This window comes from Synchiropus splendidus, chromosome 3 (assembly GCF_027744825.2).
Source record: "Synchiropus splendidus isolate RoL2022-P1 chromosome 3, RoL_Sspl_1.0, whole genome shotgun sequence".
NCBI classification, from domain to species: domain Eukaryota; kingdom Metazoa; phylum Chordata; class Actinopteri; order Syngnathiformes; family Callionymidae; genus Synchiropus; species Synchiropus splendidus.
In genome coordinates, this window is record NC_071336.1 from 23,666,077 (window position 1) to 23,804,700 (window position 138,624).

General features: G+C 43.9%; 6 protein-coding genes and 1 non-coding gene across 21 annotated transcripts; 3 read left to right on the top strand and 4 right to left on the bottom strand.

The window, feature by feature from the left end:
• Positions 1-653: 653 nt before the first annotated feature.
• rsu1 (Ras suppressor protein 1) lies at positions 654-22,075 on the bottom strand. Of its 2 annotated transcripts, none has more exons than XM_053858447.1 (9): positions 21,919-22,075; positions 21,705-21,818; positions 21,347-21,397; positions 19,059-19,179; positions 16,644-16,762; positions 14,534-14,616; positions 13,175-13,289; positions 12,234-12,366; positions 654-1,548 (listed from the first exon to the last, which is right to left on the bottom strand). In XM_053858447.1, exons 2-9 carry the CDS (start codon positions 21,811-21,813, stop codon positions 1,446-1,448), a joined length of 834 nt encoding a protein of 277 aa, XP_053714422.1. In that variant the 5' UTR covers positions 21,814-21,818; positions 21,919-22,075; the 3' UTR covers positions 654-1,445. The 2 variants fall into 2 exon arrangements, with proteins under 2 accessions (XP_053714422.1, XP_053714423.1); XM_053858448.1 differs by having other exon boundaries at positions 21,705-21,836; positions 21,918-22,017.
• Positions 21,641-64,590, top strand: cubn (cubilin (intrinsic factor-cobalamin receptor)). 8 transcript variants are annotated; one of them, XR_008414094.1, is made up of 70 exons: positions 30,249-30,980; positions 31,049-31,349; positions 32,318-32,447; positions 33,978-34,073; positions 35,153-35,191; positions 35,253-35,354; positions 35,541-35,644; positions 35,758-35,884; positions 36,341-36,509; positions 36,577-36,708; positions 37,381-37,476; positions 37,592-37,716; positions 37,928-38,120; positions 38,487-38,602; positions 38,706-38,940; positions 39,014-39,195; positions 39,659-39,821; positions 40,337-40,527; positions 40,599-40,755; positions 40,843-41,018; positions 41,106-41,271; positions 42,336-42,561; positions 42,633-42,763; positions 42,851-43,040; positions 43,131-43,291; positions 44,692-44,873; positions 45,756-45,912; positions 46,523-46,710; positions 46,778-46,937; positions 47,015-47,196; positions 47,954-48,122; positions 48,180-48,361; positions 49,582-49,738; positions 49,807-49,923; positions 49,992-50,102; positions 50,165-50,293; positions 50,373-50,505; positions 50,569-50,774; positions 51,387-51,568; positions 51,698-51,890; positions 52,411-52,608; positions 52,688-52,834; positions 52,906-53,096; positions 53,252-53,420; positions 53,483-53,657; positions 54,029-54,207; positions 54,398-54,607; positions 54,676-54,816; positions 54,894-55,078; positions 55,246-55,417; positions 55,486-55,689; positions 56,710-56,859; positions 56,930-57,051; positions 57,461-57,686; positions 57,750-57,937; positions 58,088-58,244; positions 58,895-59,044; positions 59,126-59,311; positions 59,658-59,787; positions 59,858-60,075; positions 60,195-60,394; positions 60,465-60,627; positions 61,170-61,378; positions 61,440-61,584; positions 61,662-61,843; positions 62,209-62,374; positions 62,980-63,215; positions 63,436-63,636; positions 63,765-63,950; positions 64,030-64,590. XR_008414094.1 is itself a non-coding variant. In XM_053858444.1 (68 exons), exons 2-68 carry the CDS (start codon positions 31,228-31,230, stop codon positions 63,541-63,543), a joined length of 10,884 nt encoding a protein of 3,627 aa, XP_053714419.1. In that variant the 5' UTR covers positions 30,249-30,980; positions 31,049-31,227; the 3' UTR covers positions 63,544-63,758. The 8 variants fall into 8 exon arrangements, 2 of the variants coding, with proteins under 2 accessions (XP_053714419.1, XP_053714421.1); XR_008414093.1 differs by having other exon boundaries at positions 63,765-64,590; XM_053858444.1 differs by lacking the exons at positions 63,765-63,950; positions 64,030-64,590 and having other exon boundaries at positions 63,436-63,758.
• A 4,202-nt stretch (positions 64,591-68,792) lies between these two features.
• On the top strand, positions 68,793-80,670 carry lancl2 (LanC lantibiotic synthetase component C-like 2 (bacterial)). Its single transcript, XM_053858816.1, has 10 exons — positions 68,793-69,024; positions 70,392-70,590; positions 72,448-72,565; positions 72,641-72,848; positions 72,929-73,076; positions 73,381-73,527; positions 73,924-74,106; positions 77,677-77,853; positions 77,937-78,009; positions 79,039-80,670. The coding sequence occupies exons 2-10, from the start codon at positions 70,426-70,428 to the stop codon at positions 79,113-79,115; spliced, it is 1,296 nt and encodes a 431-aa protein (XP_053714791.1). The 5' UTR covers positions 68,793-69,024; positions 70,392-70,425; the 3' UTR covers positions 79,116-80,670.
• Positions 80,671-81,544: 874 nt separating this feature from the next.
• vopp1b (VOPP1 WW domain binding protein b) lies at positions 81,545-101,188 on the bottom strand. Of its 3 annotated transcripts, XR_008414119.1 has the most exons (6): positions 100,972-101,188; positions 88,851-88,909; positions 87,930-88,007; positions 87,673-87,806; positions 83,623-85,140; positions 83,388-83,526 (listed from the first exon to the last, which is right to left on the bottom strand). XR_008414119.1 is itself a non-coding variant. In XM_053858818.1 (5 exons), the coding sequence occupies exons 1-5, from the start codon at positions 101,020-101,022 to the stop codon at positions 83,321-83,323; spliced, it is 528 nt and encodes a 175-aa protein (XP_053714793.1). In that variant the 5' UTR covers positions 101,023-101,188; the 3' UTR covers positions 81,545-83,320. The 3 variants fall into 3 exon arrangements, 2 of the variants coding, with proteins under 2 accessions (XP_053714793.1, XP_053714792.1); XM_053858818.1 differs by lacking the exon at positions 83,623-85,140 and having other exon boundaries at positions 81,545-83,526; XM_053858817.1 differs by having other exon boundaries at positions 83,376-85,140.
• An 833-nt stretch (positions 101,189-102,021) lies between these two features.
• LOC128755405 (cyclic AMP-responsive element-binding protein-like) lies at positions 102,022-105,979 on the bottom strand. Of its 2 annotated transcripts, XM_053858825.1 has the most exons (4): positions 105,839-105,979; positions 105,470-105,577; positions 103,983-104,109; positions 102,022-102,299 (listed from the first exon to the last, which is right to left on the bottom strand). In XM_053858825.1, exons 2-4 carry the CDS (start codon positions 105,561-105,563, stop codon positions 102,140-102,142), a joined length of 381 nt encoding a protein of 126 aa, XP_053714800.1. In that variant the 5' UTR covers positions 105,564-105,577; positions 105,839-105,979; the 3' UTR covers positions 102,022-102,139. The 2 variants fall into 2 exon arrangements, with proteins under 2 accessions (XP_053714800.1, XP_053714799.1); XM_053858824.1 differs by lacking the exon at positions 105,839-105,979 and having other exon boundaries at positions 102,023-102,299; positions 105,470-105,636.
• A 126-nt stretch (positions 105,980-106,105) lies between these two features.
• LOC128755404 (cyclic AMP-dependent transcription factor ATF-1-like) lies at positions 106,106-110,476 on the top strand. 4 transcript variants are annotated; one of them, XM_053858821.1, is made up of 6 exons: positions 106,106-106,488; positions 106,772-107,074; positions 109,327-109,411; positions 109,598-109,741; positions 109,806-109,935; positions 109,999-110,476. In XM_053858821.1, the coding sequence occupies exons 3-6, from the start codon at positions 109,330-109,332 to the stop codon at positions 110,138-110,140; spliced, it is 498 nt and encodes a 165-aa protein (XP_053714796.1). In that variant the 5' UTR covers positions 106,106-106,488; positions 106,772-107,074; positions 109,327-109,329; the 3' UTR covers positions 110,141-110,476. The 4 variants fall into 4 exon arrangements, with proteins under 4 accessions (XP_053714796.1, XP_053714798.1, XP_053714797.1 ...); XM_053858823.1 differs by lacking the exon at positions 109,327-109,411 and having other exon boundaries at positions 106,114-106,488; positions 109,999-110,469; XM_053858822.1 differs by lacking the exons at positions 106,106-106,488; positions 106,772-107,074 and adding an exon at positions 108,600-109,007 and having other exon boundaries at positions 109,999-110,475.
• A 266-nt stretch (positions 110,477-110,742) lies between these two features.
• Positions 110,743-110,814, bottom strand: trnaa-ugc (transfer RNA alanine (anticodon UGC)). The gene has a single exon. It is a non-coding gene; the product is annotated as a tRNA-Ala (tRNA).
• Between the last annotated feature and the right edge of the window lie 27,810 nt (positions 110,815-138,624).

The following is a 138,624-nucleotide window of genomic DNA, read 5'->3' on the forward strand; positions in this document are numbered from 1 at the left end:
GGTTCCATTTCCACCCGCCACGCCTCCGTTGCATGACATGGTGCGTTTCCAGTCGGCATCTGCCAATCTGTCAGCTGGTCGGCCAAACACAGCTCACTAAATCTCACGGCGAGTCGAGTTTTCTTGGCTCATGAGACACCACACGGCACTTACACACCAAAATGCATTGCTCCCATGGAGATGACCAGAAGATGTTGACTACTGAAGCACATTCTCACGCCTCATGCGTCACCCTGGAAGGCACATCCTGATGCCACGTCATACATACATACATACATCACGTAAAAGAAAGATGACGGATGAGGTTAGGGTTAGGTCATGGGGTGGCGTTCTTTGGTTACGCACATTTACATGAGTCTAAAAAGCATCAACTGATGATGCGTTTTGCTCACAGCACCTTCTTGGAGGCAAGTACGTGAAGTAAAGTGCCCCCCACTGGCTCCTTTTGGAACGCCACATGGGAGAGGAAACATTTGACTCCATTGAAACATGTCAGGGTTGACTTCAGCATCAATATAGGAGGCAAGTCCACTAGCAAATAGTCACTATTCAAGGGTTTTAGAGAGAGCATGTTGACCGATATTCTTTCTGGAGATTCCAGATATCCCGCTGCTCCGTGAGGCAAACAAATAAACAACAACAAAATAAGAAATCAGAGTGATTGTTTATTTAAAATTATAAATGTGTACATGATTACAAGGCAGTTTGTAATAAACATTCAGTGATCGTAACACTGGCAAGCTGAAATGTGTCGGACTGTGAAAAAAAAACAAAAAAAACAAAAAAAAAAACAGCAGGACCACTGTGTGAGACATGACAGCTCCGAAATAAATACACCACAACATAAGGAAACCAGAGAGCGTAGAAGCAGGAAAGACGATGTAACCAAATATACTTGCAGTACAACACAAGGGGATTGAGTTCCAGCTCCAAATCAAAACGCCTCTATTAAAGTACGGAACTACTGTACGTACCACGTCCTCCTGCACACTGGTCCTCTGTAACTGCGATGCTAACTTGATTTAAAAAACAAAACAAAATGAGTGCACTGATGACACTGTTTTGCATTTCCAGACTGGCTGTCGTCGCTGCTAAATGAATGAACTCGTAGGAGAGTCTGACACAGAAAAGAACAATGGCAGACTGTTGCAGGAGACAAAGGTGAAATGTTTGGACTCAGTTAACTTAATGCTTGCTCTATGAAGGAAGGTCGACTGTGGTTTCAACACAAAACAAGGAATAGTCAAGACAGTCTTCATGACGGCACTTCTTGATCTGTTGACACTGACCAGGTCCATTATAGTGAAGAAGCCTCTGTGTTCTTCTCGGTTTAAAGATTAAAATTAAGGTTGAACTGGCTTAATATAGTTAACACTCTCCATGTAATAAAATGGTTTTTAAATATTAAAAAGGCACATACAGTGACGCGAGCATTTTCAGGCGCCTCATTTGTTCTTGGCAGCCAGGGGTTTACGGCTGATCTTCTTACTCTTGTCGTTGTTCTTGGGTGGAGGCTCTGGGTTGGACTGCATGTGTCTGCCATGGAGACTGAGGAGCGAGTCAGAGAGAGACAGAAAGGTCAGTGACACACAAGGGAAGAGCTAAGACAGAAAGCCCGGTCAAAGTCCAGGCCCAATGGCGTCCATAGCTCAACACATCAGGAACAGAGATTTGATTTTAACATGAGCTCCAGTTCATGGTTATCACCAGACAAAACTTGGAGGAGAACCAAACCAGATCTGGAGATCAAGGTCTGTCTGAGATGAGCAAACAAGTCAACAGTAATTATTAAGGACACTGCCCAGGCCAACCAAGAACTCCTCACCTGACTGGGCAGACCACGAACACTGGGTCAACTGTTTTTAGAATGGGTCCTGGAATGATGGCCCTCGTGGAGAAACTCAGGCTCCTGAATGTTTGCGATCCGTGTCACATGTCAGCCTCACAAGAATAAACCAACAATAAGAACAGTTTTCTGGAAAACTAAATGAAAACAGAATTATTATTATTATGATTTTGTTATTTTTATTTTTTAATGACTGCCCTTGTGGCGCCAATGAAAACAGAAACAAAAATGTTTAAAAAAATGTTTTGTTTTGGGAAAAGAACTTTGATTTTGTGTGGAAACAGAAGGATGAAAGCATGAAACATTTTCGGTCTTGCAATATGCAACACTCGCCTTGAACTTCTATTTAACTTCTATTTCTAACGTCTATGTTCAAAATTGCTCATTGCCCTGAGTGTGTGCCTGTATGTTTAGGGGGGCGAGTTTTGGGGAAAATACTTCCTTCAGGGGCCATTATGCCTTTGTTTGGCCCTTTTGCTGGACCCCACAACGTTAAATCTCAATTTGAGGATGAGGGCTTCAAAATAACTGAGTTTCAGTTTGGTACAGAGTGCTGGTTCAGGTTAGCATTTTTTGCATGGTTAGGTTTAGGCAGAGGAAAGCATGAAAGTCAATGAAATGTCCCCACAAAACATAACAAATTTCTCTGACAATTGACTTGAGATTGGTCCAGTTCTGGCTATCCTGATCTACAAAGAGATCAATGCACTTCAAACCTGGGAAACGAAAGCAGACCTGTTCTGTGTCCATTTGTACTAACTTTGTTGTTTGATGAGATGGCGCCTTGTGCAGTGTAAATACAGCCCAACAGGACTAGAGGACCAACAGTACCTCTCCTGGGCAGGATGGGAATATTCCCACTATCATGTTCCAGCTCCTCTGGACAGACACAGCGTTCTCATCGAAGGCAATGAGGAACAGAACGAAGCCCTCGCCAGGTTTTGTGCTTGGCTGCCTGACAAACTCTATATTGCCACCATAAACCTCGCGCACGGCACTTAACGTTAGATAGACAACAATCCCAGCTTCTAGACTTCGCTCTATAACACAATAATATACGATGAGCCATGTAAATACTTGAACACCATGTATTAGCTGCCACTTCCATCACTGTTGTTAACAGAAGCGTCAGTGACAGGAGGCTCCTAATGTCTTCACTGGATCTGTGTTTATGTGCCTCTGCTGACGTATAAACAATATAAAGTTGTGTTCTTTTTTAGCAGTGCAATAATGTTCACCACGACAGCAGATGCCTCTCCTTTATTGCAGCGAGCGAGACGGCACACTTTTACCAGAGGAAAGATTCGGAGTGTGATATCGCTGAAGAGCAGAAGTCCTCGGCGCTGCCTGTGCTCCTCTGCAGTCCACACTGTAGCGCGTCAGTACTTATCCACAGAGGGAGAAGCTGTCAGCTGATGATTGAACGTCCTTGTATCCTCCGCTCCTTTCTCCGCCTCAAACTCATGTCAACACTGTCAAATGGAAATGAAATACTGCCATTTTTCCTAATATCTGCAGCCCATCTCCGAGTCAGCAGGCCCAGGCAGACAGCATGACCAAGAGAGGAACTGCTTCACCATGGTAACACAATTGTTGTCATTGTCAACCATCTGTCGGTGGACATGGAGATGTTTGCTTACTCAGTGTAGGGCGCAGCCACTCCACTCTTTCTCACTCCTCCTACAGGAGTTAAGACCTCAGCTGGACCTGGGACCGACAGCAGTCGGGTTTTCTGTGATTCTCCGACGACGACAATAAAGCCAATAATTAATTGCATTTTAATATTTGACACCAGAATGATCAAATTTAAGTCGAATCTATACACATACGCTTAGACATCAGGGAAAAAGTTCTGCACTGATGCCTCAAATGTGCTTGAAAAAAAGATATTGGTCCAGTTTCGTAACACAACTGCAGCTAATCCTTCCAGTACTATTATTAACCCTCAACCCCTCTGAAAGAATAATTACACCAAACACAGTGTACGTCAATTGTTGTGACACAAACCGCGTGTCCTCGGTGACGTTCGTGTGCGCTGATGTCGCGGCACATCATTTCAGTTTGAGTCATCACCAGAAACAACAGACAGATTTGCCCGGCGGTGACATGAGGGGTTAAGGTTGTTCGGGAACCTGTATGGTGAGTTAAGCTGCGTTCAATAGCGAGTCCGCCGTCGCAGCAGATGCTTGTGTTTGGGTTTGGTGTACCACTGAATCACCACATCAATTTATCAGATGTTTTCTATTGCATTTATATCTAAAGGTTATTCAAGCTTCTTTCATTACATCCATGAACCTCATTGGTTGTGTGCCTCTTCTTCACCTCCAACATTTCCGGTTGAACCCTGTCTCCCCTCTCCATGGTCCTAACCATCTGTCCACCCTAACTTAGTCTCCAGACTTCTCCACACAAGCTGTGAGATACTCACTTCTGATCTTCTCATTCCTAGTCACACCCATTGACAACCTTGTCTACAGCAACCCTGCAGGCTCCAGGCAAGTCACCCATTTTAATGTATACAAGTTACTTCGGAAGTGTGTTGCAAACTGATGGCAAGACACGGTTCTGCTTCTCGAACCGGTGACGTTTGTGACTCTCAGACCTTTGGTGCGTTCAATCGAACCAGGCTGTGTTGGTTTAAGCGGAACTGAAGTGGGAGGGCTCTAAAAAGTAGTAATCACAACACTCGCTCTGATATTCTGCAGGACTGCCAACACTCACCCAATCGGAGTGAGAGACATGGAAATGAGGCTAGTCACACTTCCCATGTCTCATTTCTGGGTTGAACGACTGGATACTTATGTTCTACGAAACAGACTTTTAAGCTCGTGAACATGTGATTTTGCGGTAGTGTAGGGGTTTGGACACAGCCTTGTAGATCACAAGGTTGCCAGTTTGTCTCCAGGTGACTTCTTTTATACATTCATTTTCAATTGAAATCAATGAATTTTATAGTGAGTCAGTTTGAAATATCAAAATAACAAATGAGGCAATTGGCTGTGTATTTGACAGCAATAGAAAGCCTCAGAAAATGTATCAATGTACCTTCCTCTCCCAGTCGATAAATATTCACAGACTTGTCCCCCCACACTTGCACTGGTTCAAAAGCCAGAACTGTGTCCATGTGAAAGGCCCCGCAGTGACCTTGGGGTGTCTCGCATTTTCCACAATGCTGGAGACCTCTGCTCTAAACTAATCTATTAAGCTTCCCATTCACTCTTGATGCTACTCTGACCACACCCTGCCTGCACCCCGCTCTTCACTGCCCTACATCACATCGAGTCACTATAAGCGGAGTGCCCACAGAAAACCCATGAATGAACAAGAAGCCCACACGACTTTAACTCCAATTGAAAGGTTGAAAACAAAAAGCATATTTATCATACACTACTACTGACCAACACAAAACTCTTCTTCACAGGACAGACTGGTAGAATATTTACAACCAAGTGTCACAATTATTATTGCAACATGAACAAGGCGTCATAGTAAAATGAAGAATCTGCAAATATGCTTTTCATTTAAAGTCATAATTTAAGGACATACTTGTATTTAATGTTTGACAGATCCACTAATAAAACATGATGACAGAGACTGAGGGCCACGAATAGGCTTCAGACTCTTACTAGAAATCACTATATAAGCAGCAAACATCATGGTCCATGAAACTCCTCACTAACCTCCCTTTCGTGTGCACTAGTGATAGGTAGATGAAACGTTTGCAGGGTTGATGAAACAGTGTCCTAATTTTCAGAGGCCACTAAATAGCGCTCTTGGTTGAGAGATGATGTGAGGCTTCATTGAATTATTTGTTCAGGTCCAAACAATTTACAACAGACAGCGCCATCTGGTGGCCTCTGAAAATAAGAACACTGTTTGATGAAACCTCATCAACCCTTTGATACTGTGTGATGACACTTCACCTACACATCACGAGTGTCCACAATGTAATATTTCATTTTTTACTCACTGTCAGAAACAAAACCATCTAGTTTTTACACTCCCATAATACAACACACACAAAGCCAGTTTCAGTCTCATTTCATTGTTACAGTGGCATTAAGACAGTTTCATATGAGAAGAATGGAGAAGAAGGTTGCACCACAGAGATGCTCGCAAACTTAGAACCAAAGTAAAAGAGTGGGAGAAGCCGGGACGCGCCATAATTACCAGGACAGAGAGCTGATTAAGGAGTTGCGTGCAGTGGTTTGTGATCGTGCGCTTATCTTTTCAGGAAAGAAAGATTAAATCAATAAGCAGCCGGAGCAATACGCGGCTGTCATGAAATAAATAAAGAACGAAGAGAAAGCACGGCGTTAGCATAATTTGGGGTTTCCAGCATTGATGAATGGGAAGGAGGAGGTGAGGCGGAGAAGGGGGGCGATCAGTCAGTGTGTCAGAAAAATATTAATCAATGTGAAGTGCCAGAATCGCGCAGCTTCCTTCATGATGGACGGCTCGATAGCTGGAGGCGGCACAAGATAAACATCATTAAAATGAGGGGTTTTACATACAATAAACTCCTTATCCTAATGAATTCTTTTTAGAGAATCATCCCTCGCCACTTTTGATCAGACCTCTCTCTATGTATATCGACGGAGACTCAGCAAGTGCAACATATTGATATTCCTTTTCCCCCATCAACTTAAAAAGGTTAGATCTCAATGCACAGCGGAGTCACAGTCTATCGGAAGCTTCCCACTCGCCCGTCCGCGCTGTAAAAGAGACGCGGCCAATTATTCTCCAAGCAAACAAACAGCCACCACGTCCTTTCATGTCGTAAGAGGATAAAGTGCCTTAAAACCTTGAAAGTTTTCCACATTTCAGTTTTTATTTGGGCTGACACTTTCATTTGATTATTTCGTAACAGAGGAAATCGGATTTACTTTCACTGTAGGAACAACATCAGACATGATTACTCGTGTTCTCAATTGTAGCATACGTTTGTCCAAATCCAGGCCTGCGGGTCAAATCCAGTCCATCGTCTTTGTACGTAGTATTTGGAGCCCCATATTGCAGGGTTGGGCAATTGGTTCCACAAAGGGTCGCGATGTAGGGTGTAGGTTTTTGTTGCAACCAAGCAAGAGGACACATTTTCACCAGTCCAGTGTCTTAAGACTGTAATCACATGACTGTCAGTGTGGTGTTGCTTGTTTCAGCTTCGACAGAGTGTTGAAGCTGCCTTGGCGACATATGTTTATATGTATGTTGTATTTAAATGAAGAGGAAACATCGATACAAACAGACAACACGTAACGCATCATAGAGGTGGACATGAAGATGACGGTATTCGGCATGTTTTTCACTAAAAAAATCTAGTGATTGAAGTCTGTTGCTTGCGGAACTCAAGTCGCGCATTACGGACATATGAAGAGACAGAGTGTGTGAGGACAGCTGCAGATTGAAGACAGATTTACTTCTCACGATTAAAAAGTAGTGTTTTTATTGTCATCAATTCAGCAAATGATAAAACCTCATCTGATTCATTGTTTATCACTTGGATGGGTTTTGTTCTGTGTTGTAGCGGTTTCACAGTTTCAAAAACTTGTGGCAGAAACCCTGCTAGGTCTGCCATAATCTCTTTATAGGAGACTCTGTGCTATTTGGACTGTGGGAGGAAACCAGAGTGCCTAGAGGGAAAGTGTTGAGGTTTTGTGTTACAACAACCTGTCAATCAATTCACAGGACTACTGTGAATGACTTGGCCAAGCAGAGGGGTCGTCGGAAAAGTAGTTAAAACTACAAGAGTCATTCACATTGAGGCAAAGTAGCCCTTCCCGTGGACAACAATGCGACAAGGCAGCGGTTGTGGTGACCTTTGCCACGACCTTTGCCGGTTGCCCATCACTGACAGAACCACTACATCTCGAATAGTAAGGCTTGTAAACATGTTCTGGACGCAGACAGGAAGTGGAACGGACAGCGGGGGACGCAGGTGCAGTGAGGTCAGCTAGTCTGGTACAAATAAACAAAGACTAAAAAAAAACAATCCGCTCGTGAACTTTTGGAGCGGGTCAAATAAAATATGAGTCTTCAGTGTGACCGTTTAATAATTCTCTTCTCTTTCATGCAAACAGAGGTCCATTTTTCATCCAGGCCGAAGGAGTTGTTTGTGTCGCACAGCCGCAGCTTCCATTACTCTTATTCCGGTTGTGAATGCGATCAACCTAAAGATTTCCACTTTCTCGGCGAGGCCGACATGTTCATGTGCAGCTGGGGTGATGAATTGTTAGGGCCAATTAAAGGCAGAGGATGAGAGGCCAATGGATTCAGATTCCAGATTATGTCTTCATGGAGCTCAACTATTCCACACGGCTTAATTAATCACGACAAAGTTTGGAGTCAGTTTGCCGGTTTGTGGAGAAAAAAAATATCGGAAATTAGTAATTGCTCTGCTTTTACGGCCATACTTGATCTACACATCTGTGTGCGTGCGAGTGTGTGTGTGTGTGTGAGGGAAAATTAGAAATATGAGTGAGAGTGTGATAAATGCTCGGGAAGGCCAAAGGCCATGGATCTCAAGGGGGGGTCTCTCCGCTCTCAGCCACCTCCTCTTTACCAGGGCTGCCAAGCAATTTACTTAGTTTCTTTTCAAGCACCAGCGGAAGGAGAGAAGAGGCGGGGGGTGGGGAGGGGAGGAGGCTGGCAAACGTGGGAGAGGAGACAAGAAGATTCTAATTAAGATCCATGACAAACAAGTGTGCCTTTTAGCTTGTGTTGGCAAATCCCATTCATCATGAGTTGGTGCAGTTCCTGCTGACCCTCAGTCCTGTGGAGTTCTGGAATAAAATAAATAAAAAAACCAAGCTCCAAAACCTCAGACAAGTGTAAATGCTGAGACGTTCAAAGACTCATCATTTGACCTCGGAGCCTTTTTACTGCGCTTGTGCGCGGGATAATTAGGCTTCAGTGGAAACTTGCAGGAGGGAAAAATGCTGCGTTTGAAAGTCGGATGGATTTCTTAATAGACAACAAGACAGTTACAGATGACATAATCAATAGGCCTCAAATCATTTCTGCTGAAGCACGAGAGATGTCTAATGACCTGCTGATCACCGACTTCAGCCGCTTGATCACTTTATTGGCAGATGATGAAGATGGTTTATTCATTGTTCCCCGAGAAGTGAGTGTTCTTTTTTAGACTCCCAGACTGATCCCACTGAAGTGCGTTCGTACTTTTCTTTTCTTCTTCCCATCAAGTCCTTGCTAGTTTCCATACAGGCCTGTGAACACTGTTTGGCCTCAGTAATGCTTTCAACAAGAGGTTGAAGAACCTAAATCGTCGTATTAAAGTGACCTTTAGAAGAGGGGTTCTTAACCTTTTTGATCTTGGGGCCCACCTATCCCAAGACAAATTCTGGAAAAAAAAACAATCAGAATAAAATAAATATAATAAAACTATGTCTAAATATCGTAAATTAAAAACAATATATTTGATTTAAACTCCAAAGAAGGTGCAAGTAAAGTGTAAATGTAAGTATCAGCATAAAATGTTCTAATACATTTTCAAAACTGCTTCAACAGCTGCTTTCATGAACAGTTTTTACTGTCGGGGGGCGCAATCACTTTCTTTATCATTTTTTTCTTTTCAAGAACTTCTTCATTGTAGTTAACTATCACAGATTTGGTAGCTGTCAAGCCAATTCAGTGACACACTACTGCCACTACACATGGCTAAATAGTAAAACTGAGCGTCTCGCGGCCCTCACGACCCAAATATGTAAAACAAGAAAACGTTTAGCGCGGCCCAACCTTGGGCCCCGGCCGTATGATTAAGAATCACTGCATTAGAACATGCAGAGGAACGTTCGGGTTGCAGTAAGGTTGGCGGTGAAAGAATATTGTTTTTATATGTAATATATAAAAATTGTAACCAAAGTACACAAGAGAAATCTGTTTTTCTTTAAACAAGACAGGGATACACCGTTCAAACCCAAATGGGAGAAAAGGAAAAGCTGTATTTATGCTGAGCCCTCCCCATGGTTTCATGAGTAAGATCAGCTCCTCAGAAAAGCATGAGAACTGGAGACAGAGGGTGCAATATGAGCAAACCACCAGGAAGTGGTCTTTGCCATGTATGTGAATCGTGCTGCACTTCACAGAGCAGAACTGCTTGGGTATGATCCAGCACACACTCTGAATGTAAACCATCTACAATGCGGAGGGGAATATGGGTTTGGATTTCCGTGAGAGGATGATGTCAGCCATTGACACAGTAGTGTTGATGATTCAAAAGATAAAACTGATATTTTTAGAAGATGAGTTAGATATCTTCATTAATATATACTTAATATATTATTTTGTTGGATATTGGGAAACTGCGATGGCATTTTCCTTTCTCATACAGTCGAACCACGAGTCACCCTTTCCTGCTAGGTTCCCCAAAGCAAGTCGGACAAGTTGGTTTTCGCCCTTGCTCTTCTTTGTAACCAACCACTGTCCTTGTTTTCATGGACAGGAATTGAAGTGCAGATACTCAGTTCATCGAGATTTCATCAGGTCTTTTTATGACCGAAGCATTAGCCTGCATTTAGTTCTTTGGAGATTTGTTGTTCTTCAACCTCACAGTCTTATAGGACAATAGTTTTTTTTCTCATTTAAGCACAAACACAAACTAATCCCAATAATTAATTAGTAAACCTATTGAAAATACTGCCATCTAGTGGACGGGGCACTTACTATATCAGAAACATGTAGTGAAGGGTAGATGAGGCTTCATGACACAGTGTCCTGATTTTCAGAGGCCACCAGATGGCACTGTCTGCTGTGAAATCTTAGGACTTGAACAACAATTCTAAACCAATAGCTCCATCTAGTGGCCTCTGAAAATCAGGCCACTGTTTCATCAACCCTGCAATACTGTTTCAATGTTTTGATTTATCGTACACTTTGATTTTGACTTATTCAATCATGTGGCTGCCATTTGGCAACTGAAGCTTGAGTTCAATGCATCTGTCTTTAAGGTTGACTCCTCATCTCCTCAGAGCTGACTAAAGTGGCAGTGGACAGAGAGGTCCATTATACTCTGAAGAGGCTAGATAACTGCAATTGAAGACACACACATGATTTCTACTGCTAACTACTGGACAGGCAAATTCAACATGCCAAAACAGGGACCAGAAGACTGCAGCTACCAAAGCCCACTTGGAGACCAACCTGACAGGTTGTCTTTGACTGAGTGGCCTAATGTAGCAGAGATTAAGTGAGAATTCACGAGGCAAATACAAATTAAGAAAGCTATAATTACTTTTCACACTTTAGCCATCAAAACACACTCTCAATATGAGATTTGCAGGTGAAGACAGATGGGTGTGTGTGTGCGGGTGTGTATGCATACGTGTGTAGGTGAGGGACATTTAGTCAGGTGTGAAGATCTCCTTGGAAGGAAACTGTAACATCTGTCTAAAAACAGTCAGTGTCTTTCAGTGTGTGTGTGTGTGTGTGTGTGTGTGTGTGTGTGTGTGTGTGTGTGTGTGTGTGTGTGTTCCTCCTCTGTCTGCTCTGTCTCTCACTGTCTGGGCTTTACAACTGTATAAAGTGCTGTCTGGAACAGAAGTTTTTAAAAAAAGAGTGGTGAAAACGGCCACATGGAGAGGCGAATACACACGTTCCTCGCTCGAGTTTTTTTGTTTTTTTCCACAGCGGTAACTGCTCAAATCAGAGAATTGCTTGGCACTGGCCGTCAGTGATGTTGGCAGGGAGGATACTCATTTGGATTTTTTTTTTTTTTTTATCAGCTGCAATCTTCTTGGTGTTTTTCCAGCTCACGTTTTACTGTCTTCGCAGACAAGTGTAAGTGGTCGCAGAAGCACATTCAGAAGGCATCAGTTCTGTGTTGATAGTTATGAACGAATGGTTTCATTTTAACAAAAAACTCTCATGGTTTGGCATGCTTTTTTATGATATACACAAGGTTGACTGAATGTAAACACTTTATAGACTACAGACCCATACCACCGTCTATGACCACCAACAGATAGGCATGTAGAAGCGCTGTGCCAGCGCCCCCATCTGTTAGACTGGGCTACAACTTCTGCACAGAATTGCCTCTGTCCTCTTGTGGCTCGGGTGCAGGCTTCTCATTCCAAAGCACTTGTTAAAACCCCGCCTTCAACATGGGACCCATTTTTCAAACCCAGTGGACATAATGTTATGGTTGGTTGGCATACATGCAAATAATCTGGTATGCTGTAGAGACACAATACAATGTGCACACAAATGTAGTGCCCCCACCCATCATTCTAACAGGGATCAGTTCCAGCATCCGCTTTATCAAAAGATTTACATGATTCTCTTCCAAACACCAAGACACTCGCACATACTCTCAGTAGATCCCAGAGTAAAATCCATGTGTTTCACATGTGTTAGAGAAGAAGGGAAAACTTACTACTTGTAAGTCTCGGAGCGAACATATTCGAAAACATGGGAGACTCCCAGCTGGAACTGGTCGGCGATTGGAGTAACCCATGGGTTGTTCTCTGCTTTGAACACCTGCTTTGGCCCAATGAGATCCAGATTACCTGTACAAATACACACAAGTATCATGTCAAATGTGGCAGACTAGCATGACAAAGAAGAAGTGAGTGCAAAGAAAGTCAATAACCAGAGCGATTCTGAAGAGTTTTGGGGATAAGTTAGGGACTTTCATGCAGGGAAGGTCAGCTCATTTTAGTGAACAGGCGCAAACTTTTTACCAATGAAGCACGAACTCAAACCACATGACATGTTTTTTGCTCCTCAGATCATGCTTATCTTCACTATATAACACTTATATACAGGGCTGCATATTGGCAGATATCTAGCGATGCGATACGTATCCCGATACAGGAGTGATGATACAATACATTGTGATATATTGCGATACTGTAAGTTCAGTAATATATTGTAATAAGAGCCAGCATTTTGTGGAGGAAATCTGATAATGCAGTACAATACTATGTGCATGACATCAAGTTTATTATCATGATGTCAGTCCAGTAAGACGTTCAGTTAAATTCCAAACTCCGCGGAGGAATGAAGCGCTTAACAACAAAAATAACGATACAGAAAGAAAACATTAGTGTTAAACACATAACAAATGCAGACAAGCACTGCGATATTTCATCAAAAATATTGATACAATATCACGAAATCTAGAATTGCAATATTTGAGCGTCTTGATATTTTCTTACACCCCCACTTATATAAGGAAATCACAGAGTCCAACTAGGGACTATAGAAAAACCCAATTCAAGTTCAGAAATAAAAATGTTATAATAGTTTATCTACAGTCCTAGAGCAGGATATATTGCTGAGAGGTTTCAGTCATGATCAAGTGTGTCTTCATACCGAGTTCTGGAGGCAGGACTCTCAATCTGTTGCCCTGGATGTGGAGCTCTTTGAGTTGAGCCAAGTCCCCGATCTCTTTAGGCAGCGAGATCAGATCATTATCCCTCAGACTCAGCTGAAAAAGAGAAAACATTTTTAATGTCAACAAATGGAACCGATTCATGACTCTTTCAATAACCATATTTTATCTACTTACTGGTGAAATGACATGAAACCATGTGATCAGTGCAAAGATATTTGTTTCAAAAAGTCCATCCAGCAGCAGAACCAGGTGAGAGTCATATTCATCAAATTTACTAAAGAAAAATGCACCTGATGCAAACTGTTGAAAAAAATTGGAAAAACTGAATAAACTCACATAAAAATTACATATTTTATTTAAACTCCATAGAAGATGTAAGTAAGTGTAACTGAAAGAATCGCCATAAAAAATTCTAATTAATTTTAAAACTTCAACAATTGCTTTCATGAACACTTTTTACTATTGGGGGATGAGGGCAGGCACTTTCTTCATATTTTTTTCTTTTCAAGAACTTCTCCATTGTTGTTAACTATCACAGATTTGCAGCTGTCAAATCAATTCAGTGACACACTACTGCCACGCTAATGTATTAAAACCGAGCGTCTCGCAGCCCTCACGGCCCAAATGTGTAAAACAGAAAAACTTTTAGCGGTCCGCTAGGAGGCGCTCGCGGCCCAACCATGGGCCCTAGCCCTATGGTTAAGAATCACTGCTCTAAGGAACAACGGTCACAAACTTCGGGCCGTAATGGGTTTTCTCTGCTGAGTGTCTGTACTACCTGCAGACTCAGCTTTAGTCCTCCACATCAAAAGGAGCCACTTGCAGTGACTCTGGCATCTGGTCAAGATGTGCCCTGTACATCTCACTAGCGAGGTGTTTCACGTGCGCCCCACTGGGAGGAGGCCCTGGGGCAGACCCAGAATAAAGCACTGAATAGTTCATGCATGTCACCTAGACATTCATCATATAGATTATCCTATATTACCCTATTGATATTAATATTCCCCCTGAAGAGCTGGACGAGTGGACAATCTGGGCTTCTTCACTGCCGCTGCCCCCACGACCTCACATATGCTGGTGAAAATAGGTTTTTCCTTTAAGATGAAATCAGACAGTCCAGGCTGTTTCAAACTAATATCACAAACCCTGAGACTGTGTTGTAGAGGTGAACCAAAAACAGAGCGCTCACTGTTGAAGCCCAATTCTGCTGTCCACTGCAGTTGAACTGAAAGTGCTAAAGCAGCAAAGGCATCATCTCCCTCAAGCGCTCGCTATTGAACTGCTAAGGTGGGTCACTTCAGCGGGTAATGAATCAACAACTCCCTAAACTAACTTACTATCTGCAGTTTGGTCAACTTCCCGATGTCGGCCGGCAGGTTCTCGAAGTCGTTGTCGCTCAGATACAGAGCTCGAAGGGTGGCTGCGAAGACACAAACCGTTAGTGTGCATGCGTCAGTCTTAATCAGTCTGGAATATGATCGATACCTCCAGTCAAACCTGATTAATAACAGCTCTTCACACCGTGGATACAATCAATCCAGACGGCGCAGCTCTAACAAGGATTTACGTCGGCTCGTCCAGCAGGACAACACACGCATTTGTACGCGTGGACAGACTTTATAAAATCTTACAAGAGGAGCATCTGCTCTCACTGAAGCAGACGTAGCTAAAAGTTGCCTCCGCGGTTACGTCCAATTCATCTTTTAATGTGAAATCCATATTACGCTGTACATGACTAATGTACCCGATGGCCCTGCGGCTCCAAGAACCCGGATCTCACCAGCAGCATTTCCAATAAGTCTTGAGCTCATTTGTCCGGAGACTTAGCGGGAGAAAAGGAACTCTAAAACAGCTTCATTAAGTCAAATATTTCCAGCGGAAACCATCCATCAAAGGAAGATCCGCGACTTCCCCGTGAAATGAAGAAGAATTGAAGGATGAAGCTCTCCAGCACATTGTTTGAGGGAATGTTACGAAAGACAAGGATGGACGGACCTTAAGAGAGAAAGGGATCGACATGATTGAATCAGTAATCACCCCTGGAGGGAGAAGAAGCTCCACTGGAGATTACGCCCTGAAAAGTGGTTCAAAGTGATGGCTCTGATGGAGCAGAGCTAAATAAATCCAGGTCTCTGTGGTTTCCTTGGGAAGCACCACGATGGGATGGGCAGGGAGGGTGAATGAGCAGTGCTTGTTAGAACGACTAGAACAAACTGATCCACTAAAGGGCCACAGCAGGGGCCAGTTTTTGTAGCAGCTAATCTGGAGGATACCCAAACACCAACAAGGTGTCGGAAGACTGTTCATTGTCAGACTGGTGCTGCTTGTTTCAGGTGACACCTGAATGGTTAACCTACGTGAGCCTGCATCCTCTGAGACTCCTTCCATATATTGTCTTGATCTTGTCTCAGTAACAGGCTATTAGCTAGGAGGGCGTCTGGGCGTCTGCAAAACATGAAAAAAATGGATGCAGATTCTCGACCGTAATTTGGCCGCCATATGCCGGCGTAATCTGGCCGCCAAGATATGGCCTAGAATCTGGCGTCCATTTTTTTATGTTTTGCAGACGCCCAGACGCCCTCCTAACTAAAAGCCTGCTCAGTATCAACCTCCAAAGATCTTGGTCTTATCTCGGTCTTGGTACTGTCTAGTCTCAATAATCTCTTGGTCTCAGTTGTTGTGGTTTTGACTACAAAACTTTTACCAGTTCTAAGGGGAGACCTTGGACAAAATAGTCAATCAGCAGCACATTACACGAACATCCATGATGAATGGAAAATGAAGTTTAAAAAACTTCAGGCGAGAAGCAGAAAAAGTGCAGGAAAGAGTTTACTCATCACTGGAGGACTTCCACGCTGATGTTGGAGATTATATGCAGAGATTCAACTTAAAATCGTGATGGTATCACATATTTAAATGTGAGTAAACATGATTAATTAATGATATAACGTCAAATTTATTAGATTAGTTTTGAATAAAATGCCACCCCAATGTTTGCTAGCGAAAGAGGTGAAAACGTTGTGTTGACATGTTTAATACGATCAGCATCTTGTGTTGCAGTTGCAAAGTTCAAGCCACTTTTTTCTTTCAGGATAACATAGTTACGGCAGGGAGCACATTGTATCAAGGTGCCTAGCCGTAAACAATATAGTATATATAGGGTTTTTCAACCTTTGTTAAGCAACAGCACACTTTGTTCGTTCTTCAAAAGCCACACCACCAAAGGAACCTCAACTAAAGTGCTGTAAAAATCCTTTTTAATTTGAGAAAAAATTGTAGCTACTATATATATATATATATGTACATATATATATGTGTGTGTGTGTGTGTGTGTGTGTGTGTGTGTGTGTACCACCATCACAAAGTTAAAGACGAGGCACTGACACTACAGAAGAGAACAGAGTGGTGTGCGTTGCATCATATGTTTTAACTTATGTCCATGCTCACTCAGATAGAAGAAGTTTCCGGGCAGGGAGGTGTGGTTCAGGTTGTTGTAGGTCAGGTCCAGAACCTCCAGTGCAGGTAAAGAACCGAATCCTCTTGGCAGGCCACTCAGACGGTTCATCCTGTCAACAGAATCAAAATGACCAGTCCAAGTCATCAAACTCTTCCTTATGTTAATGAGTGAATGATTCGGATGCAAAACTCCACAAAGACACGCTATACCTAACACACATTGGCAGGTCTTCAATTCCCGTGTCCCTTAACCACAATCGACAACATTTATTTCACAGCTCTGTTTTCCAACCCGTCCGTGACCATCACCATGAACAAACACAGAGCTCAAAGACACTGAAGGACAGATTAACACACAAGACAGATTCAAGAATGACGTGGGTGTGTGTGTGTGTGTGTGAGGGAAGTGCATAATCTCGTTTGACAAACACACGTAGCAGAGGTTAAATACAAGACTCGGCCCGGTGACCCGTCTTTGTTTTACAGGAGCGAGCAAACAAATGGAAATGTCCAACTCGAATTGCAGTCAGAGGCTTACACTCTCCAGAAGATGTTTGTCTGTTGATCAATACACTCCAGGACGGTTTGTAATCCCCCCGCACTCATCTTTACAGCGGCAAACAGGCGACAGACAAACCTTCCTTGTTAGCCACGCGAGGGTTTGAAACTGGAACAGACATGCAGGATATGAGTTTTGCAGGCAGACTTTACATCGCGTCGACTTTTAAGTGAGATGTATGGATCACTTTTTCGGAGAGCTGGACTAAAGCGTAAAGTCAGACTGAGCTCTGTCAAACTCCAACTGAACCAATTAGACCCTCCTCTTATCAAGCGCTCTCGCTCCCTAATTTGATTGGCGTCTGGCTGTGCAGTCTAATGAACCCACACAGACATAGAGGCTCAAGGGTTCAAAATAACTGGCCAACTCTGAGCTGGGACAGCCTGAGGGGGCAATTTGTGTTTTACTGGGAGAAGAGTCTGAAGGAAGCCAGTGACCACATGTGAAGTGGGTGATGAGCAAGACAGTGGACGGAGGTAGGGAGACTTGGCCTTGAGGGAGGACGGGAATATAATGCTGGACGATACCTGAACTCTCTATTGTGTTGTGGTGTGTTTGTGTGTGGAGAGGAAACGCCTTTATCACCACAGTCAGAGGTAAAGAACGACATCATACGAGAGCATTCCATTACACTTACACGAAGGCGTAAAACTCGTGATGCAAATAAATACAGCAGGTGTTTTGAAGTCAAGCAGCACTATGGTGCACCTCCCTTTATAGCTGTTGTAACTATTTTGGATTTGAACCCAGGATGCCACCCCTTAATCTGTGTGTTGTTTTCAAGGAAAATGTTTTGAAAACCACTAATGAAAAATACTGTGACAGGGGGCAGATTTATTCTTCCTTTTGTCATCGCAGTTCAAGAGTGGTTGCTTGTACTCTCAATTTTTTTTGGTGGTGAATAGTAGATGTTACATTAGGTTGCATAACAAAGTAAAGAACTTGCCCGGACTAGCCTCAACATCTTCCTACTAAATGATCTATCAAACAAAGAAGAAGAACAGATGAAAAGAAGAAGGCCTTTCTTGAGTTTATTAAAATCACATTCAATACAGTTACATCTAAAAATGTACTATAACTTAGAGCAAGGTCAAATCAAATCTTGGTATCATGCATTGAGTGCATGGAAGTTAACATAGTTTTCAGAAGTGAGTGATTTGGAAAAAAAATTAGTATTTTCACTGATCAAATATTATTGTTTTCCAAGCCAATTAATTTAGGGTTTTTAATTATCAGTAAACTATAATCACCAAAAATCATGAGACAACAGAGAAATATTTGACTCATTGGATGAGCTTCACTTCCTGAAATCGCATACAAAAAAAATATATCTAATTTTTGCAGGATTTTTTTTTAGATGCCCTTCTATATATGTATTTTGATTATTGTTTTTAAAGTTAATTTCAATTGCTGAGATGAAGTTTTGATTCAGTGTTTATGTATTCTTCATTGAAACTACAACTTTGGACAATATTTTTGTTCTCATCTGTTTCATTTTGTTCCTCTTAATAAAGCATTGATTCTGTTCCTATTAAAATACTTCCATTATGCAGTTAAATTTGCACTACATTGAATAAAATAATACAATACTGTATCAGGGTTAAACACAGAAATTGTAGCGTGGATTTTGACAGTATTTTCACAGTGAATTAACATAAAAATGTATTTATTTTTAGTGAATAAAACATTGTATGAAGTAAGGGGTTTCAGGCATCACCTGCTACTGAAGCAGGATTTGGATCCTTTAGAGCACAGTCTGTTTGGACAGCTGTGGGATAATGTAGCCGTCATACAAACCTTCTCGCCTTTTAAGAACCAAGCAAGCTTTTGTCGTGTGCGTCACGTACCCGAGGTTGAGGTGCTTGAGTTTCTGAAGACTGCTGATCTGCATGGGCAGCTCGTCGATCTGATTGTTGAACAAATTTAGAACTTCCAGGTTCTTCAAATCAGAGATGTTCGCGGGCACAGCTGGAAGCAGTCAGATGCAGGAGAGGGTATCAACAGCATGTCAGACACTTGTTATAATAAGAACTGTGAATTTAGTGAGCCACTTTTTAAAAACAGGTTTCACGCACGGGTCCACATGGTTTCCTCCGTCATATATACGGCCCAGAGAAGGCCACAGATCAATGGGCTGGTGGGGACACAGTGTTGGATTACCGAGCTGAGCCATTGAGGGCGAGACAGATGAAGGCAGGGCGGGAAATAAAAGCAGAGTAAGCGGATGCTGCCTTGAATCCTGCCACAAGGATGAGTGGTGAGGAGATGGGCTCCAAGCATACTGATACTGTATCAGTCAGAACCGAGCACACTGGAGTGCAGAGGTCTCACAAGTCAGACATTTAGACGAGATTTTCCATGACAGGGCTAGACATACTGCACGTCCCCACATGATAATCAGTCCTCCAACTAACTGACACCAGCCTAGAGTCACAGACTTTCCTGTCACCAGACATGCTAAAGGCAATGACTACGATGTTTATTCTTGCACCTGAACACACCCTGCTCTCTCCAGTGTTGCCAGGCTGAACTTGGTGTTGGAGAAATTTAACACACGTGTTTTATCAATCAATCACTGTAACTCCTGATGCTACTTTAATACCAGCAGCAGTTCAAATATACAGATTGGACAGATGTTCTAGAACCACACCCTGATCCAAGTTCAGGACTATGACTTGAAGAAAACCAAAAAAAAAGAGACCTAACTGAACAGCAGCAGGACTTGTTCTGAGCCTCATCCAACTTAATAATTATTTGTCTTTTTTCTTTTTGTCCCTCGGGTTTTTCCCTTGTTTTCCCTGGTGGCGCCGACTCTCTTCCCAATGTAAGAACTATAAACTCAGTGAACTGTGGTTATTGCATGTTTGTGCAAGGTGCCAGCACCATAATGGCTCTTTTAGATTGGGCAGAAATGTACAACGCTAAGATGCTCATACAGAAGCAGGTTTTCTATTGCTACTGCATAATGACTTAAATAACAGTAAACTCATTTCTTTGTTTACAGCCCCTCTTCCCATCAAATCAATGACCTTGCTCATCCAATCAGACAGACTGATGTATAGAGAACAACTCTCCAAAATGTTGATCCACATCTTAATATTGACACGCTTGAACATCCCCGCTGAATAGTTTGTTTGTCTCAAACCCGCTGTTTACGACAACAAAGAGACAGCCGCTCGCTCTCCGGAGTGTCTGGATTTAAAAGACCCGCTGGTCACCTGAGGATGTGCGGAATCAATTTCATTTCGCTGGCCTTTCTTTGTGGACCGCTGACCACGGTTCAATTAATGGATCACAGCAACCTCCAGCGTGAAACGAGCACCTACAGTATCTACTAGGTCGAGCAAACAACATTGATATTGATTGATTTCCATACAGCACATTGCCAATTAGAGTGACCTGTGGGAGCACCCAGATTAACTTGTTGTATGACAAGAACACACACGCCAGGGATGACACTGAATACACAAGTGATCAGCGACTTCCAGTCATTTTGCCAGGGACTTATCTGACCTCAATCTCAAACTACACATCATACAGAATGACAGTAACATCGTCTGTGGATTATTTTCTCCACCCAATCAGAGAACCACAGACATGCACAGAAATGGACAGAAAAACATCAAGACATCACTCCTAATGTCAGCATTTAAAATTGCGTTTTTTCACAAGTAGACGCTACCTCAAGTCGATGTATTTATCTTTCTGTGGCGCCCTCTATTGACACAACTAGCACAACATTTCAATGGCAGAAACAGTTCACTCTTTCCACCATATTTTATTTCCCTATTTTGAAATATGTTAACATACTTATACATTAGATAGATAGACAGACAGACAGACAGACAGACAGACAGATAGACGGATGGATGGATGGATAGATAGATAGATAGATAGATAGATAGATAGATCACAGACAGACAGACAGACAGACAGACAGATGATCGCTCTGCAGCAGATCTCCAGATTTAAATGACTAATATTTACAGAGGCAAGAAGATGTGTCATCCCAAAAACACACAATGACATAACATGAGCGTGTCATAACATGAGGTGACACTAATCAGATATTAGAAATCATCTCAAAGCATTAAGGAGGCTGCTGAGATAGTGCGGTTAAAAAGAGCCATCTCACCTGTCAGCTTGTTGTGACTCAGGACCAACTGAGTGATGTGGGACAGACTGACTGAAAGAAAAGAAAAAGAATGAGAACAGTGACGTATAGATGTACTGGGCAAACGTTATAAACATCACGAGGAAAAGCAATAACAAAATGGAAATTGTAACAATATAAATGGTTTAAAGAATAGTGTGTTTGTAATTTGCCACAGAAAATATTATGACCGAGAAAAGTCTTCAAAGTACTGAACTTGTAACTACACATCAATGACCTGTCGCTCCACCTCGGATACAGGAAACAGAAACAGACGCGTTTGACCGCGGTCCAAGTCGCTTTTGGTTGGCGTTACAACTTCATAAAAGTGGGTTCTTACACAAGCCAGGGATGTCGAGCATGTTCGAAATGCCCCTGTCACACATCTCCACCTCGGGGAGATTCTTCTCCCGACTCTCCTCCACGATCTTCTTCAGAGACTTGGACATTCTCTCTGCCCCGAAGACGAATTCCAGCGAGGGAAAAACACACGCGATTCAAATGAGATGAGGGCTGAATTGGACCTTGAGAATATAACTGGCTGTGTGTGTTACCTGTATCTTGTACGTCAGAAAAAGTCGATTTCTTTTCAGTTTATGATCTGAGCGTCGAAGCTAAAGCTACCGGAAGTTGATAGAAACGCCAACACACCATAAAAGGAGATTTCCAGTTCCTGGATACATTTAGCCGCCTGTGACATCACTTCAGCTCCGAATGATTTCTGCCAGAAAGACGCAACAAGCGCAGCAGGTACTATTGTGTTCTATGCGCTTTCTTCTCCGTTTCTTTAGGGAAGACGAATTGACTATGTATTGGATGACTGAACTCTCCCTCACTTACTGGATCTATGCTTATCCATCCAGGATGACTTTTTTTCGATTTATTTTTGTCGGACAAAGAAATCTGTTAAAATGAGAATCACCCATTAGAAGAATCACACATTTTTAAAGAAAATAAAGACTTAAAAATAAGCACCTTCACCTCATCACTTTTTAAATATCTGATGAGAAATCAGTGGATTGATATTTAGAATAGTCAATACTCATAATAATCTACATGTATTAGTGAATTTGCTCACGATGGCCACATAAATACAGTCAAAGGGTCTCTTGTGTTTGAGTAGAGAAACCCCCAGCAAATGTGTTGCTTTTTTTTATTTCAATGGATGTCAGAACAGCCACTTTATTTACATTGAAGAGCTCAAAACACATTTTTCACCGGTCTAACCCTGCATTTTTCTGCCACCCCTTGTGTGTTCCAGGCGCTGCGTGTGACAGCTGTTACCAGCGGAACTTTTCAAGACAGTTTCATCAACTCTGGCTAAATGACCAGTTTTGTGGCTCTGCCTTTGAGGTATGCTACTAATAATAAGAAAGAACATTGGTCACAAATTCTGCAAAAACATAACGTACTATTTGGACAAAACTCATCCATTCATCTGTTCTCTTCCACTCGTCTGAAGTCCGCTCAAGTGAGCAGAAATGAAACCGGAATGTGCTTGAGCTATTGTGAGCCTTCTTATGATAAAGGTCACAAATGCTTCATTGTTCTTTTTTTCTCAGCGATAGCTGAATTGTGTTAAAGGTGTATATAGCGTCAAATGGCAGAAGAGAGTAGGACACATTATTTTCTTTTCTCCAAAACTGGTTTTGCTATTTTTGGTTTATTATTTCACTAAGTTTATTTCATTATTATTTTTACAATTATTCACTTTTTTAAGAATTATTAATTAGGGTAATTCAATAATGTCCTTGAATGTTTAGGAGCAACTTAATTAGGAAACAATAACAACAATAACAACAACAACAACAACAACAATAATAATAATAAAATCACTGACACATCCTGGCCGCTAGATGTCAGCATAAATCTTTCAGTCTTGCCACCCAGTAGACGAAGAAGACAGCGTTGTTTATGTGGATGGAGCTGAGCCGTCAGATGACGTCCAGCCACGAGGACTGGGTCATTGCCGTATGTATTTTCGTGGTGAAACCAGCAACATGACTGAAGAACTGGAAGAACGCAGAGACTGTAGGTTAAATGATGTGGAGACGCTTCGGGTTCTGGAGTTGTACAGTGGGATCGGAGGGATGCACTTTGCTCTCAAGAGTGAGTTCTCTTCGTTCATGTACTTCATGACGGACAAACATTCGTGCTTAAAGACCTGAACATTAATCCAAAATAACCTTTAGTTTGTTTCTCAAACACATAGTTTTTGTTGTGCTAAGTGTTAGCTGAGTGAAAACTATCAATTTAAAAACCTATTAGTCACTAGCAATGTTCATGTGGCTATTAACTTGTTTGCGATTTATAGATGTGATATGATGGTGATGATGGTCAGATGAAGTCCTGTCTGCTTACAGACAGTGGCATTTCTGCTGAAGTCGTAGCTGCCGTTGACATCAACCCCACAGCCAACCACATCTACCAGCACAATTTCCCCAGCACCCAACTCTGGAACAAGACCATTGAGGTTTGTGAGCACTGCCAATCCAAATTCTGTTCCCCTGTGTTGGCATGTAACATTCCACTGTCTTTCTTTAGGGACTAACTCTTGATGATTTTAATAAATTATCCTTCCACATGTTGTTGATGAGCCCACCGTGCCAACCATTCACCAGGTGGGTGTTTAGTCGCTCTCAGAATGTCTGTCAGTGCTAACCTGCGACGCAATTTCTCATCTCTCCATGCGTTTTGTTGTTTCCTTTGTCCAGGTTGGGCCTCCAGGGGGACGTCAATGACCCGAGGACCAAAAGTTTCCTCTATATTATTGATCTTCTACCAAGGTTTGTACCCTTAAGGGTCAATCTCTTCACTACTACTAAAACAATCTCAGTTAGATGAATGTACAGTCAATGTTTTGCTTTGACGCATTCTAACCCATTGGAGCGAAAACCACACACAAAAAGCAACAAGAATTAAAAACAAAACAAAGTGATATATTGTCACTTGTATATAATAAAATATTGGGAAATCCCCATTACTTTTATTATTTTCTCTCTCGTGTTGGCCACCTGGAGGCAGTAGTTGCACTTAAGTGGCTGCTGTTACTCGCCTCTATGCTCCGTCGTGCCGAACAATCATTTTATTTCTGACTTCGAGAGAAAATGCAACATCAGTACATCACATCAGTACCGTTTCTTCCTGTACTAAAGAAAAATAATCCACAAAAAATGTGGATGTGTCCCGCACGTGACGTCATGCCCAAAGACGCAGTTGTAGAAAGCTAATGGTAATATTTCACTTCCTGACAATGGCAACAATAGCATCGTACGGTGACTTAGATAAGTAACTTTAATTTGATTACTTTGTTTGACATAGTAACATGTTAGATTACTCGTTACCGAAAAAGCTTGTGATATAAGAGTAACGTGTTACTAAGTAACACGTTACTCTTATATTACACGTTACTGTCATCAAGTAAGTATATAAGTAATACATTACTGTCATCACTGGTCATAAGTACCTTCCTAAGTCTTTTTTTATTAACAATATATTTTCTCAGTATCTTCATGCTGGCGTTTGAAGAGAAGGGAAGTCATTGTTTAATTATCTTGCAGCAGTATTCAAAAACCTCTTAACATTATCAATTTGGAGGTGGTCCCAGTCCAGCCTGCTTTGTGTACACTGAGGCTTTATACATGCTTATTGTGCTGGCCTGAGGCAGAGGTGATGCATCCTTGTTTGACGTCCAAACCATCTCTGTATTGAGAGAGGACGGTGGCTCCACTGATGTGAGCTCCTTTGACCTCCCCACAAGTTGAGTCATGACCATGTGAACCCTCTGTTCTCAGGCATCAGGAGAGATTGGCCGAAGCTACATCACTTAAGACCCGTAGTCGTTCCTCTCAGTGCCGTGAGGGATGTCTCCTCCTTGACTCCTTTTATTGCCACAGAGCCCTTCGATGTTGCAGATGTGGCTCTTCAAGCCCTGATTCTTGGTCATGTCTACGGTGCTTCGTATATCAGTTTGGTGATGATAAGCATCTACATAAAGCCCCTTAGAGAGATAGCACAACAGCTGACTCTTCAGCAAATGTCTTAAACCCTTCAGTTTCTGGCTTCAACAATCACCTGACATTTTTGCTTTCAGTCCTGCTCAGGCTGGTAAATGGAATTGACAACTAGAGATGGTGACGCCGCGTGACACTCTCTGTGTTGGCACCGACCACCTTCGTGACCCCTTTTAAGTCTTTCTAGGCAATGTTGAATACAGTCCTTCACTTTCGTCCCGTCCCTCATTAGAGAATTCATTAGTGTCCTGTCCTTCAGGAGGGGCTCCAGGAAGTTGCTTTCACCTTTCGACTGCTCGGACACAACAGCCGGTCGCTTGTAGAAGCAGCTGCTTTTCGAAGCTATGGCCTTGGTAAACTCGAAGGCTTCCACGATTTTCTTGCACTCATTGTGTGGGAGTTTAACCTGCGAATGATATCCGTCGTACAAGTCCTGGATTAAATTATATGCCCTTTCATGCTCCAACATTTTCTTTTTACACTTTGCGATCAAAACAATGCATCTGGGGTCGCCAGGCTTTATCTGCAAGGCGTTGGTGCTGATCTCGATGGCCTTCTCGTACTGTTTCCGATGGAAAAACCAGTTCATTTCACCCACGAATCGGTTAAACGTGATTTCAGGAGTTTCCTTTACCCATCCTGTTTTTTCTTCCCCTTGGGAATCATTGAACATTTTGTACGACCTAGATTTCTAAAGTTCTAGTCGTTAATAATGAACTAAAAACTGCTGGCTCCTATTTATAAATTTGGTTTTCTCATGTCTTATCACGTCATCATGACATCATCAGCTAATCTCTTTCGAGATTAAAGTGACTGGATATCGTTCTTTTTGAATGTGCTCAGCACCTATGGTGCTGATGCGGCTGTATTGTGAATTCTATTCCAGTTTCTGGTGAGGTGGATGCAAGTAAAGTTTTGTTCTGCTGCCATCTACTGGCGTTTTCTCGCTAGTACAGGGCCGTTAAAAATAAGTACAATCCTTGCTAATCGATAATTATACTTTATATTAATCTTAAATACTTTGTTTGTTCATTGTCTTATCTTATGAAACTCGAGGGTGTCTGGAGTTTATCCCACCTACTCAGGGTTAGATGCGGGACACTTATGAATAACCAATCTTTTTTTTTTTTTTTTTTTTTTTTTTGGTTGTGTGGGAGGAAACCAGAGTGCGGATGGTATAGGAAGCTAAGCTGTGGGGGGAACAAGCGCTGCACCAAAAACATGTTGAACCAGTTGAACCATGTGTCAGCATCAATATTGAAATCCCACCCTTATATTTTTCATATACTTCTGCCAAAATGTTGCGTTTATTACTTTTCTCCCACAAATTCCCTGAGATACTAGTTTATGAAGGTGTTACCACTGGAACGGTTCATGGCTAGGAGATTTAGCAGTGATAACTAGTGTTGAATTTGAATTTGTTTCTCCAGGCTGAGAACACCGCCACGATTCATTCTGCTGGAGAATGTAAAAGGTTTTGAAAGCTCTGTAGCCAGGTATTTATTATTCACACTGCTGATCTTTAACTCAGTTCTTGTTGAAGACATGATGACTTCAACAGGTTGAGTTTTCTCATCTGCTGTTTTGTCTTGTCAGGGATCGCATGGTGCAAATGCTCCGGCGCTGTGGGTACAGTTTTCAGGAGGTCATGGTTTCACCCTCTGCTGTAAGAAAATGAATTAACATGTCGTCTGGTTGTCACACATTCATGCCGTTCTTACACGTTCACAGGTCGGGTTACCAAATTCAAGACTGCGTTACTTCCTCATTGCCAAGATAGCAGCTGATGGTGCTCAGATAAGTGCAAAGGTGAGTTCTCTGTTTCGATCCTCCCGCTCTTGGTCTGTCCCAGCTACACAGGGTGGGAGGCACTGGAAACTATAGCACGCAGATTAGCACTCCTCACCTCTGAACTACTCAAGTCTTTAACTGACCTCTTTGTGGGAGGAAACTTGAGTGCCCACTCAAGCACTGGGGCAACATACAGAAGGGACAAACACTGGTGTTGTGCTTCAGTTCAGTGGTCGAGTTTTTCATGAATGCTGTGGTTAGCCAAGTAGTGACTCTGTGTCTCTATGTGTTGATTATTATGGGCAGCTTCATTGTTTATTTTCTGTTGTATTCCTGAGAATGTCATTTTAAAGTGTTGTGTATTGTGTTTGCTAATACCAGGACATGTTCCCAGTGGCCGATGGTGACCCCGGGGGCCAGAATCCTCCCCACCCTGAGCAGAAGCAAGAGGTCTTGTACAAACTGGAGACAGCCAATGATGCTGAGAGGAAGATGAATCAGAACAAGGATCTTTCCGTCAGGCAGATCCAGGAATTCCTGGAGCCAGAGTCGGACATTAATATGGAACTTTATCTTCTTCCACCAAAGACTCTGTTACGCTACGCCCTGATCCTGGATATTGTTCGCCCATCATGCCGGCGGTCGGTCTGCTTCACGAAGAAGTGAGTGTCGGCTCACTGTCAACTGCATCTGTTTCGCCTGACAATATATTCTATTTTATATCTCGGTTTTCTTGAAGAAGAAAGCCTCCTTCACCGCGTGCTCACAAGCACACCAGCAAAGAATCCTTTATTGACTTTCAGATGTCTGCTAATTTCTATAACACTTGGTCTCCATAGTTACGGTCGCTACGTCGAGGGAACTGGCTCTGTGTTGCAGTGCTCCACAGAAACAAAGGTTGGTTTGTGACATCATCTCCTCACATTTTGGTTTTAAGAGGAAATAACGGTCTTTGTTCCGCAGTTGGAGAACGCGTACAAAGGCCTTGAGCTGGTGACTGATGAGGAGAAACTACAGCGACTTTGCAAACTCAAGCTTCGATATTTTACTCCCAGAGAAGTGGCAAACCTCATGGGCTTCCCGGACTGCTTTTGTGAGTCAACCAGTTAACAGACACGTTTATTTTCGACTCTCAGATCTTTAATCATTCCACTGCCACATTTCCTTTTTTATGTGGAAGACACAGTCATATACAGTACCTCTCTGACACTCAGGAGGCCTAGCTGTCTGGGTCCACCACTGTAGTAAATCTATATCTGAGACCTTCCAGACTCTGCCGCTCTAAATTTAACCTGCACACAGCATCACTCCACCCAACTTTGGGCCTCACAACATTGACTTCCAGTCGGTTTCAGAATGGATTTTAAAGGGACTTCCAGTCTCGTCTTGGTCTGGGTCCCGGCTATGTAGCCAGTTGAGACTGAGGGGCGCCTCTGCTTTGGAACAGTCTGCCCAAGGAGATAAAACAGAGTCTGTGCCGTCATCTAATTCCCTTTTAACAACATGTTTTTACAGACCAGGTTTTATGTGAGTCCATCTACTTTTTATGGTTATTTTGCTGTTTTATTGCTTCTCTTCTGTTTTTAGACTAGTATTTTGCTGTCTTTTTCTTTCAGTGTTTAACACTTAGTAGCCCAAGTCTTAAGGTGCTCCATTATTATACATACATCGTCAGTTAACCACCGCTTAGTCCTGTTCAGGGTTGCTGGGAATGCTGAAGCTTATCCCAGCAGTCATTGGGCGATTTTTAGAGTGAATTTTAGAGTGTCCAATCAACTAGTGAGCATGTTGGCAAATCGGCGAACCTGGACAAAACCCCACAAGCGCACGGGGGAGAACATGAACAGTCCATGCAGAAAGGTGGTCTGGGCATCGCACCCGTAACCTTCTTGCTGCAAGGCGAGAGCGCTAAGCACTAGGCCGCCATGTGGCCTTCTGTGTTATGACCATTATTATTATTATTGTTATTGTACTGCTGAGTTTAATTTGATACAAGTTGTCTGTAAATAGATATATACATTGCCTTTACTCCTGCCACTGTGGGGAAATTGAACTCGTCACAGCAGCCATACATTAAATGCAAGTACGACAAGTGTTTACATTTCAACCTCCCTGCTGAGTCTGCACAAGCAACATGACAGCAACTTAAAGTTCTTAAAGTGGTTCACAAACCGCCGACGTAGTTGGTTGCAAGGTCATTGCAAACATGCGCTCTGATGAACAGACCGATGAGATGTTAACTGTCTAAGTCAGGCCAGGTTCTCACCAGCACAGCAGTGTGGCTCTAAGCTGGGAAAGGGTAATTTCAGCCTCTTCGTCTGCCCTCACTAATGACCTTATTACCATGTTCGGGTTGTTATCGTAATGTTGCGCGACGCTGCAGTGATGCCAAATCTTTGGCGAGGAAATGCGCGACTAATTTACCGCCTGGGGATGGAGTGCTGTCGGGAGCCACTGCTGCCTTGAAGAGGGCAACATCGCATGCTTTTCATAGAAACTGGGCCCATTAAAAAGTTGCTAAATTTGTCGCTAATCGCTCTTCAAAAGTCGCCAAGAGGGTTTGGAAATTGCCAGATTTAGCTATAAAGCTACGCTCAAGCTTTTCCCCCAAGCATCCACTCTGCCATTTTCTTCATTTGTAGATAGAACGTTACGCTGCCACCCACAGGCCTGGCATGTGAACTACATGGTATTTACCCCAACCTGCCGTAAGCGTGAGTGACTCCAACACCAGTTACCAAATCCCTTTACTAATTCAAAAGTAACATGGCTGGAACAAAGATTTAAAAAATGGCTTCAATTGAAAAGTGCCTCTGAGGTGAGGGACAATTTGTTTTGTTTTGTAATAAAGGGGTGGGAGAGATGACACTGTGATGGAATCATTGTTTCACTGCTTACGATTGGAAATATTCCTTTTCCATCACAGTTGTAATTCCTCTTGCAATTTTAACGCTCTCTCTTCCCTCCCCAGCCTTCCCGGACGATGTGCCTGTCAAGCAGCGGTACAAAGTTCTAGGAAACAGCCTGAATGTTGTTGTGGTGTCAAGACTTCTGCAGCAGCTGGTCTCATAGGTAGTTTTGTAAAAATCTTATTCACCCTGCTTTTATGTGACTTTTATGTTTTTAAAAGGAATAAATCTGCGTTCTCTTTGTAATGCTTTTATTGCTGTCGTTTACTGTTCTTGATCTGTGTGTTCAAGCTGATAACAAGTCAGCGCACACTGCTCAATTTGCTCCACGGAAGTCAACTAGGGGGCGCTAGAGGGCTGCACATGAGTTGCTGCTGTAGTGCTTTGTGCTGGACCGCCCTCAATGCTGATGAGATCGCAGTGGTGCACCTGCACTGAACATGCAGAATGCAGTAATCTGTGTAATTATTCTCCCAACAAACTGCAAAGTGCTTCAAATGTAAATCAAATATAAACCCAATCCCCACTGCTCAGTGATCAGAGGTGGATGCAAAGAATTGAGAGCGGGGAAGTCCTGCGGGTTTAATTCTTCATGCTTAATCCTAAAAGAGTTGGGAGCATTCGCCTCCTAGTCTTGTATGTTTTCCTGTATGTCCTTGTGTTGTACAAATGAGTTTGAGATGCTTCCAGGTTTCATGATGGTGAGCGATCGTGTGCTCTGACAATAAGATATGATCCGCACCATTATCCCGAACAACGCGCTCTGATATTGTTTGGGGTTCAGCTCAGTTGGACTACATGCCACATCCTGGCACTGACTGCACCCGGATCCCATCAGGTCCTACATCCCTGATCTTTGTCCAAGTTTTGTCGAGTCATCTTTAAATCCCTTCAAATTCTCACGTAAGAGTCCCCTCTGAATCTGTTGTTGTGTTCTGACACTCTCAAACGTGTTCACTCACATTGCACAGGTTACTCATCTCCCACGATCATGTGAGTGACCTCCTCACTCACACCAGTTTTGGTTCATTAAAATGGGCTTTATGGATGGATCCCTGGGTCAAAGTCTCCAAGCATAAGGTGTTTTAGCTGAAGAGCAAGTTCCTCAGACCACAAGACGGTTCAGTGACGGGCCTCAGCGAAGCGACAAATGGCTGCCATGCTGCGGCTCCCCAGGCTCCTGTTTGTGGGTGTCTTCCTCCTGGTGGGCCTGCAGGGTGAACCAAGAGGAGAGGAGTCGAACCGAGACCAGAGGAGCATCACCAATGACCAGTAAGTAAAGACAGTGGATGTAGTATGATGGTGCTTCACTGTGCAAAGCTGGTATTTAAAAAGCCCACAATAAGAAGCTCAATTTTGAGGCTGAATATATACATAAACGAATGACACAAGTTCTATGAGATTTTATAGAAGATTTTTAAGAAGAACAGAATGATCCAGTATATAATATATATATATATATATATATATATATATGTATATATATATATGTATATATATATATATATATATATATATATATATATATATGTTTGACAGTTTTTATTCCCACTTTGTGGCAAAAGTTTTCTGCTTCACTTTTTTTACAAAAAATACTGGGACCATAATTTTAAATGGTATAACTTGCAGGATGAACAAGATAAGTATTTATTGAACAGTCAAAATATTTCATTTCATGAAAGACACTTTGGCTTTTCTTCTTGAAAGACAAACATAATCCATTTTCCGTGTTGATTGAAATGCATTTTCTAGTGAACACATTTTCTGGAGTGTGATTTTGAACCAACTGCCACATAAAGCGGTCCACATAAAGCGGTTTGGTCAGCCACACCCGACCTCCACACCTTGTCTAGTTGGGGTATTTTCTAGCAGTGGAGAGATCCTTCCTTGAATCGTCACAATTCACCGGTGAAAGTTTTGAGTGTACCACTGATGGTAGAAGCTGTGCAGGCCTGGCCAATGTGACCCCAGTTGGGTCTTCCATGGCAGCTGCAGACAAAGAGCCTCCCTTGTCTTCTAGCCATGGGTGCCACATAGATGTAGTGGTTTCTGGCACAGGAAAATAGGAAGGTGGCAAGGAAAGTTTCCGAAAACCCTGTCACTAAAGTCGGAAGTAAACCTGCTTTAACAATGGAACTTCACACTAGGAGGAAATATATGATCTGCTCCACGGATTTCTCAAGAGTTCGACTCAAAACTACGAGAAACTGAGCGATAAAAGCTGTGATTTCCCTCCTCAGGCCGCGCATGCTGTCGGACAATGGCAACCTCGTCTTCTCCACCGGAGACAACAAGGAGATCCGATTCCTGCCTTCGGCGTCAGGCCGGGTCAAAGTGGGCGATGAAGACCTCACCCTACTTTTGAACCAGGTAGATCCTCATCAACCCTTGCTTCATCACATTTGACTGATGGTTTGTTGAGCAAATGATGCTGCTGACGACTCACTTTATTACCATAACAAAAACAACAGTCACATTCACAGACGTCTGTTTATTGAAAGTGGATATCTTTATTGTTATTGCCACCGACAAGAGAGATGTGTCACTTTTGCTGTTCTTCACATGCTTGTTTGGGCTTCCTCCAGGCACTCTGATTTCCTCCCACACTCCAAAATCACACAGAGGTTTATTATTTAATGACTCTAAAGTGTCCGCACCTGTGAGAGTGGTGGTCTCTTTTATGTGCCCTACAATAGACTGGCAACTTGTGCGAAATGAAACAAGCGTTGAGAGTAAAGTCAGCCTCCCACCCACTGCTTTGCAGTTTATACTGAAATGTAACTTTTTTTATCTCTTTCGCTGCCGTTGTCTAACACAATAGCTGACGCACAAGTTTTCGAAAGCTTGTCAAGGTTCTCTGTAGCAGAAATACGTGCTCTGGTGATATTATTTGAGGTAAGTGTAAGGAACTTGTCTGGCCCTTGGCCCTCTGCGTCTTGACTACCTTTGCATTCCCAAAGTCATTGCTGACAGAAGTGTGCTTACGTGTTCCTGCTTGTGTAAGAGCTATAGGTCGACATCATCTCCTCCAGCTACTGGAAGGACGAGGAAATAAACAGAATGCTGATGTTGTTTTAAATGATATCTGGGTACCACACTTACTGTGTCGTTACGACCTCTTATCAGCGTTTACACAACTGCTTTCATATGACGCTTTGAATGATTAACAAGGCAGTGAGTGGACGCAGCACTTTGATGTTGGCCAAAGATCGCACACGATCACCTGCTGCCTCATTTATATGGTGCTTTGTGAGCATCATCGAGATAAGATGGGAAGCGTTTTGTGAATTAAATGGCCTGGAATTAATTTAGCTAGACTTGCTTCAGTTTGGCATGACATCAGTTTTATGGTGATGTGGGTGTAAACAATGACAATGCAAGGCATCAAATCAGGCTGCTGTTTCTTCTAACTTGGATTGTGCTTAATCTACAAATGGCGTGGACACACAACTGTTGATAGTTACCGTCCTCTGAGACACATTCCATGATAACGGCACCAGAAAGGATGATAACATTTTGGTGGTGTTTCGGATCGCCATCAGCATCCAATATACTTTCAAATGATTTGCCTCTCTTTGTTCAGAGAGTGGAGCTGTGATAAAGCACAGCATATAATCAAATCCATAAAAACACTTCCACATGGTTGTGGTGCCCAAAAGTGCAGTTGTTCTGTCAACACAGTTTTAGGACTCATAAAGAAGATTGGTAGCAGCTTGCCAGCTCAGTAGCTATGATGTGCTTGAAATGCAGCTGATCCAGAATTGAGCTTTAAATGTCTGACTGTCAATAACTTGCCTGGTGGCAGTTTTTCTTTTTTTGTCACTTCACCCTAGACAATTACAGAAGCCATCTCACGGTCAAAGATATTAATATCTTTTTTTTTTTAAACGTATTTTTCAGATAAAAACAAATAAAGATGAAATTGACAAAATCAAGTCTCAAGGTGGCACAATTCCTCCAGAAGTCACCAACAGACTCAACCAGCTGGACTCGAAGGTAAGTCCAAAATGGCGTTGCGCTTTTTTTAAATTACATGTCAAGTTTTCTTTTACTGATGCAGTATCAATGATATTGATACTGTTTTTGAGGTGGTGATATCCTTATATCAACATCTTTTATACATAATAACCAAGGTTTATTGACTTGACTGACTTTGTAAGCGCTTTTCTAAGGATGTGTTTTCCGTCATTTTAGAGTTCAATCTGTAGTTAAGTTATGGAACCAAAATAAAACTCGAAAGGTGAAAAGTCAGCGTAAGTAAATATTTTGGATCTCATTCAATCATTGTTTATATTACACAGAGTATATTAATAGTAATAGTATGTGCTTCTCAGTAAAAAAAAAAAGATATCGGAAAATAATTAAATAAACATTATTATTATTATTGTTGTTGTTGTTGTTGTTGTTGTTGTTATTATTACTACAACAACAACAATGTATATGGTTTCGCAAAATAAAAGCGATTCTCTACTATTAAGTTTACTATTACGTAGGCCACCAGTGACAGTAGCATCATGGCTTGCGTGACAGCTGCGGTAACTGTGATGGAGAAGTTTTTTTTTTTTAAGGAAGAACTGAGTGAGTATCACTACATGGAGAGGTCATATTGTTATTCTATATTCTGTAATAGGATTCAGAGTGTTGTTTTTGGTTGGTGGTGTGCCTTGGAATATTTTAAATACCGGTAGATAACTCTTAAAGCGTAAAAACGGCCATTTAAAAGTAAAAAGACTTAAGAACAAGTAAAACCATGGATTTCGAACCATGAACCATCTTCATATCTTTCAAGAATGTGCTTGTTGTTCCACTTCTTAGTTTCTTGTTATGAGAGGTCTGGTTCCTTCAGTCATAACTGAAATAGAATTTGGGGGAATTATAGCTGATTAAAATTTGGGGAGAATATGAGACAGGCCTCAAATTGCAATCCGTCCCCACTGATGGAGTTGAATCTAGTCGATCCCAGTTTGAAAGTTGATACTGATGCCTCTGTCTTTCTGCTCAAGACTGTGAACCAAATCCTAATCACCTTGTAAATGTAACAAGCCACGCGTTAACTTCATGTCTCCTGCTTTCAGGTAGCGACACTGACCACTCAAGTGACTGCACTTGAGACAGTAAGTACTGTTGGATATGTGTAGTCGTGTACAGTGTGTGACCCTTCTCTCTCTTTTTTAGACCGTCCAGAGGGTTTCCTGCAGCAGCAACCCCTGCCAAAACGGTGGAACCTGCCTGAACCTGCTGAATGCATATCACTGCATTTGTCCCACCAACTGGGAGGTGAGTACAGTACCATGCTCATCCACTTTTTAAAAATATGTTTTTAGCGAGTGTATGGCGGAAGATTTGATCCTTTAATCAAACTGCTTCTACAATGTAGAAGTGTTTTCTAGGTCTATTTTGGATGAAGCAACATTGCTTTATATCAGTATCAGAATTCATTTTGAATTTCTGTGTGTTTTCCAGGGTCCGAACTGTGCCACTGATGTGAACGAATGCCAGGTGTATTCTGGAACGTCGCGGGGTTGTCAGAACGGAGCAACGTGTGTCAACACCCCTGGATCATTCAGGTATGTCTTCTGTAGTCCATCGGAAATGTAGGGAACTTGTCTGGTGACAGTGACTACTGTTGGGAAGTAGCTTTGATGACGCTATTTTACCTGATGATTGTCTTTTGTTGCAGCTGCACGTGTTCTCCAGAGTGGTCTGGGAGTCAGTGCACTCAGCGGTATGACGACTGCCGTAGTGGAGGGGCGAATCTCTGTGTCCATGGAACCTGCATTGATGCAGACCGAGTTACACCTGGAATGGTAATGTTGTCACACTGTTCTTACCAAGCAAGTAAGAGAGCAACTAAAGATTCACGGTGGGACTGGTGCCTCTTTAACAAAAGAACCAAAAGGCAGTACAAGTGCATTGCTTTATGCAGTGAGTGACGGAATGCAAGCCGAGTCTTACTTTTCCGGATGATGTGACATGTTTTGAGGCAGAGTGAAAACCTTTATCCTCCTGGTGAGACTCAGAGTAGAGCCACTGCTTCTCTCCATCAAGAAAAGCTAGCTTCGGTGACTTTGCCGTATCTCCTGGATATTATCTGGTCTCCTTAGTGAGTTGTTCCAAACAACTAGGAGGAAGCCCTGGGTCAGATCAAGGACCCAGCGAGGAGTTCAAGCCCTTGAGATTCCTTTGTAGTCACTAAGAATAGCTGGATGACAGAATGTAACTCCAGATTTAATGACTGGAAATGATTCTCCTCCTGTTCACAGCCGAAGTACCAGTGTGTGTGTGAAGACGGCTGGGAGGCCGCCGGCGGGAACCCAGCCTGTGTGGCAGACGTCGACGAATGCAGCCTTCCCAGCAGGCCTTGTTCTACCAACCCAATGGTTACCTGCACCAACACCCAGGGGTCATTCTACTGCGGACCTTGTCCTGCTGGTAAGACTCTCTTCACTTGCTCTCAATGTTCTTATCAAACTGCCCTCAATTTTACTGTGAATCTCAGGTTGGCAAGGAAACGGCTACAGCTGCCAGGATGTGAACGAATGTTTGACCAACAATGGCGGATGTTCTGTTGCTCCTCTGGTGCAGTGTCTCAACACCATGGGCTCCTTCCACTGCGGCGCTTGTCCCCCAGGTAAAAAAAACAGAACAGCAGTGCAGCACTCACGTTTCTCCCCACAGACCTGCACCATGCAAGGGTCAGTGTGCCGAACACCAAGCCAGTAGCCAACAAATAAATTCAGATTGTCAAATTAAGATTGAAGAGACTTCAGAATAGAGTGCTACCTCAATAATGAAATAGGAGAATGATACTTGATTCTGGTTTTGTTTCCTCTTGTAGATGAATTATATGAATTATACGGATGAATGTACATTTTTCGGGCCTGGACTTTGGCATGTTAGTTTTGATTAACTAGTTACTGAAAATAATAGATCTAAATAAATGACATAGCGTTAATTAAATTACTTTGGTTACATTTTAGATTAGGGAACATACAGTATATTGCCATAAATAAAGTACTTATTCATCTGTGTATTAGCAACATATCAGCCTGTAATTCGTCATGATTATGTACTGAATTGCATCTTGTTCATCCTGTCTGTGTTTGGCCCAGGAATGGTCACTGAGCTCAACACATCTTAAGTGTTACTAGCTCTAATACATTTCTTTCGGTCAGCGACTTAGACTGTGGTTAAAAAAATTGACCCTAGTCGAGACAACTGTCAGTGATCATGTGCATGTGTGAGTAGTTGTTCATGGACTGACGACTTGTCATGAAACTCTTGTGTATATCTTGATGTTTAGGTTATGAGGGAGATGGCAGGACGTGCACCCAGACCAACATCTGTGCCACCAACAATGGAGGCTGTTACCCGCTGGCCACCTGCACTTCCACCCAGGGTAACATCTTCTCGACAACATCTATCCATCCTTTATTGTGAATCGTGCCGTCAGCTGCCCTGAGTTTCCTCTCTGTTTATTGTTGTTATAAACCTGTGTCATGTTCCTTTTGCAGGCTCCAACCAGCCCATCTGCACCTGCCCTCCTGGCTACGTTGGTAACGGCTATGGCCCAGCTGGCTGTACACAGTCCAGCAATATCTGTCAGACCAGCAACCCCTGCGTCAACGGTCAATGTGTGGTGAGTGGTAAAACCACCCTTTTATATTGTTTTATCATGCTGTTTTTGTCACTTGCACATCCTCAACTGACCCCTTTCATTTCCTTTCACCCCTTTTGTTATGTTTTAGCATGCAAGCGTTGAGCATGGGTTTATTAGACAGATGCTGTTCAATATTAATTTATTTAAAAGCTATTCTCCCCCTTTTTGATCTTTGACTTTTTTCGCTCAGGCCACCACCTCATCTCCGGGCTACATCTGTAACTGCAACGCTGGATGGCAAGGAGTCAACTGTGACCAGAATATAAACGAGTGTCAGAGTAACCCGTGTCAGAACGGAGGAACGTGCACCGACGCTGTTAACGGGTTCACGTGTGCCTGCACATCCCAGTGGACCGGCCCGCTCTGTCAAACAGCACAGCAAGGTACAGCAAAGATCCATGAGAACAATGAGAACAGACACCTTGTTGAATGAACTCTGATTCTTTCCCATCAGGGCTTGCCACAGCAAGTCCACTTTAAACTGTCTTCATCATATTCACCACCCTCTGGTCACTTGTTCATGTGCTCATTTATCCATGAACCTCACTGGTTGTCTTCCTCTTCTTCATCTCCCAACATTCTTGGTCCAACACTGTCTCTTCTCCTCATCTGTCAAAAGCATCTGACGTCCCTAACTTCCTCATTCTCCAAATCAACTTTATTAATTCATAATTCATTGTTACAGACGAGATCTAGTTACGCTGCAGCTCTGATAATACACAGACAGACTCCATCTGTGTGTTTTACAGAGTGTGGGGGCACTCTTAGCGGACCCAGCGGCTCCTTCAGTTATCCAAACCCGGGTCAAGATGAGTACGATCACAGTGTCAGCTGTACCTGGGTGCTCCGGGTTCAGTACAACAAGGTCAGTTGTAAAGTGTTCTTTTGCTTCTAGAACCTCAATTAAACACGTCAGTTCAAATCCCAAACGTGGATAATCTGCTTATTGCCATCTTTCCGCTCCGCAGATTATCCGTATCACCTTTCCATTCTTCCACCTGGAGAACAGCGCCAACTGCAACTACGACTTCCTGCAGATCAATGACGGGGACAACCCCTCTACCAATGTGCTGGGGAAGTTCTGTGGAGAAAACAACCCACGGGAGCTCCGCAGTTCCCACAACTCTATGTACTTCTGGTTTCGCTCTGACAGCTCCATCAATGCCGGTGGCTTCAATGTTAGCTGGGTTTCTGAGAACCCAGGTCAGAGATTGCATTCAGCCAGATGGTATTAAAGCCGAGACAGTCTAAACCAATAATGGTTTTCTCATCTCAGTATGTGGAGGTCAACTGACGACCACCTACGGAAGCATCAACTCGCCTGGGTATCCCGGAAACTACCCGCCCAGCCGGGACTGCTACTGGACCATTTCAACTCAGCCGGGTCTCCTCATCACCTTTACGTTTGCAACGCTTAACTTGGAGACTCATTCTGACTGCAACTATGACTATCTTGAGGTACGGTCAACAACAGTCAGAAGGTCTGGGGGAACCTGCTGCTTCTACTGAAGGGTTAAACTGTTTTAGAGTGTGCAGGGACAGGATGTCAGTGGTGTCCTGAAGCTCCCTTTAGAAATCCAGTTTAATATTCTCTTGCCCACTGGTCCCAAATTGTGTCATCTGATACCACAAAACTGCTACTACAAAACTCTGCTGAATGGTCTTCCTGTTTCAGCAGCCAGTAGATCAGCTTTTCCCTTCTACTTGCTACTGGCAGCAGCTGACAATTATGACTAACAGGACCAAGGAAGCGTCCTTGTAAAGAGTTTGTGGCTATTTCTTATGTCAGTTCGCCAGCTAGGTGCTGCTTCATCAGTGTGAGGTTTATTCTAAGTTCAATAGAGGTCGACAGGCCGAGTGTTGCCAGCAAAATGTCCTAATAATAATAATAGCTGCTATGTCATATATCATTGCCCTATAGATCCGTGATGGTCTACTACCCGAGGACCCTGTATTAGGAAAATACTGCAGCACTGGATCGCCTCCACCTTTAAGAACCACTGGACCAATGGCGTGGATCCACTTTCACTCGGACTTCAGTGTGTCAGACCGAGGATTCCACATCACATACTCCACGTCTCCAAGTAAGGCTGGGCAAAATCTTATTGCTGACTGTCTCAGATTTTGACCGCTTGCAAGGAGAGAAGAAGCAAGACATAATAGGTGTAAACGTGTGGGAGGGTGGCAGGAGGAAGATGGGAGATGTGGAAACTGGATGTGTACATCAAAGGAGGTGAAGCAGAGAGGGCAGGCGAGTTGGAGACACCTGACAGTGCTCTCTCTCTCTGGAGTGCAGAGGAAGATATATATGACGGTAGCAAGACATGCCATGATGCATGGTTGGACATGAGGATTCAGAGTTAGATGAGTCAGAGATGAGGATACTGAAGTTGTCAATGGGGGTTACTCGAAAGGACAAGATCTGAAATTAGTATTTCAGGGGACATCATGTAGAAGCAAAAGTTCACCACCAAAAAAGTCAAGTCAAAACAGTATGAAAACACCTACAAATGATTGAAGGACAAACCTCAATTATTTTAAAACATGTGCCCGGATGTGTCTCATATTGCTGTGTTGTGATCCCTGCGTAATGTTTAAGGCACCCCTGGATGTGGAGGCACATACACCGACAGTGAAGGGATCATCATCTCCCCCAACTGGCCCAACAACTATGCCGTCAATAGTCAGTGCATCTATCTGATCAAGATCCCAGCAGGCGAGAAGGTGTCACTCAACTTCACCCACATGAACTTGGAGAGTCACAGCACCTGCGCTTTTGACTATGTGGAGGTTTGTGTCTGTCGTAATTATTTGCTGAAGATGATTCCCAGGACTCACACTGGAGTATTGTACCACTCCAGGTTCGTGACGGTCGTGCTGAGACCGATCCGCTCATTGGGAAGTACTGTAGTGACGTAATTCCTGCTCCCATCCTTTCGTCCTCCAACTATCTCTGGATTCGCTTCAAGTCTGACAGCTCGGTGAGCCGAGCAGGGTTCAGGGCGGTCTACACTGTTGGTAGGTGTTGTCATGATCACATGTCATTGGTAGTCCTCACACTGCTGTAGTTTTATTTCAAATCTTAATGCCCATCTGTCTTCTCAGCCTGTGGAGGTGTTTTGTCCGGGACAGGACAAATAAAGTCCCCCTATCATCCGAATGCCTATCTTCACAACAAAGTCTGCGAGTGGGTCATCAACCAGCCAGAGGGATATGTGGTCCAGTTCAACTTCCTAGCCTTCGACGTTGAGGGCGGATCCTGTCGTTACGACTTTGTTGAGGTAAATTGATCTGACAGAATACGGTCTGGAAAGGTCAGAACTCTGTTTTGGTGCCACCCGTTATTGATTCATCAATGCCTGTTTCAGGTGAGGGATGGCCCCACGTCCAGTTCCCCTGAGCTGGGAAGGTTCTGTGGCACCAGCATCCCGCCCAGACTCCAGAGTACCCAGAGGTCCATGTTCGTCCGCTTCAAGACCGACTCCTCCGTCAACAATCTGGGCTTCCTGGCCGACTACAGCGCAGCCATCGAGGGTAAAACTAATTACACTTTATTAATCCTCCATGTCCAGATTGTCCATCCTACAGTAGCAAAATGATTTTTAATGTCAGTCAGTCAATAACCTTTATTCGATTTAGCCACCACAGAGACTTGGCCAAGGCAGTAGTAGCATGAAATTAACTTGGCGTCTAGTCAGATCAGTCTCCCTGAGATACTAGCTCAGATGTTTCAAAGTTCATTCCATGCTGAAGAAGCAGTGAATTTAAGCCTCATCTCAACCCTGGGGTCCCAAATATGAGTGCATTTCTGGAGTGCACGGTGTACTGTGTTTTACCCATACACTGCAGTAGAAATATGGTGTCAGTTGCCCGAGAATAGATTCATAAATAGAAGTTGGTCAGCCTGTGGATGTGGAGAGTTTCAGCGGTGGCATATAGAGCACGGTGGTGGGCGCGATGGCTGCAGGAAGTGATGAGACAGCGAGAGCAGTGGTAGATAGTGTCCATTAAAGGCATCATAAGAAATAGAATTCACAGCTGGAATGAGAAACAGCCTTTATTCCATTAAATAAGAAAAAAAAACTTCAATTTTAGTTTTGATATAATAATAATAAAATAACCTCAAGATGAGAAATACAATCACTAAAATCAAATGTAATATGTGTGAGAAAAATGCTTTTGGCTTAGCTTTCATCGGCTCCTTTGCCAAGAACGTGAGATCTGTGGATAACAGAAAAAATGGCAGGATGAGGTTTTCGGAAGTTATATAGCTACACTCTGTATCTCGGGAACAACTCTCCACTTGACCCATGACCAGAGAAAAGTTGTAGCCATTGTGATGGCACTTTACCCACTCTGCTTCATCATGAGCCAATATTGATGCATGATTCTCAGTTTATCCTCACTATTTTTGGCCCCTCTTTTTTGACCTTCATTTTTAATAGTTTAATAGTTGTACACAGTCAGATCACCTCTTATCTCTAACTTTTAATATCCATTTTGGGGTGAGGAAACTGTCTTAAAAGGCCCTCTGAGAAGCTGGAATGTGAGTCCAGGTGTGGTGGTCTTCTGGTGAAGGTTTTCTCTGTGTTCCTCAGGATGTGGCGGGACGCTGACCGCTCTCACGGGCACTGTCACCAGCCCTGGCCATCCAAACAACTACCCGCATGGTGCCAACTGCACTTGGTACATCAACGTTCCCCCTGGTAACCTGATCCGGCTGACTTTCGACACCTTCAACCTGCAGTCCAACACGTTCTGCAGCTCAGACTACTTGGAAGTGTACGACAATGGCACAGCGCAAACCGGGACTAAAATTGGACGGTGAGGGAAGGGAAAAGCCATCATGAGGGTCTTCCATCCAGATTACTCACAGGACGACCATGTATCCACAGGTACTGCGGCCGGTCGGTCCCTCCGTCCATCACCAGCACCGACAGCCTGCTGACTCTGCTGTTCGTGTCAGACTCGGGTTTGGCTTTGGAAGGCTTCTCTGCCAGTTACATCTCCATCAATGCCAGCACAGGTACAGATGAACACACAACAGGCTGTTCTTCTGTACTTCTGTTCACCCTTGTTTAGGTGAGTTAACTGTTGCTGTGTTGGTCCTCAGCCTGCAGTGAGACCTTCAACTCCCCAACTGGCTCCTTCACTTCGCCAAACTACCCCAACTACTACCCAACCAACAGAGACTGCGTCTTTAAGATCATTGTTCAGGTCAACATGCAGATCATGCTCAACTTCACCGACTTTGAGCTGGAAGGCACTGCTCCGAACTGCTACTATGACTTTGTGGAAATCAGGTAAGATTATATATAAAGAATGAATACTTAATTTTAATAGTTTAATAGTTTTTAATGCTGAAATTCTCTGATTTTGGACCTGTGTTTCAGGGATGGTGGATATGAGACTTCCCCTTTAATTGGCAAGTTCTGTTCCGTCCAGAGGCCTCCAATCATAGTCTCCCACAGCAACCGTCTCTGGGTTCGCTTCAGATCGGATTACATCACCACGCGCCGAGGATTCACGGCTCACTGGGATGGCACTCAGACTGGTCAGTGTCTTTCTCATTTTCTGTTGGTAACACTTCCGTCGTCATCTCGGCTCCTCCCTGTGGAGGTGTTAGCGAAGGAAATGCTGGGATAGCAGCTAGTCCCGCTAGATAAAGTCAATGTCAATGCTCAATATCGGAGCCAATATGAACCCACAGAGAGTCAATGATTTGCCAACTTGGTGTGTCAGGAGCCAATCAGAGATAACACTAAAGGTGATCTCCCACAGCTGCCGGTTTTGGCTGCAACAACTCAACCACCTGCCGGATACATGCAGGCAGTTTTGGGGATAATTTGGTGTTGAGGCGTGAGACAAGGTCGCGACTTGCCAGCATGGAGTTGGTAATAGATTTGACTGTCTTGATGTCGGTCCCAATACATTTATATGCAAATGTGTGATGGAGGTGTTACGCGACTACAACCACTTAGCAACACTCCAGATGTTGCAACACAATCCGTATAATAAAACACATGAAAACTGGCAGGACGTCATGAATGCCATTAAAAACTTTACTGTCAGAGGTCTCCTGACAATATTATTACACATATGCAAAATGTACCTTGGTTTCAAAATTGAGATTAACTGAATGTTTAAGTTTAAGAAACACCAAAGAGTGGATCTATAAATATGTGTATAAATGTAGTGGTTAGCAAGAAGAGTTTTGATATTATAAAATGATGTTAGAATCTTGTAAGAATATTTGATAGTGAAATAAAAAAAATACATATAATAAAATAGTATTGCCAAAATTTTGGGGGGTCATATGATGTTGTTTACAAAGTCAACTGTTTGGTTGCTCCTTATGCATGAAAGGAGCTCATTCATCTTTTTGTTCATCTCCATAGGTCACATCCTTGTGAGGAAATACTAGCTTATTGAAGATATATTTAAGATATTGAACTTTTGAAGTTAGTTAAATATCATGTGCTTGCCCTTGTCCTTTATATTTTTAGTCTTTGCTGGGTATCGATCAAAAATGAATTGCTGGGCAGCCGTCCCACAAGCCGTATACTAGCTACCCCTGGTGAGGACTTTTAGAGAAGAGTCTCTGATGAGTTTTAGATCTTATCTATGAGACCATATCTTTCCAATTGCCTTGGGTTTAATCTTCCCATCATTGAGGTGGCATTCTAGACTTGAAATTACATTGCGATATCGTTCCTCATCATGGGTATAGGGTAAGGTTGCGCACAAATCTGTTGCATTTAAACACACCAATTTGAAAGTCATCAGCTCATAACTATTTATATTAGGGCTTCCTAATAATGTATGGGTTTCTTTTAAACTCTCTTCCACAAAGTTAGTTTCTATAAAGACCCATATGTAGCTCACTGGAGGCTGAACATACTAGTTGCAGTTTGCCTTTGACACTGACTGGATAAATCATTTTTCTCCTTGAAGGATGTGGAGGACAATTGACGACCGCCACAGGAGGCTTTTCTTCGCCGAACTACCCGCTGCCTTACCACCCCAACTCCGAGTGCTACTGGAACATCCGGACCAGCCAGGGCAGCCAACTCATCCTGAACATCGATGATTTCAGCCTGGAGTCCAGCGGCAACTGCTACTATGATTACCTTGCTGTGAGTGCTGAGAGAGAGACTCATGTTGGAAGCGCTAAAGCAGCTTTACAAGAGGAGTCCATGAGAATCAGGGACGCAGAGTTGCAGTGGGAAACGGGATTATACTGGATTAAACTGTACTTATACTGATGACATGTCTTTATAAATTACATTATATGTACAGTTTATATTTAGAATTCAGAGCACTTGCTTATTATGACCACTTTTATTGAACTTCATCGAACGAACTGACTGTATAATCGACATTATTCAGATTAATTTGAATGTGTTTTCAGCTACTACAGAATAAATTAGCTCTCTGAGAGTTAAATGAACAGTAGGGGAGTGAAATGGCAACATTTTCTCGCAGTGGTCATAATGAATGGTAAACAATTTTCCAACAATTATAATTAAAAAAAGAAAAAACTTGAGAAATTGAGAAAATAATGAGCAGAAAAGTGTATTTAATGGATTGAAAGTAACACTTATGTAACCAGATATGATGTTGATGACAATTACACTAACATCTATGTTTCTGAAACTTAAAGAAATACATTTAAAAAATGGGAATTTACAAAATTATGCACACATTGTGATGCAAAAAAATGACAAATAAAGTCAAAATAATGTGATTTAAATTGCAACAAAGTAGAATTAGGTCAACATTTTGGCTGTAAAATGTAAAAATGTAAATGTAAAATGAAAAAAAAGAGGTTTCATTCACAAAAGAAATACCCAAATCAGAGTTGTAGGCAGAACTTGTTTATGTGTTTGAGCCTGTGCTAAACTGTATTCGAATCAGGCTCAAATTTAAGTGGCATAGATTAGGCCTGCTGACTCACTCTCTATTGTGAATGATAAACCTTGCTGTCACCTGTTTTCACCAAGCGCTTGTGGTTCCAGGTTTTCGATGGCAACAGCACAAATTCTCCACAGCTGGCTAATTTGTGCGGCACCTTGTCACCGAGCCCCATCAACTCCTCTGGCAACAGCCTTTACATCAAGCTACGCACTGACAGCAGCATCCACGCCGGAGGCTTTATTGCCTCGTACACCACGAGTAAGAAAAACACCTACACACTTGAAACATACAGTTGAAGTACAGAAGCAACCGTGCACTTTAATACTTTGCTGGTGTGAAATGCGTTAGTTTGGTTTATATATAGTCTCTGGCTTTTCCCTCATTTCCCTAAACTCACTCATGGATACCAACAAATTACATTTTCACTTGGGATGCACCTATACCTGTTTTTTCCAAAACAAGTAATGTACGAGTACACGAGCATTTGAGTACTCACCGATACTGAGCATTTACACATAAATTTACTTTGCATTTTTTTCCCTATATATATATATATATATATATATATGTATATAGTCATTATTTGAACAACATTCCTCAGTTTGTTTTCCTTGTACTGCCATAAAGCGATATCGGTTTCCATTTTACGAGCGCAAGTACGAGCACTCAAGCCTGTTATGGGGCAGATATCAGTGCATCCCTAATTTTTAATATCAAAATTGAAATATTTTAATTTAAAATGGTTGTAAAGGTTGCTGTTGCCAGTTCTCTCTCAGCACATTCACAGTAAACCCTCTTTTGATATTAATTTCGGCCTTGATCGGTATTATCTTTAACTCCCTGCAATGATTGTGTCTCTTCTTTGTAGAGTGCCAAGGAGTTCTCATCTCCTCCCGGCACAGTGGGGTGATAGAGTCGATAAACTTCCCCAACCTCTACCCGGCCTACACCCAGTGCAGCTGGACCATCCAGGCCAGCCGAGGAAACACAGTCAACTACACGTTCACCAGCTTCCAGCTGGAAGGTGGATTCTTCTGTAGCTTTGACTACGTCAAGGTACAAACCTTCTTCTCTTCAGTGAGGTGTGCAACACTCATCCCTCTTCTTGTTGTCTGTCTTCCAGCTCTACGATGGACCCAACACACAAGCACCTCTCATTGGAACTTACTGCGGCAGCAGCCCGCCTCCAGCCCGCAGCACCACCAGTTCCTATCTCACCATCACATTCAAGACTGATGGCTACGGGTCCATGCCTGGATTCCAGATGATGTGGTATCAGAACGGTGCGGCAGAACTGACCCTGATACTGTACATCCATGACAAAGAAACTCAGCTCTGAAGCTCGCTGTTGACCTCTCAGGTTGTGGCGGGGACCTCTCTGGGCCCTCCGGGTCCTTCAACAGCCCCGGTTACCCCAACCGCTACCCCACCAACACCGAGTGCATCTGGTCCATCACCACTTCAGTGGGCAGTAGCATCACTCTCACCATCCACGAGTTTGATGTGGAGTTTCACCCAGACTGTAATTATGACCTTCTAGAGGTAAATCAAGCATTTATAGTCCTGTTTCTTCCTGAACTTTTTAATCACACTAGTTATTTTGACATCTTCATCCTCAAATTGACGCTTTACCTTGTGGGGACCAGCAACAATATCCACACAAAAGTATAAGGACTCTACAAGGATAGTGTTTGTCAAGAGTTGGTCCCTGCAAGAACAGATAAACAAGTACAGACGTTTAGCTGCACTTGTAGGGACCAAATTTTGGAAAGATATTATACCCATTTGTGAAGACTTTTTTGCTGGTCCCCACAAGGTTAAACCTTAATTTGAGGATAAAGACTTAAAAATAACTAGGTCTGGTTCAGAGTGGTTGAGCCATTTGTTTTGAATGGTTAAGGATGAGAGCCTGGGTAAAGCTTTATGGCAATGAGCGGGCCCCACAAGGCGAGAGATACAAACGTGTGTGTGTGATAGAATTGAATGTGGGTATAAGAAAGATGTATAGAAATATGAAATGGAAAAGAAATTATTTATCCACTCTTATTTATCTTAGGATTCTCTTTAAGAATTTTGCCACTTCTGTTCAAATTTATTTTATTGAATATGTTTTCTGTGTTACTGTTTTCTTTCTTTTTCAGGTAAAATTGTCTCCATCTTCACATGACTTTGTTGTTTGCACTCTGTTTATATTCAGTAATTGAATGTTATGTCTATTGAATTGTTCTGTTGATAATCACTCACCAGTGATCGGACTGATAAATGGAGCAGTAACTGTATTTGTCTCGTCCCCGTCAAGGTGTATGGCGGTCCAGATCAGTTGGCACCTCGTCTGGCTCAACTCTGCTCCACCACATCCACCCCGATGCAAGTGTCCAGCACCGGCAACCAAATATTGGTCCGCTTCTTCTCGGACGAGTATGTCAGTGGTCGTGGCTTCAATGCCAGCTGGGTGGAAGTTCAAGGAGGTGAGTGTAGCTGGATCCCTTCCTGCCTTCTTGGACTGACACTTCTTCTGTGTCCAGGGTGTGGTGGTCCAGTGACTGCCCCTGAAGGGGAGATACATTCCCCTCGATACCCCAACAGCTACCCCAGCAACGTGGACTGTTCCTGGGTCATCAGTGTGGACGCCAACCACCGTGTGCTCTTCAATTTTTCTGACCTGGAGCTTGAGCAACAGAGTGACTGTGCCTATGACTACGTGATGGTGAGTGACTTCAACATGTGATTCATGTTTTGTTATCTCCACTTCCTTGTAAGGAAGTCACTTCTCTGGACATGACACTTTTCTTTGTCTGCTGTGTTTGACTCCTTGTAAATGTCTTTGTTTTCATACTTCCTTTAGAAACAAACTTCCTTAAAAAGGTTTTTTTCATTTACCGATATTTTTACGGCTTGCATGATCTGCATTTTGAGAATCTTAAAATAAATTAAAATGAAATAAATATTTTCTGAAAAACAATACCAGTATTTAGACTCATGCATTGTTTGATTTTTTTAGTTTATTTGTTAACTCTAACCCATCATTATGAGGCTTCAATTCATTTGTTCCCTCATAACAGGTTTGTTTTATAACGGTGCCCCTCAGCAAATTTAATTGTTCCTATCCATACGTCATGGCAGCGCTCACTAGATAGATAGATAGATAGATACTTTATTAATCTCTGAATAGAAATTCCCATTTCCAGCAGCATGACAGGTGGAAACATAAGAGCAAGTAAAACACATTAGTACAAATAAAGATAAGAAAAAAGCAAAATAAACAAACAACAACAGTCTAGCATGTGAATGTGTGTGTGTGTGTCGCGAAATAATGAATACTATGAATACTCCTGTGTTATTTCTTCCATCCTATTTCTGGGTTATTTGTTTTTTCTTGGGTTAAAATTATGGGTTTTTCTTCATGAAAAGAACTAGTTTTCTGTGTTATTGAGCTCATATTTAACCAAAATTCTGGGGTTGTTTTGGCTAACATTTCTAAGTCAGAAATGTCGTGGTGGCTCAGTGTGTGACCCAACGCTTTATTGCGACTAGGTCACAGAGGACTTGTATATCGTACAAAGAAACAAATCACGAACAATAAAGCACTCAAAACGTTGCCACCACAATCAAGAGCGAGAGGACGAAACACGCAAGGACGGGGAATAATCTGGTAACAGGCAAATGAATACAAGCCGATTCACTCCGGGTTAAATGAATATCACATTCTCCCTGGTTAATTCAACACCAAGTGCAGGTGCAGGTCCCTTTGAGAGAACTGTTCTAGTACGCCTCGCTTTCATTCTATACACTGCTACAAGGACATCTTCTCCGCACTGTGCCTGCACTCTCTTCTTTCATCTTTGTCCATTACTCTGAACCATAACTACGGTTGTTTAACGTGACTATTTGTTTTACGCTGATGTGTCCGGGTCTCTCCCTCTTCAGATCCATGATGGTCCAACCATCTCGTCCCCGGTGCTCGCCCGTGTATGTGGCTCCACGATTCCACCAGCCATCACATCAACTCAGAACACAATTTACGTTCGCTTCCGCTCCGACACCAGTATCCATCACCGTGGCTTCAGCGCTCGCTTCTCAGAGGGTGGGTCCTTCTCCTCACCATCTCAGTCCAGATCATCACTAACATCAATGCCATGCTCCTTTCCTCAGCATGTGGTTCGACGATCACAACTGACGACGTAGGGGGAGCCATTGCTTCGCCACGGTACCCAGCCATGTACCCGCCCAACCAAAACTGCAGCTGGATTATCAGAGCTCAGGAGCCATGTGAGTCACTTGCCCAACATCACCATCGACCCTGTGTAGTTAATGTTTTGTTGTTGCTGTGCAACCAGTCAATCACGTGACCTTGTCCTTCACGGACTTCGAGTTGGACTCCAACACCAACTGCACCAGGGACTCAGTGAGGATTTTGGATGGCGATAACTACCAAGCGCCCACTATAGGTGGGTCTGTGTGCTCACTCATGTACACCTGTGAACTTACATCTTCTTTCGTTTATCTCCAGGAACGTTCTGCGGCAACATGGTTCCTCACCCAGTGACCTCCTTCAGTAACTCCCTGGTGGTCAACTTCCTGTCTGATGGTTCTGTGTCTGCAAAAGGCTTCAGAGCTACTTACTCTGCATCCACCTCAAGTGAGAACACACAAACACGTCCATGTTCACAAACACAAGGTATGAAGCGTCACAGTAACTCACAAAAACCTTGAACCAGGTTGTGGAGGAGACATGGTGATGGAGAGTGGGGCGTTCAACAGTCCCAACTATCCCGACGCTTATCCACCTAACGTAGAATGTGTGTGGACCATCAAGAGCTCACCTGGGAACAGACTGCAGCTCTCCTTCATGTTAGTATAACAGTGAGTCTGGTGTCAGAATGTACTCCTCATCTTAACGTTCTCTGTCTTCAGTATGTTCCATCTGCAGGGGAGTTTTGGTTGCAACAACGACTACCTGGAGATCCGCGAGGGGAACTCCGCTGGGCCTCTAGTGGGCCGCTTCTGCGGGGCCTCCCTCCCCTCAAATTACACCTCAGTGACAGCTCACGAGCTCTGGGTCAAGTTTGTGTCGGACTCTTCCATCAGTGGGGCGGGATTCAGAGCCACATTCTCACACTGTGAGTTCAGCACAACATGCTAGCTTGCATTTACACCTACAGCATCACACTGCATTTAAAATATCTCTCTCTATTTAATTCATAATCTGTTCACTGGAAAAGTTTTCTATTTCACATATATTTACTCTGCATACCAACTATCTATAAGCAAAATTATCGCCCTCCACTTTTCTTCCACTTTCTTCCATCATCGACATAGATCGTCCAGTAACCCAAGAGATCACACCACTCTGTCTGTCGATCTACTTCTCCATCTTTCCCACACTTGTTTCAAGTTACTGAAATGATCCTTTCTTCATCCTGGACAGGATATTCCATCTTTTTCCTAAGAAGAATCACAGTCACAGACTTGAATGTCCTCATATTTGTCAGCACCAATGTGACTGAGGGTCCAGCAGTCCTCACTGTAAATTCCGTCTTGCTGCACTCTTCTACTGAATAGATTGTTTTACACCTTTTTTGCTACAAAACGATTACCTTTTTTTGCTCCAATCATTTTGCTGTGAAAGGTCCACCTTGTCCTTGAATAAAACTGATATCATGTACTCTAATTAACTAGCTAACCTCTATTTTTAAATGATCAAACTGTTCTTCATACCCCTCCCTTTTCAGTATACGGCAACGAAATAACAGGGGAGTCCGGTCAGATCGCCTCTCCACTGTATCCAAGAACATATCCGATGGACTCTTTCTATACGTGGACGGTGACTGTGGACACTGGCAGCTATGTTCAGGTCCGCTTCCTGGACATCGACATCGAGGACCTTTTTAACTGCTACTATGACAACCTGAAGGTACGAGAGTTAGGAAGGTTCTCACCAGTCCAGAGTGGTATCAGAGTTTTATTGCTTCGTTGGTCTTGATGTGAAGGCACTCACTAAAGTTCACCGTACAAAGGTGACCGACTCTCGTGGTTGTTTCAGATATATGACGGCCCAGGCGTTCATCACTACCCTCTAGCTACAGTCTGTGGTCTCGCGTTGCCTCCACCGGTCCGGAGCACTGGCAGCGCCTTGACGCTGCAGTTCCGTTCAGATGCCATCATCGGAGGACGAGGCTTCCTCGTCGAGTGGACCGCTGTCCAGGAATCTGGACCACCACCCACTGTTCCCCCAGGTGAATGGAGCTTGGGACATGATCTCAAACAATTACGAGGGCTTGGTCAGATTTTGAGGATTATTTACTGAAGTTTGAATATTTTTGCTGACATACATAAATGTTTTTTTTCTCTACACACTGCTGCTATTATTATTATTATTATTTTATATATTTTGATATTATTATAACTAAGATAGCATAAATAAAACTGTTACAAGTGATATTTGAATTTGTAAAATTATAATAAAAAAAATAAAATTGGAACAGTTAGCAATAATAAGAGCTAAAGTTTGATAATAGGTATATAAATGGGTATTATTTTACTAAACATAAAACAACTTCACAAATAACATCATTTTTATCTAGTGTAAATTATATTCTGCTTCATCATTCTGATAATGATTATTATTATTATAACAATAGAACTCTAACCATAATAGTGTTAAATATGATAAGTAATATGGAGTAAATGCACCAAGAAGCAAAATGGTTTTCTTTAGAAGGTTCCCGGAACCTCACTCGGCACCCTCTTTTCCAGGGTCGTGTGGTGGAGTCCTGATGGCCGGGCAGAACCCTGGCTTCTTCTTCTCTCCTGACTGGCCCAACGAATACCCTGAAAACCAGGAGTGCATCTGGTTGATCCGCTCGCCAGACTCCATCGTGGAGTTGAACTTGTTGTCATTGGACATTGAGGACTCACCAAGCTGTTACTACGACAGTCTCACCATCAGAGACGGCAAGTCTGAAATAACCAAGCAGAGTTACGGAACTTCACTAGAGCATGTGCCTGACTGAGCGCTTCTATATCTGTACAGGGGACAATGCTTTGTCGCCGCTCTTGGCAAGTGTGTGTGGCCGTGAAGTCCCTGGGCCCCTTCACACAACAGGAGACACCATGTACATCACCTTCTCCTCAGACAGCTCGGTTAACGGCCGTGGGTTCAACGCCTCCTACTCACGAGGTGCGCTTGCCGAACATGTTCCTACAGATGTGTAGCCTATTGAAGTTCTTATCTTCCATCCTTGTGTTCAGGGTGTGGAGGCCTCCTGCATGTGGACAGGGGCTCCATCAGCAGCCCTAATTACCCTCAGAACTACCTGCCCGGTCAGGACTGCCGTTGGCACGTGATGGTCACACCTGGGTATCGCATCTCTGTCTCCTTCCAGAGCCCACTGCAGATCCAAGGATTTGGAGCAGAGTGCAACTCAGGAGACTACCTCGAGGTGACTTCTATGTGTGGAGCTTTTGTTTTCTCCCAGTGCTTGTGAGGGTTTACTGGGTGCCCCCTTGTTTTTAGCTTCATTTCACCCAAGCCCTTGTGAACTGACGTCACAAAATGTAAACGGAATATTATTACCATTCTGTTGTATTGCAACAGCTTAGGAACGGTCCAGACATTTCTGCGCCTCTCCTGCACGAGCGTGTCTGTGGAACCACCGCTCCCACTGTCCTCCAGACCACTGACAACCACCTCTACATTCGCTTTGTCACCGACGCTTCAAATGAAGCTTCAGGGTTCAAGCTGACTTTTGAAGCTCACAGTCAAGGTAGAACCATGGGAGCCACACTGTCCCTCTGGCTCACATTAAACTTGCTGTTGTTTTTGCAGCTTGCGGAGGCTACGTTTCGCTGGGAGACAACGATCCTCCTGGCTACATAACCTCCCCTAACTACCCGCAGAACTACCCGCAAAACGTCGACTGCATCTTTGTCATCACCGTGCCCAACGGAGAAGCCGTCCAACTGGACTTTGAAGAAGAATTCTACATCGAGCCCACATCCAGGTTGTCATCATTTTTCACTACAAACCTCATTATAGCATACGTATACAATTGTTGCAATAAAGAACACAGATGTAGTTTGTCGTGTGAAATTCTATTTTTATTGAAATGTTTTTACCTCAAATCATATAGTTTGTCTGAAGTCCCTTGCACACTGGTTCCTCTATTAACATTTTCAGACAGAGGAAAAAACAATGGCAGAGGTAAAAATGAAAATATAAATAAACCTGTTTGTGCCGTTTTTTAGTTGTCTCCTCTGTCCAGCTGTGCAGCCGACCTCTAACATCCATAGTTTTGTCTGGCTGTTTACTTTTGTGTTTTCAAGAGCTCAGAATCTTCAAAGTAAATGGCATTCCCGCTGGTGTTTTTCTTAGCTGTGCGTTCGACTACTTGGAAATCCGTGACGGCTCCACTATCGGCGACGATCTCATTTCGCGGCTCTGTGGAAAAACCCTGCCGTCTACTCAGCACTCTACAGGTTCCTCCATGCTGCTGCGGTTCCGGACAGACAGCAGTGTGACGCATAAAGGCTTCAAGGCCAAGTTCTCGATAGGTGAGGTTGAAGTTGCACATCATTCCTTTTGTTATCCTGTCAATAATTCTTGGTGTTTAAGAAGCTCTGAATAATGATCCCAAATACCTGAACTCACCTGCTCATGAATGTCTGTACTTATCGCATTATTATTGTCAGTTTCGACAAGGCTTTCAGTTTTCTTAAATATTTGAACCCTTTCTGTCCACAGCAACATGTGGCGGCACGTACAGAGCTCAGAGCGGCACCGTCCACAGTCCAGGCTTCCCTGGATCCAACTACCCTGACGGCACCACCTGTGAGTGGTACTTCGAGGGACCCACCGGACATTACCTGACCTTGAGCTACAACAGCTTCAACCTGGCCTACAGCACCGACTGCACTGCTGACTACGTTGAAGTCCGGGAATACAACGCCTCAGGTGGCGTAGCTAAAGCAACTATTTAACAGTTTTGAGCAGCGAGCCGAAGTGTAGCATCGTGTTCACAGGGCTCCGTCTGGGCCGACATTGTGGCAACAGCCTCCCAGCTTCCATGGAGACTTCCGACAGCTTCGCCTACGTCAAGTTTGTCAGCGATGCCAGTGGAAACGCTCCTGGGTTCAGTCTGTCATTTGAAGCGAGCGTGGAAGGTTGGTTTGAAGCTGTCACGTACTAGACACCAACTTGTTTAGTGCAATCCGTTGTAATGAAATATCTCTGCCTGTAGCCTGCGGAGGGTTGCTGAACGCTCCATCTGGAACCATTTCATCTCCCAACTACCCAAACCTGTACCCACACAGCAGAGTGTGTCGCTGGGAGCTGCTGGTGCCCAACGGCCGCAGGGTCACGCTCACCATCAACGACCTGCGGCTCGAAAGCACTGGCACTTCCTGTGTTTTTGACTACGTGGAGGTGAGTTTCCCCCTGTCAAAGTGATGAAAATAACCAGAGGTTGGACTCAGTTGACAAACGCACAATCTCCTTTAGTCTCCTTCATCATGGAGGTTTTGGTTATGACATCACATGGTATAATGTGGTGCACCTGAACTGCTGCACTGAACAAAATGTATGTTCTGCAGGTGATTAACGGTCTGTGGGAGGACTCGCCTCGCCTGCAGAGGTTCTGTGGGACGGTACCAGCTGGCACTCAGGTCCGCTCCTCTGGAAACACCATGGCTGTGGTGTTCCGCACTGACGCCTCCGTGTCTAACGGCGGGTTCACAGCTTACTACTCCTCCGAGGAGCCTGCAGGTTAGTGACAGTCAGTGACTGTCCTCGTGTCTCTCCTCTGCTAACATTCCACTCTGGTCTTTGTGCAGTTTGTGGTGGGGTTCTGACCAACGCTCAAGGTGGGAACATCACATCCCCTGGGTACATGGTGTCCAACTATAGCAACAACGTCCACTGCGAGTGGCTGATTCAGAACCCGCAGCACGTCAACTCGTCTATTGTGGTGGAGATAATGGACCTGCACCTGCAGCAACACCAGACCTGCGCCAATGACTACCTCCAGTTCAGACTCGGTGAGGAGTTAGGTTAGGAGTGAAGTTGGGATTTACCTGAGTGAAGGACGGAGATGAAGAAGAGACGAGTCAAAGATTCAGCCTGAGCTTTCAACTGTAGATGGCTGACATGATGTATGGTTTGAACACGTGTGTGAAACCCCTGGCTCCGAATCAGGCCTGCCAAGTCACTTCAATTGGCTTTAAATGCATGAAGCTGAGTCAATTTCAATACTGAATTGAAGCGCATCCCAAATGACGACATGTTAACCCACAGAGATGACAGCATTCATAGTTTTGTCAAGTACTGGGGATGTGACAAGATAGAAAAGAGAAAAGAAGATGAGAGGTGGCAAAGCCAACATTGAAAGAAACACTGATATTTTATTCTGTCAACATCCGAGAGTTTCACACAGTCTCCGACTCAAACTGTTCACACTTTATGTCCTTGTTGCTTACACTGAGATTTTCATTGCGAGTCACTGGAAAAGACAAGGCTCAGAAATGAGCACATCAGAGGGACGTGAACAAGTTTGACAGAGAGCAATTTCTTTTCATGCAAATGAATGGGTTGCAAATTAGCCGTGTTAGGGATGGTGCTGCTCTCCAGGGACAGAGTGGAAATTAACACTCTGCTCATGTTGTGCAACTGTTCAACAGTGCAGCAGTTACAACCATTGAAAAGAACAGCCTCGTTCTTTCACTTTTTTGTCACATTTCAACACCACAGATTTGATTTCTTAACCACTGATAACACACATTATTAAACAAATGCTTCTGTTAGCATATTGTATTTTACCTTGTTTTAATTTACATATATTTTCTGCATTTCATTGCCACTTCAATTCAATTTCTTGTCAAAAGTTCAGTGTTAATATATGTATTCATTCATTGAAAAGTTTTGGGAGTGTTGAGCTTGTCCAGTGAAGTGACCTGTTGTTGCATCCATTAAATCCAGACACATGTCATTGGTGTTCATCTTAAGTTATTGTCCGTGTTCACGCTCAGAGCTCAGACCTCTCTCATATCTTTTGTCACCAGGCGACTGGAACGGAGAACAGTTGGCCAAATTCTGCGGTCAGACCAGGCCAACTATTCCCATCGTTGTCTTCACTCCGGAGCTCTGGGTCCACTTCCAAACTGACTCGTCTGTAGTTGATGTGGGCTTCATGGCCAAGTACTACTTCTCTGGTGAGTTGATGGATAAAAGCTTGTTTACTTTTTGTTTCAAAGTGCTGCTCTCCGATTGTGTGTATGTCAGAGTGTGGAGGTTTACAGTCGGGAGACAGTGGGTCCTTGTCTAGTCCCAACTACCCCAACAACTATCCCGGCCCGAGTCGCTGTGCCTGGCTGATAGAAGCTCCAGAAGGTCACACCATCACGGTGAGTCATGCGATTCTCAGAAGACTGAAATACTATTGGTCTTTCATCTTCCTCTTGTCCCGTCAAAATCCATCCCTCCTTTCGCCACACTTTTATTATCTATTTTTATCTAAATAAATTTTAAATTATCTAAATTAAATACATTTTCAATTGTTGTTCATATGTTCTCGTCTATATTTTTAAAATCAGTTCTATGTTATTTAAATTAAATTTTGTAAACATTTGTTGTTTTCTTGAATACTTCTTTATTTGTTTTATTTACTATTTTTCATTCTATGTCTATTTTTATTGCCGTCATATTTTCCTTTTAATAAATTATAAGTTTAATTCATGTATCTCTTGTCCTTTATTTTGCTATGAACTGCAAGTTCAGTTTTTGTGAAGCATTGTTTCCATGGTCTGTCTGCAGCTAACCTTCACCTACTTTAACCTGGAGCTACACTCCACCTGCACATGGGACTCGCTCACCATCTTCAATGGAGGCTCCCCAGGCTCCCCTGTGATTGGCCAGTACTGTGGAACCACCAGTCCAGGAACCATCAAGTCAGGATCCAACAAGCTGGCGATGGTCTTCCTCGCTGATCACAGCGTGTCCCGGGGAGGATTTGTGGCCACCTGGTCCTCAGACACTTCAGGTGCTGCCTGCGAGTCATCGCCGGTGTGACTTCAGAGTCCCTGACACGTGTCTTATGTACCAGGATGTGGAGGAGTGATCCACGCTGACACTGGCACCATCAAGTCTCCAAATTATCCGCAGAACTTCCCTGCCAATGTGGAATGTAGCTGGCGGATCATCGCCCACGAGGGCTACCACCTGCAGATGAGCGTCAGCAGCGATTTCCACATTCCAGACAGCTCAGGCTCCTGCCAGAACAGCTACCTCAAGGTACATGCCAATAAGAGCCGTTCGTGAGGATGGGGTTCTTGCACACGTACATGTGTGTGTCAAAACATGTCCAGGATTTGATGCTGTCATATAATGGTTTATGAGATCATGCACATCTCCCTCATCCATGGCCATGTTTGTCCTCTGCAGATGTGGTCTGGGCCAAATGAAAATGCTGGAGAACTGCTGTCGACAAGCTGCGGCACTCAGGCTCCGCCCCTAGCCGTGGCTCCATATAACGTGATGTCAGCCAGGTTCCAGTCCTCCGACTCCCCCGGCAAAGGGTTCTCAGCATTCTTCAGCACCAGTGAGGTTTTCACACGCTGCTGCACGTAGCTCGGTTTTCTTCCTTTCTCTTCATCTGTTGTAGTCACTGAGCCATAGCGATGAAAAATGTGGAAGCCCATGTTGGCCAGATAAAAAATGGGTTCGGCTAGTTGGGGAAAAAGCATATTTTTCCCAATGTCAATTTCTAAATTTCGTGCATGTCGTAAATGTTTAAAGTCTGGTACTTTGACACTAATGGCATCATGTAAGTAATAGCAATGAAGAGTTGATTTTCCCCACACTTGAGCAGCTACTAAACTCACCTTTTTTTCCCTGGCTATTTATTTATTTATTTATGCATGCCCATCTTTTCATCTCATGAGAATGGGCAAGCAACATTCAAGTGACTAAAATACAATTTTATATTTTGATTAATAATGACGGGTGAAAACGGGTGGTTTAAGATCAATAAAACGCTGACAAGGCTCAATATTTTGGCAGCACGGCGCTCTTTGGCCTGTAAAAATCTGTACAAGCATGTTTTTATTTTGTATGTGAAATAACTTCTCACAGTTGAGCTTTTATTATTACCAGTTCTACTAGTTTATTACATGATTATTACATGAATGTAAAACATTTTCATTCACCGTTTCAATCCTGCTGATGCTAATATTCTTTTTCGGCTGAAAGGATGTGGCGCCAACTTCTCAGCTCCCAGCGGGCGGGTCGTTTCTCCGGACTATCCGGCACATTATCCTCACAGCTCCATCTGCAACTACACTATAGATGCTGGTGACCAGACCGTTATCGTTCTCACCTTCCAGGTCTTCCATGTAGAAGGTGAGCGTTAGCACTTGCAACCCATGAAGCAACACACTCAGTGTGTGAGTGGCGTCCTGAAAGATGTCGATGCTTTCCCAGCTCATTCCACCTGTCTCTACGACGGCTTGAAGATCTACGATGTGTCTGCTGGCGGCCCCCCTGTGGCCACCTTGTGCGGTTCCACAGTTCCAGGAATGTTCACCACTTTTGGTCCAATGTTGCTTCAGTTCTACTCGGACAGCATGATCTCAGACACTGGGTTTTTGGCCCACTACATAGCCAGCCGTAAGTGAAGCGTGCAGTTTGGGAAATGATTTTAATGGCTTATCATTGTGTAAATGCAACTCACTGCAACCATACGAGTGCTAATGAACGACTAGAAACGACTAGGAAGGTCGTAAATTCCACTGTGCGGTTTGGACCTTCTACACCACGTGGTTAGAAAGGATTCACTCGTGATGTGCTTATGAGGCTTTGTGAAACTATCTTCAGAGCGCACTAGATTGCGCTTTTTTATTGCAACAACCATTTCATTGAAACCGCAGATCATTTTTATATAAACGGCGCCATCTACTCAGCTCTGAAAATGAGGACACCGTTGAAGCTTTGTCACTGCGATTTGCTGTTGCAGCATGTGGCGGCCTCTTCAACAGCACGTCAGGCACGATAAGCAGCCCAGCCCTTTCGATGGTCAATTACCATCACAACATCAACTGCACTTACCACATCGTGGTCACGGCTAACAGAGTCATTGACCTCAAGTAAGGCTGCTTTGATCTCAACGCGCTCCCGACCAGATCAAACTCAACTCTAATCCCATTTCCACCTGAGGTTCAACACCTTCGACGTGGAGGGCTCCTCCTCCTGTTACTTTGACTACGTCGCCGTGTATGATGGACAGGACACTCTGGCGCCGCTGCTGGGGAAGTTCTGCGGAATGGCGATCCCACCCAAACTCCGATCCAGCACCAACCAGCTCTTCCTTGTCTTCAAGACGGACTCTTCGGGCAGTGGCATCGGGTGGAGGGCCACTTACAGTGAGACTCTGGGTACGTTCCTGTCAGGCGAAGGTTCACTGGAGTAGAATGACTGGTTCTTCTTTACGTCTGAGGCACGCTCTCACAACGTGCTCTGTGGATGCTCACATCTTTTCCGCTCTCCTGCTCAGGCCCAGCCCAGGGATGTGGCGGCTACATGTCCATGCCCATGGGCATGTTTGGTTCTCCTGATCCAAATCTGGACGGCAAATACGAGAAGAGAATGGACTGCACGTGGATCATTGAGATGCCCATCAACCAAGTCATCAACTTGACATTCAACTCCTTCAATCTGGAGAATTCTGGATCCTGCCGCTACGACTACGTCAAAGTAAGAGCATCGAGCGTCAGCCGCGTCACACCCGCATCACACCAGTCCTGATGGCTGCTCTGTCCGACAGATCTATGACGGCGACAGTACCAGCTTCCCTCTTGTGGGGAAGTTCTGTGGGAACACCATCCCTGCCTTCATTCTGTCCGGTGGGAACTTCCTGACAATTCAGTTCATCACTGATTCTTCAGTGGAGTATGCAGGATTTAATGCGACGTACAGGTCAATGCCAAGTAAGTTCAGAGATCGTCCATTTGTTATCAGGACCTTTACAGCTTTATAACTATATATATATATATATATATATATATATATATATATATATATATGACAATGTACTTAGTATTATTGGGAGCAAGACAAGCTGACCTCCAGCAAACTACTCTTTTACTCAGTATCATCGCTCTACATTCTTTATCTCTATAATTATATCGCTTAACATATGAAATATATTTGATCGCAAATTCCTCAGTAGGACAGAAGGTGGCAGTAGCACACGTTTGAAGTAATAATCTTCACCCCATCTTCATGTACATTGGAACCTGGTTTTGATGTACCATAAGTTCCGAATATAGAGCGCACCGGAATATTAGCCACACCCACTAAATTTAAGAAGAAGAATAGATCTTGTTCATACATAAGACACAGCGGTCTATTAGCCGTGGGTGCAGTGGTGCTAGCTGCACCGTAGAAAGGAGAAAAATGCAGCAGCTTATAGTCCTATAATTATGGTATTTTGCGAGCAGACAGATGTTAACTCCCCGCCTCTCCTCAGTGGTGTGTGGAGGGGCGCTGAACGCCACCACGTCCCTGCAGACTCTGACCTCACCCTACTTCCCCAACGCCTACCCGGCTTACACCAACTGCCGCTGGACGCTGGACGCTCCGGCTCAGGAGACCATCAAAGTCGTCGTGGAGAACTTTGCTCTCCAGCCGAGTCAGAGTTGCACCGGCAACTATCTGCAGTTCATGGACTTCCCATTGGTGAGTCTTCATCCTGCATTTCTGCTTCACTTCCCCTGTCACTACCATCTCCATGCTGCAGGGAGACTACGGGCAGTCGCACAAGTTTTGTGCAGGAGACGGTCATCCTCCTGACTTCTACAGCTACGGAAGGACCATCCTGCTCCACTTCAAGTCTGACTCCTTCATGACAGGGAACGGCCTCAAATTGAACTATCAAATCGCAGGCAAGAGACATTTCAACATATTCATCCCTGAGTAAAATTACTGTGGCTTCCCTCCAGATAATGACTGTGTTCTCCAGGCTGCAGTCGGACATACGAGCAGGAATACGGCTACCTGAGGAGTCCCGGCTGGCCCGACGTCTACCCCCACGATTTGGAGTGCTCCATCGTCCTCAAGGCGCCGCCCAATCACACCATCTCTCTCTTCTTCAGCAGCTTTGATGTGGAGTATCACAGCTCTTGTCAATTCGACTCCCTGGAGGTAAATTTCCCGCGAGGATCACTTGTCCTCCGAGTCCTAAAAGACACTGATGACAATGGCAGGTCGACTGAAAGACTGGTGTAGTTATGAGGACACTGTCTGTGGTAATGTTAAGCAGGAATGAATTCCTCTGCAGAAGGTTCTATTGTGGGGCAGCAGCACTGTCAGACACTGGAGCAGCAGGAGAGGAAGCTTCTTCTGCTGCTGAGAAAACTGCTGTGCAGGATTGCTGCATCACTGCGTTCAGTCTGAGTAATAATGTTGTGCAGCGTCCATAAAAAAGCTCTGTACCATGATAGATTAGTGCTTTGGAGGGAGAACACACTCTTTCCTTTCCCTAAAACGCTCGCTCTCCTCCCACTCAGGTCCGTAACGGCAGCACAGCGACCGCTCCTCTCCTCGCTCGCTTGTGTGGCAGCACACTGCCCAACCCCGTCTTCCCCAAGACCAACCAGCTCTTCCTTCACTTCAGCAGCGATTTTGTTGGCGCCCGTAATGGCTTCGCTGCGACATGGACATCTTCGCCTCACGGTGAGAGCATGTCTTGACAAACCTGTTGTGAAGGAGGGGTGAATGTGGACTGAGACAGTGGTGAAGCACGTGTCAAAGTCAAGGCTCAGGGGCCAAATCCTGCCCGCCAAGTAGTGTGGCCTGCAGGACCTTAAAAATACCTGCATGTGCTTAAGATTAACTTCAAGATAGATCAGCAAATAACCTGGTGACTGTAAATGTCAGAAAGAGGTAATGTGGTGCGATAGTGTGTTAAGAGGTGGAGCTGGTGGTGAGAGAGTAATATTTTTGGATCTTGACACAAAAAAAGATAACTTTACGCTGAAATTAAACTTAAAAATTTCAAGTTAAAGATGATTTAGTAATAAATAGGTCCATTGGCATGAAAAAAAATCTGGTGCAATCTCACAAGATAAATAAATATCATCATATAGTTTATATAATAAATTTGAAAATAAAAAAAATAATGACCAAATCATAACACAAAAATGTACTATTAAAAAGCAAGTATTTCCTGGTGCTGTACTTAAACGTTTATGCTTAAAGAAAACTAAATTGACAGCTGCAGTTCCCTAATTCATCCACTGGCAGTTCCCTTTGTCTCTAATAAATGCAATGTCTCAAAGGTTGCGGAGGCACGTTGTACGGGGACCACGGGACGTTTGCCAGCCCCAACTACCCGGGCACTTACCCCAACATGACCCACTGCGAATGGGCCATTAAGGCTCCCAGGGGCCGCGTGGTGACGGTCACATTCAATCAGATCAGCATCGACGACCCTGGCAGCTGTCAGAGCAGCTACCTGATGCTCTACGATGGCCCGAGCGCCACCTCCAGGCCTGTGGGCCCCTACTGTGGAATGGTAAGACACTCAGTGGATGACGCGTGGGGGGAGGGGGGGATGAGGAGTGATGTGATGGAAGCCAAGGGAAGACTTCAGAAAGTAAAAGCTGGAGATAACAGAAAAAAAGGAACCAAAAATAGGCTTCAAATGCTTTCTTCCTGGCAGAAGGTGTACAGAGGGAGAACAAAGGAGGAGCTGAAGTCAGCAGTTCAGTAACACACCTCTGTTGTTTGCGCAGGAATCCAACATTGCGCCGTTCAGAGCCACGTCCCACCACGTTTACATCGTTTTCCAAGCCGAGTACGCTTCCCTGCCTTCAGGATTCAGGCTCACCTGGACCAGCTGAGGGCGCTCAATCCGTCCTGCACCCTGACAGTCGAGTGCTGGACGTTCACGTCTTTGCTGCTGAGCCAACGAATGAAAGGGATCCTGTTTGGCTGTAAATAATGCGTCATTAATTTAGTGTGTCATTCGCTTTAACTGTGGAAACGACTGTCGCATTTATGAATGTGGAAAGTGACATATTGTTTTGCTGATAATAAATGATACTGATATGTTTTATTCAAGGAGCAACAAAACACAATATATATGAAGCATAAAGGCACACAGGAGACTGAACCAGACTAAGGGAGGAAATCTGAGGTTATGAAACTCTGGAGGGCTTTGAAAGTGATGTGCTGCTGGACTAGAGGTTTTGGAGGACAGGGGTGAGAGAACGCTTTTTCAAGTTGGTTTTGGTGAGTGATGATGAAGGTGAGGTTTTCTACAGAGGACCAGCAGAGTGATAGATGAGCAAGGCATTTATGGTTGTTTGGTTTATTTCCCATTTAAGATGAAGCTGCTGGTGGCCAGCTGAGGTCATATCACCGCATCAAGTGAGATCCCTAGTGAGATGTGGTGACCCAGTGGTGAGGATTCTTGAAAGAGGCAAGTTAGGGCCCCTTCATTTCTGCTGCTGCCCCTGCGATCCAACCTCCGATAAGTGGAAGAAAGATTATGTGTGATTTGTGCAGCAAAGTTTGTGGGAAGATTAAAAAGAGAGGGACAAGCTGAGAGTCTTGCAGAGGAGCGGAGGACGCTCTGCGCTCATTGGTGTTGAAATCGTGTTGAGGGGGTTGATATGTTGCAGGTTGTTTCCTTCTGTAGAGAGGAAGAAACCACTTCAACCCTGGATCATAGTGTCACTTCTGCAACTGTAAAGTGGACGGATGAATGACAATGTTGATTCTCATGTGGTTGGTTGTTCAAATCTCAAACTGCTCCAAACCTCAGCCGGCGTGTGATGAGCGGACCCTCAACAAGTTGTAGCTGTTATTAAATGTCTTGGCCTGGGATCATTACTGCACTGCTGAGCTTAGCAGGCGACCCACTTGTCCGTCTGATTAATGCCTCTCTGTGTGTGTGTGTGTGTGTGTGTGTGTGTGTGTGTGTGTGTGTGTGTGTGTGTGTGTGTGTGTGTGTGTGTGTGTGTGTGTGTGTGTGTGTGTGTTGCCATGTTATCCGCTTCTCCTGCAGACTCACACTACCAGTGCTGCTGCATTGATTTTAATCTTCCTTAAACTAGAATTCTGGTTCCATTCAGGACCATTTTTATGACTTTGTAATGATAATATTGATGCCAGGACATTTTTCAGTCTAAGGTCACATGTTTTCCTCTAGTCAAACCAGGAAACAAGCCGAGTATTAACATTATTTTGTTTTAGTTTTAGACGTGAGGAATGATGCACCGTGGATTGTTTCGGGACAAATCCGTCACTGTAGTCACTGCAGTGTCAAACAGAGGCAGAAAATACATGTGTGACTGGGAAAGGGCCACTTCTGGATTCTCAGCCCACGAGACCGTCACTGAAAATAAGACGCCACTGCCACGAAGCGTCAACAGCGACCATCGCTCTTCGCCCCACGAGGATCCAGACGCCTAATGACTCTGTAATCGTTCCTAACGCCTTCATCAAGGGCCCTTCATTTAAGCCTCACGTGAAACGAGCCACATCAATTTAAATGCAAATCTCCAGGAAACACCATCTTTTCTAAATAGCTCCACAAAACACTTTGGCAGGCAGCGATTTCAGGAAGGAGACAGATGGCGGGAGTATCACCTGATATTTTATTCAAAGAGCTGGAACATTGCGAAGCCTCCTCCAGACTCCATCTCGGCTCTGCGTGACCATCTGTGACTGGAGACGCCACTGCACACTGTTCCATGGGAAGAGACGCTGCCCTGATCACACATTCTGCTAAATAGAGCAGCACCAAATGGAGGAGCACGTATTGATATGTTTGCTGTTCTCAGTGGACCTTTTCCTGGGTAAAGAATAAAATGCTTTCAGTCTATTGTACAGCTAATAAACAGCTTCACGGCTTGTCATGTAGGGGAGATGATGGGTCCCAAAACCGGAGCCGCTGTGCAAGATAGTCCCCAGAAAGGTGAAGTTGAGACGGTCAATCGGTCTGGTGAGGATGCTACAGGTTAGTAATAGGTAGATGAGGTATCATGGAACAGTGTCCTAGTTTTTAGAGGCCACTAGATGGCGCTCATGGTTTAGAAATGATGTGAGGTTTCATTGAATGCGTCAAGTCCAGACATTTTAGAGCAGACAGTGCCATCTGCTGGCCACTGTTTCATGAAACCTCAACCACCCATCACTACTTTGCGCAGCAGGACCGTGTGAAACGTTTCGACGCACACAGTTTGGTGTTCTTTCAACTAGAAAGAACAATAAGTAGATCTGTGGGACAAGGAATGAGTTCAGAGACAAAGATGGGGAGGATGGTTTGGATCACATGGAGAGGAGAGCCAGTGAAGATGAGGCTCAAAAAGAAGGAGGACGAGAAGGTGTGAATAAGGAGGGTGATCAAGATGTGATGAGGTGGAATCACAAATTACTAGTGATGGGTAGGTGAGGTATCATGAAACAGTATCGCAGTGTCCTAATGTTCAGAGGCCACTAGATGGCGCTCTTGGTCTAGAAATTATTTGAGGTTTCATTGAATTACTTGTTCAAGTCCAAACATTTCACTGCAGACAGCGCCATCTGGTGGCCTCTGAAACTCAGGACACTGTGTCATGAAACCTCATCTGCCCATGACTACGAATGACTCTTCTGTGCATCTGATGGCAGTGGCATTTAGTTCCACCTACAGACACCAAGTCAGCACTCAATAACAGGCCGGTGATTTGTTTGTGTTCTGGAACTGTCACCTGCCCCAGATCAATCTTCAGCTCAAGGGTGACGATGGCTGGCCTGAATCCAAGCGTGGGAGCTGCCAGAGACATGCCAACATCAGCAGCTCCCTCGTCTCTCTCCTCCGACCTTCTCTGGCGGTCACTGAACTTTGCTTCCTTCATGTCACTGATGTAGCAGGTCCCTCACGGAGTCCGCTTCAACATTGCTACATGTTACTCCTATTACAATTCAGATAAATGAAGTCAATATTCGGGGCAAATCTGACATCCCATTCTGTTTGAGTGAGTCCATGAGTGGCAGCACCCAGCGATGAGCTCTCTCCGTGGTTGGAGGAGAATTAATCCGACGAAGCGCGGTGAATTGTTCAACCAGCATACGTTGCCAAGATGTGACGTGTTCTTTACTGTAGCCTTTGCAGAGCGACCCCAGGCTACAGTCAGTAGGTCAGCGCCCCCGTCTTGCTCCACTTCTTCTGGCTGCTGCCAGAACACACGACCAGGCTTCTCCACTCTGAAGCTACAAGCATGTGCTGGATGGACACCTGGTAGACGGCATATTGAATTTGCCGGAAATGATGGCTTCTCTCTCTGTCAGATCAATGATGGGAAACTCCTCATTTCCATATAGATTCTCGCTGCCTAATGAATTATTCAATCAGTCAATCAGTGCAGAATCTAATTCTGTGTCCACCTTCATGAAGCTTCTGCCCCGAGCTCTGATTGACCCGCTGGATCAATAAGCAGGAGAATACGGACATCGCTGAGAATCGCGCTGTGTTTCCAAGGGCTCAGCAGATTCTGTAGATACCAGGCCTGCAGGAGCACTTGCACACGGCGGGTGCTGCGCTGGTTCCATCCATGTTAGCGTGAGCAAAGTGGGGCCTGACCCCAAACAAAGATCGCGTGTCACTCAAGTATAGGAGCTGAAAATAGCAGAAATTCAACGAAAAAAAAAAACATGAGATGTAGACTCCTCCCTCCCAACTGAGCTACGCTGCGCCCACTTACTGTATGTACACATAGGAAATGTAGGTCCTCAGTGAGGTGCTTAGTAAACTCAGATTATCTATGTGAGAAGGTTTGATAGCAGGTTAACATGAATTATTTGGGGTTTTGTCCCCACACACGATTCTGTGGAAGCGCCATCAATGGCTCATGTGATCCAGCAAAATTGCCTTTTTTTCACACACACAAACTTCTTCTACCTCTCTCTTCATGGCAGACCTTCTCAAATAGTGGGGTGTGGAGCAATGCCAGGGGGCACGTGTGAGCTCTTTTTTGCTGTACTAAAAGTGTAATTACACATCTACTCATGATTTTCTTTTTTTAATTTCAGGCAAACTGATGCACTTTAAGACAAAAACCATGTTAATAACTAAAATGTTAAGTTGTTCTTTATTATTCTTCATAGTTTCCAAGTTAAAAATAGTTTGTCCATATTACTTTCTTTTTTGTTTTCTTTAATGCTAACAAGGATACACTGTTACCTTAACACAATTAAAATTGAGGCTTAGCCTTGTAGTAACTGGTAAAACAGTAGTGTTTCCATGTGTTGGTCCCCACAAGTATGGCTAGACAAGGTTCACACACACACACACACACACACACACACACACACACACACACACACACACACACACACACACACAGAGCACATGTAAAATATGCGTCATCAGTAAAACTATTATAAACGGGAAAAATACACCCCTAACTCCACCCCATCGTGGCTCATCGCTCAATCTGGTGGCAGTAACTTCATAAGCGTTATTATAATTATAATCTTCTGCTTCCCTCAGTCCGCTCATGGAATAATAATTCACAATTGTATTCTGTGTTGTTGAGCATTTCAAATAAAATACATTTTACTTTTTACTTAGAAATTATGGTTAAAAAAAAACACGTTATAATTGTTTTATTTACAGCCACAGACTGTAAAAAGCTGTACAAAGTCATGTTTTATATAATAAATTACAGTACAATTGATTATTAAATCATTATTTTCTGTTAAGTACTTTACCGTATTTATTTTTAACTATGCACGATTCAAGCTGCCGTCATATTTATTTACATTGTGTGATCAAACTTGAAGTTTAAATTTAATTGTGTTGCGGCCTGCCTCCCACAGGTTAGAGACTTTCTCTTTTGAAAAAGTTTACTTTTTTGATTGAAAGTGCTGCTGAAGACTTTGAAATCACGATAGAGGAAAGACGCAGGGAAGATGGAGCAGCGGGTGACAGTGACAGAAAGGGAGGGGGTGACTGAGGTGACGGGGGGGAGGAGGAGGTGGTGGTCTGCGTGGAGCGGGTGGGGGGTGTGGATCTGTTCACTGTATAATCCACGCAGCAGCATCACGCAGCAGCACCATCTGTCACACGCTGCCAGGCTGCACTGGGTGGTGCCGGGTGGTACTGAGAGGTGGGCTGCAGGAAACACCACAACACGGCCGCGGATCATCATCTTTTGCTGGAGAATATTCGCCATCGGCGGGATTTTGGAGAGGAGGTGGAGGCGGGAGGAGGCGGACTGCGACTGCGGCTTCAGCTCTCCACGCGCCGGGACACCGGAGGCTGCCGCAGCCCCCTGACCGGGACCATCCATCCGCAGCCAGAGCCCAGAGGAGTCCAGTGACCACTGCCCCTGGTAAACCGGAGCATTTCTTCCCCCCGCGATGCCACTTTAATGTCCCATCTAGTGCCTGTATTGTTGTCTTTTGGGGCGAGAGCGCGACGGCAAATTCTGCTTTTCATTTTTTGACACTTGCTGCAAAGATTAAAATGATGAATGGAGCCGGGACCCGCACGACACCAGCTGTGTCAGAATAATAGGATTTAAACTAACTTTAATTGACCGATTTTAAGATCTTGTGCTCCAAGAAGTGTTTCCCCCAAAATGTAACAATGAGCACATTATTTCATCATTAACCATACAGATATCCTTTGTATTTGTAGTTGCTTTGAGCATTTTAGCTGAAATAATTCATTGACAACATTTATATATATATGTGCTTTTTTAAAACAGTAGTTTGATATATGTACATTTTTATAATTTAAGAGTTAAATAAACACACGTCAACTAAGGGATCATAGCTTGAAGTTGTTAGACCGTTTTTGGAAAATATTTATATTTCTTACTTTCTTAACTAATAGTCCTGGACAACAAAAACTCATTAGAGTCAATTCATGATGTTGAAATTACTTTGTTTATTGTTGTAATAACTATCTCGTTGTTGTTGTTGTTAAGGAATATGAGTGCTGACACCACACTCCAAGCTAGCTTTGGCTTGACACTCTGGTTTCCTCCCTCATTCGAAGAATAGATACATAATTTCATGGCGTAATTGATTATTTAAAGTGCCTGAAGGTGTCAGTGTGGGTGAGAGAGGTTTTCGACCCATGTGGCCTGTATATTGGCCACCTTTCCAGGGTGTCCCTGGCCCCAAAGAGGTAAATGAAGCGAAGAAGTTAAGGGTTCGTGTCAGGCCTTGTACTGTAGTATACCGCTACTTTCATTTTTCAAAACTTGTCACACACTGGTATTGACGAGGAAAAGACAGATCAGACATGAGTGTACCAGAGGAGATGGAGCGAGTGTTGAGCCACGAATGTTGGAGATAGAGGAACCAGGTCAAAGGACAAGAGGAAGTGAACCTGTGAGGGTCAAGGATGTGAGGACATGCTGAGGACAGGTGTGACTAGAGAGCATGATCAAGACAGGCTAAGGTGCGGGGGGCTGACCCGAATTGGAAAATGCTGAAAGATGAAGAATAGAAGTGAAGGGGTTGTAAGTTCAGTTTAAGTCGCTAGTGAATTTTAGCACCTGTTTATTAAAGCTGTCTAACTCGACTTGATATTCACATGCACTGTTCTCGGTATGATTCCTAATGTGATAATGGAATATTACAATTAACATTCTAAGACAGTGTTTCGGAGGAATATGGAAAGATATATAATTTGTCTGTTTTGAAATGTTCAAATGTCTTAATTGTTTCGCGATTTGACTCCGTCTAGTGACGGCGAGTGTCCCAGCCGAGCCGCCGTAGTGATGGGAGACAGCATGTCCAAACGGCTGAAGCTCGTTTCCGTCACAGAAGCAGAGATGGAGGAGCGCTCGTTCAACAACCCGTACCCGGACTGGGACCAGGGGGTGATGGCAGGCAGTCCCGGTGCAGATCCCGACTCCCGCGATCCGTTTGACACGGAGGGAAAGGTGAGCTGCTTGTTATTATTATTGCTGTTTTTGAGAGATGTTGTGCGGTGTTTTGACGTGTTAGCAAAGTTAGCGCTAGCAAGCTGATTGACAGAGACGATTCCACTTTTTTGACTCTGAATTTTTTTGTAACATCTTCAACATTTGTAAATTCAACAATTAATATAGGTTAACAAATAATTCGGATGTACGAAAGGCGAGAATTAGTTTGACTCATCATTTCCAGTACCTTTGTTTGTCATGGTTTTCTGTACTGATCTTTATTACTGTTCGTTTGTCATAGCAACCTCAATCTCTTGTTGACATAACAAGGATGGAAAGGGAGCAGAGTGAGGATAACGTCTTGCAATCTCTGGTCCTTTTTGCAGTCATTTTACTTTCCCAGATTCCCCTTCTAGTATTCCAAAGCCCTGTGGTTAATGTCATGAAACAGATATAGGAATAGCAGTACTAGTACTAGAGTACCAGTACCTGCTAACAATGTGTTGGTGAATGTGATTCATGTTGTGTTTCAAGCTGTCAGTAGTTGTAAAGTTACATGTTTTGGATTTGAGAAGCGTTTTTTTCAACTCTGCAGCTTCATGGAACAAAACTGAACAGAATGTGTGCATCTCCCTGTACTGTATTTCTTATCTTGATGCCCCAGTTAATTCCAAAGTCCCACCGCAATCGACGATGAGAAAAACTGTTGAGTTGAATCTCTGTTTTATGTCGATTTTATCAACAACATACAGAAGCTCCAGCTATTCGTGGCAGTCTGGTCTGGTTGTTGAGTTTGTAAAAGTGTGTCATTTATATAATTGCATGATTGTAAGGATTTTGTTCCAGTGATACTCAAATTTCTTTTGCCTCGGTAGCTTCATGGTTGTAAACGCAGCATAAATCATAATGTTATATGTTCATATATATATATAAACTTAGAACACAACTTGGTCACAATGTCTGAGTTTCAATTTTCTCTGAAATAAAAGTCACAAAAAAGGGCAACACACTTTATACTGAAATAAACGCTGTCTAAAGTCGCCATCATTTGAACTGTGAATAATTGAGTAATTACAGCAGCCTATAAATTAAATAAATTTTGCCCTTGTGTGAAGTGTTTCAAGATTACTTCATCCAAATTTAAACCAAATAGCGAGAAGGGTTCAGAAGTTATTATGAATTCCTTGTGAATGCTGTTGGTCGTCCAGATCTCCAGCAGACTGCCTTCCTCTTTTTTGACTGTGTTCAAGCATATTCTTTTCAATTCTGGGGAATTATAGTCAGCTATTATTCCTCCTAAATAATGAAACAGATGATGAGATCATGGATATTGTTAGAATTTGATATAATTTGTGCAACATGCTATTTTTGAAACTAGGCTATGGGGACTTCATGGGCTTTTTGCCGGGATTATTTAGTGACATTGAAAGGTGACTATAATTTGCAAACACTCCTTAATGGTGGCCTGAGTTTTGACTGACCCTCGTCTGGCTTGAGCCCTGAGGAATTATGTATTGTGAAATTACCTTTGAACATCAAGCACAGTTTTCTATACCACGCAAATCGTATTCACTCTGGTAGTGATGGGTGGATGAGGTTTCATGAAGCAGTGTCCTGATTTACAGAGACCACCAGGTGGCACTGTCTGCTGTAAAATATCTGGACTTGACCATTGATTCATTCAATGAAGCCTCACATCATTTCTAAACCAAGAGCGCCAACTAGTTGATCTCTGAAAATGAGAACACTGTTTCATAAATCTCACAATATTGTTTCATGATGCCTCATCTACCCATGACTGCACTCTGGACTTCATGATCGAACCAACTATAAAACAGTCATTTAGTATTTCCTGTTTACTGACTCTCTGCTTAGGTCTGCTCAAGTTTTCAGAGGAAGGTCCAGAGCAAGATCAAAGACCTCCTCCAGCAGATGGAGGAAGGCCTGAAGACAGCCGACCCTCATGACTTCTCCAGCTACACCGGCTGGACAGGTGAGGAGCTTCGCACATCTGGTCCCCAGTTATTGATGGGTGAAGAATGTGTGATGGACGACGCCTTCTCTGCAGGAATTGCTTTGTTATACCTTCAGCTGCACCGCATGTCCAGCGACGCATCCCACCTCCAGAGGGCGCTGGATTATGTGAAGAGAGCCATGCGCATCCTAAATGGTAGGAAGGTGACCTTTCTTTGCGGTGACGCTGGACCTCTGGCGGTGGCTGCTGTGGTCCACCACAAACTGAACAACGCTTCTGAGAGCAAAGACTGTGTGTCCAGGTCAGTGCTGGTTAATCCTGCCAGGGTTACACCGATGTCAACCCAAACCTTGGCGTAATATAGACGCACTCTCTTTCCAGGCTTTTGCAGCTGCAGCGCTCAGTGCTGAGTCCAGACAATGAGATGCCCGATGAGCTCCTGTATGGACGGGCCGGCTACCTTTACGCTCTGCTGTACGTCAACAAAGAGATAGGAGCCAGCACCGTCGATGAAGGCACCATTTCCAAAGTGAGCAAATGATGACGTTTGGGCTGTGTGTCGACTTACTGCAGCTGGATTATGTAAAATACATCTTGTTTGAGAGGGTCCAACACATTTAACTGCCAGTCACAGACGGATATTGTCTGAACCCATGAACCGCGGGATTAAGCTGGAACGGACGCCAAATATAATCTTCAGAGTGTTTAAGCCGTTGTAATACAAAAGCAGATTGTGAGAAAGGACGCGAGTGTTTTTGTTATCGTCTAATGTGCGACATGTTATGTATGGAGTCGGTTTCAAACTGTCGAAGTGCTTAATTCTACTCTTTCAGGTAGTGACGGCCATCATCGAATCTGGGAAGAGCTTTTCAGCGGAGCAGAAGAAGACGGAACGCTGTCCTCTGCTCTACGAGTGGCACAAGAAGCAGTACATCGGAGCAGCCCACGGCCTGGCCGGGATCTTTTATATGCTCATGCAGGTAGGTCAGGATAAATTTACCCTTGTGATGTCATTTTAGAGCTATTGATTTATTTATTCTTCTCCAGAAATATCACTCTCTCTCACTTGCACTGGTGTCTGCTGGAGTGAAACTCATTGCTTCTGTGTCTAATGTTTAATCCCTACAGTGTAAATAGATTTGTCTTGAGTATGGTTTGTTATTGTTATTATATATATTGAATAATCTCATTTTAAAGAATTTTGAAAATCTTAAGCAGTGTTGAGGAATAGATTAGATTGGATGAGTTTTCACCCCATAATGACCGAAGATAGAAAAATAGTGTGTGGCCCCCTTGAAGTCATCCTAACTCGAGCCCTGATCGAGAAGTTGTTGTTCCTACTCACTGCAGAAATGACTGTTATTATCTCCCTCTAGCCATCAGCTAACGTGCACCCTGACATGCTGGCAGAGCTGGTCCGTCCGAGCATCGACTACGTTCGCCACAAGAGGTTCCGCTCCGGTAACTTCCCTTCATCTCTGAGTAATGAGAGTGATCGACTGGTGCACTGGTGTCACGGAGCCCCGGGCGTCATCCACTTGCTCATCATGGCTTACAAGGTGAGAGACGTGACTCTGCTCCCCCTAAAAGGTTAGCTGTGGCTCATGCCCTTCACACTTGAAGGAACTGTTGGAAGCTTTGACTCTTAATGTCAAAGCCACGCTATTGTCCGTCCTTGTCCATGGCAGCCAATGATAATGGGAGGAAAGATTCATGGTCCAGTAGAACTGCGTCATTGGCGGTGCTTGTATCGTGACATCAGCTTCGCTTCTGTAGTCTGCTTCCAGAACAATGTCTATCTATCTACCTATCTTTCTATCTTTCTTTCTGTCTGTCTGTCTGTCTGTCTGTCTGTCTGTCTGTCTGTCTGTCTGTCTGTCTGTCTGTCTGTCCGTCCGTCCGTCCGTCCGTCCGTCCGTCCGTCCGTCCGTCCGTCCGTCCGTCCATCTATCACCCATACATCCATCAGTCTTGTTTTGCTTTTCCATTTCATTTCTGACAGACCGTCACACTTCTCTCAGTCTCTATCCAGCTGGAGTGTACTTGCCACAGTAACTGAGCAGCCATTACAGCATGAATCTGCCCGATTGTTCCTCTTCAACTGCACCATTCATTGTGGTTTTCTAAGCTCCCATCGTCTCCAAGTCGCAGCTGAACACTGCTGAATAATAAGCACTTACTGCCCTGGTTTTCACTGGTGTGTCTGGATCTTATTAACAATTAGGAAGGCATTTGGGAAAAAAAGGTGAATTGTCTTCTGCTGGATACAAACCCACATCATTGGTGTCCATGAAATGTGATTTATCTCAGTCTAGATTGCATATTGAGTGTAATAAAGTCAGGTTTTCTGGTTCTTGGTGGAAGTACCAGCCTGGCAGCAGCACCACAGGATGAACGTTCATGAAGCCAAATGAGCCGACCTGTACAGAACTGCCACCAACATCAAATCACTCATCTAGTTATTTCCCATCCACCCTGAACATTTTATTGAAATATGTTAGTTTTTTTTTGTTATTTTGTTAGTTACCAATGGGAAAAAAATAGCTCCAATATGAAATTGCTCGCAAAAGGACGGCCATTCAGAAGTAAGAGTCACCTGTTGGCAGGAAGTGAAGAAAAACCATATTCATATTATATTCAAAAATCAAAGGCACACTTACATTAAACAAAAGTGATAGCTGTGATGCTAAAAACAGCTTGAACAGTACAAAGTGAAAGAATTTGAAAGTGGATTTAAAAAAAAAAAATTCAAGTCCATTGTTAGCCAGCTGTCAAGTCACATCCTACCAATATAGTTTTTTTTTCAATATGCTGCAAATGTAAAATATTTTATTTTATTTTATTATTTGCGAAATGGTCAGGCCATTCCCAGTAAACGTGTGAACGTCTGGCATCCATCATTGCCTCCTTTCACTATTGCACTTGTATAATAATATAATATTGGAATAAAATTTACAGGACGGTTCAGTGTGAAATGTAACTGGGGTCGACCAGTAATTGATGAAGACACAGTGCCAGTGAGCAGCGAGGGGCTTATTACGGCTGAACGCAGCACACACTATTGGTCCTCTGCCTCCAGCTGCTGAGGAGCACCTGCGGCTCTCTGCTCCAGGCGGGTGATGATGTTTGTTGGCCTTGACGGACAGCTTGACGGGCTCAGAGCGATAATGAATCTGTTTCGCCGCCACATCCCTGACCAGATGTTGCAAACAAACATAATGGCTCCGTCCGTGGTGCTGGTCTCATCCATCTGCCTTGATGAGGCTCATTACTCGACTGCAGAGCTGAGATCCATCAGGCTCAAGAGTGTCACTGCAGCTTTCTGTCATTTCAATCGCTGCCGAGCGTCGTGGGTAAGGTCTTCTTCCCGAGCCCATTAGAGAGCCTGGCGACTAATGTGCTGCTATTCCTCTGATGCGGAGACGCTGGCGCCACACATGAGTGTTGATCACAGCCCGGCTGTTTGACCTCTGTTGTTATCCAGGTGCTTTACTGTGGCGGGGAAGACGCTTCCTCTTAACCACTCTTTGAGCTCACTGTGACATCAGTACAGGGAGCGTAACAAGGGAGGGTCGGGAGAACAAAGGCTTGGTCTGTTGGCTGGTCCAACAAAGCGTCCAGCAGAGCAGCTTCATGGTCTAACTAACTTCTGGGCGTCTCAGGATTGCCCCAGTGGTGAAGTGGAAGTCCTCCATGAGGTCTGTGATTCACTGTTGGACCCCTGTCAAGTTGGCTTGAACATGGTTCTGTTTGTTGAAGGAAGCTGATAGAGGCAGCGCAGAACTTGTTTGTTATTACGCAATAATAGGGCTTTCAAGTATCTGTTTTGAGGACAAAGTGGCCTGGTAGAGCGGAAATACCCAGGCGTCACTGATGAACTGACACTTTGTTCGAGTGCGTGTCTTATATCTCATATTCATTGATTATTACTGAATGAAAAGGTGTGTAATATGCTTACTATCAGTGCTGCAAAAATCCGTGTACAATAAAAGAGTATTAAAATATAGAAGACCCGAACAAGTGAGGTTGAGTTGCCACTTGTGCCTCCACCTCAAAAGATGGAAGTCAGGGTCCATGTTTCCATCACTATTTGGATACAAAGACATTGACTCTTGAGTGCACGGTTTCATTTTATGCAGCCGGTTCTGACCTTAGAGAGGCATGGTTTCTGATGTTTTATCTGTTGTTTAACCCAGCGTTTTTCAACTGGTGTGCCACAGCACTGTGCCGCATTAAACTGTCAGGTGCAGCGTGGGAAATGATCCAGTTTCACCTCATTTGTCCGGAGAGAGAGGTGGGCGATAAGATGACATGAAATCATGAACGATTGGAAGGTGTTGGGGGTGGACCAACCAGAGGGGATGAGATTCTTTCTATGCACTGTAGATTAACCAAGCGCTCCTCTTCTCACACACACACATCCTCACAGCGAAGAAGCCGGTCAGATGTGCAACTTTGAGATGTTAAACCAGATCTGGCCCTAACTTGCCCACCCACACACCTTCATGACAGAACGATGGAGCGTTCCTTGTCGGCCCTGTGTCACCCAGCACTGTCAGCACCGCAAAGCTAATTGAGCTGAACGTGATGTCTCACTTTAAAACTTTATTGACTCTCGTAAACTAGCAAAGTTTGCTTCCTGGTTTAAAAGTTGGCTACAAACTGAATGCAGAACCAAATAAATGCACTTCAACTTATGAAGAGATAAACAATCGTTGTTGTTATGAAGCTGAACCAAAGGATGTTGAAGATTTGTCTGTGAATTCCCCAAACCCGAATAAAATCGTGCAAAAAAGAATCCAAACAGTTATTAATAATAAATGATGTATTTTTGCCATGTTGCCCAGCCCTTCCTGCAGACATCATTAAACATGCCAAAATAGTCGGGTCATTAGCTACAATTTTTCATAAATTTGAAGGGATTTTTGACAGTAGTTTTGACTGAGAATCCATTGGTGGTGAGCCTCAGGATTTTTTTGTCAATGAACCATGTGTGCCGTGGCTGAAAAAAGGCTGAAAAACACTGGTTTAACTGAGTGATCTACACTGGTTTGCGCAGTGGCCTAGGCACCTCATTATGAGTTTGCTATCACCTCAGCTCCACTGTCTAACTGGGCTCCTCTCCGCAGGTGTTTAAAGAAGAGAAGTACCTGAAGGAGGCAGCAGAGTGCGCCGAGGTGATCTGGCAGAGGGGCCTGCTCAGGAAAGGCTATGGCATCTGCCACGGCACCTCGGGGAACGGCTACGCCTTTCTGTCCATGTACAAGCTAACGCAGGAGAAGAAGTACTTGTACCGCGCCTGCAAGGTAAGCGCAGGCCAAGAGTGCTGTCACATTCTCATGTCATGCTTTTGGTTGAGCAGATAGTCACTTGGTCATGTATGTTTTAGTTTGCCGAATGGTGCTTGGACTACGGGACCCACGGATGCCGCATCCCAGACAGACCCTACTCCCTGTTTGAAGGTACTGTTTATCCTCAAGCCATGTAGTACCTGAGTAGTTTCTCCTGTCCTTCAAGCTCAGCCATGAGAGGCCTGGCACTCCAGCTGTGACTAAGCCAATTATGAAGCGTGTGAAAGGTTTTATTGCACCGATGGTTGGTCGAATTAAGGCCACATCTGGCACCAGGGCTGAGCCTCTGAGCCTCAGAAGCGGCTTCGCTGCAGAGCGTTTTGATGGGTGCCGGACTCGCAGCCTGTTTCTACACTTCAAATTGGTGTCTTCAGAGACCTTCTCTGAATCAGCCATGACATTTATGATAAGATATTTAAGTCATGGATCCTATTACAACAGTCAACCTCACAATGGATGCCATTTTGTTAGGTTGCAGGAGCAGCGTTATTCTACTCATTTGTTTTTGGTGCTGACATCATCTGTAACTTCCTCAAAGACTAAAACAACTATAAACAACATGTAGAAATTGATGACACAAATTCATTCGCTGTAAAACACCGGCAGCTTGATGTCATGTTGTGACGGACGTAATAGTGAAGCTTGGCTCGTGTTGAGCCTCCAGACTGAGTCTGACACAGACCGCCAAAATAAGATGTCTCCATCTGAATATTGAATTGATCTTGCACGAGTTTTCTGAGAGGAGATATCTCATCTTTCCACTTCAGTGTGTCAGAATCTTAACTTTGCCAAAGTAAAGTGGAGTTTTTAATTTGTCGCTGGGTTTGAACTATAAATGGAGTGATCTGTATCGTTTCAAATCGGTTCCGGACCGGCTGCAGTTCCAGTTCAAGAGCTCTAAAATGAGTTGCAGAAATAATTAAATTGAAAATGAATAAGACTTGTGGGGGTGGATTGTCAGACAGGACTTGATTGTAATTCAAACTGTAATTCACTCCCACATGAGATTTGGCTGTGGTTTCTACTGTAAGTAAAGAAAGTAAAGCATTCTTCTGAGGCAGCACTTGAGCTGGGGTGATGACTGATGTTAGGTGAACATGAGCTGCGTTTGGCTGATGCCCCCCTGTCTCCCCCCCTCAGGCATGGCGGGAGCCATCCACTACCTGTCTGAAATCGCCACTCCCGAGACGTCCTGTTTCCCCGCTTTTGAACTTTGACCTGCTGACAGCGGGACTGAAGCAGTGTGACAAAAGCCCTGAGGTGAAGATGTACGCGGATGGACGGCCTTCCTTCTGCTCCCGACGCGCCGGAGCGGACTTGCCACGTCATCCTCAGCCTTTAACTTCCAGCCGATGAGGAGGTTCTGTGTTGTCGTGTGGTGAACTGCATGGTCTCTAATCCTGTTGGTGTGCTGATGATGCCATCTGCCCACAAGTGTTTCTCACTTCCGTCTCTTCTTCCGTCGTCCCGACACTCGATGCGTTGCTGCCATGAGTGTTGAGTTTCTAACCCTCGACCTTTGTGAGCAGTGCTCATGACTAGGGGAGTTAATGAACCTTCACATTTGCGAGGAAAAGTTTACCAGCACCGACATATTTGTCCTCTTTTGGTTGCCACGGTGACGCTTTGAGTTTTCCAGGAGCTGGACTTAAGCACAGTGAGAAATAAAGTTGAGAAGACAGAGGAGGTGTGACAGTCCCGACAGCACATGAATGCACATGAATGCCTGGTTCTCTGGTGGAGAGCTCTCCCTTTAATGTTGGTGCATGTTCACACCCGTGTGTCTAACTGTGACGTGTTACGTGTGCAATGAAGGACCTCATGTATCAGCAGTGTGAAACTTCCCATTTGCTCCGGTTTAGTTGGAAGTCCGGCGGCCAGGTTGGCCAGAACCGATGCTCAATTCTGAGTGGTGTCCAACCCTTCACATGAGTCAGGGAATTGCGAAATGATGAATTTAGCTCCGACATTAATGCGTGTTCGAACGTTGCTACCAGGAAGAGGCCTGCTATCTTTTAATAGGTTATTATGAGTACAATACTCCTTCGTACGTCCATTTTCTGAGCTGCGGACACGGCGCGGAATTGATTTGTTCTCCTGAGAGAGGAAGAGATTTGGGTTGTAACTCACGTTTTAGTTCAGTTCTAAGCTTTTGTTTTCATATTCAAGAAATGTTTCAAGAAACTGATAGCTGAGAGATTTGCGTCTTATGATTAAAATCTGGCGTTTTTGTTGTCGCCAATTCAGTAAACTTTCCCCTCTGATTCACTGTTTCTCTATCGTGTCTATTTTTTTTTTTAAATCCTAGCGGAAACCCTGATCTGGTTCTATGGTTCTCAGAGCGGCGCTGCTGTTCCTATGTAATGGCAGCGTAGGTGGTCCTTCCTCTCACTCCTAGCTCTCCAACTGCTCGTTCTTGGGAACCTTTTCCGTACGCAAAAGTGCGCGTCAGCTCCGGCTCTGTCAATGACTCCAGTAAACAACCCCACCGACGTCACTGTCCTGATACATGAGGCTCTGGAGACTTCATTTGAAACGTTACCTGCTGTGTTTTGTTGGTGTCCAGATGGAAACGTGCCTCGTCTGTGTATCGGTGTCTGAATCGATGGATGAACTTGTGGTCTTCTTCTTCTTCCCCTTCGTGTGTGTCTCACTGATTTGCTGTCACTTATGATCCCTTTAAACATGCTGCTTTCCCAAACTGTTGTCGAGCTTGTTGTGTTATAAATGAGCAAATAAATTTCTACCAAAGTGATCATTCCGAGTGTTAATGGAGGGCGTTGGAATGACTTCAAAGCAGACGAAGATGGTGATGTCAAGAGCTCTTTGACTAACTGTTTGATTCCTACTGCTGCGTCGTCATAGTCCAGCACCGACATTTGCTCACTCGACTGCAGGTTCTTTTGTGTGCTGTTAGAGTTGCACACTGATCATTTGTGCGTGTGTAATGAAACACCTGCTCACCGTTGACGTCAAGCAACAAAAGATTTTTACTGGGTCAATATTGTCGCTGAGCAGCTGTCGCTGTTTTGAAATGTGCATTTTCAATGACGAGATTTGGAAGAGCACCGGACTGGTGTCTCCGTCATATGTTGGCCTGCGTTTCCATTTGTTTACGCTGTGAACAATACGGAAGGAAAGTATGTGGCGGAAAAAGGTAGAAGGTTTTTGCGTGCTGTTGCTCCTGATTCTTGTACTTCTCTGCCCTTTAAATGCCAGAGAGCCATTTTCAATCTTCTCGGTTGTGCTGTATTGATGTCGACAACTTCCCGCTGCACCCGCTGTCAACACGTCAAATTGTCTGCGGCATGAGCTCGGGCCGACTGTGTTCTTCATCCAAGTGGATTGTGAAGTCTTCCCCTGGCGCAAATGTCGGTCCATCAGGGAAGCGTGAAATAGATTTAGTTGTTTCTCACTTTCTTTGAAATTTCTTTGTGGTGCCAACTTCAGGGGGAAATAGCTAAAATGTATAGCTGCATGTGACAACCTTTCTGCAGAGTGCGGGCACGTGGGGAGAGGCGTCCAACTGGGAGGAGGCCCAGGTGCAGACCAGGACACAAGCAAGAGGTATGTCTCTCAGTTAAGATGGGAAGACAAGGTTTTCACCACAGTTTTTTTCTCACTGTTCTTTTCGCTCACAAACTTGGGAGTTGGGGATCAGAATCCTAGTGTTAGCGCCCCCTTACTGCAGTCAAACATGACTTTCCTCCAGTGTACAGGTCCGCTTGTCAAGTTGACATTCTAGGTATTCAACCGACGCACATTACGCCTGGTACGGCACTTCCTGTTGTGACGTGTCGCTGGGTTTAGCCATGGGGTGGCGATCCTCACGCTTTTGATATTCAGTCATAAGCCACTTGGTATATAACGCATGGTCACACAAGGTGCTTTATTAACCAAGTGACGTCAAAATAAAGCAGAGTATATGACTCCTTTGATCCGCCTAGCATTGGACCCAGAAGTCCTGTTAATGGTTGGTCATCATCTGACGCCATAGATGTCAACTGACCCGTGACTCGACCTCGGACGAGAGCAGGACGGTGGGTGTGGACATATTGGCTGACGTGTTCTGCTTTTAAATTCAGTTTCTTATGAAGTTATTAAGAGGAAGTCAGTTGACATTTGAGGAAAAGCAAGCTCTATTTATAGTCATGATCATGAAGTTAAACCTTTGTATTGAATTCAGGTCGTTTTTGTAATAGATTTACAGCAACAGTGACCTTTTACCACAAGTTTTATTTGGAAGCCATGAACAGCGCGAACTGAAGCTGTCTCTAGACAGGTTGGAGCTTTTCAGGACAGCAGTGGGTCGATCCGTGGTCAAATGTCTGAGTTGATATTGATCACTTTTTGTTTAAATTGAGTAGAGTCGGACACATTTTGTTTCATATTTAGTTTGGCTTTCACACCTGCCAAAACCTCAGTCGGATGACAAGGTGGTTTCTCATGGCTTTAAAAAGAAGGAGAGAGGAACAGGGATGGCCTGGGGGCCATATGCGGCCCTTTGGCTGTGTTTTTGTGGCCCTCATGAGGTCAGACAAAAAAATTATACGACTTATAAGTCATCGTTTTTATATCTTGTTTCCGGTATTTTCCTCAAAATTCGTTTGAAAGAAAATTCTAAATATATTTAGAAATAAATTGCCTTTTTATCTTAGATGTTTGGTCCATAGTTTTATTAGGATTTATATAATATGATGCATTTACAGATGCATATATATCCTTGCTTCCTTTGAATCATAGTCATCGCCACCTTTCTTTTGGCATGATGGCCCCTCACAACAGTCACAGTTTGTAATGTGGCCCTTTAGGAAATTTAACTGCCCACCTCTGACATAAGCCCTTCCCCAGCCTCTCACCCTAAACTTCACCATCTAAAACAAATGGTTAACTTAACCTTTACTCTTAACCAAACTAAAAGCCAATGTTATTAACCGAGCTATTTTGTAGTTTTAACCCTCGGAATGAGACTTGACAAAGTGAGGACCAGCCAAAATGTCCTCACTCTCTTGATTAAAAACGCATACAGGTACTCACAAAGATAGAAGTACAAGAAAACACACACATAGTCCAGTCATAAAATATGCATCCATAACTCATCATTTCGTTATGAGTCATGTTGAGGAGAATGTTCTAATCATCTCACGCAGCGGAGAGTAAGAGAAACAAGGTTCCACTGAGACCAACTGCTTTTTAATGCATCATGAGTGGGGGAGGGGGTACATGGTGCAGGGTTGTCGGGGTGATTCCAGGTCCGTCCTCGTCAGTCCAACAAGGCTGCAGCGTCATCACGAACATCCCGGAAATCTGAGACTAGATGAGACCGTGAAGGAATGAATCTAAGACCCGCTCCAGTCCCGGCAGGCGACAGTGGGAGTCACAGTTCAGTCCTCATCCTCCCGCCGCCGCCGCAGCCGGCGCGTCACTTCTTGTCGTTGTTGTGAAATATCTGGTCGTAGGACGGCGGCGGATGGTTGCAGTAGGACGGAGGTGGAGGATAGGAGCTCATCATCATGTGGGCGGAGCCTTGCTGAGCCAGGTACGCCGGGTGTGCCATGGCGAGCGCCGGGTCGCCCCCCGTCATCCCGTTGACCCCAAAGCCAGGCATGCTTCCAGGCTGCTGGGACACTGACACAAGAGGGCTTGTTACTTTGAGGGGCAGGAGAGGAACCAGTCCAGCGGAGGAGGGACCCCCACTGGTTACTCATCACAGGAACCCCACACCTTCTCTTGCTCGGTTTCTGCCTCACTGTCTTGCTTGTCGCTGTCTCTGTCTCTCTGCGGCTCATTTTCTTGTCTGCCCTGTCTCACCCCATCTTTTGCCAGGTTACCTACTGTCTTGCTCCATTAGTTTTGATTCCCTGTCTCACTCCCGGATTCTCTTGACTCTCAAAGCTTTCACAAGTTCCTCACATGCTTGCTCTATTTCTCCACTCTTGAACTGTCTCACCCTCTCCAGCCCTCACTGCGTTTGCATCTGTCTCACTCCCCTGCTTACTTCTTTTCCCGCCCTGTCTCACTCTCTGCCCGTCTTGCCCCACCTCTTATCTTTGTCTTACTAATTGACTCTCTTACGTTCTCCTGTCTGCCTGTTGACTCTTGAACTGTCTCGCTCTCCGGATGTTTTCCCCTCCCCCGCCCACTGTCTCACTCACCAGCTCTCCCTCCTGCGCAGTTTATGATTTCCACCCTGATTTCACCCTGTCTCACTCACTGTATTGCCATGACAGGTTCTGTTTTTTTCTGGATCACTCCCTTTTTTTTGGTTCCCTGTCTCACTCTCAAACACTAGTTTTACTCCCTCATTGTCCATGTCTCACCAGTCTAACTCACATGCTTGCTCTGCCTCCCTGGCGCTTGACTCTTGAACTGTCTCACCTCTTTTCTTATTCTCTTCGTCCCCGTCCTTGGCTATGCTTTCATTCGTCTCACCCTCCTGCTTGCCGTCTTCCACTCTCCTTCATGCTGTCTGTCTTCCTTCCTTGCCCATCCTGTCTCACTCCCTGGCTGTCTTGTCCAACTCTAACTCTTATATTTGTCTTACTAATTGCCTCAACTTTTTGTCTCTGTCTTGACTCTTGAACTGTCTCCCCTCCCCTGCCCACTGTCTCACTCACTAGCTCTCCCTCCTGCACAGTTTATGTCTTTCCATTTTCTTCTCCACCCCATCTCACTCGCTCTTTACAGGTTATTCTCTTTTTCCTGAATCACTCCCTTATTTTTATGTTCCCTGTCTCACTCCCTGAATCTCTTGCTCTGACCCTCACACTTATATCTTACTCCCTCACTGCCTGGCTTTCCTTACTTGAACTCACCTTGCTCTGTCTTACACCCTGGTTCTCAACTCTTAAGCTGTCTCACCTCTTTCTCTTTGTCCCCATCCCTGGCTGTGCTGGCATCTGTCTCACCCTCCTGCTTACTGTCTTCCTCTCTCCTTCATGCTGTCTCCCTCCCCAGACTGTCTCTCTACCCTTGCTCACTTTCCAGACTCCTTTAACTTGTCCCTCTCCCTGGACATCTTTCCCCTGCTCCCTGACTCTCTAAGTATCAGCAGTCTGTCTCTCCCCTCTTCCTCACGTCCTGTCTCACTCTCCCGCTCCACCACTCTCCTGTGCTCTGACCCACACGCCCTCTTGTTCCTGCCTCTCGTCTGCTGCTTCATCACAATCCTGACATCTATTTTAACGCTTGTTTCCGACGGCGTTCGCTCGTGTTTGCATGGGCCGTCCTCTTGACGCCCGCCTGCAGTGAATCGGATCATAAAACCTTCCATTAGTCTTCTTGATTTCGTGTTGAAATCATCACAAAATAATAAAACCTGTGGATCACAGCCGAGAAGATCCAACGGCTGTTTGGAGATTCGGCTCCACCTGTTCCTGATGGTCCCTCTGCGACCCACGACGACTATTATTATTCAGCTTTAATGCGGCACCGGCTGTTCGGTCGTAAAGAACCTGGAATCTAACAGCACAAGGCAGCGATGCCAGACTCGAGGGAAGCTGCTGACTGGTGAGGAAAATAAGATAACAGACTAGTTCCTCTATATAAAGGGAACACGACTTATACATTTAGATTCTTTTAGTTTCTCTGCACTCATGTCAAAGCAGGAGGGGCTTATGAACGGACTCATCACCATCCACTCGTGTGAAGTTCTTTCACACACCAATGATACACCAGAGCTGATCAGGAAAAAATCCTTCAGCTCGAACAAAGCACTGGATGCCGAGTGTGCAATTTTCTGCACGACTGACTGACAAAAACATAATTGTGCGCAATGTGTCTAAGACTCTGGAGGTTTCATGCGGAAGGTTTAGAGTCAGACGTGGGGCGAGACGTTACCTAGCAACAATTGTGGCAACAAATTTGCTGTAAAAGATTTTCCTCATCTGACATAACATTATGGCCACACTACGACTAAGCAGCAGCCTTTGAGTCGCATTGTGAGCTAAGCTAAGAGCTACTTCCTGGGAAATTAAATACTTAGAGTATCAAGTTGTGATGTCTTAGACAATGTCTGACTTTCTGGGGGAAAGATGTAGTAATTTCCATAATGAGTTCATGCAAAGGCAGACCCAGCTAGATGGGGTAAGAGGGAAAGGGGCTCCCTGGGCAGGTTTCTGGTCCATCACAGAGCACACACTAGTGATGGGTCGATGAGGTATCATGAAACAGTTTTGCAGGGTTGATAAAACAGTGTCCTAATTTTCAGAGTCCACTAGATGGCGCTTTTGGTTTCGAAATGACATGAGGTTTCACTGAATTAGCTGTTCAAGTCCAAACATTTTACAGCAGACAGTGCCACCTGGTGGCCTCTGAAAATCAGGACACTGTTTCATGAAACCTCATCAACCCATCACCAGTACACACTCACAACATCCAACAAACTTTCAGAAGAAAATGCGGTGATCACCGCAACCCCTCCATGCTGCAATGTAGCCATTAGCTCAGCAATGCTACCTTTCAAAATGCACTAGCTAATCTTCAGTTCTCTATATGGATAACCAGACTGCCAGTGTGGGAGGATGTCTGGGACGACAGCGCTACACCACGGCTCGGAACTTTTTCTCCACGTCACGCATTTGTTGATTCATGGTAGTTGCACGTCGTCCACGTTCCGATCAGACTCTTTTTGATCCTACATGACGAAACATGACATCCGAAGCTAAAACTGGAAACTGCTGCAACCAGTAGCAAGATAAGCAAGTGGTCCAGCACAGCCATGTTTGTGATATATAACGTAAACAAGATTCTTCCCCCGTTTCTTCCCCTGCAATAACTTGACATGATGTAATTTTATGCTGTTGTGATGGCTTGCAGGTACATGCCAAGGTGTCAAGGTGCATTCACACAAACTGTCACTTGGCGACCAAAGTGTCCCTCTCTGATTGGTCAACTTGTCGTGGGAGTTTAGATGACTCAACCTCAGTATTTGATGCCTGGAACGTCCCCGCTTGAAACACGGTCAACGCCCCATACGTGTCACATCGCAGGCTTCCATACTGTAGCATGACACATGTTGCATGACCTCATGCCTCTACATGTCGCCGGGGTTTAGTGTGAACGTACAAATCGCAAAGGAGGACGATAAGTAGCCGCGCTCGTTTGCTTCCCACAAGTGTAATTACTTCCCAGATTTAACCTCCCAGTTCTACACACAGGTCTTATCATCCCAGTGGTTTTGCGAAGTCAATAGTAGCTAAGTAAAAGGAAACGTTTTCCATACTCCATACGTGCCTATCGGGAGCCTAAGACTTCGCCTCTTAGGGTCAGTGCATGGGACCTAAGAAAAAAAAAAGAATGAAAGGCTATGTGGAGATCAAAGTTATTTTCTGGTTTGTCGTGTAATTCATGATCTATTTGCTTGTGAAAACTTGTAATTATTTGAATGACATAAAAGGTTGCATGTATGACGTCACAGCGGAATCCGACTGCTCCAGCGCTAAGGCCGATTCCCAAAGGTATCATACTATCAAAGGTAGAAGCTAGCAAACGTTAGCTGACATTGTTAAACACTTACCGTGACCCTGTAGAGCTTGTCCCACTCCTGGCTCTTGCCTTGTAGTTGGTCAAGGCGACAAGCATTGTGAGATCAACGGCATATTTCAAGCCGGATCAGAAAATAACTTTAACCTCTCCATTGACTCCAGTTCATATGTTTTGCTAACTTAGGTCCCCTGAGGTGGAAGTAGATGTGCGAGACTTAGGCTCCCCATAGGTGGGGGGTATTATTCACCCGCTGTTTGAGTAGTGGGTGAAGTCTTTTTTCTGCTTTACCTGGAGAGTTGACAGGGTGTCTGGTGAAGGAGACGTTGAAGGCCGGCTCGTCTCTGAGAGGGGACGGATACATCCTCCTACGGATGAAGAACCCGGCGCCGCAGCAGAAGAGCACGCCCATCATTAGCAGCACCCTGGCAACAGACCACATGATGTCCCACAGTCCAAAAACTCCCTGAGGCTAATCGACGTTGGTAGGTGTGAGTGGTTGACTGTCCACATGTGATGGACTGGAGACAGGCAGCGACTTTACTCACCAGAAGTACCAGAGTCTCTGGATGGAGAGCGCCTGCACGCAGCAGCGCGTCCCGCAGCAGTCCTCGTAAGAGCGGCATCTGGGACAGAGACACACACCGGGGGAGGATCCTCAGTGAGGGGGGTCACCAAGATATGATCACTTCAGTGAGTCCCAGGGTCATTCATCAACACTGGCCTGGACCCGTGGGTAATAAATCACACCTGCTCTCACTGTCCTGGATCATTGGATAACAATTAACCCGTAAAACTCTGTTCCCCTCCGAGAACCAGCAGGAAACACCGTCTCCAGTCGCTACACAACTAGCTGTGCAGAGAGCAAACGGGAGCTCCCAATGATTCACGCCGGGGTGATGGATGACCGAGGACTAACACAATGACTCCCCCTCAGCTTGCTGTCACTTAACGGGTCCCGGGAGATCACGCGGTGTGAAGCAGCTGAGTCAGCAACAGTGATTCCTCACCCCTGTTGTCCACGCTGACAGTTACCTGTTCTTTAACTGCTGCTCCGTCTCCTCTATCTATCATCCATCCATCTATCTATCCATCCATCCATCCATCTATCTATCAATCCATCATCTATCTATCTATCTGTCTGTCTGTCTGTCTGTCTGTCTGTCCATCCATCCATCTATCCATCCATATATACATCCATCCATCCATCCATCTATACGTCCATCCATCCATCTATACGTCCATCCACACTGACTCATGATTTAAAAACAAGTTTTAACTGGTAATGGTGTCGAAAGAAGCAATATACGCAGAGTCTTTTCCTCTTCAGTGAAGACGCAGGTTTAATCCTGATGAAGGTACAAGACCCCTCCCCCTCTGGTTCAAACAGAAACTCAAAATTGGTCCACGAGTCAACAGACAGCCTCTTACAGCTCACAGAGGACGAAGATGCAGATCAAGGTACTTACATGAAGTATATGGGGTAACCTCCCTCGAAATACCAGCAGTGCTTTTTGGCTTCTACAGTCTGTAAGAAACACAAACAGGGTGGGGTTAGTATTAAGCCATTCATTCATCCATCATCTACACTGAGTAGTAATGGTTTGAAGACGCTTCATGAAACAGTGTCCAGATTTTCACCAGATGTCACTGTCTGCTGTAAACTCTTTCATTTCACATCGTTTCTAAACCAAGAGCACCATCCAGTGGCCTCTGAAAATTAGTACTGTGTTTCATCAACCCTGCAGTACTGTTTCATGATACCTCGTCTATACATCTCTAGAGTTATTGCAACAAAAGCTACTGTCCTGTGTCGACTCTGTCATTAGAATAATAAACAGCAACTCCAGTCAATGGACTCTTGAACTTTCCTCACTCTGGTCTCCCGGAACAGCAAGTAGCCCGATGACCAAGAGCCACTCATTGAATTAAGCCTGAAGAAAGACGGTGATTATTCTGTGGAAGAATGATCTTCAGACAGGAGGCCTGCTGAGAAGCGCTGCGACTCCTCTAACTGGAAATGCTCTCAAGCAAGTGATCTTTCTTCTGTCTGTGTCCAAATAAGCCAGAAGGCTTAACTCGCGACACATATGACCTTAACATCCTTTGGGTTTTGTCTCAATCCAGACCGTCCTGATCGATGTTTAACTCTTAAGAACACCAGACCTGGACCACGTGCAGCCCTTTGACTAAGTGAATAAACCAAGAACAAAAAGACACAGAACTGATCAGGCAGATATGATCCCGAGAACTAGCTAAACTAGACTCTGAATTTTGTTTTGCATTATCCCAAACAAGTTCAACTCAGAATATAAGAAAAGCAAAGTTTTCATTCTCTTTTGTCCTTTTTGTTTGTACATGTTGCTCCTCAAATGAAATTGAAATGAAAGTACCTTTATATCATATTCATATGTTTTGTCAATAATTATTTTATGCTTGTAATATAAATGACGTGAATGATCATATTCAATGTTAATAATATATATTAAAATTATGTGTATTTCACAATTCTTTTTTAGGCTTTTTGACTTTGTCCCTTCTTTCTTTTGGCTCGATGGCCCCTCACAATAGTTGGGTGTATAATGCAGGCGTTTGGGAAATTTACTAGGTCACTCTTGTGGCAACAATACTGTAGTACTCTGTATAAAAACAAGTAAGTGATGTACCCTTAGTGCAGGAGAGTTTGTTGAGAGCGTCACACAATAAAAACAAGTGAAAATGCGGTGACTCATAAGGGCTTGTCACATGAATTGACTGATCTCTTCCTAGATCTATGAGGCCAGCGACCCTCCTGGGATTGAAACCCAACCACTCCCTACTAAACAGTCATTGCTAACCATCAGAGAGCCAAGTGTTAAAAAGCTAATTTGACTGTTCCAAACATACCATTCACCTCCAGTCTGATATCCTGAACCTTTCAACTCCAGCTCCACGAGTGTTACGATTCATTTCAATTGTCTCATTTACTATTCTTCCTTCCGTCTCTCCAGTGGAACTTGGCTGGCTCCCGTTCACAATAGTGAAAGAAAGCCGGCCGTCTGTAGAGCCGCTTTAATTATCCCTCTTTGAAATGATATGCTTGTGTCAAAATACGGCTTCTCTTTGTAGCCAAGATGTGCTGCTGCGGAGTAAGGAAGCGGGCGGATGAGCCGCTGTGGAAAATCACATCGGGTGGGGGGGCTGGGAGGGGGGTTCGTCGCCTCGCCTGCGGGTGGCAGGCTGCACGCTTCCATTCATGCGGAACCATCTTCACAAAGATAACCGCACTTCAATTAGGACAATATCTAGCATCAGCCACGAGACTGAAGGATCCTGTTCGTCGCCAAGTCGCTGCTGGAGTTATCGAGAAATACTTCAGCTTCATTTGCAGGTACGACATGACTTTCCTTGGCCCCGCGGCCCACGCACTCGCAGCCCACGGTGCGATAACAGAAGACACAAATTACCGCTGCAGTGTCCCTCTGGATTCCCATCCTTAAGCTCTGCATTAGAGATTCTTTCAGCCACAGTTTCTCTTTGGGTCTGGCCAAGTGCTTTTGAGTAAGTGTTGCCTCAGACAGCCCGTCGTCCTGAGTGCCTCCTCCACTTAAGATGGGATTGTGAAACAAAGGTCACCAGCAGTGATGGGACTTAGAGAACGTGGTGAAAATCCAAGACATAATGCTGCAGTACACAAAAACAAAGACGGGTTCAGAGTAGGGATGCTCCTATCAGGGTTTTTGTTGCCGATCGCCGATACCGATCAGTCAGAGTGCCGATCATCACCGATACCGATCTCATGGATTGACAATGAATTTGTAATCAAACTGATGAGACCTTCTATGCACATGAACCATTAAAGTATTTTAATTCAGACACATTTTAATACACCTCTTCAAGAAGGCAAAAATAGTTAAAAAAAAAAAATTGCAGAATGCAGCAACTATTCTGTCAAAAAGACAACTGAAAAACATTAAATCCGATGTGAGACGTCGCATGTGAATCTCTCGAGAGTGTCCTATGTCCGTGAAATATTTACATTCTGGCCGCTCGTAGTGGGACTCCGAGACAGAGAGCACTGCATTTATGAAAGTTTCCACTCCGGATGTTTCCAAAGGTTTCAGATTCAGGCTGATGAACGCTGCATCCGACTCCAAAACAGCGACGGATCCGGGCGTTTCCGTCACCGCGCAAACGACACCTGAGAAAGGTTGCTCATCTAGCTTGGTGAAATTAAGGATTATTTCTTGGGCAATTCACTTATGTCACACTCGGAGTGGTGGGTGTTGCTAAGCGTCAGTTGCGTTAACAGCCTGATGCTGAGGAACCAGTCTCACTTTCATGAGCCCAGAAAACTCTCCATGCTCAAGTGCTGGTGATTTTAATGCCTAGTTCAGAGGAAGTGTGTTAAATGTGATTCTTAATGAGTCAGTCTGTCTCACCTTCCTTTTTGACTGTGGTGCTTCAGCCACTGCTCCTCATCAGTTTACTGTTAGCAGTTTTATGCTTATGAATCAGCGACACATTTACATGCCAGTTTGCTGAAGCTGCCTGAGTTGAGCAGCAGGAGAGTTCACCTTTTCTTGTCGCCATGGGGTGATCAAACCGACACATTCTCAAAGTGTCAAATAGCGACAACCTCAAGTGATTTCTGTGTCCAATGTCTGATGTTTTGCACGTTGACGCAGTGGGCTTTCACTGGAAGCACATGTTCCATCTTCCAACCTGATGTGGCTAACGCATCACGTAAAAGAAAGATGGACAATTGCGATAGGGTTAGTCATGGGATGGCACACTTTTCGATCAGTATTCAATGAAATATAAAGCACCTCCAACAACTGTGTGTTTGAGTCACAGTGACTTCTACAGCAAAAGAGCATTCCACACAAGAATTTGTTGTTGGTGTTTTCCAATGAACATGTCACACAAGTTTGTTCATGTTTTTCATGGCGTAACTGAGCTAGCTTTATGACCTACAGGGACAGACACCAGCAGTGAGCAAAGAAACAGTAACAATGAGGAAGATAGCGGCTCACTTAACGGAGCAGTGGTCTTAATGTTTAAGTCTGAGGAGACTGTGGATTGACACAAAGGAAACTCAGTGTGAACATCTAAGCCTAAACAGCTTCTGTCACTGAGACGGCTACTCCCGCTACACACAAACACTTCAGCTACTTGTTACTGCACCAACTCAGTAGATCAGATACAAAGGCGCTCAATAATGAGTCGCCGCTACTAAACGCCGACGAACCCCGTAGCGATCCATGTGGCTCAGCAACGGTCCAGGAAGCTTCAGTAGTTCCACAGGCTCGTTCAGCATCCATCTTTCTTTAGGTCAACATAACAGCACTGCTCATTACAGTTTTTCTCTCCAACCTGTTTTCCCTCACTTGTTTTGCGCCTCCATCTACATCTGAAGGACGCCAACACCGCTTATGTGTCTCCCTCTGTCTATCATCGGCTATAAATCCACTCCTCCCGTCAATACATCCACCTTCACTCCAGCTCCCACCGGACCATTACAATCTCTAGCATGTGGGGTATGTAAGGACTGCACTTGTTATTCACCAGGAACAATGTGGCTTTGCCGCGCGATAATCTTGGAAAGACAGGCGGTGGTGCACTGTTGGCACGATAATAATATCCACCTGAGTTTCCCACCTTATCTTGACAAACACGCTGCAGGAGCTTCCCCAAACCTTCCCTTTCAGTCCTGACCTTGAGCGCAACCAAGCAAGTGGCAACTTTCTTGTCCCATTTCTCAGAAAAAAACAAAACAAAATGCTTCCACTGCTGCTCAAATGTTGGAATGTATCAATTGAGACAGTTGTTTCCCCACATAAGTTGTTAACATAAGTTCCAATACAACTATTATGATTTTGCCAACCTTTTTGCCGAAGTTTATTCACGTGACATTTTACTGTAACTCCATTAGAATTTGTGCTAACGACACATTTGTTTTGTTAGCACAATTGCTGGTCCTCACTAATCTCGCCCTTGGAAATGATCCCCTTTGCTCAAATCTCCTTCAAGTAGTGATGAGGTATCATGAAGCAGTATTGCCGAGTTGATGAAACAGTGTCCTAATTTTCCACTAGATGGCGCTCTTGGTTTAGAAATTATGTGAGGTCACATTGAATTCGCTGTTCAAATTCAAACATTTTGCAGCCGACAGTGCCATCTGGTGGAATCTGAAAATCACAACACTGTTTCATGAAACCTCATCTACCCATCACTACTAAGTACTCTCAAGAATGGTACCATGTGGGTACTTCTCCACATAGGACTGCATGCTACCGCCGCAAATTCTAATCATGGTGTAAACTGAATCTAGGGCTGCAACGAGTAGTTGACGCCATCAATAACGTCGTCAACAAAAATTTGTTGATGTGAAAATCTGTGCATCGATGGGTTATGTTGCTGTTGGTGTGAACACACACTGGTTGGTCGAGAACTGGTTGTTATTCAGAAGCAGTGAGAAAATATCACATTCTCTGGAATCCTTAAGAGATGTTAATTTCTGGTCCTTTCATTGGCTCCTGACTGAGGTCCGACTCCAACTGGCCACTATCTCTGCACGCCCCAGGCTCCGCGTCACCACCACCGACTGACCGCCTCAGTCACAGCCAGGAGTTTGAGCGGCGACGGGTCATGGTGTTCAAAAGTGTGGCTTCGTATTGTTTGCGAAGATAAGCAAGGTTAAACAGAAATTCAAAATAGGTCCAAACAAAGGTAATCACATCACACATCACATTAGTCGACAAATAGAAAATATCATGAATAGATTAGTCGACAACAAAAATAATGGTTAGTCGCAGCCCTATCTTAATCCCTTTACCCTAGCGGTATATGTGGCGGTATAAATATAATACCTGTTTTAAACTGCCCTGAAAACGCTCTCCAGCGTCTCCTTCCTCACCACATTGACGCAGAGTCCAAGATGAGAGAAAGGAAAGCTTTGTGCACCCATACACACACGGTAATGACGTGATAAATACACTTCAGACAGATATCCCACTGCACTGGTTGAATCAAATGCAAATTAGCGGAGGCTAGACACGAGACAAATACCAGTGTAGGTATCAACTGTGTCCGCTTGTGGAATGTGTCTGGGCTCTACAGGTTTATTACAGGCTTTTATTTCTCATCCTCCCTCCCATGGTCTTATATGTACAGATGTGGGCAGAGCTGACTTTTGCCTCCGATACTGACGCTGAAGGTTGGATGCTGATGCATTAGGCTTCACATTGAAGCCACCCACCTTTTGTGGCAAAAAGGAGGTGGGGTTGGGTAAAGCTTGGGATGAAGGCTGCCTTCGTTGTCAGTATAAGACACAAAAAGCAGCTTTCCCAACGTCAATATATTGATGCCATGTCAGTGAGGAGTAGTTGTATATTTGAGTAGTGTATATCACGCGTCAGACCAGGAAGTAGCCGGCACAGATTTTGTCAGGGTGAAAAGCTGGTTCATTTGTGCACGTGTCGCTACAAACAAATACATGCATCTTCTGTGCATGTACCCACAGGAATGGCGTTACATGCAGGTAACTAGTATTTCTATTTTGTACATGCTTCGTCCATTTCCTGGTCCTCAGTCCAGGAAGTAGAACAGACATATGCTTGTCAAACAACCAGCTTCACAAATAGCATCTTTTGCTGACATTAATGTTTCGCTTGTCACAGAAAGTGCAACTCAATCCATTGATTGAAGTTTCGAGTCGATACCCACGTCTATCGTAGCGTTGTTTGTCATGTCGATCCAATCCTACGGCACAAAATCACCAGGCAGGCCTTGTTATCCTGGCTGGAGTGTTTTAACAATATTTTTGGTGCTGAAACTGCATTTGAGACACTAAAATCTCTGCAGGCAAACAGTACCATTCTCTCCAGCGTGTGACGTCAGCAGGCCGCAGCGCGGCGCAAAAGCATTTAATACACACGTTGTTTGCCTTCAACTCACTATCACAACACAAACAGCATGGTGTTCATTCAGCGATAAATATTTCTCCGACATGCATCAAGCCTCAATCAAATCTCTGTTTTATACCATATAACACGCACCCCAACTTCACAACATTCCCTGTAACTCACACAGATTCGCCATTAACCTAGTCAGGAAACTTTCAGTTCAGAAGCAGCGACAGATGACAAACTGTTTTAATAGGCTTTCTGCTTTACACCACAGCACATGGGGTTATTTGTGGCTCCGCGGGTAGCTTGTCGGCTCCCGCTGCGTTAGCGAGAGGAAGCAGCGCAGCGAGCGCGGCAGCAGGGGAGATGCTACCAGAGTATCCCTGAGCAGACACAGCACATCACATCAAGAAAAATGCTCTGGCGCCGTAGCTACCCTGACAGGGGGTGAGTCATCAAACCTTTTCAGAGAAAAGCGGAGAAAACAGTTCGGGTCAATATTTGTGACTCTGGGAAGCTGAGAGTGAAAAAAAGAGCCCGGGGCTCGATTCACAGAGTCGACAACAGGTAGGACCACTGAAGGGCTCGCCTGTCGATAGCTGTCAGAAGCCTGTCGCCAGGGGAGGCGCGTTTTTCCACCCAAAGTTCAGTGTTGACAATGTCAGCAAGCGAAAGCCATTAGTATCCAGGGTAACCCGGCAACCAAACCTCATCTGTGTCACCGTTAATTACTCACCGAAGCACTGTGGTGAAGGCAGGGTCCAAAGGGCGACCAAAACATTCAACTTGTCCATCTTCATTATTGACAATTACAGATTTGAAGTTGTAAGTGTAAGAAAATATATGTACAGATAGTTTGTTGATATTTTGCTGAAATATGGCAATATTTGATTGTCTTATATTGTCATGATTTTTCCTAAGCCATATCAATATTTAATCCACAGACACTTGGACATGCTGCTGCATTTGTGAGAGGTTTAATACTTCATACGTTGGAGCGATTCATTCCTCCGTTGGATTGTGAAATTTAACTCAACTCAGTCTGACGTCATTACAATGCTTTCATGCTCAAGATATTGTACTGTTTTCTGATTTTCCCCCTTAAAATTATGCTTCTAATTCCAATATATTGTTGAAACAGTATCGCAACATATTGCAATGTATCGTATCACCACTCCTGTATCGGGATACGTATCATATCGCACGATATCTGCCACTACACCGCCATAGTTCAAATACATCTTAAGTTTGACCTCCCACTTTGTAGAAGTAATGAGGGCTCTCCAGGTGAACCAAGAGACACAACCTCTTCTGCATGCCGTTGGTCTGCCCTGGGGCCTCCTCCCAGTAGGGCGAGAACTCCACCACGGATCGGTCCAGGTCAGGGGTTGGCAACCCAAAATGTTGCAAGAGCCATATCGGACCAAAAGAACAACAAAACAAATAAACCTTATAATGAAGGCAACATATGCTGTATGTATCTATATTAGCTATATTAGCCTACTATCAAAATGACTTAGTTGGCCACAAATACATAATGAGCCTTCATGATTAAATGTTTATTTTCCCTGCAGCGCATCCTGTATACCGAATGCAAGTGAACAGAGGAAGTTATGGACAGCTAAAACACAGTCATCATACCATCTTGGTACCGAGTTGGAAAAGTCCGCCAAACAACACCTTTGACTACTCCAATGTTCGCCTCCATCCAAACCGCAAGCAGCCTGTTTACTCAAAGGACGCTACCTGCTACCAACCGGAAGTGTTCACAGAGTTTTTCCTGCTCGATTTATCACGTAAAAACGTAATATTGAACTGTCACGTTTTTACATTAAACTGGTGCATCTCGTTTTTACATGATGCTGCACGATCACGTTATTACATAATACGGAAATATCACGTAATTATATGATATGAGAGTTTCATGAAATTACGTTTTTTTAGGTTAATCTTTTAAAAAATGGCAGGTCTACACTGCCGTAGAAACCATACTCGAAACATATATATATTTCCCTCCCCCATCTTTTTCCATTTTCAAACATTTTTGAAAAAGCTCCTGGGAGCCACTATGGCAGCGCTAAAGAGCTGCAGGTAGCAGACCCCCCTTTCCAGGTGGACCTGACACCACAGTACCATAATCTCACTGGCGTATCAGCTATCTACTTTGAGTCCCTCGCTGATGATTGACTCCATCAACTCATACCAGCCACTGTATCTGTGACAGTTCGTGCGGTCACGGCCCAAAAACCCCGAACACGTGAGAGTCGGAACACACTCGCAGGGTAAATCCAGAGCTTTGCCTTTCGCCCTTGTGACCTCACACTATTGGAAATTCTGTCCAGGAAAATCATGAACTCAGCAGGCATCAAAGGAATTTTTCACAATGAAACATTCCAACAAAAGCCTTTTCTTCTCTGTATAATAACCACGTCAATAAGATTGTCTGAAGTGGCCATGTTTGGTTCTATAATCTGCTCTTCACTTCTAAATTCTGTTTAATCTCCTCATGGCTTTCGAAGCCCCACCACCACCAGCAGCAGCACCCTCACGTCTTCCTGCCTTCCACCACTCTCTGCGCTGTTTATTGATCCATGCTGACCGCACAGACCCGCCAGCCATTACCAAGCAACCGGCAACACATCAGGCTGTCAGAGCGAGACCTTTGGTGAGGTGATCCATGTGAAGGGTTCACTCTAAAAAGGTGTTCACAACCACCCCATCGATAATCATTGGGAGAGAGAGATGGGGAGGTCTCCCCTCTGGATGGCGGCACGATGACCTTTGTTGGGCTGCACTGTGTATTGAAATAATGAGCAGAGCCAAAAACAGCAACGCACGTGCGTCAAACAACAAACCATTTTCTCCCAATGTTTGTGGCTAGTTAGTGCAAGGTTTAGCCCCTGCTAGGCCTGGTTGCATCTCCGCTGTTTTTGTTAACATACAGTGAAGTGTGACCGGCAATGTTCGCGCCATCTTTCAGTCCATCAAGGAGGAGTCCGCCACCTAAGGCAGCAATTATAGTAAAACCTAAATCAGGTTACTTAACATAATCCTCCTAAAGATAACACAGATGATCCAACAACAGGTCACTGCGTTGACAACCAGCTCCACAGAACAAGAAGGTGTGTGTCACTCAGTCGCGAGTGTTTTTATTAGGGATGCACCAATACCAGATTTTCCAAAACAAGTAATGTCCGAGTATGTGCTTTTGCATACTGACAGATACCGACATTCCTCAGTGTGTTTTTCTTGTACCTGGGTGACAGTCACAAGTTTCACTGCATACAAGTTTTACAAAATTGTCATAAACTGACATTCAAAAAATCCATGACGCCATAAAGCAGTATCAATTTTGTGGCATCGGTGGCCATGAGTACGAGTATTGGACAGATATCCGATACTGGTATCAGTGCATCCCTAGTCTTTATGTTACGTACTTCAATTATAAGCATTTAATGACGACAGACTGAAAATCCTGCTGAGTTCGTTGGTAAAATTTAAGGCAACAATTCGTTGTTTCAAACCAAAGGAATGTCACACTGCTCCATTACAAATAAAAAAATAGATTAATAAAAATACAGATGAAATCACAACATGAACTCAAATGGCTTCAACATGCAGATGCTCTACTCTGACACTCTAACAGATGACAAAGCTCCAAGCTTCTGATTGATATGTATTGATATTAATCGGGGTTATTGACATTAACCTGCAGCATAAAGGGTTCAGATCCCCTCTACTGGGATTTTGATCCTGATGCTGAGTCTCCCCGGGTGTCTCAATACCCCCCATGCCAGGAATATAAGTTGTATTCAATATATGTTTTCAACTTTGGTTCACTAAGTGCCGGCTGTCCACATTCAGTAGGATCTGGATCGACTCAGACGCTGAACATTCCCTTGATTTCCCCTCACAGTCCCATAGTCACATCCGATGTACAGTGCAGTCATCTGAGTGGGATAAAATAATCATGATGAGAGTGAATAATGTATGAACAGACATGAGCAGCGGAGAAGTACAGGATCGCGGCCACATCCAAGCTCCAGCATAAGAGCCCTTTAAGAGCACATTAGCTCTCGACAACTCCTGAGCCGCCGCTCTGAAGGAATACTGAGGACACTGATGACATATATACGTGTGTCAAACTCACTTCAAGCAGATGGAGGCAAACCAGAATGCAAATCTCCCAGACAACCAAAGAGAAAAAAAGAATGTTGGCGGCATGAAGATGCATCATACCTGGGCCAACTGCAGCAAAAATATCATTAAATGGTTTTTGTTTATTTGCCTTGTACATAAAAATCTACAAGCATTTTCCTTTTTACGATAAAGAAAATGTTCCAAGATAATTACATAGATAATTACATATATACATATATTTCATAGATAATTACATAAATAAATGTGCATTATTTAGATTTTATAAATATAATTTTAATCTAATATATTTCATCTTCAGAATCAGATCATTTATTATTATTATACAATGTTAATATTTTAGCGTTTTGTTTTAATACTTATTTCCCCACTATGGTAAAGCTTTAGTTTTAACGACCATGATGTTTGCTGATGACAGAGGAATGGGCAGGAGAGACGAGGGAAACAGGACCTGTGTGCAGATGAGAGTGAGGCAGAAGGAAGAGTGAAGATGCCAGCAGTTAATGAAAACAGTTTAAGTACTTGGGGTCAGTCATCCAGAGTAACAGAGCGAGAGGTCAAGAGGAAAGTTCAGTGGAACGGATGGAGACGACTGAGAGGGGAATGGAGGCTTTACATTATGAAGAGGCGAGGTGTGACTCGAGAAGATCAAGAAAGGCTCAGGTGAAGGAACCTTGATGGGAATTGCACTCAGAGAAAAGACATTTTTAGACTTTAAATAACCTCAAAATAAGTGGGTGACAATTGAAGAAACCTGAATACAAGAGGAAACACTGAAAGAAAAAAGAAATAAATATAGCTATATTTAAAACATCTTATAGACACCCCCTTTTATAAAACATGTTCCTCATAACTCACATTGTTAAACAGCTGCAGGTTCAAAATAAAATCTAAAGCATCATTCATAACTGTCATCATATTTGAGATGTGCAATACTGATCATAAAAACGTTTGGCTGGAGCGGTCCCACGTGTGTCGGTGACATCACGTCAAAGACAAAGCCATAAATGAATTCTGTTATTTCTCACGTTCAACATGAGCGACAAAGAGCGGGACAAAGGAAACAGGACTATTGTCTCCATGTGCAGCCACAGCAGCTCCATCAGGCCCAGAGAGCGAGAGAGAGAGAGAGATGGAGAGAGAGGTGGTGTTCGGTCTGCGTACAAAGGATTCCCGGGTTGTAGGTGATGTCAAAGGTTTCGGAGCTTCACAGCATGATTGAAGTCCAGAAGTCTACTCCAGCTTTACTCAGGTACTTCACCGCTCTAACACGAGAGGCTGATGGCTATTTTTGCGACCCATGTACATCCCGAATACGCCGAAATGCCACGTTAAACAAACCCTTTCAACTAGAATGGATCACGACATGAGATAGATGAGTTTGAGGTGAAAAGGTGAAATTCAGGAAATGCTCAGTGCAGTTTGGCGAGCGGCGCTCTTGGACAATAAACCCATGGGCTCCATCGCTCTCCGGAAAAGGACCAAACGGGACCACGTCTCCCGAGAGACGTTCCAATAGCCTTCCGATCCGAAGAGGACTCACCTCCAGGAAGAGACATAACGTCAGAGCGACGGGTTCCAGCGGGTTCCTCATGACTCCGAAGCCCGGGCTCAGCTTCAGCGGCGCGGAGGACGTGGAGGAGCGTCTCCCTTATCGCCGAGTGGAGCGCATCGCGAGCCCGGGGACGAGAAGCGAGTCGGCCGCTGAAGCCACTCCAGGACTGATGACGAAAGACTTCAGAGAAGGACGGGGATTAACGTGGAACTGCGCTAGTCTGTGATGTGGGATTAGGCCACGCCCCTTTATCCTCCTCACCCCGCCCCGCCCTCACACATGTACAGTGCAGAGTTCAGTGGCCCAAATCCTGGTTTTGCGTTTGACCGTGGTGAAGTGATGACGAGGATCAGCGCCGCTTCATTCAGAAAGATGGATCCGGAAGATTCTCAGAAAATATTGGTATTTAAACAAGCATGGTGGTTTAGTTCGAGTCAGGACTGTGTGCATGTGGTTGTCCAGCGGAAAGTGGTTTCTAGCTCAGCTTTACGGGTCAGCACCTTGCTCGGATTTCATCGCTAATGATCTGAGTACTAAAGAAGCCACTGGATCAGTATCGATTTGACATGGAAGCGGGTCCGGCCCGGCCTCATTAAGAGACTAGGTAGCAGCGTTATTGGTCCATGATCACCGTCATCCATCATCTCCGCTGACAGCTGATCCATTACGTGCTTGTGTAGCCCTGACGTTACATCCCATAATAGCCGCGTGTAAAAGTGTGAGAAGGCGAGCCAGACCGAGTGTTATCTCCCGGTGATACCCAGTAATTACTCCATCAGGGTTCATTTGTCAGGCAGCGGAAAACAGGGCGGATTAAAGATGGAACTCACCCACTGTATCTGTTATCGACAGCTCTTACAAAACACTGCTGCGGCGCCGCAGCCAATCACCCTCTTTATTCCATCTCAGCAAACGCTCCTCTTATCGGCGACGCACACTTGCAGGGAAGTGTGTCTCTGAAGCCGACAGACACTTCGCCAACCGGAATCCTTATTACATATAACCCAATGTTGGGCTGATGACGCTCACAAGCTGATAAACCCACCGGTTAAAATGTCACATTTGCACAAGGTTCTTTATTGGTCAAACAAAATTTCCAAAACACAACGCGTGGCACCGAACATGATTATGCCACAAAGGTGAGAAGTGGAAGAATTCACATTTTCTCTTCTTTTTCCACTTTGATTCCGTGTTTGATCTTCAGGGCTCGGATCTCCTCCATCAGAGCGTTGTTCTGTTTCTCCAGGTCCACCACGCGGTTCTCCAGCCGCTTAAAATACTCAATCTTTCTCTCGCGATACTCTCGCGCGGCGTCCCTGCAAAAGTATATATGTCTTTAATTCTTCGTTTTTTCTATAGTTAATTTGATGAACATGACTTGCACCTGGTTCTACTCCTGGTTGGACTCACATGGTTTCATGGTTTCATTAAATATGTGGTTATTGAGAACAAATGAAATCAGTAATTTTGAAACCAGAAATCACAGTAATGAATCAGTTCTATTCCTACAATGGGCCCTGGACCCATTTGTTCTGTAAAAGGTGGGTGCCAAGGTCAAAGTGGTTAAAAAGCCCAGCTCTAAACAACACAGAGTTAGAGATTATTGACTGTAAGGAAGTCAGTTTGTTAATAATTAATATGAGTGATGAGGTTTCATGAAATAGTGTCCTCATTTTCAGTGGTCACTTGGTGGCGCTCTTGGTTTGAAAATGATTAGAGGTTTCAATGACATGTTTACTCTCAAATTCAAACTCAATGTCAAGGAGCTAAAATGTTAGACACAGTCCAGGGGTGCGTTCACAAGAATTCAATGAAGAGGCTTGGATAAGCGAATTAAATGTTTCTAGTATTGATAGGTAGATGAGGCATCATGAAACAGTATTGCAGGGTTGTTGAAACAGTATCGTAATTTTCAGAGGCCAGTAGATGGCGCTCTTGGTCCAGAAATGATGCGGGGTTTCATTGAAACATTTAATCGCAGAAAAGCTGTGAAAATCAGGACACTGTTTCATGAAACAGCATCAACCCTTCAATATCGTCATGAAACTCCATCGACCCATCACTAGTTTTTTGTGACACGTTTCAGGCGACATTTGCAGTATTAAACTGTCAAGTGGAAAAATACAAACTTCTGCAACAAGTTGCAAAACATCTACCAGTCAGAAGTCAGATTTTACGATGACATAAGCATAGAGGGGACATAGACAACGGAATCTGAATCTTTTATCACTTTTTATATACATCTGCAGTAGAGTGAGCAAAACAGGGTGGTCAGGCCAGCAATGTTGTATGGTTTGCACACAATGGCACTGAGGAAAAGACAGGAGGCAGAGCTGGAGGTAGCAGAGACGACGATGCTGAGCTTCTCTCTGGGAGTGAGCAGGATGGGGTACAGCACATGTGGTCAGGTGTTTAGGAGACAAAGTCAGAGAGGCTAGATGGAGATGGTTTGGACATGTACAGAGGAGAGAGAGCCAGTACATTGGTAGGAAGATGTTGAGGTTGGAACTGCCAGTCAGAAGGTGGAGAGGAAGGTCAAAGAGGTGGTGAAGGAGGACATGAGGTTTGTAGGTTTGAGAGAAGAGGAAGAAGAGGACAGGGTGAGATGGAGGAGGATGATCCGCTGTGGCGACCCCTGAAGGGAGAAGCCGAAAGAGAAAGAAGATATACACCCACAGTAGATAAAGGGCTGCAACCTGTCATGTTGATGCTCCACTAACTTTAGATCCGCCCCCAGCAGATTGACCCACGGCTTTACCATGGCTCGGGAGGCTGCAGGAGGTCAATATTGTGATCATAAACCAACAATCGCTTGGATGCAAGTTACCTTTATCCCTGGTGCCGCACTGTAACTTCACAGATTGATTTAAAGGGAGCAATTTGAGCCAACCAATTTAAGGCTGGGGCTCAAATCTGGTTTGGTCGCGAGAATTTTTTTCAGCATTCAGCAGTGTTAAGGTTCAGTTACGCATTGCTTGATCCAAAAGTAGGTGTATAACCTGTTCTTCAACAAGCGCAGCGCCCTCTTCTGCGAGGCGTCCTGTACGACACCCTTGAGCGGGGCAGGGCTGGGCTGGACCATCACCTGCTGGTACTGCTGGAAGGCGCTCATGTCACTGGTCGTGCCTGCGGAGGCAACATCAAGACTCACTAGACCATCTTACTCTTCAGGCAGTGAAAAGGAAAGGCATAGGACCAAGTCACGCATAAGTAAGTCTCAACCTCTAGTCCCAAGTCAAATCATTGTTTATGTCAAATCAAGTCCAAATCAAGTCACCCAAACTGAAATAACTTCCTAAAACTATTAATGACTTTCAATGTAAACCAAACCTCCTCTGCCTCACTTTTCAACAGTGCCGTCCTTCATTTGAAACATTATAGACACGTCAGTGTTCTCAGGCCTGGTGTCCACTGGAAGCAGAAGCACCACAATGGCTGACACGGGGGAGAAACAAAAACTGTAATGTTTAGCTTCTACTTCAGATGCTGTTTTTCAATGTAGAGATATTAGAGTATCCTTATTTTTACATGAGCATTGTAGAGATTCACCTGTTGGTTACACTGTTTTTCCAAATAAAATGTGTCCCACACCAGTCCTTCCTCGGTAAACTTTCCTCTGGCTACTGAAACATTTGTTGCCCCCCTCCAAAACACCCGGAGTCCAAAACCAGATCTCACCTTGTCCTACAGTGATTGGTCCGAACACCCCACAGGTTGTTATGTACTGAGCAGCTTTCCATTTTTTTAAATGCTATATATATATATATAGATAGATAGATAGATATAGATATAGATATACTGAATTGTTTCATATTTTTTAGAAACAAATGAATGAGTAAATGGAACTTCATTGAAGTATTCAATAGCAGACTATGAAATATCTGAATGTTTGGTGGTGAATGATGATGAATAATACACAAAATACATGACAGTGGTTTATGTTTAGGTCTATGGTCTTAGGAAAATGTGAAACGATGAACTAACTCGCATTATGATCATGGATCAGATGATGATCCAAGTTTGACGCCCGCGACTGAGAACTCGTATTGGCATTGAATAAATCTGACACTAGTCAGACAGGAATCACTACTGACGTCATTATAGAGTGTTGCGTGTATTAAACACATGGTTAAAAAAAAGCAAGCATGAACTAAAATCGTCCATGCCAGGGAATGTTTGATGCTAGTAACTGTGTACAACAATAAAGTCATTCAGGTCTTCATGTCTCAAGTCAATTTAAGAGTCTTTAACTTCCAGTTAAATCTCAAATCATTCATTTTCTTGTGAATCCATAAGTCATCAAAACTTGAGTCCAAGTCACACTGACTCCAGTGCCCGTCTCTGGAAAAGAAGGGGATGCGTGAGGTTGGTCCATGTTTCGTGCTCCGTCTGCACTAAGATATTTGCAATGCAAGTAAAAGTAAAAGACGTATTACAGATACACTCTGAGCTCAGCTGAAAGTATAAACGCTGATGCTGACGTTACCTGGCAGCGTCTGGATGGTGTAGTTGCTGGGGTAGTACTTGACCTCTTCAAAATACTGCACATGTCCCGGTTGATTGTTCGGTAGGTTGTCCATGTCAGAGGCTCAGCCTGAAGCGGCACATTGACAAGTCACCACAGCCAGGAGAAAAAAAAAAAAAAACAATGAAACTGATGACACACAAACCCAAGTCAGCCACAATGATGCGTGTTGGTGGCTTTGTGACCATATAGAAAATTAGCTTGGTGTGAGGTCAGAACCCTGGTATTCCAACTGTGCATTTGAAACATCCCTCTTGCTTCGGCGTGAAAATCCAACCCTTTCTCTTGATCTCCGCTAGACACGTCCCAACAAACCTTCTCCCCACTTACGTCCTTTCTTTGGTCAACTGCCAAAACTCGACGGCTCCCTCGGGTAGGCTGTAGCGGGTTAGCCACTCTTTGCTAACAATGACATCTCAGCATACATCAGAAGGTATTTATGATACTTAAAAGGTAATTTGGCCTGTGATCACAGACAGTTACCAAATGGACAGAACCTTCTCCTTAAAGAAGGGAAAGGTTTGATTGACTTTGAAGTAAAGTACAGTTGAGTAATGTATAGATATTGCTAAAAGAGACCCTCTGAAATGGAGGCACAAATGTTGTCTGTCTTGTGGCCACACTCACAGCCCAAGTTTAGCACAGTTGCCTCCGAAACATAGGGCATCACGCTGAATAACGTCATACGCCTGGCATCAGTGATATCATCATTCATACATACCAATATAAAAAAAGCAAAGTAGAGGTGGCATGTGAACACATACAACCTGTTCAGCGCATAGCTACCCTCAACACTCATACTACAACTCCCATAATGCATTGCATCAGTTGTAAAACAGAGACAAGATTGCATCATTAAAGTAAATGTTCATCCATGCCATGCCTCAGGGGAGTGTCACGGCACATGACCCTAGAAGGTGCCTGGAATCCAGAGCAACTGCCTGGAAGTGGCGGCGAGGAGCTGGATTTATCTTGTCCAGGTAGGGGATGATCAAGTGTCTTCACGTCTGTGTGTGTTTGTGGTGGGTGCTGACTGTGGCACAGCTGTGTAGCTGCAGATGTGTCGCTGGTGCGGCATCAAATGTATTCACAGATTTCAAGGGGACCGACACAAAGCTCCCAAATAAGTAGAGAAATGAGGAGCTCATCCACGGAGTGTTTGATTCGCATCCTGATCCTGCTCCTGGAAGAACACCCGGCCTTTTACGCCGCCGTTTACTCAACGTTTCAATAGAAATCCGCCTCTTCTCTCTCCTTCCACAGATGTTCACTGTCTGAAGAGAGTTTCTGAGCAGGCTGCGGCACCAGATTTAAGAAAAGACCTTGAAAGACAGAGCTTAACTGCAGTCTGATCCCAGACCTTTTACTTCAAGCCGTGGTTAAGGATCTCTGAACCAGCTGAACCTCGGAAAAGCAGAACCATGTGGGGAAGAGTCAGAGTTTAGCACCCGGTCAGTGAAGCTGCAGGGGGATCCGCTGAGGAGGTGGGGTGTGTTTGGCGGCGACTGCAGAAGGTTTGGATGGATCAGCAATTACGGACTCAGCGAGGATGCTTCAGAATGACAGGTGAGAGAGCCTTTATTCGAGCTAGCTGAGAGCCTAACAGGAGTGCAGCGCTTCTCAGAGGACTCCGGATGTTTCACTCTTACACGCTGTTGTGCGTCCGCCTTAGTTGTTTAAGAATGGCTTCAGTTTGCTGCTGGGACTGATCTGTATTCCCGGCGAGTCCTGCTGGACGTTACTCAGCAGCCTGTCGGTTTAAAATTTGGGCTAATGGTTGAATTATGCAGACGCTGTCGGAGCGTGTGAAGAGCGCTAAACTTAGAACCAGCTGATTGTCTTCACCCTGATGAAATCTTCCAGAGGCTCCCTGCCTGAATATTGAGTGTGAGGATTCACGATGATGGATTCTCAGCTCTGTCCAGGTGCCGGTTCACACTCTCCTGCCACGTACCTTTGAGCAAAGCAAATGATCTCTGCTGACACTTTTCTCCCTCCACCCACCTTCATTTCATAGAGCTAGGACTCTACTCTTCCTGTCTCCTTTCCCTCAGCTGATGCTGTATTTGTCTAGTCCCAACTGCTTTTTATGCACCCCCTTTTCTTCTCTTCATTCCCTCCACATCCTCTCGATTGCTTCTATCTGTCGTGATTCCCTTTTCCCCTTATTCTTACTCTCACACTTACCACCTCATTTCAGTCACCTCACCCACATTCCGTCACACAGGAAGTCATTACTTCCTTCATTCCTCATTCATTTCCTCCTCTACCCCATCCTCATCCCTTCTTGTGCTCCTTGAAGAAGGAAGGCACTTTTTCTCTTGCTCCCTGTATTTGTCATTGCACCAGGTGCTACAACGAAATTGAGGGTGCTCACAGATGGAGTTTCATGAAACAGTGTCCTGATTTTCAGAGGCCACCAGATGGCACTGTCTGCTGCAAAATGTTTGTACTTGAACAGCTAATTCAATGAAACCTCACATCACTTCTAAACCAAGAGCGCCATCTAGTGGCCTCTGAATATTAGGACACTGTTTTGTCAACCCAATAATACTGTTTCATGATACCTCATCTACTCACCACTAGTGCTCACAAGAGCCACTTATAGACAGCAGAAAAGACATGAACAAACAAAAAATTATGTATTGAAAATATCAAGGTAGCGAGATCTAAATGGCTACTTTTGCTATTTAAAATTCTAACTTTATTGGACATATTTGTAGACTCGGCACAGTGCAGTGATGAAGTGCATAAAGAGCATGAAGAATGAGGCAGAAGGAAGGGGCTGTTTATGTGAGTGTAGTTGTCTGTAGTTGCCTGATGCATGTGAAAAGTGCCCCTTATAGGGCGTTTTGTCTTCAAGTCTTGAGAAAAGCTAGTCTATCAGTACTGCCCAAATCTGTGTTGGTGTCTGGGGCATTTATTTGAGTTTTTGTGAAACAACTAGCATATATATATATATATATATATATATATATATATATATATATATATATATATATATATATATATATATATATATATATATATATATATATATATATATGTGTGTGTGTGTGTGTGTGTGTGTGTGTGTGTGTGTGTGTGTGTGTGTGTGAGACGCTTGCCACCCATTGAAGGAAACTTATGCATGTATCCGAGATCTGACACGATCATCATCATCTCACTTTCCGCCGAGATTCGAACCGACAACCTCATCATCGTAATCCTACTGTAATAATATGTGTACTAAACTTCGGAAACATCCAATACAATCGTTCACGGACACTTCGGGTCTCTCCACACAACAGAAAACCGGACCATGTCTAGTTTGACGGTCGAGTTAAGTCGCGCAAGTTCCGGATGACGTCACGGGGTTGCCATGGTTTTTCCTTAGTTACGTTTTCCACATTTTTACAATCTTATATATAGATGCAACTCCTCGGGTTATGGATTACTGCCTTTTGTTGATCGCTGTAGAACACCAGCTTTCCCCCCCACAAAGACAGAATTGTTCAAAGTAAGCGACTCAAATCAAATCATAGCCTTATTGATCTTTAAATCATAGGTTTACCACCTCGACTGACACATCGCTAATACTGAATATTACATACATATTTACACAAATCGTCGAGAGACTGAGAACAGACTGCCTTGTATTGTTTATCTACAAAAAAATAGAGTTTAAATAAATGTCAAATTTCACATGGTGGTTCAACCCTTTTAAATGTAGATGCTGTTTAGTTTACACTATTTGTTTTATTTGCTTTATTCAGCCGACAATGAAACCGTAGTGTTGTTGATTCTGGTGTTTTTGAGTCTCTCCGTTTTGAACGCAGATAATGGACGATCCAGCTGGACAGTATCACTTCTATGAGGATAGAAAATATTTCCCTGACAGTTATTCTCTTTACACGCTCCCAGGTAACTTCTCCTCTGCGTTTGAGATACAGACCTGGACTCAAACCGCATATATTATTTGAAATCACATGCTTTGCCACTTTTGGAAACTTTCTTCCACACTTCAACTTGTAGTTTTTTTTTTCTAAAATCATCTGCTTTTTGAACTGGTGATCTGACATTTCCACTGTCTCCCCGCGGATGTTCAAGGAAACCCTCAGCAGTTCCAGTACGAGTGTCCGCAGAAGCTGCAATTCAGGATCGTGAACAATGCGCCCCCTGCTGGAGCAGAGAGCCTCCTGCAGCAGCAGCCCACCAGTGGCGGGCAGATGTTTTCCAGCAAGACGCTCCCAGGTCTGAGACTATTTAGAATCCCAGATTTGTCTGCTGCGTCCTCTCATTGTTTCTGGCCCTTCAGATGACATGAGCGCCTACCAGCTACACGGCTCTGCCCCCGGCCTGCAGAGGCTGGTCGTCCCCGGCGCCAACCCCAAGAAGTCGGTGCAGGACCCGTCGCAGAAGCGAGCTGTGCGGCTGATGAAGAACAGGTGGGCATCAGCTCCATCATGAGTGTTATCTGATGAGGAAGGTTGTGTTTTGACACGGTCCAGGATCGCCGTCCAGGAGTTCCGACAAAGAAAGAAGGAGTATGTGGAGCGCTTGGAGAAGCGCGCGGCCGACCTGCAGAGACAACACGCCGCTCTGAAGGAGGAGCTCAGCGCCCTCAAGGCCAAATACGGACTCGCCATGTGATGTCCAGGAGGACTCTTCTTCTTCTTCGACATGTCGCCGAGTGGAGCCGCATGGTTTCATCTGGACGTCAAACACTGTTGTGAATTTCTGGTGCGTTTTTATACCATTAAATAAATGAATAATGGACTGGCAAGACGTTCCAGGACCAGAGTGGGGAGGATAAGTGTTCTCCGAGGAAGCACTTTGCATCCTTTATTTATTCCGTCGCGTGAAGAAATAAGAGGCAATGAAAGAGAAGCGATGTGTACCAAGTTGGGAAGTTCCCCGGGAGAAGCGTCTTGACTGCAATAACAGAGGGGACATCTCTCTCTAGCGGCCATTCTCTTGAACTACACTTTATTTCCGTCACGCTCGTCATTGACCTTATTTTACTGTTTGACACAACTCCCTTAATGGTATGAACTAACTGTACTGACCGGACTACATGAATTCCATAGTCATTTTAAACAAAAGGTCCACTGGTGTCCGCATCTCTCTAAGGTTGGTGGTGCTGTCAGGTGGTACATAAGTAGATCAATGGTAACAACGTACTATTGACATAAGGCCCGTGAGATTAAAGTAAACATTTCCAGATCTCAATTTTAAGGACTGAAAATAAGTACTGGAGATGCCGGGGTTCGAACCCGGGGCCTCATACATGCAAAGCATGCGCTCTACCGCTGAGCTACATCCCCAGATGACGTAGTGTCCGTACAATATGGAGTATATGTGTGAAGTACCAGTGTTTCGTCAAGTTCGAATTAATAGTTATAGTGTATATGTGGTCAAAGATGAACACTTAAACAGAACCGTAAGCCGAATTCGCCATATGCGAATAATATATATATATACATATAAGAAAAATATATAAAAGTCAGATGGATGGATGGACAGGTATACAGACAGAAGGACAGACAGATACATTAAAGTTTTTTTTTTTGGTATATATATGTTATACATTTGGGGAAGCTTTTTTATTTGGAACCCTCTGAAAGGTTGATGACTCATCATAAAAGTGACTGAAATAAAAAAGAACGTGAAATGTGTCACTGCTAATGTCGGTAAAGACATGAATTAATGTTGAAACAGAGTCAACATAGAAAATATATTTCATCACACAAGAGGACAACAAGCTGAACAGTCCCAGAACTATTAATATGAGTAACAGGATAATGAGACACCAGAAAGGTCATAACATCACTTTCACATCTGATCACTTTTTAATTGTTTTTAATCGTCAAGTTTTATATCAAAATATATTGTATCAACATGCGAGGCTCCAGCGCACTTCAAATGAGTGTGGAATCAAATTGTATTTTGAGCTCTTGCAGGCCACTTCAAATGACAGGTGAGACAGATTTGGTCCCCGGCCCTGACTTTGTCACCTGTTCTATGAAAGGAGATGAACAACCAAACATTTCCAGGCCGACATGACCTTAGAGAAAGGGGAGAAAAATTATAACGGTCACATAGCCCAAGTGTGATTTAGAAAAATCAAAACAGCCCTTTTCCTGTCACTTCCCCTCACGCTCCAGCTCCGTCATTTAGGGCGAGATGAAAAACACCAGTGATCTTTTCGGGTTTTAACACAATTGCTTCCAGAGTGGGACGCGTCAACAGCCTGACAAAGCCTCTCCGACCACAATTCCTCTCTTTTGGTCCCTCGCTAGCTGAGCCGCAGAAAGGTCTCTTGCGTCGGCCTCCCGACGACGGGGAATCTTGCTGTTCAGAGCGAGAGCAACATCTGGTGCAGATCAACATGCTTCATTTCCCCGAAAAAAAAAAAAAAAAGTTGCAAAACAACTTCACTTCGGATGACATTGCATAATGATTGGCTGTCAGCATGTTGGGAGGATGACAAACGTTACTTCACTTTTGGAAAGTCCGCATGAGCAACGTGGAGTGTCAGAAAGTTGGAGCAGACGTGGCCCCGAGAGTTAAGTGGCTGTCTTTGACGTGTAGACTAAAGAGCTGGGAGGAAGACGGAAAAGAAGTCCTTCTCTAAGACTCTAACTCTGATGACCAAAGAATCAATACTGCTGAGGAATGAGGGACTGGAGACAAGCAATCTGGTCTTCTATTCAGAACCCAGCAAGATTCTGCCATTTTACAGTGTTAGAGCGCCCACTACCTTCCTGCTCTGTGACATTTTCAGTGGATTCTTATGGAGGCACTGAAACTGCCACGAAAGATATATGTATCTCATTCTGTTCCTGTTCATTCACGCAAATAATTAAGAATAGTAAAAGTTATTAAGCATATGAAAAAGTAATAAGTTACTGCATATAGCAAGTCAAATAATGACACTACATTAGGTATAAAACCAAAGTCTTGGTTCTGTGAGGTCCTGTTTTGTTCTGCTTACTTGAGGCTTGTTGCAGTCGGTGTTGCTGAGAGGAAAACATGTCTTGTCATTTTGGAATCTCCATTTTGGAACAACTGACTACTACAGGAATCGATGCAGTGCAGTTAACAGCCCACAGCTGTGTTTGTCTGACTACACTCACGTAACTCAACGTTACCAAAACCTTGCCCCGGTCTTGCCCGGGATGGCTTTCGGTAGTGGAGCGCTGCTTTTGTGTTTTAACAGCAGCGGAGTGGAACGCTGCTTCAATAATTCAGCATATAATAACGGAAACAGCAGGGACCTGCTGTGAATGATGCATGAACTCATCATTTATATTTTAGCATTCTTCACTTTTATGTCAGCAGGTCTGAATGAATTTTAACAACAGTGACATTGGAGAAAAGAAGCACCAAAGAAGATCAGCTCACGCAGGTCATGTGACCACAGATCACAGCCTCATTCAAGTATTAAGCTAAAAAAAATGCTGCTACTGTCGGGTGAATAAAATGTGATTTTCAATTTTGATGGTCTTGATGAGAGTGTTAGTGGTCTGATGTAGAAGAAGGTTATGTCTATCTTCAGTGCACAGTAGCCCTCTATGGTTCACATCACATGTCTGTGTGGGAGAGCAGTGACCTCTGACTTGATCCAGCACTAGAGCATTCCTCCAGCGCACCCATCAACAGCTTCCACATAGCTGGTCAGTTGAAGTGTTGGATGGTCGGAGGTGTCTTCAGCCAGTCACATGACGGGTTCCTGTCTGCTGCACACAGGCTGAGTTAACGTATGGAGTGCTACCATCCAGACTTTAGCGAGGACGAACCCGGTGTTGACAGACAAAAGAAGACCAAAATAACATAATTACATTTTGAACTTCATCACATGGTAAAAATGACATGAACAAGCAGACTTAGATCATCAATCTAATCTTCCAACTCTGTTGCAAATACTCATATTTACAACGTTAAACTTTCACTACTGGACTTTTATTATTCCGTTTTTGCTCCAGTTGATAAAAGCTAGTGATGGATAGGTGAGGTTTCATGACACAGTATCGAAGGGTTGGTAAGGTTTCAGGAATCATGAAAAGGTCACTGGAGTGGCTATTAAAAAAACAACTAACTCAGTAGAACCTCTCATCATTTTTTAAACCAAGAGCGCCATCTAATGGCTGTTGAAAATTAGGACACTGTTTCATCAACCCTGCAGTTCTGTTTCATGATGCCTCATCTACCATCAATGTGCAGGTTATTTCAACCCACCTGGGTGTCACTGAGCATCCGGGTGGTCTCTCTGTCTATGCGAATGTGAAACAACACTCCCAGTTTTCCAGCTCAACATGGGGTGCGGGCAATTAAATTTCCACATTACCTGACAAGACATAAGAAAAGGTTTTGAATTTAACTCACATTTTGTTACTATAATATAATAATCCAGCAGGAAATATGAAACAAAAATGTAATTATGCCATGGTTATACACAGTTGCATTTTATATAAAGATTTTCCACATAAATTGTGTTTTTTTCAGTGGCGCAATGTAATAAACATTCTAAACGTCACGCTGTCTGTTCCTCCCTATCCTTCTCTGCACGAGCATGTCAGAAACCTTTGGAAAGCTCTTGTTCGTTCGCAGCTGGCTTTGAGTTTTAGCCTTGAGTGAAAAGTGAATGGTACCGCTCTGTACTGTTGGACGTTCTCTTGTTTCCACGTGTACTTGTTTGTTGATACCAACATGGCAACTCTTCACACCTGCTAACAGGAAGTAGCCAGAAGACCTGCTTCAGCTCCCTGGTTGGGAGCTGCGGATGGTGTTGAGATTTGGTTTATGAAGTATCAGACAGAGATGAATCACTCACAGATGACATCATGGCTGTGGCTGTACCGGTCCTGCTGCTCGTGGGGTTCCCCCCAACATCCACGCTGAGGTCCTCCTCTGTGGAGGGTGACATCGGCGCTTCATCTTCGACAAGCCCGCTGACTACTGCTCGATCTCCAGGTGTAGCGGTGAGTAGAGGCAGCTCCTGCGGAACTCTTCAGAGCATCAACACTTGAGCCTGGAGAGTCCAGCTTTTTAATGTGATGTGGAATATGAATGTTTCCGACTCGGGTCAGTACCAGGAGCAGTGCTGGACCCGGGGCAGCCTGACGCACGAGAGGAACTCCACTCTCCTCGTCTGTGACACAGACGAGAAGACGACGTATCACAGAGTAGCCGCGTATATTGGACAGACAGTGGAGCTGACCTGTGACGGTGTGGGACCAAATCAGCGCATCCAGTGGGCCTTAGAAAGTTGGAGTTATCTCCAATAGCTGATGATACATCTTTAATGTACAATGTACAAACTCCTGAACAGCAAATCATCTCTTCTGATCAGAGTCTTGAGGACCCCTCCTGGCAACTATTACTGTCTGCAGAGGAGCCGTCAGAGGTGTGACACCGGTTCCTACATCTGTCACAACAGTGATGACTCTTATGATGTTTATATCCTGTCTGTGTGTCCTGAGTCTGAGCCTCTAGCTGCGGTGTCCTTCACTGGGGGGGAAAATGTGACTCTAGAGTGTGGCGACCTCAGACAGACTGGTTGGGTTCGCTGGTTCATGAGGTCCAACAGAACCGAAGGAAGAATCTTGGAAACATTCATGTATCGACTGCCAGACAAGATCAACATTTTTAACACCAGCCTGGTGATCAGGAACCTCTCTGTGGAGGACGGTGGAGACTTCTGGTGTGTGGTTGACAAAGACAATGTCTGTGTGTGAAGTTCAGGGAGCCAGAGGTTGATCACCATGTAGTGAGGTCCGTGCTGGTCAGTGTTGTGATGGTGGTGATGTGTCTTGCTTTTGTCGTGGCTGTGGTCTGAAGCACCAGGAACAGAGAGCAGGTCCCAGCACCTGTGGAGGAGCTGGAGATGTCCGATCTGTCTCCAGCCTCCGATGCGCAGGAGGAGACTCCAGTTTGAACTGAGTTCACCACTGAATCTGCTTTTGTGATTTCACTGATCCTCTTCCAAGTGTCTTGTCCTGTCCTCAGTGTTCATAAGAAATGACTGAAAATGCTGAAAAATATTGACTGAACTGTATGTAATCTAACAATATTGTAGCCATGTTATAGAATGGAAATACAAACGTCATATCACCTGTCATGAAAGGTAATTACAATGTATCATAGGACATTTCAAGCATTCATTTACTAAAGTGTAACCATGTGATTGAAAAACAGACTCCGGTTTTCTTTGACTGAAACATCAGGAGGAAGAAAACACACTATGTCAATGTCCAGAGTTTTTGTGCACTGGTGTGTTGTGTGTGGCCAGTGTGAATCTGCCCCGTGTTACGTTTGCACCAGGAAACTCTTTAATCTCCGACTCACAGAGCGACCGAGAAAACACAGGAACTGTTGCAACACTCTCTCAAAGTAGAGACCAGCCACAGTTTAAGGAAAGAAACAAAACCGAGGGGCAACACACTCAGCACACACACATGAAACCAACAGGGATGATCAGATTTGAGTTGGTGAAAAACTCAAGGGGGACACAAATGAGTTCTGTTTCTGGTGTGTCTGAGGAATCATGTGCGTCGGTGCTCGGCTGACCCTGTGTTTGTGTCTGTGCGCTGGTGCGTCTTGAGTTCATATTCACTTCCGTTCAGCTGTTCAGATGCCAACACGAAGTCCTCCTGATAAACTCGTGGACGAGAAGCTTCCGATTCACTTTTGGTCAAACTGAGATTTGACTCTCTTCTGTACATTAAGAAGTACACTGAGTCCCTGCGCACAGCAGGTGACATCAGGTGACCTGGAGTGGCTATTCGCTATTCTTCAGATCAGAGGTTCTTCACCTGAGTTATGAAAAACAAGGTGACCTTAGTCTGGTCAAGAACCAATGCTTTTGATGAACCTGGTTTCATTGACTCCACTAAATCAAGTGAACTTGATATGCATGAAGTGAGAATGAGCTGGTGAATCAAAAATGGGATGCACTGTGACTGTCACTGTCATTGACAAGTTGTTACACTGTAACACATGCATGACACACGCACACACATACTTGTATCTCAATCCTTATGAGGACCTCTTCCCCCCTTAAACCAAATTATGATGGCCCAGTTTTCACCCTCAAAACTCGAAAAATGTCCACACAAAGCAGAATGTCCTTATAAGATTAGTGTCTTGTCAAAGACAGCTCCACACAAAAATATTATTTTTGGGGAGGACCTCTCATTGTCATAACTTATAACTTAACCATCCAAAACAAATGGTTAACCTTAACGGGAGTCTGAACCATTATAATAAAATACATCTACTGGTGTTGTAACGCTCTAAACCTTGTGAGAACAGGCCAAAATGTCAAGACTTGGTACTCACAAGTATGGCAAAACATGCCCACACACACACAGCAGGAGTGTCCTTTTGCACTCACGTCTCGCACCCGATTGTTGAGGAGAGGAAATATGAGTTAACAAACTAGTTTGTGTTATAGACCTGATCAGTCTCTTGACCATATCACGTGGTTCCCCCTCCCCCTCTGCACTTCCGTCATCTTCGTTCCGTCACGCTCTCATTTGCAAAGACTCCCACCAACAAAAGTGTGTACAACAGGCAGATTTTGTTCTGTAATCTGTGCAGCCCACTTAGCTGTTGCATTATTTATGTCAATCCTCTTCTCTCAGTCCCAGATTCACCGGCCTCTCCCCGAAAACCAGTGTTTCTGTGACTCTGGAGGACGAGGCTGATGGAGATATCTGGCCAGATGATTTAATGCCACACAGACCGTCAGAAGTGCCTTCAGCTGCAACACATTAGTCTGAAGAATGTTTTAACTCGCAGCACTGCTCAACTCCGTCTTCATTCAGACTTTTAAAATGTATTCAATCTCAGATGGAGGAAGAAAAAAAAACGGCGGCGCGACCACAGTCGCTGATCTCTGATCATCCTGCAGGCTTATTAGAATTGATGGAGCGTCACATCATCGTTTTCTGGCTCGTGTCCAAGCCGTCTCCTATAATTTGTTGTTATTCCGCCGCGATCAGTTGCAGATGTGGATATCCCGTGGGCCGGACTGATAATCTAAGGAAAACAAACCGGAGAAGCAAAATAATCCTGGCTGACACACGCTCACCTTAATTCAATGGCGCTTGTACATCTGCTTCTCGTTCCGACCTTCTGTAAAGTAAGCTGACATAATCATATGTGAGGTCACGTACCGATGTTCATGACATTATTGTGAAATGTTGCGTGTTTCTGGACAATCACATCAGGAACTGGTCGGCCCTTCTGTAGCTTCAGATCCACAGAGAAGAGGTAGACGCTGACGCCATCATCTCTCAGCGTAGACTCTGAACTTCAAAACAATTTTTGTGGGAACATATTTTATTTTATTTTTAGATTCTCCTAGTATACATGAAACTCAGTACTGCATCTCCACTTGTGTCTTCACGGTGTGAGTTCAGTGTACAAATTCAAAAGGCATTGCAGGAGAAGGAGAGGCTGAAAGGAGTCTGCATTAAGGTTTCTTGTAAGGACTCAAAACGCAGAGTAGAAGTCGTGAAGGAGAGATGAGGTTTCATGAAACAGTATCCTGATTTTCAGAGGCCACCAGATGGGACTGTCTGCTCTAAAATATATGGACTTTAACTCGTAATTCAATGAAACCAAGAGCACCATCTAGTGGCCTGTGAAAATTAGGACACTGTTTCATCAACCCTGCAATACTGTTTCATATGGAGAGAAGAGGCAGTATTGGACCATGAATGTAGGAGATGAAGGAGAGGGAGACAACTGATGATGTTCATGGTGAAGGAGGACTTGAATATGATGATGCGTTCTTTACATTGGTATTGCTGTTCACCAATATGTCCACCAGGGGGAGCAGCCCATAGTCAGAACTTTATGTCAAACAACAAACTCCAAAACCAACATGATGACTGTGGAAGAAGTATTGATCATGTACGTCTTGCAGTAAAGACAAACAGAGGCAGTGTTGCGAGATGTGGTGGTTGGTGAGGCCCTAAAAATATATCGTGACTGGAGGACACACACACTCATATTGAGGTTGGTAAAATGGACTATTGTGTCCTATGCTGACACCGCAGGCAGCCTTCAGCATGTGGTCACGTCAAAGACAGACAGAGGTTGGGGTTAGTTAACCCATCGAATGGCACTCCTTCTACACATAACAACGTGTCAATTGCTATTTAAAGCCTCACACATGGAACGCTAGACGGACTCCATTTAAACGCCTATGCGTCAACGTGCAACACCAACACTGAAGGCTGCCTTTGTTGTCAGTGTAGGACAAAAAAGTCCACTTGCCTAATGTCAATATATTATTCCATAGGAGTGCTTCGTCCAACACTGCCTTCCATCTCCGAGCTTTGGTGCTATCCCGCTCTATCTAACAGGCATCTTCTTCTTCTATCATGCGATAGTTGACCATTTGCTCTGGAACACAATTGAAAGTGACTTGGAATACCACAAAGTCATGGCAACAAGGTAACCCACGTCAGGGGACAGACGCCTCACAGATATGATGAACAATGGAATAAAAGAGCGCTTGTTAGTGCGTCAGGGGCTGCCAGAGAACACGGCCAGTTTGACCTCATTACTGCTCACTGGCCGCACAGTGGACGAGGGGGCGAAGCCCGACGTCCCACACAGAAAAGGCCTGTCTGAGCCAAGAATGCATATCCACTCTGCACGCAGCGGCAAACCCACGTACGCCGCTTTGTTCGGTTGAACTGTCACTGAAAGAGTAGTAAACCCAGCAGGGGGCAGGGGCTTTTGAGTTTTTGTACAATTGAGCTGCTGGACAAATAACCTTGTGTGTCTGCACCATCTGAAAGAAAATCAGAAGTCACCAACCAAGGTGTGATGTAACCTTCATTTATTTTCGTGGCCACACTAAATGTAGCATGTTTTGTTTTAAGACTAAAATGTTCTTTTTTTCATTGGGCATTTTTTTCCCCTTGTTCCTCAAAATACATTGAAGTAATAGTGCAAATATATATTGAAACAAATTGCCTAATGTCTAAGTCCAAAGTTCATTTATATTCAAATTAAGTGCATATTTCAATAGGTTTCATGGCATATTTACACTTCTTAATATCCTTAATTACACATCTTCTTAGGTCCATTTTGTCCTTGTGACTTAAGTATATATATATGGGATATTTTTCCATCATGTTTTGTAGTCATCGCTGTCTTTCTTTTGATGATGGTCCCTCACAACCGCTATAGTTTCTAATGTGGCCCTTTAGGAAATTTAATTGCGCACCTCTGGGTTAACAGGAGAGAGTGGCCTTTTAGCTCAGCTCTTTTTGCACTGTGACAGAACAAAACAACATCCTAAACACTGTCCTTAAGCTTGATTTTCCACTCCATCTTTCAGTCACTGGAGAACTAGATCTCAAGCTACTTGAACTCCTCCACCTGTGATTGAGCATTCCACACATAAACTGAGAACTATGGTTCCAAATTTGGCTAGATAGACGGTTGGTTTGCTGGTGGACAAGTATACAGACAGACAGTGTATCCTTTGAAGCTAGCAGCCACATGATCTCCGCCTCTGCTTCTGCCATATGCCGTTGGTCAGTTTCATGTTCGCTCATCAAACATTCTGCAGGAACATTTGTTTGCCACAGACCTGTTGCCCGTGGCAACAGACTTGAAAACTCACCACAGGACCAACTATTCAAAAGAGTCACATGGGATGAGTCACATGGTCACCGTTTTATTTGAATAACTCGCAAAACATGTGTGTCCTGTTTTCCAGGAGGGAGGAATTTAATAATTTGAATTTTGCCAGTGGAAGGAGGGAAGCCACTAAAGTTCATCCTGGTTTGTTATTCCTGGACTGTTCACCCCATTGTAGCGGCCCGGAGATTGATTGACCATTACACTGCTGCTGACCTTCTGAGTCACAGCAGGAAGACGGCGTGAAGCACATCAGGCGTGACTCTAAGAGAGAAACTGGAGGACATTAAACAGGCAGTAGTTGTGCTCCTCTTTGGTGTGCACTTTTTGGTAACCCTCCCTTCTAGTGGACTCCAGTTTCGACCCAATGCCCCCATTAAAAATAGGACTGGCTTTTTGACCAGGACTTAAGATGAAGGGTGGTTGTTGCGCCAGCAAACTTACACCACTCTTAGTTTAAAGGAAACCTGGCTCTTTGTTCTCCTTGTCTTTGTTTCCTCTGTACACTCCAAGTTCCTCCCACCGCCCGAAAACACCCTGAGAATATGAATTGACGACTTCAAATTGTCTGTCTGTATAAACATTTTTTTAATCAATTTTCAAGCTTTTGTTGCAGTCCCATTGCCGCAGACAATATTTGCAATATTTGTGGTCCGTCTGATATCTGTCAACAGGACCTCCACCCAAACCTCCACCCAAAGATACTCCTGCCCATGAACCAAGCTTTTAAGAGCCATGACTCCCGCCTAACGGCTGTTCATATCACATTTTATTCAATTTGCTAGGCATTTCAAATGGTGGGTTTTGTGTGTCATAACACTTTCATTTGACACTGAAGGGAAAATATGTAAGTACAGTGATTAAATATATAAAATATGATAAATAATGTGAAAACAAAAATGTAATTTAAATAATGTTATTTTAAAAAAGGTCATTCAAATGGGCCATCAAAGGCTCAGTTTTCAAGGAATTTAAAGTTGCTGTAAATAATCAAATGCTTGTTCTTTAAAGGTCATTGATAAATACTTTTTATATTAAAAAATAAATAAATAAAATAATAAATACACAAGGGACGTCTTCGGTCGCGTTTTATTTTGGAAATCCTCGCCGGAAGGGAGTCTTGTTAATTCGTGCAACTTCATACAGCAGTGAGCAGCAGGCGGCGGCGGTTCGGCGTGAGTGACAGTGAGGAGTGTGTGAGAGTGTGTGCGTGTGTGTCCGTGGGATGTTTCAAGAGTTCCGTTCCTGGAGTCTGGACAAGCTTCGTGTCGAACGTCGCTGCTCTCAGAACTGGGAGGTAAGTCGCTAAAAAGTCGTGCGAGTGAAGGAAAGTTCCTCAACAAGTGCGGGTCCACGCTCTTTCGTGGGCTTGTAGAGTCACGTGGGTCGGGCTTGGGCTCGAACTTGGAGTCTGTCCAGGTGATTCGGCCAGGTGACGAGTACCAGCCTCGATGGTGATGACGTCACAGCGAATGGCGAGTTAAAAGTGTTGAAAAGCGCGTCGGTGGAGAAACCGGAGAGCGGGGCTGAAGCCACAACAGACGGGGATCATCTTACACTGGGCACGGCATCCGAGCACGGGCATTTAAACCCGCGGAACATACGTTCGCGACTGGACTAAGATCAGCATTTATTCACGAATAATCGACGTTTTCCCCTCGAAATCGTAATATTCTAAAATAAAAGTTGGATAAAAACAAGGTTTGCAAATATTGTTAATATTTGGCAAATGTTACAGAAAATATAAATTTTCACATTATATAATTGTGTTCTCTGAATGATAAGGCCAAAATTCTGAAAAAAAAAAAAAAAACGGTTAAAAGTTGAGTAATTGGATAAGAATTAAACGAATGAAACTATTGTTCTGACTTGAACAAAGAAAAAAAAAATGTATATCATGATACATTTTATAGATCATAAATAGTTGTGAGGCAGAAACGTATTCTTACAATAAAAATGATGGATAAAAAACAAACTGCAAGCAAAACCCAGAAATTACACGTAAAAATTAGAAATTATTTTTGGATGTATTTTTGCAATCCATTGTTCAGTGACAGATATTTTGAAGATTCTGGGTTCTAGATGCTGGTTAAGCAGAATTACTAACTTAACCGAACGCTGTTGTGCACGTCATGGAGTGATTTATAGGTGAATGTGCCAATATTTGTGGGGTTATGTTACAATTAGCACAACTAGTTGTTTTCTGTGTATCTGCTGAATCTGTTTTCAACTCCTCGGAGATGATCTTGACACCTCTCTTTTCTCCTTGCACTGCTCTCTGGTATTTGGGATAAGGAAGCTCTGTTGTCGCATCTCTGACGTGGTAATGTTTAAGATTCCTGTAACTGGTCGCGCCTTTGTCCTTCCAAACCATGTCATATAATGAGTGACCAGTCAAAACAAGGCCAGAGTTTCACCCCTCGCAGTACTGACAAGGTTTGGTTTTTGGGTTTTAAGAGACCTTTTTTATGACCCTAGAACATGACTGGATTCTCAAAACAAAAAGAAAGGTTCTCAGAATTCTAACTGAAATTCTTGCTTTAATCTCAGTGCTGCTTTTGCTGTCTTTTTACTGTGCTTTCTGGCTTTTGCTTCCAGAATTCTTCTTTCTTTCACTTTGTCTTTGCCATTTGCTAGTTATTTAGTTATTTAAAGTTACTAAATCATTTATAAGACATTATAAGGCTTTTAAATGTTATATAAATATTTCTTTTTTATTATATTTCTTTTTTTTTTTTTACTCTGTCTGACTTGCTCTTTATTTTTATTAACTGCATTTTAGATTCTTATTTTTATTATTTTTGCTGCAAATATCTTATTTTTTAATATTTTTTTTGTGCTCCTCACCATGAATTGTAGAATTTATGTTTTAAAGACTTCTAATTTGATGATTTCTGCACTGTGCACATGCGTGTATCATCACAGCCTCAGCAAGGACGGGCTACCCTCCCAATATAACAAACACACGCCTTCAGGTTGACGTCCATTTCGCTCATCATGTTATGCCACTTGTTACAAATATAATGTGACAGAAGTATTCAGAATCACAGCTTGTCCTTTGGTTAGACTCAGAAGAGCAGTAATACTTCCAGACTTGTACCATGTTTCTCTGTGCCGGAGCAGTACTTGGTGGGATGGTTTTGATTTGTGCTCCGTGTATTTGGGAGAGTCCCCGCTCCACGGTGTGGGTGCATGTGTGTAAATGAAATTGTTCCAGGGTCTCCACCTTTCATGCTTCTCAGTGACACATTGCCGACTGAGGTTACTTACATAAGTCTGCTGGGCCTTACATCATTGTGTTGTGCAGAGGGTTGGGGGGTGCTCAGAAGGTGAGGAGGAGGACGGCTATTGGAAGCAGATGCTCTGTGAGCTCCTACGTTCTGGTGCTGGGTGAAGCCAGTGTGGTCCGCCTGATTGGTTAGAGTTTCAATATTGTTTTGGTGAATCTGAGAGTTACTGACCTGTGAGTCTCACCATAACTCCACCTCTCCAACTGAAAGAAGCCAAATGCGCCTGCATGTGGGCGGCGCCGACCCATCAAACCCGTGTTCCTGGACACTTGTTTGAACTGGATGAGTGTTTAGTGGATCCGCACCCGTATTGTGTTCCAGATCATTGCTTTTTGAAAACAAGCTCTTCACCTCGTACATCTTTCCAGAAAACGTCAGAGTGTCAAGTATTTCCCGCATACCTGCTGCCTCTTGTTAGATTGTTGCTTACCTAAAAGTGAGTGGTTTTTAGCCTTCAGAGTGCCACGAATCCTTTGCTGTTAGAGTGATTTACACCTTGTTGTTAGCTGTTGTCAGTAGACTTGGTCTGTTTTAGCAAGGCTCCCATTGAATCTAATTGAAAAACAGTTTTATCATACACCAAGAAACACAGTAGTTAGGGCTGGTCGATTATTGCAAAAGTGATAATCTCGATTATTTGGATTCACATCATAATCTCGATTATGTTTTGCTGTCGTTGAAGTTTCAAACGTTATTGAACAATGATCTACAATAAAACAATGTGTAAAATGTAAGCAATAATTTAACAGTTATATTTAACCCTCATCATGTAGGTTCAATGTTTCTCTCTAGAAACTCCTATCTGTAATGTTTCTCTCTAGAAACCCCTATTTTCATCACCCATGTCTCATATTGCGCTAGCGATTGTTCTTATGCGTTTATCCACTTCAAAATAGTCATTGGTTTTCGAAACATCTCCAACAAGGAGCTATCGCTGCGGTTGTGACTCAGAACGCTGGCTGAGCGTCTGCTCCTCGGAGGTTCTGACGCTGAACCTGTCAGGAGCTAACAGTGGCTAATATTAGCGTCGATCACGCCGTGTAAACAGAGGCTCAAGCTCTCTCGCTGACAGGCGGAGCCTCGCGCTACTCTGAGTAGCGGGCTCACTGTGCCTTCCGGACGAGGCCTGGTGCAGCATTCGGGAGCATCGGGACAGAATGAGAGAAGTTGGGGAGATGGGTGGCCGGCTAAATAATTGTTTCCTGACGATTATCACGTTTTCATCATCGGAGGAAGACATAATCGTAATCCGTAATCGTAAAATCGATTCATTGACCAGCCCTCATTCGTCGTCCCAGCTGCCAGGGTTGCGGACACGCTTGCAAACACAATCTAATGCGAGCAGGCTTTTAGCTAGGGGGGCGTCTGGGAGTCTGCAAAACATGGAAAAAATGGACACCTGATTCTTGGCCGCCAGATTACTTATTGAGTACTCATTGAGCTGCACTTTGTGAACACTTGTGTGTTGGGATTGTCTCGAGGATGTGAATCTGTGAGACATTTTCTTTTTTTGAAGTTGGTCTTGGAAAGTTTGGTCCAACTGTCCCAAACACAAAACAAGGGTTGTTTTGGCAACTGGCTTTGTTGAAGTGTTCCTGTGAGCGGAGGAGAGTTCCGCCCAAAACAATCTCTTCTCCCTCCAGAGCCGACATTCTTCCTGGTTTGCCTGGATACCTGGCTGGTGTAAATCACCTCCTTTTGTCTCCCCCCTCTGGTTCAGTGGATCAAGGCCTTTGATTGCATTTAAACTCAACAGCTGTGGCAGTTAATAAACTATGGTGCTACTCCTTTGCACAAAGCTTTCTCCACGTCACCAGCTGTTGTGCTGGTCAGTCAAGAAGACGACACAAGCTTGGGTGGCCCACTTGTGTCAGCGAGTGAGCAGAAAGATGAAGTGTCCCGATGAGCTGCCTTTTTACTTTCGGTGTTTTTGTAGGTTTGATTTTGTCGGCTCGTAATTCACCGCTTCCTTCCTTCTTTTCTTCCGTCACACTCGACACCAGACGCACCATGCTTAGCATGACAAATGGATTAATATGGGGCAGAAACATAATCTGATTGTTGTGGAAATGGAGGACTTTAGCAGGTTATCAACTCAGCTAATTGAGTTGGCTCAGAGGACCTTAGACCGGAGCTCCTTATTTAGGTGCCGAACGTTGACGCCACTGACTTCCTCGCCACCTATTGAGAGAGCTCCATCGCAAAGCTCTGAGATCATTACAAAAATGATAATCGCTAATTTTGATTTGTGTAATTTCTCCACTGTGGGACTAATATAAGAATAATAATAACAATAAGGGTATCTAATCTAATGATTATCATTCTGTATTATTCACGACGTCAGGTTTTATCGTTTATTTACTTAAGATTTACTTGAGTGATATCGGTATGCCGATATATTTTCTTGTCGGTCAGCGTTTTGTTTCAAACAAGGTCATGACTGCTCTGTAGCATGATGGCGCTGCTGGCAGCTCTCAGGTCTGTGTCTGCTTGCTAGCCCCGCCCCCTACCTTGTGCATCACGCGCATGGTTAGTGGCCAACTGCTGAGGCTGCGGGACCATTGGGACAACACACTATTCAAACCACATTTTGATCTATTTAAACATTGAGTTTTAAAGTAGCACTTAACACAGTACAAGTGTTAATTATTTGCAACACTACAATGAGAGGAGTATTTGTGTATGTCCGCTTGTACAAGTTATATACGGACAAGTTCACTTATCATGAAGAATGATGGTGAAGTTGTTGGCTAGTCATCGTCATTAGTTGCAGGTTAGCCCTAGATGACAGGGAGCTGTTTTGGCTTCCAAATTACAGATGCAAAAGTTGCAGCTAGTTAGTTGTATCTGTATGTGGGAGCACTAGCTGCAGCAGCAGCATGAACTTCTGGACATAGGGAGTATAAAGCTCCTAATGCTTCAGTTGCTCCTGAGATTTACATGTGACATCTCGAAATTTGGTCCTGTAGAACCGCTGTTGTGTCCAGCCCTATGTCAAATGCCATGGCGATCTCTTGCACAAGACCCAAGATCCAGAGTCGAGAAGGAGCTTCGTCATGTTAATGTTTCTTCTGAATAAAATCCAAAGTCTGTTCCACAAATCCAAGTTGAGCAGAACTTGGCAGGCAGGTTGACTTGAACACAGTTTACTGACTCATTACTTCTTGGATTTGTCATGCTAGCTGAAACTACATTTCCTCTCTTACTTTCATTTTGATTATAAAACCAAAATATGTGGCCACGGAACCCACAAAATAGACTGAAACCCCAGGTTCAGTCTATTACCACAGTACAGCCGGCCAATATTGCGGTGTTATCCGACAGACGAACCTGAAAACAATGTTTTCATCTCCAGCCAATGCTAACCTGGGTTCACTGGAAGGTAGTGAGCACCGCCATGGTGTGTGGTTTTTAGGCAACAAGACAGGAAACAAAGTTAGAAGACTCGGAGGTGAAGACACTGGGGTCGTGACTGGGAAGGTAGATTAGAAACGGGTATATCACAGGGACGCGTTGTGAAGTTATTGAGGCTTGGGGGAGAAGGAGGTACCTGAGGCAAGAGAAGAGGCAGAACCCCTGAGCTTCTGTGCTTATGTAAGTGAGTGAGGGTTGGAAGATGGACATACTTAAGTTCCAGCAACAACATAACTTTGTTTGCGTGCCTGCTGCACACTCAGTTTCATCTGTCACTTTTGACAAACTCCATGCCATGATCCTACCCTGACCCTCATATCTCAGGCCCTGCTGAACCCTTTCTCACAGAGCTTCCGGGGTTATTTGGAGTCCTATTGGTCACCACATGCTTCATTCCCCCGCTGTAGAACTCATTAATTTGTTTGTCAGGCTTTGATGAGTGTCTTTGATGGGTGTCCTTGATGGGTGTCTTGTTTGTGTACCCGCAATTTGCTGGCTCAGAGTAGACATGTAGGTCAGCAGAGTGTGGGATAGTTGTAATAGAAATTAAGCAGAAGAATAGAGATTCAGTTGGCATCTCTGTGTGGGTGGCTGCCTCTGCTGCCCATTGGTTCTCCAAGCAGTGCAGTTCATTAAATACATAGAATTAAATCGACTTCTCTTCCTGGTGTCCTTGTTGCCCACACCTGTCCTCAAGTTCATCTTATCAACATGAGGGCTGTTCATCTACGCCAGTGAATCAGCAAGCAGTAAACATACCTCTAAGCTGTGCCTCTGTTTTCCGATGAGGCTGTAAATATGTCTCCACATTTGAGGAATCACCCTGATAAACGTTATTATCCAGCGATTACCATATAGATTACAAACACATAGACAACATTAGCTGGGTTAATGTTATTTTTCTGACCCTCCTAGCCCGATCTCCTATGTTAAATCCAATACATCCTTGAGTAAATTGTAAAACAAACCTGAAACCTGGTTCATGAACAGTCTGTGCTTAAATACTGTACCTGCTGAAGACTGTTATGCAAGTAACATTCGACTTAAGACCTGCTCGACTTACGTCCACCATGGCCAGTGGGTGCTTTTTTTTTTTTTTTCTTCAATGTCTGGAACCGCAGCACGTAGCAGCTCGGTATCACGTACGACTGTTATGGCAGCACAGTATCCCAGCATCTCACTCTCACACAGAGATCTACCACTACAGTAGCACCTATAACCCTCGCGTCGGCTATTTTGAATGGCATTCCACTTGAGTCCAATCTGACTTGCAACTGGTTGGTCGGAACCGATCTCGGTCGTAAGTGCGATGTTACTTGTACAAAGTTAGCTGCAACCAAAATGAAGCCGCAGCCGAACTCTCCAAAGGCGTGTCCAATTTTTATTGTGCTATCTAAAGTAGAAATAAATGCCTTATGGGTCTTATACTGAAGAATGTTCTTGACAGTGTCGGTTCTGTTGAGTTGTCGAAGTAAACAAATGTTGCATGAGGAAAGCATTATTGACCGCTTTCGTGTTGTAATGATGCTACTGCAAGTTAGTTTTCTGACTTGTTGCCATGCTGTCAATAGAGACAAAATAACACACTCTGAAGTTGTGAGATACTAAGTTGCTTGCATGACACGCCCCCAAAAAAATCTATTAAATTTTCCTTCACTGAACACTAAAGCCTCCTCCAGACTCACAGACATGCTCAGCGCCTCCCTTCACTGAAGACCAGCTGACCGCTGTGTCCACCTGAGTGAAGACACTGCTGATGTTTCCAGTCCTCCTGCGTGGCGGGATATTGTTACGGTCCGTCTGGAAGTGTTTACCATAAAACAGGAGTCGCGCTCTTGCGCCCCAACACACAGTACAGTGCTCTCTGGGAATGTTGGCAGTCAACAGAAATCCCTAAATTGAAATCACATTTCTCGTCCAACGCTTCCCTGCTCTCATTCGAGGAATGCTATTTCTTCTGCTAATTGGCTCTCACACATCTGAACTCCATCAAAGTTGGTCCGAGCCCCTCTTCTACTCCTCTCCCACTCCTCTCTTTCAAAGTCCCCGTTTTAACTTTCACCCTGATGACAGAGAGCAGAACAGCCTCTTATGTAAACAGTCACAACTAAGTCCGCTCTGCTGTGAGCAGCGGAGTGGTTTCTAAAAACAAGCGTCAAGTCTTCAACACTAGATGGTGCTGTTTGCTGTCACTGCAAGTGTCGCTCATCACTTTACACTCCTCACTGCAGCTCAACATTGTTTCCCTGAACCTCAGTTGTCTGTTGTGCGCCTCAAAATTCAACAATGTCTGGGGTTATTCATGTTGCGCTTGTCTACAAAGATGTGTAGCCGATGGTGAAAAAGTATATGTAAATGTTTTTTTTGTATTTGAATAGAGAGCTGAATGTAACTAGTCATCATGTTGATGGAATGTTTAATTACCCCTCAGCATTGTGTAATCTTTCGTTGGGAATATGCAATTTATTCATTTTTTATATAGTGGAGACTAATAGGTTTTATTGTTTTTAAGTTACCTACCTGTGCAAAATGTGCTTACCTCAGCTGTTTTGGAAACATGCAGAGGAGGTTAATGTCAGTCACTATTAAAAAAAAATGTTTTTTTTAATTGTTGCAGGAATATTATGTGGATTTTTTTCCCAGTTTATTTATTCATTTGTAAAAATAGGTTTCCTGTCTTGCTTGTCAGTTTAGTTCCATCGTCAGGTCCTGGCTTAACGTGCTGCTTCCTCCTGGGCAGGAAGTTGATGCCATTGGCTCAAAAATAGTCACAGAATCACCTATGAACTTGTTGACGTTTGGTGGCCTTATTTGACAAAAAAAATCCACACAAAATACTCTTAAAAACTTTCTGAATTAAACTTTGAATCTGGGTGTTTTTGAATAAGTTCTGAGTCTATGTTTTAGTCCGCTCTACAATTTTTAATTGATCTTGGCATTTCACCCCCAAATTAAACACTGTGCTTTCCCTATTGATCCACGAGCCCTCCCCTACTCACCATTTGTTGCACCCATCACTTGCCTGACAATGATCAAGTAGGAAAGCACCGTTCTATATTTACGACACCCCTCCACTCCCCGCCCTCTGGTTCATGCCTGCCATAGATCCGCTGGGCCCGCATGCGCCCCTAAAGAAGAGCTGTGAGTGGGGGTGGCGGCTCTGTGCTGGCAGTGTCCGTCATTCTATCTTTATGTCCCGCTGGCCTTGTCCAACAAGCTTCCAGAGCTCGGACCCCTCTCTCTCAGGCAGCACAAGCAGGACTGTTATCTTCCCCAACAACATCAAGACTTGATGGATTTCTGAGCTTACAGTCCCTGTGGAGAAGGTTTGTGGCTTTGGTTGACTGACACCATCAATGCATTGTCATTTTGAGTGGTTTAGATTTTGAACTATTGAAGAAAATTCTGCTCTGTTCTGATTCAATGTCGTCTGAAACTGCCCTTTTTCAGTGTAAAGCAGTGATTTTTCACTCAAATATGAATGCTGTCAGTTATGTTTAAATACAGGTGGTCATAATGTTTTGTCCACTCAGGTGGGTGATGGTTCATTACTGCCCAAAGTGGATTGTTTGACAGCTCAACCTTAATTCGGCTCCTTTTATTCTTTCTAGGAACTTTGACCTATTACTTCCTGTATTTAGAATTCTATCTGCTGTTTCCAGAGATAACTGACACGTCAGGACCTTCTTATTAGCGCCAAACACTGGCTGGAAATAATATTGATTCCTGTCAATATCCTGTCAGAGATTAGCAGAGCTTTGGTGTGCAAAGTTTGGTTTTAAATTATTAAGACTTTTTTTTTGTAAAACAGTAGCAAGGTGTCTTTAAAGATGTATGCTGAAGTGTTCAGTAGTTGGGACAACACATGCTAACTGGACTATCAAATTGTATCACCTGTTGTTCGTATTATCGTACCGTGTCATGTCAATTACGTGTCGTATCAAAGGCGCATACGTGATGTATTACGAGGTGATACTATATTTGAATATCTGCATCAACATTTGGGTGAGTCAGGGGAGTCAGCACGCAAGTTTGGTGTTGGTGATGGACAATCGGAGGAAGGCGTGGTCAGAGGGCAGCTGGAGCTCTGTGCAGTGTGGAGGTGCTACAGTTGGTCATTGTGCTGCACCTGCTCTCCTGACGTCAAGACCGAAATAGATTGTGAGATACAAACACACACAAACCTTTATTCCATGTTGAACCAAACTTGAGTCAAGTTTCAGAATGTGTTCATGTGAGGTTAATTGGGTAATTGAATTTGGAAGAATAAACATTCATGATCGTCTTAAAGTTTTTATCCGTGTTGCTCATTGTTTTAGAGCCTAAAAACTTCAAATCTGTCGCATAAAAAGGGCAGCAAAAAGTGAACCATGGTTGACACTTTTAGCAGTTTTTGCATCAAGCTATTTCGGACACCTTGGTGTCTTCCCCCTTAAGCTCAGGATTTAAATGGTAGCCACAACAATTTTCTGTGAAATTTCCTTTGTTCCGAAAACAACCTTCACGTTTACATTAGTAGAATAGAGTTGCTAGTGATGCTGTTTCCAGCTTCATAGTACTGAGATGACGCTTTCTGGTGCCTAATGGTTCAGTTTAGAGCGCTTCATCTTTGAAATGAGTTGTCCTGAATTACATTGTGACTGAGTTTGAGTCTTGTATCTCGGTATGCTACTTGCAAGCTGGATACTTTTGGCTCTAGTTCTTGCTGCATTTTTGGTGTTTTGGGTGACTTTCGCTGAGGATTGCGGCGTCCGTTTGTACCATTGAGCCCCATGCTGACCGAATACAACTGAGTGGGCTGATTTTTATTTATTTTATTTGCTTTGCTATTAAAGGATACACTGCTGCATTTTCTACAATAGCTCAATGTAGATTGTTCTTATGTTATACGTTATGTATGTTATGTATTGTTTACATCTATATATAGATACACACACACACACACACACATATAAATATACATATATATATACACACACACATATATTAGTTTGTATGTTCTCCTCCCAACAATATTGTTGTGACACTAAATTGTACATGTGTGTTCTCCAAATGGGCTTTTTGATGGACTGTTGACTTTTCCAATGTGTGATGCCCCATCTAGCTTGGGACACACTCCAGACCCCTTTCACCTTGTTTAAGCGAGTACAAGCGAATGAATGAGTTTTGTGTATGTTCATTGCTGAATACTGTTTTGCTCCACTGATGCTGGACCTGCTGCTGTAGTGAGGTTTTAATTTTAAAGCAGGTCGAGTGTTAGCCGCTAATCTGCCTCTGCCTTGAAAGAGTTTCATTCGTGTGCAAACTCTTTTATTGTGTCAATTCTTGGGCGCTCCGGGGTGCGTGATTTTTCCGGGTTTATTTATAAGGTCACCTCTAAATAAACGCCAGCCCCCATCATGTTACTCCAGTTAGGTGGGAGGAGCCTGCGGACGTTTGTTTCACATTATCAACATGTTCGTCACCTGGGGATCGTGACTGAAGTGCGTTGATGCATCCGCTTATTTATACATCTGTGGTTTTATAGCGGCGAGGTGTTTGCCGCGGCTCAGTCATCGTTTGACTCGCTCCAACAGAAGCTTAAGTGGCAGCTGTTGTACAACTACTCCAAACATTTTTCCTACTGGTGGCTCCTTTTTTTAGCTGCTTTCTAGTCAGCACCTTGGCTGGGATGCGCATGTGATTTACTTCACTTGAAACAAATCTCTATTTTAACCTTGTGCTGTTCATTGACTTTTCCCGTGAGGCCTTGCTGTGTGTTGCGAACATATTTGCCCCATTATTATGAACTTTTTTTTTAACTTTGCAACTTCACAATGAGTCACAGTTATTCTAGCTGTCCATTTTTGGATGAGAGGAAATCAAAGTAATAATGAAAATAAAATGTGTTATTTTGGTAAAATGCTTCCTCTGTGGGGTTTGTATGATGTCTCACCACGCTCCTGTGAGAACTCCAATTTCCTCCCACAGTACGTGTGGGAGTGCCATCAGGGGAATATTTTTTAATGTACATTTAACTCCTCCTTCCATAGATAGTTACATAAACTCCAACAATGATCAGTTAATTCTGTTGCATACAAGTAAATGATAAATAATAACACTGTGAGTTAGAAAAGTGGAGTTGGACTTTATTTTAATGTATAGATTCCTTTTCTTTAACACAAAGACAAAATACATAGAAAGCAAGTGCAAAGGCAATAACAAAAATAATGATAATAACACAACAAGTGGCTTGTGTACTGATATCCAAATGGTGGTGATAGTATTTGCATCCAGGGCAGTATAGCACAATGCACGGCTGTGTTTGATGGCGTGTGAGTCGAGTTTGTTGTTTGTTCATATAGATGTAGATGTCCAATTTCTAGTGGTTTTGAAATCTGATGTTTTGCTGTCGTTTGGAAAACTCACCTGTTATCACTAAAGCAGCTTTAGCGGGGACGTCCCTCGCCAGGCTTAGTGTCGGTGGTCCCACGTGGTGGGTCTTAAGTCCATATTTGCATCTCCATGGCGGCTTTTCTTCATTTAAACTCTCCAGTCCCAGTTTAAAATGGAATTAGTGGCGATTTATGATGGCCCATTTTTAGCGCAGGGTTTCTGAGCTGTTGTCTTCACCCTTGACATTGACCACGGTTTGAGGGTCGTTGGCCACTTAAGGCCAACGTTTGAGTCACTTGACTTTTTGTTGCTGATGTTGTTACTGTGGCCCACTCACTATTCGTCTTCATTTCCTGATCTGTTGGCTAAGTAACACACATTTGTATATATTCAGGAAACATTGATAATGAGAGCTGTTTTTTTATTGTAGAAAACCAGAAACTTCTCTTGTGGTGATAGTATTTTCGCCATGCTACCATATGCTAACCCTTGTTTGCTCTGACGTTTGTTGCTGCGATGAGTAATAAGTAAGTTAGTTCTGTTGGCCATGATAAAGTCTGAGCATAGAAAACTTGGAAAGCATTGACATTTTTTATTCAAAATCTGAATACAAAATAAAAAAATGTGTCCACTCACTTTAATGTATAAGCAAGAAGTAACAAGGGATTGGTGGAGAACTAGTAGAGTAAAAATCACAATTTTTCTTTAATAAAACTCAAGTACAGATACTCAGTGCAATGAACTCGAATACATGCAACATTTAGTGTCCCCCACTGCTTCTTGGTCTACTTTATATGTGCTTCTATGGGTACATGTTGACTAACTTTGGCCTAATCCAGGTGCGGTCGTGGAATATCTCAGACTAGACACTGCACTGCAGGTGTGGCTGATGGCTGAAACAAGAATTACTCACCCCAGGTTCTTCCACTTCACAGACCTCCTATCTGTTTTTATTTTTGGAAGTGATGGTGAGGCGTTTGTATGCAGCCTGTGTAGTGTCCCGGTTATTTTGAGCTCGACTGTAAAGAGATAACAATGTTTGAAGTTTAGTGGTGCTCAGACAGCAGGGCTGTCAAAGTCAATCAATGAGCTGACAGTTTAAATAGGTTAACATTTTAAACTGATTTAAGAATCTATTACTGGAAACAAGAGATGGTGTCATGTCATACTGCCTTTTTCTGGAGGGTCGTTTTTCCATGTGGTTAGTTTGGTTACTGATTCAAAATTCTTTTATTTACACGTGTAAATTTTTTCGCCCACGTGTCCAAAGTTCCGACACCACAGCTGGTCTCAGCTGCTGCTTCTCGTCTCTGGTCCTCCAGAAGATCAGCTCTGTTGGCGGTGCTGCAGACATTTTGAGCGCTGTAAGGTCAATAAAACAGCTGTGATTTCATCGGTTTGATCAATATTTTGGCAGCTTGATGCTCTTTAGCCTGTCAAAATCCATATATTAGCTGCGTTGTTGAATAGGCCACAGTGTTCACACCATGAGAAAAAAAACAGTGGCATATGGTCTAGAAATGACATTAATTTGATCTAGAGCCAACTATGTATTATATTTGAGAGATGGGCCACATGAAATGGCGGGATGGATTTGGCCTCTGGGTCTTAAGCCCGACACGTGGCTTCATATTCTGACAAAATCGTTGATAAGAATTGGCTCTCATGGTCCCTGATGATAACAAAACAGGATTTTCAGACATCAAAGGTCACGTTGGGGCTGGTGGACAGTGCCACTCTGGCATTGTAAGAGATCAAGTGTTTCAACTGAGATGAAGGGACTTGTGGTTTTATATTGGAATGAATGAAATCCACATGTCCTATGTCAGTTTCTCCGTCTGTTGACAAGTGCGGGTTAGTCACATGACATTGGGGTTTGTGCCACCAAGTCGGTATGTGGTGACTCGAGATGTGTTAATAGATGTTGAGTGCAGATTTGTTGATGATGTGACACGTCCCCTTGAGAGCCAGCTGCTGCGGCTGATGATGATGATGATGTCCATGTTCAAGGCCTGACTTCATAGAGGAATGTTTTGGAACTCATTATCGATATAGCATGAAGGTCAAAGGGCGTTAGAAAGAACTGCAGTGATTCATACTTAAAAGTCCCGTTCTGCCTCGGAGCAGACATCAAACATTGCGAATGGAGTTCTAGCCTCGTGCTGTGGTTCCCTGGAGGCGTTTCATTCTCTCCACCCCGCTCTGGATTTATGTCCATGTTCTGCAGTGTGTCTGTTGGGACTGCATGGCTCAACACTTCACATCCCTCAACGATTTTCTCGCCGGACAAAATGGATATGTGTCCAGTGGGATGCTGTAAATTCAAGCTTTATTTCGAGCCCGCAGCGCCGGACGGGGCTTCATAATTCTTCCTTCGTTCCCTTCCGTCACTTTCACGAAAACTCTGTGAAGGTGATGAGGCCCGCTTCATGGTGGACCTGCTGGGACACCTCTGGGTTCCTGAGGTCATTTCCAGTGCAAGTGTGGACTGTATGGTAGTGTTTATCCTGTAATGACCCACTGACTGAGAGCACATGTGAGTCTTTCCAGGCTGAAACTGAATCGCAGTGGCTGACAGGACATCTGCTGAGATGATTACCGTCGAGGTGTGGTTCACTTTTTACCTTTCTCGACTTGACCTGCCTCGGGAATCTGGTGTTGTGGTTCAGATTAGACCTTAAGGACGACATACGCCTCATTCTCACGCTGCTCTCACAATAAACAAGCTCGTACTTGGCTGCTCCTGCAAGCAATATAAGTGAGTGTTGCAGTGTTTTGTTTGTGTGTCCATGTGCGAGCAGTTTTCAACTGGTCTGGCTCTTGGACCTGCTTTCACCCCGAAGTGACTAAGTGTGACCCAAAAAGAAACAAATGTGCACATTAGCTCAAACATCAGGTGGAAGTGCTGCAGTGATGAACAAATGTTTTGAAACATAAAGCCCACAAAACAACACTTTTTGTGCTATTATGCTGATGTTTCTTCATTTTTCTGTTTCTTTTTTTTCTCTTTCCATCAGTGTGATTTCAAGACCTCTCCTCCATCATGGATGTTTTGGTTGTGACGTCACAGTGTTTAATGTGTAGCACCGGAAAATCTGTTAAAGAAAGTTATGTTTTTTAATACATATTTGCATTAAATAATGTCTTTTCCTCTTATGAATCCACCAATTTCACCGCAATAATTTATATATAAATTATCTATACAAATCCAAAATCAAAACAGTTTTGTGACACAGTATTGGGTCGCGACCCACAAATTGAGAAACACTGCACTTCCCCAATTATTAATTCAACATTAACTTTACATGAATAATATTCAGTGTCATCTGAACGTCTCTCACGTCACTCACCTGCAGGTCTTAAATAGTGATATTTCAGTGTTTCAAAGTGAAATTATGATGGTGGATGTGAGTAGAGGTAGGGAATGTAGGGAAGTTCAGTGGATGAGCAATTTGTAGCTATTACACCAGAATAATTTTTGGTGGCTACATCCCACCACCCAATTGTCTTTAATGTAAATATCATGTGTTGCAGATACATACTGTACAGATTATATAAATCAATCTGTTGTGTGATGAACTAAAAAGACCAAGAACCCACTCATGGATTACTCGACCAGTCTGACCCAATTGACCCGGTCCGATCGCTTTTCCAAGCGATGACGTGATGTTTATGTTGCTCTTTCTCAGTAATGTGTTTCCACATAGTGTGTTTTATGAAAGTTTTCAATGTCCACTTGCTTTTCAAGCAAGTTACTGTCCCAGTGGAGCGTGAAAAACACTCAGCTCGGCACTGTTTCCATGGAAATCTGGAGCAATCATCTGGTCCCCAAAACATCTTTGCTTGGAATCATTGTTTTCTGTCATTTCCAACTCACTTCTGGACTCAACATTGCAGCTGCTGGCTCCTCAAGTTCCTTGGTTTCAGCACCTAAAAAGATCAATAGGGTTATATGACACTGAAATTGTAAATTCCCAAGGAGCTGAAATTGGCTTCTCTGTAGGTGTTTGGACTCTCTGTTTCAGATAAGGGGAAAGGCTTGACATTGTTCAACTCCAATCTGTGAGTGACATCTGACTTCACAGCTGGTATGTTCTTCTAAAGAGGAATTTTGAGCTCAGATTCTATGCATTTAACAATTTGTCATATTTACATTAGCCCCGCTGTTGAGTAGTTTAAATTAGTTCTTGCTGTTTGGCCTCAGTTTTTTCTGAAAGTACTGTGGCCGGTTGACCTCGCTGATGACCCTCATGGCTCACGATATCTAAACCAGACCCACATCTGCACGTCTGTCTGGCAGCTGCTCCACCACCAGGCCCACAGATAACCATGAGAAAAACTCTGATTGCAGTGTTCTTCTGATTATTGTCACTGAAGTTCATCCAAACTTTCAATCCAGAGTTGAAGCTTCTCGGAAATAGATGTCATTTTTTGCCTGATGCATCACGGTCACATCACAGCTGCGGGCGGAGGCGGCTTCATTTGTCATGTTGGAGACCTCGGTGTGACTCCTCTGATGAGCTTCTAACAGCTTCTGCCGTCTTGCTAATACATTTTATTTCATTTTTTAATACATTTTGCTTCGTGTTTCCAACAGTAAAGAGTTGGAATTGTGCTGTGTGTGTCTCAGAGCTCAGATGTATTGATGTAGTCTCTGAGGGAGGGAAGAGTTGTAAACCTGCAGCATCATAGAGGGACTGATCCTCTTCAGTGAGCCAAAGCAATATTGCTTCTTTTTTCTTTTTGTTTAGGGTGTTGCCACCGTAATTTAGAGATGGCCAGTGTTGGCGTGAAACACATGAGGGTTATCAGTGTGTTTACTGAAGCTCTAGGCCACTAGAAGTTTGATCAGGGGCCACAGTTGTCCCTTGTGCTGGACTGATGTAGAGTGAGATAAGTCACAGCTCAATAAAAGTCACTGCTTTCCAACAGTTCTCTGCACATGCCATAAAGGCCTTTTTGACTCTGCTTGTATGACATTCCACACCTCTCCATGGCACCTGAGGTTCCGGATGACATCACTGGTGGGACCTGCCGGGTCTTGCTGGTCCCTGGCTGTGAAGAGTCATCCTGATAATCACATGCCTCTGGTTTTACAAGGCCTCGCTGAAGTGTGATCTCATGTCTGTGGAGTCGAGCGGTCATGATGACACCTGTCCAGATGTGAGACGGCAGCAGTTGCAGAGGTGGTGACAACAGTAGTTTGTGATGCACACAGTGCGTTTAAAGCCTTCTGCTCTTCAATAGCTGCTGGAGAAGTGAGCTGACTTTTCATGTGTTTTGAGAGAGCTCGACGGCATGAATAAATAATCCCTGCTCTGAATGTTTCTGAAATGACTTGCACACCAAGTTAGGAATCTGAGCGCAGGTCCAAGCCAAACCCTTGCT

Excerpts from the sequence above, each read along its gene's own strand:
- rsu1 (XM_053858447.1), bottom strand. The coding sequence starts at position 21,813 with ATGTCCAAGTCTCTGAAGAAGATCGTGGAGGAGAGTCGGGAGAAGAAT. Across the intron at positions 14,617-16,643 it reads CGGAAACTTCTTCTATCTGA|CCACCCTTCGAGCTCTGTAT; the intron begins GTGAGCATGGAC and ends GTGTCTTCGCAG. Across the intron at positions 1,549-12,233 it reads CGCTCCGAGACTTACAAGTA|TCTCCATGGCAGACACATGC; the intron begins GTAAGTTTTCCC and ends CTCGCTCCTCAG.
- cubn (XM_053858444.1), top strand. The coding sequence starts at position 31,228 with ATGGCTGCCATGCTGCGGCTCCCCAGGCTCCTGTTTGTGGGTGTCTTC. Across the intron at positions 50,294-50,372 it reads TTACTCTGCATCCACCTCAA|GTTGTGGAGGAGACATGGTG; the intron begins GTGAGAACACAC and ends ACCTTGAACCAG. Across the intron at positions 51,891-52,410 it reads ACCACCCACTGTTCCCCCAG|GGTCGTGTGGTGGAGTCCTG; the intron begins GTGAATGGAGCT and ends CCTCTTTTCCAG.
- lancl2 (XM_053858816.1), top strand. The coding sequence starts at position 70,426 with ATGGGAGACAGCATGTCCAAACGGCTGAAGCTCGTTTCCGTCACAGAA. Across the intron at positions 70,591-72,447 it reads CGTTTGACACGGAGGGAAAG|GTCTGCTCAAGTTTTCAGAG; the intron begins GTGAGCTGCTTG and ends CTCTCTGCTTAG. Across the intron at positions 77,854-77,936 it reads ACTTGTACCGCGCCTGCAAG|TTTGCCGAATGGTGCTTGGA; the intron begins GTAAGCGCAGGC and ends TGTATGTTTTAG.
- vopp1b (XM_053858817.1), bottom strand. The coding sequence starts at position 101,022 with ATGAGGAACCCGCTGGAACCCGTCGCTCTGACGTTATGTCTCTTCCTG. Across the intron at positions 88,910-100,971 it reads CGTTATGTCTCTTCCTGGAG|ACTGTAGAAGCCAAAAAGCA; the intron begins GTGAGTCCTCTT and ends TGTTTCTTACAG. Across the intron at positions 85,141-87,672 it reads ACACCCTGTCAACTCTCCAG|GCGGGCGTCAAGAGGACGGC; the intron begins GTAAAGCAGAAA and ends GATTCACTGCAG.
- LOC128755405 (XM_053858825.1), bottom strand. The coding sequence starts at position 105,563 with ATGGACAACCTACCGAACAATCAACCGGGACATGTGCAGTATTTTGAA. Across the intron at positions 104,110-105,469 it reads CACCATCCAGACGCTGCCAG|GCACGACCAGTGACATGAGC; the intron begins GTAACGTCAGCA and ends TTGCCTCCGCAG. Across the intron at positions 102,300-103,982 it reads CTGCGCTTGTTGAAGAACAG|GGACGCCGCGCGAGAGTATC; the intron begins GTTATACACCTA and ends ATACTTTTGCAG.
- LOC128755404 (XM_053858821.1), top strand. The coding sequence starts at position 109,330 with ATGGACGATCCAGCTGGACAGTATCACTTCTATGAGGATAGAAAATAT. Across the intron at positions 109,742-109,805 it reads TTCCAGCAAGACGCTCCCAG|ATGACATGAGCGCCTACCAG; the intron begins GTCTGAGACTAT and ends CTGGCCCTTCAG. Across the intron at positions 109,936-109,998 it reads GTGCGGCTGATGAAGAACAG|GATCGCCGTCCAGGAGTTCC; the intron begins GTGGGCATCAGC and ends GACACGGTCCAG.